At 41.7% G+C, this 144,179-nt stretch overlaps 4 protein-coding genes across 7 annotated transcripts; 1 reads left to right on the top strand and 3 right to left on the bottom strand.

Moving 5' to 3' along the window:
- Positions 1-46,956: 46,956 nt before the first annotated feature.
- PDP1 (pyruvate dehydrogenase phosphatase catalytic subunit 1) lies at positions 46,957-54,837 on the bottom strand. 2 transcript variants are annotated; one of them, XM_035546320.2, is made up of 2 exons: positions 54,305-54,837; positions 46,957-50,980 (listed from the first exon to the last, which is right to left on the bottom strand). In XM_035546320.2, the coding sequence occupies exon 2, from the start codon at positions 50,934-50,936 to the stop codon at positions 49,329-49,331; it is 1,608 nt and encodes a 535-aa protein (XP_035402213.1). In that variant the 5' UTR covers positions 50,937-50,980; positions 54,305-54,837; the 3' UTR covers positions 46,957-49,328. The 2 variants fall into 2 exon arrangements, with proteins under 2 accessions (XP_035402213.1, XP_050564868.1); XM_050708911.1 differs by having other exon boundaries at positions 54,296-54,403.
- Positions 54,838-77,633: 22,796 nt separating this feature from the next.
- Positions 77,634-109,016, bottom strand: TMEM67 (transmembrane protein 67). Of its 2 annotated transcripts, XM_035546450.2 has the most exons (28): positions 108,797-109,016; positions 106,621-106,709; positions 105,083-105,176; positions 103,524-103,623; positions 102,908-102,977; positions 102,743-102,817; positions 101,426-101,488; positions 99,855-100,009; positions 99,626-99,734; positions 97,118-97,204; positions 95,663-95,728; positions 94,706-94,862; positions 94,203-94,326; positions 92,890-92,995; positions 91,952-92,008; positions 91,760-91,858; positions 91,161-91,259; positions 90,710-90,796; positions 90,217-90,316; positions 89,974-90,113; positions 87,448-87,588; positions 86,883-86,963; positions 85,663-85,779; positions 84,308-84,424; positions 84,119-84,223; positions 83,670-83,772; positions 81,299-81,441; positions 77,634-80,869 (listed from the first exon to the last, which is right to left on the bottom strand). In XM_035546450.2, the coding sequence occupies exons 1-28, from the start codon at positions 108,975-108,977 to the stop codon at positions 80,789-80,791; spliced, it is 2,946 nt and encodes a 981-aa protein (XP_035402343.1). In that variant the 5' UTR covers positions 108,978-109,016; the 3' UTR covers positions 77,634-80,788. The 2 variants fall into 2 exon arrangements, with proteins under 2 accessions (XP_035402343.1, XP_035402344.1); XM_035546451.2 differs by lacking the exon at positions 95,663-95,728 and having other exon boundaries at positions 77,689-80,869; positions 108,797-108,978.
- Positions 109,017-111,566: 2,550 nt separating this feature from the next.
- Positions 111,567-119,297, top strand: RBM12B (RNA binding motif protein 12B). 2 transcript variants are annotated; one of them, XM_035546262.2, is made up of 3 exons: positions 111,567-111,686; positions 114,374-114,419; positions 115,140-119,297. In XM_035546262.2, exon 3 carries the CDS (start codon positions 115,168-115,170, stop codon positions 117,268-117,270), a length of 2,103 nt encoding a protein of 700 aa, XP_035402155.1. In that variant the 5' UTR covers positions 111,567-111,686; positions 114,374-114,419; positions 115,140-115,167; the 3' UTR covers positions 117,271-119,297. The 2 variants fall into 2 exon arrangements, with proteins under 2 accessions (XP_035402155.1, XP_050564866.1); XM_050708909.1 differs by lacking the exon at positions 114,374-114,419 and having other exon boundaries at positions 111,581-111,686; positions 115,140-118,834.
- Positions 119,298-121,324: 2,027 nt separating this feature from the next.
- CIBAR1 (CBY1 interacting BAR domain containing 1) lies at positions 121,325-140,369 on the bottom strand. The gene is made up of 9 exons (XM_035546261.2): positions 140,041-140,369; positions 138,882-139,116; positions 137,150-137,218; positions 132,367-132,468; positions 130,728-130,733; positions 128,304-128,408; positions 127,304-127,417; positions 125,927-126,046; positions 121,325-122,443 (listed from the first exon to the last, which is right to left on the bottom strand). The coding sequence occupies exons 1-9, from the start codon at positions 140,367-140,369 to the stop codon at positions 122,354-122,356; spliced, it is 1,170 nt and encodes a 389-aa protein (XP_035402154.2). The 3' UTR covers positions 121,325-122,353.
- Between the last annotated feature and the right edge of the window lie 3,810 nt (positions 140,370-144,179).

The raw sequence follows: 144,179 nt of genomic DNA, 5'->3' as shown, positions 1-144,179 counted from the left end.
CTGATGCAGAGACCTTTCCTCTAACGCAAACCTCTGCAGAGCAGCTCAGCCTGCTGGCCCCACAGCCTCTGTCCACAGCTTAGAGAGGTTTCCTTGCTGAGCCTCAGACAGTGTTGGGGCTCCACGTTTTTCCATTAAAGAGACAAAAATATTTTGGCTGATTATTAACAGAGAAAACAAAACCCCAAGAAAATGCTGTACATAAAGAGTTTTGTAAACAAAATGTGTTTGGGAGTTTAATTGAGGCTTTGCATGCACATGCGAATGTCAAGCTTAATTTATTGTATTTTCCTCTTTGAAAAAACATATGAGAAGCATCTTCCTGCATGTTAGTTACTATTTAAAAAGAGGGACTCTGTTAGTAGGGCACTGAACCTTAGGTCACCACAGGCCAGGGGAAAATAAATCCCTTCACCTGCATGTCTCTACTTTCCTTCTTATGTCCTCAGGTCTACTTAAAGCAGGAGCTCCTGGGTCAGGGAATGTCTTGTGGCATGTTTGTACGGTGCCTGCTGCCTGTGCCTGGAGATGCTGCTGTGCATAAATGTTTTATAACAACATGATTTATAACTCTATACATCTCAGAATGTTGTTGAGATCATCTGCATCATTCAGCCACTGTATGATCATCACTAGCCAAAGGCACACCTTCCCCTGCACCAGACTGTGATGAAATAGGAAAAAGTAAGTTTTCTTTCCAATGAAAGACCAGAAGAGCAGTTAGACCTGTAAAGGACTTTGTCTTCCTCTGCACATACACTCAAGTCTCTAAAATATAAACCACTTTATGCAGTCTCCCAAAGCCAAAAGCTCTCAGAAGCTCTTGGATGTGGCCATGATGGCCTCTGTCCTTGAACCACATCCTTACCTGCTTCTCTTCATCCCAGTCTCTTTATATCCGGCAACTCCTTTCTCAGAGGCTGGTAGGGAAGCCCAGACCCTCCAGGTGCACCTCTGTCCTCCCTTCCCTTTGCCTCAGCACAAGTGGTGTGGCCAAGGTGAAAAGTATGAGCGAACGCTTTGCTAATATTTTGGAAGTACAACACTGTAAGTGTTTGTTCACCAACTTAACTCGGTGTCCTGATTAATACAAGAATTTCTGGGACTATCATTTTGTTTCACAGATAAGATCACTATTTGTTAGTGAGACTTTTTCTGACTTTTTTTTTTGTTACATGTACTTATTCTGGTTCATTTTGTAATGTTGTTTTATTTTTGCTCTTCAAGAGATAATCACAAGCTGCAGGCTCTGATTCTGTGTTGTGCAGCCTGAACTGTTGTAATGTTGTCACAAATGGTACCCCAAAGATGAGGGAGGTCAGAATCCAAAGTTCTGGATTTTGAGATTGCTTAACCACACGGATTTGTCAATGTGGTTTGGGAAGAAACCCCTCCCCTCAAATACCATCACAAAATAGCATCAAACGTGTGTTGAACTGTGGCACTGAAAAAAAACAGAGATGTGTGTCTGTGACCTCTGCTAACAACAGCAATGCTGACCCTACCTCCCATGTAGAGAAGAACTTGAGGGGAACGGCAGCCATCCCCGCGCCTACCCGAATGCCTGCAAAGTACAACAGCAAGACGTTTATTGAAGGAGCAGACACCGGTAAGCACATTCTGCCTGATTTTGTGTGTTTGCCAATCAAAGTAATGAGTTCTTCAGTTATTTCTCATCTCTTCACAATGGACAGCAAGGAGACAATGGCTTCTCAGTCTAATTAGAGAAATTCATCTAATTAAGCATATAGCATGCTCTGAGTTAGCTAATCCCATTTAAAATATTTGGCCACACTAGACAGAACTGGAAGCCAGCAGGAGGTGTATCTCCTCAAACATCACTGCTGTAATAGCTAAGAGGTAGACCCTGAAATGCTGGGGAAAGGGGACAGGAGCAGCCATGAAACACTAAACTCTCCTTACTGTATTAGCTAACATGGAAGTGGAGAAAAACGTGCAGGATTACAAGTCGGATGAGGAATGGTAAGTTTCCCCCTCACCCTCTTCACTATATTTCTCTGTTATACATATCCCAAGCAATTTGTAGCTAAGTTTTAAATTCTGTTTGGGAAGTGATGTTTAGCTCGAGACTGGTGACAGTAACACATCTGACCTCCACACCACTGCTTCCCTTAGTGCTCGGGCTGTTATCGAACAGAGGCTGTTAACCTCTGATCATTGTGCAGAGGAATTAGTGAAGCGAGATGTGTCACCCTGACCATAGCTTTTACAAGACGGATGTTTACAGCTCAAAGTCCCTGCCTCCACCAAAGCCAGATGACTGTAGGAAGAAGTGGAGAAGAATAAATGAGGATGGGGAATGAATTATCCTCTAACCCTTGGAAGTGAACCGTGCTTTAAACTATGTACAGTTCAGGCAAAGTTGGAGGTACCACAGGACACAGATTTGCCTGAAAATAATGACAACTGGATCTCATTGCTATCAGCCTGATCCTTATCTTTTCATCTTCCTGAAATCAGCATCTCATCAGCATCACACTAACTATGGGAAGAAGTAACTTGCTAGTATTTCATTGATCATAATTTTCAATGGCAATTTAACAGCTGGTATGGAGAGGATCATACCATGTGAAGGTGCATTATTTGCTCAGCATTAACACCAGTCACACAAGCAACTTCTTCTCTGTGTGTAAATTTAAGGAAGTTCTCAGCACAGTTCCACATGTACTATGCCATTCTGTTCTCTCCAAAGCCATTGGGGTATTTTTCAGTGCCTCCAGCTGGATCAGAAAAACAGGGAAATAAAGAGTTGCAACAAATTAATCAAGGTAGGAACCAGCAGCCCTTATTGCAGCTGTTGCCAACTTTCAAGTCTTTAGAGACTGGCAATCCAGAGTGTTGCAGTGTGTATTAGACACTTGGCAAGGCAGAAATCTCTTTTCTGAAAAAGAATTTCCCCACTTCTGAATGGTGGGAAAAAGACGGAGCTCCCCAGATGGATATTTTCAGCCTGCTAGTGTTGGGAAACACCTCATTATGCCCTTGATGGTGTTTGAGCAAGTAGCTGCTACTGCCAGGATGAAGCTTGGTGGGATTAGGACAGAGGCTGTACAGTATGGCTGCCTGAAGTACAAGGAAGCTGGATGAGATAGCGGCGGGCAGACAAGGTAGAGCTCAGCTGGACTCATCTCGGTGGAAGAAGAGTCCAGTCAGCCCACAGTCTCATGTCCTGTCATGTACGTATTCACTCCTGTGCTGACATCCCAAAAGTGCTCAGGAGAGTCTGAAGCAGGGAATGGACAGAGACATTGCTCTAGATTGTCTTCAGATTCCTTAAACCCATGCTTAACTGAGACAGGTTCATCTTTTCCTCACAGCTGAGTTAGGCCAGCACAAGTATTCAAATTCCTGCTGAATTACAAAGTGCCTTAAAGTGTTCCTTTGACCATGGACTCTCAAACTAGCATCAAAAGTCTCTTTCTCAATCCCTTCTTCCATCTGACATTACCAAAACAGTGAGTGCACAATCTGTGTCCCTAGACAATGGCATTGCTGCTATGGAAAAACACCGGGAGGAAATACAAATCATCTATCTTGTCATACAGTAAGTCACTTTTCAGATGAGTTATATTTTCACGAGGTCTTATATTTGGAACAATAATTATTTTTGACTACACAAAGCATTAGAATGAGTGGTAATATTCTCAACTCATCAGCTGCATCAAAGCATGAAAGTTTTGCTTTTGGAATTGCATATCATTTATCTTATTTATCCCATTAATCTCACTGAGAATACCTCTGGCAAAACATTTCACTTCTAAACTTGCTCATACATTAGATATTTTAACAAATCAACCTATTTAACATATATCAAGATGTGATATGGTTATTTTAACAACAATTTAATGACATCATTTGTTGTTTCAATAGCAAATTAATAGCAAAACTTACTAAAAGTATACACAAAATCCTCATTACAAAACATCAGAGCTGACAATGAGCATCCAAGCAGTTGGATGAAAAACATATTGTGAAAGAGCAGGGTAACCCAAAATATCTTTTTCTTAAATAAAAAGTGTCGTGTCAAATGTGAGGAGGTTGCTGCGTCTAGTCTTGTTCAGTGCTTTTCTATATTAATGGATTTTTCCAGTGTGCTACACAAAATGTCAAATGTTTGAGGATATTAAATTCTAATTATCACAGGCTATTGTGCACTGCAGATTCCGAGCTGGACTCAAATGCGTCTGGTTACAGCAGTAACTTTTGTAGAGATCTTTTAGATTGATAACATTAACTTTCCAAAATACATAATGCAAACAAAACAGGCAAACACTACAAATGTGGCTTGGCTTTTATGCAGTTCTAATAGGCAGAATTGCCTGTAATTCCATGAAATTTCCACTGCAGAAATGAAGCCAATGAGAATTTTGAGTGAAATGGGACTATGGGATGTTTACCACAGTAATTAGAAAGAGAAATCTATCTTGGGGCTTTTGCCTGTGTCTTTCATCTATGTGTGTTTTCTAAAATGATGAAAAATGCCAAGCAGCATGCAATATTTCATAGGCAGAAAGCCTGTAATGTATAAATATTTTATAGGAATCAGCACTGATTTTTAAATTCTACCTTCGTATGGCAGGACAGCTAAACAACCACAGCTCACAGATATAACATTGAATTTTTTCACTACATTTCAACAATATGGCCTTATACATTTTTTCTAACATTCACGAGTGACATTGTTTCAGCTAAAATCGTGTATTCAAGGAAAACCTTGTGCAGAGTCAGCATATATCCTGTTCTGTATGACTGCTTGTGCATATTGTCACCAAAGCTATGCAGGCAGACATCTTGAACACCCTCTCCTTGATGCCTTTGAGTTTATAGCATTGCACATTACATTAGCATAAGTGCTATCCAAGACCTACATGAATGAAGAAAGAGTCTGTATTGCAAAAATATTGAGAATCCTAATAAAATGCAATACTTTCAAAAACCTTTTTTTTTTTTTTTTGAGAGAAAGAACACCGTGGATATAGCCCGTTTATCAGTTATTTTTAGCACAAGCATTTTCTAACCGCTAGACTTTAAAGGAAATTTCTGTTAGGAAAATAACAAATTTCCAAGGAGCAGGCATTTGACCCATCCTCATGTTTGTAAATACAGAGATTACCATAAAATGTTCTTGTTTATCAAACAATCACATCTTCCCGAGAGCTGTTTGACTTGCTTTTAATTCTGCAATGGCTCAGCGTTCGCTAACCGGGCAAAGTTTACTCCCATCTCCTCTGTTTCACAGCCCCCGAGGAGCCGAGCTGCGTCAGGTGGTGACAGAAACCTTCTCCAGACCTCCTCACGCAAAGGACAACCCTGCAGCTCCCTCACTGCCACCTCTCAATTTTCCACTTTGTGCAGAGATGTAGTGGAATATGGGAAATGGGAAGTGGCACCAAATCCCCAGCCTTGCTGTCTGAAGGGGAATTGTTCCAGCTGCACCTAATGGGGACCCACCTGGGCCTGGTGGGCCTGCACCCCAGTCGCATCCACAGCATCTCTGATTGCAGCCTGCCCGGAGGAAGGGGTGGCGGGGAGGTGCTGGTGTCCCCACCGTGATCCAGCACTCAGAGGCCTCAGCTGCCACCTCCCCGTGCTACCTTTTCACAGCAAGAAGTGGCAATTTGCTGGCAAAGTCTCTGGGCAGCTGCAGATTCCCCTTCCACGAGGCGCATGTGGAGGGCTGGGGCCTACACATGGAGCTCGCCAGTACCTTTGGAAAACACACCACGCTCAGGTGGTCCCGCTGTATAGAAGCCACATTTTCCTTCTGCCTGGTTCTAGCCAGCTGAAGGCCAGCATGTGCTGCCTATATTTAGTGAAAAAGATACAACTGCCCTCATCAGGCTCCATTTAAAATCCATCGCTGCTGTTTTTAATGTGGAAAGGGCGATGCCACTTTTGCCCCTGCACAACTGCGGCTGCTGCCCTTGAAACCTCAGCACTAGGTCAAAGCCTTTAAAGCAGAGGGCTCTGTGCAAACAGACACCAGCGAGCACTAAAGGAAACACTTCCGAGCAGTCACAAGGCTGAGGAAAATAAAGATGACATTGCAAGGGGAAGGGAAGGCATTGTTAGGCTGCCGGGGTGGGTTTCGGTGCCGATTTATATTTAACCCACTTAAATAGACTGTAATGGCTGCTGTGTGAATGCAAAAATGGATTGGAAGTTTCCATTTGATTAAATAAGGAGGAGAAATTGCCCCGTGGCTAGTCTGTACATTCACCGATCAACTGTGAAATCTCAATGGAAACTAGTGACCTGCCACTGTCAACACACCACTGATTAGAGCTGCTCTTGAAGGGTCATGTAAGCACGGCTTTGGATGTTTATTTCACATCGCTTTAAAGCACAGCTCTTGGTCTAGCTCACACTATTTTCTGTGTGGTGAGGGGTCAGACTTGTCAGCTCTGGCCACACAGGTAAATTAAGCTAACTGCTCCATTTAATTAAGAGGAGCCTGGGTTCCCGCTGCTTGTTGGCCCCAGCTCAGCGCCAGCCATGCCAGAATGGGGCTGGATCCCTCCACATCCACCCCATAAAATCCCAAGGGACTCCCATGTTTACCAGCGAGGCTCTCTCCGTATGAAAAGATGAGCTTCAGCCTAAACCCTTCCAAGCTAGAATAATTCCTGATGTGCGTCATCTCGCATTATGTGGAGTTAAAAAGGGAGTTGAAAAAAGTCAGGTGACTGCAAATTTAACATCTTGATAAATTTTGCCACCTTTTGCAACATCTTTCCCCAAACAGAGCATTGCCAGTGCCAACAATACATTCCCAGAAAAGTCTGCATGAGCATGCTCTGCTCTCAGCTTCCCTCCAGGCAGAAACTGGGCCAAGGGAGACGTATTTAACCCATACAAAGAATTTTAACAAAAACAACATAAGCAGCCATCCATCCTCCAACTGGTTACTCTGAAGCTTCATCCGTGAATTATCCTTTATTTCAAGATTCATTATCTAGCATGTGAAAAATGCTCAACACTGCTTGTTTAGTTTAGGAAAAAGTTGCTGTGTAGTTCTTGTTAGTTCTGTGTTCTCTGGAAACATAAGGATACTTTGCTTTCTGTTCCTAATATTTATTGGCTTGCCTAAACTCAAAGGAAGACATAAAAGCAAGGCTGCTCCGAGGTAACATTTTCATGCCTTTCTGTGGAACCTGCGTATTTTCCATGCTCTTAAATCTGGCAGAAACACAAAATCTTTCTCCTTTGGGGGGATTTGGCTGAAGAGGTCTCTCTGAGGCAGTTTCTTGTGTTCCTTCTGATTAGGAATTGTGATTAAAGATATCAAACCTCTTCAATTTCAGGTTTCCAGACAGATCTTATTTTTTAATATTCATTATTTTTGTCATCTTCTTCAGCCTTCATTTTTCATCAGCTCTGTAAACGCTCCACACCATTTGAATCTCCCAGGTTTTGAAACCATCTCCAGCTCAGATCACTCTCTGTATTTTGCTGCATTTCTCAAATGCAGCTGCAGAGCCAGGAGGATGCAGTGACCTCCTGCTTCTGACCCTGCTTTGTGCCAGCAGCTGCCAGCAGTGGTGCCAGCCCAGTTCTCCCCAGTGCAGGAGCTGGGGGCCACAAGATTAGAGCTGCAGCAGCCATGCATGCAACCAACACCCCCCGAAAAAAAAAAAAAAAAAAGAGAAAAAAAAATCAGCCCCTTTCTTCCTTTGCAATAGTGTGTGACAGCAGGAGCTTATTTGCAAAGTTTTTGGTTGTTGTGCCTGTCTGGAGAAGAAATGAGTGAGACTAGTGAGGGTAAAAGGGAGGAAAACCCTCATCTTTTGTCCTTGCCCCTGACATCTGATTACTTCAGTTTGCAAACACAGTTTTAGGGAGAAGCACACTGCACCTTGAGGAGCTCAAATTTGTCTCGATTTGCAAGTGCCCCTGAAGCTGGCATTTTGGGTGCATCATCCCTGGGCACCTTAGTGCATATCAGATTTCTCTGGGGTTGCTTTTAATGCTGGTTATGTGGCAGCAGAAATTTGCAAGGTTTTCTTCTACGTCAACAAGCAAGGACTGACATTTGAGACACGCAGTTGCAAGCAGTGTTACAAAAGGAAAGCATCGAGTAAGAAAATGCATTTGCAGGCTGTGTTCAGCAGCACGGCCCCTCCTCAGTTGCTCTTTATTTAGTTTGCAGGGACAGGGTTCAAATCTCGCCTTTCCCGTACAATTTCCAGGACTTCTTGGAGTCCCTGTTGTTTTTGTTTTCATCTCTTTTATCTTCCTTTGTCAAAGATGGAACAAATCTGCATCATTTCTTTGTTTCACTTTTCAAAGTCCTTTTTTTAGAGATTCTTCCCATGGCTGACAACTGGGGAGGGGGGAGTTTCCCCCCTCAGTTTGAAGGCTTCTCTGAATTTGCAATGCCACCATAATTAGCATGTTTCTGCAGACTGGAGAGGGTCACAAAGCTTTCAAAATCATCACAGTAATTTAGCAATCATTAGACACTGACAATACTTACATTTTTTTAAACTCATTCCTCCCGGTTTGCTGTTAGCTTAACAGTCTCCACGTACAACAAACTAATAATAAAGATTGTAGATAATAACTCAGTTACAACTGAGATGGCTTTGAGAACATTTTTTTTCTAAATTACCCTTCTTCACCGTGGGAAAGGCATTAAGCTCCTCTGGGCGACTGGGTAATAACTCACGGATTGGCCTGCAGGTTGTCTGAAGAAGCTTTCAAGACAAAGTCAAGGCACACGCATCAGGAACAGTCTGTCTGCTCAGAAAAAAAGCAGAGCTCCGCTTGCTAGCAGGTGAAGTGGGAATGGTTTCATGCTGTGGAAAATGAGGCCCCGACACTGTTGCATTACTGGAGTAAACCTCACTGTCGATATATACTAATAAAAAAAGGGAACATTGGCTGTGAGTACAAGGACCAGGCCGACCTCGTGGAGCTCAGCTCAGCTTGGCTGGGAGAGCTTGAAGGAATGATTAACTCAAACAAGAACGTTTTATGAGGCCTTTTATATCATCATCTGAAAAGAGTGAGTGGGGAGGGTGCAGATTTACAGTTCTGGAAGGCACCAACCTTGGCCAGAATGGGCTCAGTCTCAGTCCTCGGTAGATTTTGTGCTTTATACTTTCATGTGCTGCATTATCTATGAAGTTCTGGTTCTGATATCATTTATGGTGCTTAGCACAACTCTTTGTCCTCTGAGGAAAGGGTGAAAAGCAATCTGAAGCCTGCCTTCAGTGCTCTGGGATATAGACAACTAATTCTGTTTCTAAACAGTGTATCTGATTATTGGTATTCAAAACACAGGGAAAAAAATAAAGAGAGACCGGATGGACAAGCTCAGAAGAAAAAAATGAGGATGATGCTGGTACTAAAAGCAAAGTAGTAACTTGGGGATTAAAGCTACTTGTTAGAGGGTTCAGACCCCAAGGTCTTGCTGTTCTACTTGCAGCTACAAACCCACTTGTGAAATGGCCCTAGGACATTTTCACTGAGAAAAAAAAAAATATTGCCCATGAACTGGGTTTTTGGGAAGGGGCTGGAGCCAGAGACCCTCCCAGCTGCAGGGGTTTGAATTTCCCCATTGCTCTCTTCATGGTTTTGATTCATCAGCTTGTGGTAACACAAGTATCATGTTAAGGACAGCCTCAGGCAGCTGAACTTTGCCTTCTGATGGCTGCCACGCAATCCCCGTCCTGCTGGTAACACGTCTTCAGAGCTGTTAGGCTGGCTTCTGCCATGACAATTGCAGATATAATGAGCTACAATGACGTTACGTCCCCGGATGTTATAAGCAATGTCACCAAAGAGAATGTCTTACAAGACTCACACACAAGAAGATCTCTTGATTTCAAAAGCAAGGTCTGCAAGCATTAGCATTTCCATGGGGTTACTCATATTCCTAACTTCAAGCATGCACAGATTAGGGTCGGGCAAGAGTAAGATCTTAGAAACAAACTAACAGAAAGAATACAAAAGAGATATGAGTATGATACTAATTCATGTCAACATTAGAGATTTCTAGGTTGGGACAGTCATTTTTTGAGGACATGGTGTCTTCTCCTGAGTAAGATATAAGAGAGCAAAATCAGAGCCAACAATTCTGAAGTACCCACTGTAAAGGACTCCCACTGAAAATTGTTTCAACTCAGAGCAGGAGAAAGAATGCAGCCATAAACCATGACAAGTGGGAGTTTAACATTTGAGAAATACTGTGTAAAATCCAGCTTCATGTCTCTTCTTTCTGCTGTCTTCAGTCAGAACACATAGGGGATTGTTCTGCATTGAACCTGCGCCTGTGTGTCATGTCCCTAGCCATCCCCTCTTTTTCCTCCATTTGCTTGTATCTTCTAAAAGAAAACAGTCAGACGGAGAATTAGGAAGAAGTTGAAATAAAGAGCGAGATGAGTATCTCAACAAGACAGCTCTATAAAAGGGAATTACTCAGCAGCATTGGGAATACATCAGAAAAAAAAATAAATAAATACAGGATTTACTGCCCTTGTCAGCTATTTTGGATGAATCAGAACCAAAAACAAAATCTGAGCTCTGATTTCCAGAAGAAAAAGCAGTAGTTAGTCATATACTGAGGGACAGCAATGCTTCAGGCTGACTACTTTATGCCTTGATTACTTTATTCTTTTGTGATCAGTGCCTGTGCCGGGTCTGTATATGCTAGAGAAACACATCTCAAACTGCTGTTTTCTCCTGTTTTTCTGGGACCATTCAGCAGGGCTGCTGGCACTGGCTTGCCAGCTGGGCCCCTGCAGCAGTGCAGAGACAGTCGAAGCCTCTCCGAACGCAGGCCCGTATGATTCACAGGCCGTGTATTGTGGCCTCGACGGTCACCAGTGAGCCACATCCCTAGGAATTACTGCTGGGGGTGTCTGTGGTTTAATGCGCAGCAGTGCATCATCCAAGTGGGTGTCTTGAATATAAGCAGTGAGGAAAGGCACATGGTCATGTTCAGTCATCATGCCACGCTGCAGAACTGTGATATTTTCATATAAATGCCAGGCAGCAAAATAGTGTATTGCGCAAAGTACAGGATGCAAGTCAGTCCGGTTCAGCTCAATATTCTTATTTGAAAGAGTTATTGCGGGCTAGGCAGAAAGCACAATAGCCTGCAGCTTTCAGTCCTGTTCTCTTCCTAAATGATCCTGAAAGATTTTATTGATGTCAGCTACTCCCTCCATTTAGGCCGAGCTCTGAACTGCTTACGGGCCCAGATGAAGTGTCACGGTATGCATTCAGCAATATCAGGATATTTTGCAATCATGAATTTGTGATGACCTATTTGAACTAAACAATGTGTGCCTCTGCAGCTGCAAGCTGAGGTCTAGCCAGTGTTTTCTCTTTCCTTGTACACATACCAAAGTCCCACTCCTAATTTAATGTCTAGAACAAAAGAAACAACAAAGCCATTCACCCATTTTAGAGAGTGAGAACATTTGCAGCACAGGTTAGCAAGGTAAGACTGGGAGCTGGTGCCAGCCAGGTCAAGAGAAATCTGCAGCTCTTGGAAATCCATCTGGCCATCGGGGATCCTGCACAAGTAATGCAGATAAACAGGCATCTTCAGAGGGGGATTCAGCACCAGAGCCTGACTTAGGCCTCCCAGATTACCCTCTGCAAGTGTCTTCTTTCTCGACTAAAACACAAAGGGCTTTGGATCCCCTTAATTAAAATAGCTCTTCTCTCTGGGGCCTTACTTGGGAACTGAAAGTCCGGCCATATGATCACCCCTGAAGAGAACAGTGGGATGCTGAAACAAAAAACATACGTCGGCTTCTGTGCCTGCTGCTAGGCCACCACGTAAAAACTGACTTTTCAAGGTCAGGGACAGTTTATTGGTATTTTCTGGCTCTTCTGGTTCAGCAGAGAACTGAAGGGAAAGTAGGATCATGACTGCCCCTGGATAAACAGGCAAAGGAATTGAGCAGGGTACAGGTGAAAAAGTACAGTTACTTCCGAGCCTGGACTGAGTGGCTTGTCGTGTGTTAAAGCACCATTTTTCAAATCTGCTCTGTCATGAATAGGCTGTTACGGGAAGCCTGGAGAGAAAGCCCCGCAGCGAGCAGGCCGCTGCCTGCAGACCAAAGATGGTGAGGCAGCCCCTCAGGTGCACGTCCAGCAGTGGCCTAGCTCGAAACAGAGCCCGAGGGAGACGGGAATTCTGCCGCTGCCCAAGCTCGTCTCCTCGAGCCTCGCTCGTCCCAGCCCCTTGTTAGCCGCTGTTTTGGAACAGTTGCTTAGAGACCGCAAGAGCCTGGCTTCAACTTCAGGCGAGTTAATTTGACATTAAAACTTGACAATACCAAATGTATTCCAGGGTTGAGACACACTCGCAGATGAAAACCACAACATTGGTAGACATCATTATTAAACGTAACTCGAACAAACAAGCCTCTTGTCAGAGATCTGGGTGAGCCCCACTCCTTTTCCTCCTCCCCGGGCTCTCAGAGATATTTGCAAGAAGACATGCTAAATTTCACGTGCCCTCGTCCTGATGGAGCTAAGCTAAGCATCAGCTCCATCCATCCCTGGCCTCAGCTGCCTGGTGGGGGCTCCAGACATGCCTAAAGTTTGTCAGTCCTAATAGCAATGAGGTTTTAAGGCCATGGCCACAGACCTAGCGCTGCCTCACCCCCAGTTCTTGCACATTTTTAGGAAGCCACTTGAGATGCAAGCTCTCTGGCTTATGAAGGCACCACTTCAGACAGATGCAACTTTACAAAATTCTGACTTAGTTATGTAAGAAACAAACCAGAAAACAACAACAACAACAACAAAGGATTTCAAGACAAACCCCTCTCTTCACACTCTGCCACCCACCCCATTTGGAGTCTGCTTGTGTTCAAGCTGGCAGGGTCCCCTGCATCCACTTGTAGTGACCCTCTTGGCCTCAAGCAGGCAAAATGGCCGAAAGACCAAGAATAAAACATTTCTTACACTTCTGTAGCTTTCCTGGATTTTTGGACAAATGATCATTAATCAGAAGCAGTCACAGACCTCTTATCCTGGATAAACGCTGGCTTATTTCTCATGCTTCTTCCTCTCAAATCCAGACACAAGTATTGCCATTTAGACAGTAGTGGGACCCAGTTACCGTGCTGTTGTGAAGTGCTTTTGTGACTGATAGCTCAGAAATGCTTGTGTGATTTTTCCCTTGTCACTAATATATTGATGGTTGTGCAGGACTCTTGCAGCAACACTTCCCGCCGTAGCATGTTGATTTAATAACTGTGCTGTCTCCAACTGTTTGGGGCCAGAAAGCATGGGCTGTTTGGATCCCTATCAGAGCAGCCACATAACGCTGGGCTACCTCGCCACTTCACTGGTTATATCCACGCTTTGATATACTCAGAAACACAGATTTGATTAGATGTCACTGGCTGTGAAAATGTACATTCAAGTTCACTGGAGCAAGTCTTGCAGTCTTTAACCAAATATTATTCCCAAGAAGAACAAAGGAAAGGGGCCTTACTTCAGTGAAAATCAGACCACTCTTTCATTGTTTCCTTATTAATAAATCTCCCTTCGTTTAGAATGTGAGACATTCTCTCTCTCATCCCAACAGCTGAAAAATGAAAAGGCCCTTTCCCTTGGGAATCATTTAAAATCATGTAACATGCCACTGAGAACAAATAACCTAAGAAAAGTGCTGTAGACAACATTTTAATGAGCTTTATCAGATGATGAAAAATATAATGCTTCCTTGTGCAGTCATGGGGGAAGCCATGAATCTTGATCTTGACTGTGGCTCTGGAAGTGAGTGAAGGCAAAATGGAAAAAAGGATAAGGTTTTTAAGTGTCAGCTTTCCACCTTGAGAATCAGAATCTCTGTCCTTACTTGGTCTGTATAAAAAAAGTCTGTCTACAGATATTTACTATGTTTTTCCTTGTAATATCTAATTCTAAGTGAAATTGTAGTTCTGAGTTATATTGACAGACTAGAGCAGGAAATGCATCACAAACAAGAAAAATCCCTTAGCTATTGAAACAAAATGGCTTTTTTTTTTTTCCACTTCGGCATATTCAACTATCTGAATCAAATGTATACAGACCCCAAGGGAGGTCTTGCACTGAAATTGAGTGTTTGTCGCTTGATATATCTAAGCAAATGGCAAATTGTAAAATCAGCTGGAAGAAGGGTGGCTCACCTCTCAGGAGGCTGCCTTACTGCATTTTGTGTTTCTGGAGTCTCACTGGATACAAGGAGGCATCTCCTCCCAGTCATTAAGCCTCCTACTGTATATTTATGCTTGCCCAATTTTACTGACTAGTGATTTTTCAAGGTACCTCCTGTTTCTTTGTGAAACATTTTGCAGTTTATGAACTCTGTAAAAACCCTTTAGGTGAATCATCCAATATCCTGACTTGGAAGGGACCCACAAAGATCATGGAGTCCTACCACTGGAGAAAAATTAAGTGAAGTCAATCAGTGAAGTTGGTCAGGTCAATTATCATCAAACAAAGGAGAAGAAAAGGAAAAATTAAAAAAAAAAAGAGGCTGTTTTTTAAGATGAAAAATGTGATTTAGTGCCATTTTATGTTCACCTCAGACAAGATGCATCTCTTAGCGTGACTCTGTCCTTCCTATCATAAGAAAATACATGAAATATTTACTGTAAAAAAAGAGATAAATTACCTTAAATGGACAGGAGAATGTTTCCTTGTTGGTAATCCCCAAATGGAATAAAGCCAGGCCGTGTTGACAGCTCTGTGGTGTTAGGGAAGAGAAGGGAATGGAAGCTGATAGATGTTAACAGATGCAACAATTTAAAACTGTTTGCCCATACATATAAGCATAGTGATGCTCAAACGGCACAATGTTTTAAGTGGCAACTATATAATTGCAATTTGCAAAAGCAAATTGAATGAGCAATATGTATTTTATATATATATTTTACACTGCTTCAGCCTTTTTTTTTTCTAAAGGCGTATGCTAGGGCAGCAAGGTGTCAAAAATCAATACGCTACAAGGGAAAACATACAGAGATTATAACTCCTTATCTGACATCAGAACAATGAACCTCAGGTAAGGATAAAATAAACAGACCTTTTATAAGTTACTGCAGGAAGATTTGGAAAGACAAACGTTGTTTATTAACTAGCAATAGTAAAGTCTGCATCTGTCAGGACACCTACTGACAGATTTATTTCTGAGTGTAATGGGGAGAATATATTTTTAGAAAAGGGTAGTATATTTTTCTTGTAATTTGAAAGTTCAGCAGGAAGAAATAACTCAATCTTGCAAAAAATTCCTAAGGCAGTGTTGTCATTTTATGAGCACTAGATTTTACGAAGATTAGTGCACAGCAAAAGTTAAAAAAAGAGAGTTTTGCTTTTTAAAGAAAGGAATTGCTTTAAAAAATGTTCTATTAAAGTTCCTGCAATCAAACTAGCAAAAACAAGGGGTCTAGAGGCATGCTGGGAGGAGGTATTTTGTTCCCAGTGGAGAAAAGATTTTAGTATCATTCAGAGTTTGGCATTCTTGTGTGATGTTAAGATCCCTTGTCGAAAAGGGATCAGTTTGTGTGACACTTAGCAAACGCAGGAAAGGCCACGTTCAAACTTTTCATCTAAAAATGCCTTTCTATAGAGAGGACATAAGATGGGGTATGCACTGGTTGGTGTCTCCATGGCAGAACTAGAGGATGACCATGGTCGACTCTGTCCTCCTACAACATCAGCGTGTGGCCTACTCTGTCCCAGCATTTGTGCTGAGTGGCCCTGGCTGGAGAAACCTGGTGGGAATACGACAGTCCTCACGCAACCAGGAAATTAAATTCAAACCTTGAAGGCCAAATGTCCCATCCTTAAATTGAACAAAGAGAAGCAATGCAGTCCATGGTAAACAAATATGACGTGGTTTCGAAATGGTATCCCATCTCCAAAAATTACTGAGAATATTAGGGTTCTGAGTAAACAGATTTCTTCATAAAAAAAAAAACAAATAAGTGGCCACTGTGGGAACTGTTCATGCCATTAAGAAAATGAGTACCAAAAAAAACCATATTTTCTGTTTTGAAATATTGTAACAATAATGCATTAGTGGCAGAAGCTGAAATTCAGCTGTCTTCTGCCCAGGCTCCTCTGTGGTCTGGACTTCTTCATGGCAGGACATCACCCTGAGTGCATTGGAGAGCTGAGCGAGAGGAGCAGCACAGCTTCACGTGAAGTGGGATGTGTCGAGAGGCTGCCCATGGGAGCAAAAGGAAGGGGAAGCATGGATCCTGCTCTGTCTGGTGGGCATAAGCAGGGGAAATTCAGAATTTATGATCTGGCTGAAAAGATTTTGATGGTTTAATAAAGTTCTTGAAACATCCACTGGATATTGCCCCATCCTTTCTCCAAGCACACGCATGAATTTTCTGCCCTTCTGCCCAGCTCACGGTTTATGAGCTGTAGAGTGCACTGCAAGGCATGACGAAGTGTCACAGCATGTGACAAAGCATGTATCACCCGACATCTGACAGAAAAGAAAACAAAATGAGTGTCAGGTGTAACGATGGCAAAAACTGATATTTATTTGACATCTGTGACTTGGATTTTAAGGAGGAACTTGTGATCCAGAACGACTGCCAAGATCTCCATCTATTTGACAAAGCTGGCTGATGCAGCCTCAACGCGGGCTTGCTTTGCTGGAAGAGAAGGCAACTGAGAGATGGCACAGCATTTAGGGCTTGGGGGTGGGCCGGGTGAGCGATCTGGAAAAGCACTACAGATAACCTTCAACTTCTGTAACAGCCGGGCTCCTGAAACAGTTAGGAGTATGGTCCAACAGACAGGCAAGCTGGGAGACTTGGGATAGCATCCTAGTTCATAGAATCATAGAACCACACAATGGTTTGGGTTGGAAGGGACCTTAAAGCCCACCCAGTTCCAGCCCCCTGCCATGGGCAGGGACACCTCCCACCAGACCAGGTTGCCCAAAACCCCATCCAGCCTGGCCTTGAGCACCTCCAGGGATGGGGCATCCACAGCTTCTTTGGGCAGCCTGTGCCAGGGCCTCACCGCCCTCTGAGTGAGGATTTCCTCCTAACCTCTTCCAGTTCTGCCACCTCCTTCTGGTGTGAGCTTTTGCTGCTATTGGTAACAACGGTTACATGTCATGTGATGCTTTGAAAACCAGCAATAATCAGGTATAAGTGTTATTTCCTCACACTGTTGGATGCTTATTTTCTATTTCAGACAGGTAGAGAACAGGTAATGGCAGCTGAGACTAGAAGTGGCATTGCCCTCTTCCTAGTATTTAAGTTATAAAAGATTTTTTCCAACTGAGTTTTAACGAGAGGAATTGTGCTTTAATCCGAGAAACAAAGAACAAATGTATGTTTTGAATGTTTCTGTATTTTTAAGTAGAGTAACAAGCATTTTCACTGAAATGAAAACATTAAACTGGGAAGGAGAAAAGGCCTAAGTTTAGATCTAGATATAGCTAAATATTGCATAAGCCTCCTCTGCGTGACTTCGGCACTCCAATGTATCTCATACCTCTCTGTAACACAAATCCTATGATCCTGGAATAAATTTGCTTCTCAGGATAATGTCAAGTTAATTTTTTATAGGTTATAGCTTGAGTGATTTTAAAATAATTTGCTACCTAATGCAAAACCCTATGGATTTGAAATAACATCTTTGTCTTTGAAAAAAACTCACCCATGCTCAAAAACACCCTCAATCTATCTGCCCAATGACGTGAGACATCCAATTGCACTGTAGTCACTGAAGTTGCAGAAAAGCTGGCATGTTCCTGTTGCCTTTTCCTTTGTCTTCTCATTACCCATCTTCTTCGATGTGAAAATTTGACCTTCAGGTAGTGAAGCCATGTTGCAGTTCTTTTATAGCAAATTTTCTCCTTGGGCCTATGGTTTCCTGTGATTTCTGCTCAGTCTCTGAAATTTAAAAGGCCGTATGTGTTTGAGAAAAGCCACTCCAAACATAATTTTTGGCTCTCATTGATTTAGGGGGTGCAAATTTACTACAAATCATACCAATACTCCTAAAAGCCAACGTGAAAAGTAGTCACCTATAGCCCTGCTTTATACTGCTTGCCTGTGTATGGACAAGCTCCTTACACCCTACTTGTCCCATTTAGGGAAATGGACACATTTAACACAACCAGGCCCCAGCTCTGGCCTCCGAGCAGAAGTAAAGGGTGAGGAAGAAGAAGAATTTGTTTGCTGAAGGGGCTGCTGGTTGCAATTAGTCACTGGAAAGACACAAAGAAAAGAGAAGAAGAATGGAGCAGAACCAGAATAAAGTGAAAGGAAACAAATAATTTAAAAAAATAAAAAAAAAAGAGAAGGAAAAGAACCATCCTCAGTGCTGTAGCTCCATAACCTGTCCTAGGGATCAGCCTTTGGAGTGACATTTGAGGATTGTTCATCCCTACTGTGAGCTGGGAGGATGATAAAACAATAGGAAAATAACAAGCAAGCACTCACCAGAGAAATTTTTTCCATTTGTAGTGAGGTTAGAAACAAATAATCAAAACAAGATCCAGTGCAACTTTTGCTTTTTCCACAGAGTTTTCCCTGCCAGAAGACTGAACGTCACGTGGATCTGGCAGCGCTCCCAGGCAGGAGCAGCCACCGGGCTGCCGTGATGGCTCCCACCAGAGCAGACCCACGCTGTGAGTGCCCATGGGCTGCAGCGTGGTGCCTTCCCCTGGGCCTTCTGCTGCCCCTACTGCCTGATCACCCCTAGCCCTTGGAGCCAGGCTGTGCTCAGTCCCGCGCCCACCCCACCAAGCCAGCCCTGCCCAGGGGAAACAACCCACTCACAGCTACCCCTAAACACCTCCCAAAGGGATGCTGAGGAAAGCAACAATTCTACAAGGGTTGCAAGCCCAACAGCCAGGTACTTAAGCTTGCATGAGGAATGTACAGATCTAGGTGAAAAAGGAAATACCAACACAGTTCCCTGCTCACTGGGGCCCAGCAGCTGCCTTACCTACCTGCCTCCATCTCCTCCTCCTCCTGAAGGGAGAGGGAGGGATTCCAACAGGCAAGAACTGTCCCTAAGGCATAACTGCCAGGCTGAAGAACAAATCTATTCTTCCTCTGAAACCATGGAGAAAGTAACCTTTAAAACCACGGTATTTACACTGTAAAATCACTGTATATGTAACAAAACAAATGCCTCAGAGCAAAGCCATGGTACTGATTGCAGATCAAAAACGAAGCAGACTCAGCTTAGCTCTGGGCATTTTACAAGCTGTGAATTCCATCGTGCTTCACTGTGTAGGAGGCAATATTCGGCAAAAGATGTAGTACTTAGAACTTGTATCCTTTATAGCATAGATAAGTGGTGGACTTGTCAGTACTGGGTTAAAGGTTGGACTAGATGATCTTAGAGGTCTTTTCCAACCTGAGTGGTTCCATGTTTCTATGAAAAGGCTCAACCCAGGGCAGTACGAATGATCATACGGCAGGTGGGGAAATTCAACCAGCAGAGACACGCAGCTTTGGCTTAGGTTGTGGAAAACAACCACACCACGACAGTTGTGCTTAGATACCAGAGCATACAAAACTGCAGCCTGCACCTGCAGTGCTTTAGGTGAAAAGTGGCTGCTCCTGAGCCGTGGATTTCCATAGCTCAGTTGCACTCTTAGCAGTAAAGACAGAGAGAGAGAGAGAAGCCTAGGGCAAAGCCACAGGGTCTCTATTAGAGAATGGAGACATCCTCATCAGCAACAATATGGTGAAAAAGCTAATAACAAAACAGAAAGCTGGGGTTTTGTTTTAACAGGTGAAGTTAACATTAACACTTCCTGGGTATTTGGGCTAGGTAAGCCCAGATGTTTAAAAGCTGTTGTAAATGAAATGAAACAACTGAAAATGCGGTTCAGTTGATGTCCTACTTCAGATCAGATGAACGTGCCTGCAATGCTTTATTGCTCACTTACTAATCTAAAAAAAAAGCAGAGATAATCCCTCATAATACACATTTATATACAATGCATTTATCTTGATATCCTTGCCCATGGAATACCCTGCAGCATGAAATTACTGTGAATAATCTTCATATTTGCACCTCTGAGTCTTACTAATGCCTGTATTGAACACAAATACTAACAATTAGCTTTCTGAAAACGTCCCCACCCAGGAACATGAAAAGAAAAAGTAAAAGGATTGTTTGATTGATTGCTCTTGTCATTGTGCTTGAAGAATTGGAACAAGGCTTACTTAACAACCTTGGTAAGCCAGACTTCACTCTGAAGGTTTTACTCCTTCATAACTAGCATGAACTCAGAGAGACAACAAAGATATTAATAAAATATGCGACATAATCCACACAAACATTCTTTCTTTTCTGTTCTCCTGCGGGAGAGCCTGGTATGTCTCCAGTCTAGGAGTTTCAGTAAATCAGATGATCCTTGTAACTCTGAGCAATCCTTTTGCTTAAATTGTCGTCAATGTGATCTGCAAGGTGTAGGACAGAAAGCAGAAATGTAGCTGTACTGTATTTGCACTGCACTCCAAACCGAGAGAGAATGGAAAAATTAAGAGTCAGACTGGAAAAATAAAATCCCTGTTTCTAAACAGTAAGAGCTGTGAGATATCCACTGTTTTGGTTAATATTTTTTCCATGTTAAAAAAAACAAAACAAAACAAAAAAAAAACCCACAACTTTGTTTTAAGGTGTATTTAGAGAAGTCAATCTGTTATTCTGCATTTTACTGAGCCTCTTAATTTTAATTGATGTTAAATATTCTGTGGAAGAGAGAAGGTGTAACAGAAAAGATATAGTTTTCAATACAGCAAGTTGAAAGTGGCTAATTTAGCTTTTGTTACAGAGCTGAGATGCATATTTTGCTGCATATTGCTGCCCGAAACTATGGCTGGTGTGGTTCCCCAGTGCTGCTCTTTAGTCACCTCAAGCATTCACCACCTTGCTGCAGGAACACGATACACTGAGCACATCACCCAGGACTCAGGACTGACCAGGTAGAGGGATTGCAGCGACAGCATTTCTCATGGTCAGCCGCCAGTAAGACATCCCAGGAAAGCACACTGCCTCAGCAGAGATCATGTTGCATTTGGGGAAAAGGGTTTGGGGAGCCTTTTTCTGCCTACTTTTCTCCCCATCCCTGGCTTGAGCCACCTCAGTCCTCATTCAAAGGCAGGGAGAAGTGGTGATGCAGAGATGGGATGTGTGCTGAAGGGTGGATGTCCAGGCTGAACCCCATGTCGACCACCGAGCCGGGGCAAGGCTGGGGACAGGCTGTACATCAGGGTCTGCAGCTATTTTGCCCTGGAGACTGCTTCTCTCGTCAAAATTATACATTAAATCCTGAGCTTTTCTTGAACAGGAGTAGCCCCTGACTATAGATGGAGAGAGCCTCTTGAATTTGTCAAATGTCACACATTCGTCGCCTCAAAAATTTGCACTGACAGATGGAAAATGTGGGAAATCTCCCTAACGTAACAAGCCTGGTCTTGCTTCTTGTCCAGGAAAGCAGGCTGCTTCCTCGCAGGGAGGACTGAGGGTACAACACTCCCATTATAAAAGACCATCTTTTTCCATCTCCAGAATTATTGAACTCCCATGAGGCCTTGGGATGTTTTCCTAATTATTTCCAGTTTCTAAAATTTCTTGTAAATACAGCCTCCTCAGCTCCACCGACACGAATAAACCAAGCAGGGCTTGAACGCTGGCACGCAGCTGGCGCCCGCCTGTTCCCTCAGCTGCCCGGTGCCATTTTGGCCCAGGCCACCAGGTGCCCTCACGGGTGGCCTGAATCTGAATCTGAATCTGGGGGACAGCCTGGCCAGGAGCTATGCCCAGGACAGCACGCACGGCTAACACTGCTCCACTCAGGAAGGCCATTTGGCTGCAAGGCTTTGGCCATGCCTCAGGCCGCAAGGGCAAGGCCTGAGGATTTTGTTTATGGACACAGACAAGGCTCCTTGGGCCCGCTGGCATGCCTGAGGACTCAATTCTCTTTCGTGGGTTTTGTTATTTCAGTTCTAAATGTCCCAGCAACATGTCAAGTATTTTTAGGGCATGTAATGAAGGGTAGATATTGTGTGTCCTGGGCTGTAGAAGGAGAGCAAGCGAGGCTGCATGAGGGTGCAAAGGCTGCCTGCACAGTGCCAGAGGGCTGTGCAAGGCGAGGGAGCCAAACAGGATGAGCATCATAATTCCTGGAAACTTGGGGGTCTCAGGAGTGAGAAGGTAACTCCAAAACCAGGTGCACACCGTGTTTCAGAGGGAACCAGCTGGTGTCCTCCAAAGAGAGGTCCAGAGACAACTCTAGCTTGTGCCACATGGGCAAGCAGGAGACAAGGAGATAGACGTGTAGATTGAAGTGCAGGTGTCATCCTAAAGTGCACTATCAGATCAGTGATACGGCTGACTGTTACTATAAACATTATTTAATGCATTGAATAGAATAGTCAAGGAAAATGTTAAATTCATACTGAATAACTGAATGCTCTCTATAAAGCTATCTACTTGCACAGCCTGCCACAACCCCTCTTGCACATCTTCATTTAAAAACAAGCATCATTATCCTTGTGTGGCATGGACTGGGGTTTGATAAAAATGTTTGTGTGACACAAATATCTTTTGATTACACTATAAAAACTAGGAAGAAAAAAAAAAGCCAGAGAGAGCTAGATGATTGGGTAAAGGAGTTTCAAAGAAAGGGGAAGTAATCTAAAAACAAAGAAACTAGGAAAATACTGAGTAGCTAAGGCAAATTTATTCTCCATAAAGCTGGACATCTGGAACAAGTTACTGAAGAAGAGATGTGGGATCACATAGATTGTTTCTGGAAAAGGAGGGGCTTGAGGGGCATGGAAAAAAACCAACATGGTCGAATTAAGAGCCAGCCACAAACACTGAGCCAGATGGCTTTTTCTCTTCTTATAATGATATATGTTCTCATCTTTATATCTCTGCTAATCACTGTAACACAGGAGAAGTACATGGAGCAAGATGTTAAGGAGGAAACAGAAGGACCTGGGTAAGATGAAAAGAACTGTATTTCTTGTATGCCTCTCTGTAGTGTAAACTGAAATTCAAAACAGGGTTGTCTTTCTTATGCAATAGTACATCTGTTGCTGTTCTGAAGTCTTTGGGCACAGAAACTCTTTCCAGACAGTGCAGAGCAATCATTTGTGTGTTTTGACAGGTTTCCAGCTGTAAGCCATATATTTGTTTTATAGCAAATTTTAGGTTAGTTCCTAGAATTTAAAACATATTCAATCTGCTTTTGTTTTACAATCTGTAAACACTTTTAGAGCTCTATTCTTTATTTAATGATAGATAGGCACAACACAGCTGTTCTCTTGTGCCCTGTATTTTTTAGTGTAACCTTATTCTTCCCTACATGCCCTGTTCAGAGTTTTGAGTATGCCAGAAGAATATGGGCCAAAACATCAGCAAGACAAAAATGCTCTGAAATAAGCAGAAGGTGAGTGATTTGTAATTCATATCTGCAAGGTGATGATAGGAACTACCTCTCACAGTACCCAGGACCAGAGAGGATGGTTTGTATACAGTTGGTACAGGAATATGTTTATATGGCTCAGCAGAAGACCCTCTAGGTAATGTGAGGGCTATAAACAAACTAGGCATGTCAACGCAGAGCCTGTTGGACAACTGCACGTAGTTTCTCAGAAAGCCCAATTAATGCAAGTCAGGCATTGCATCAACACGATTAGAAGTGCTCCTGGTAGCCAAGGCAGCTCACTCAGAGCTGGTGTCTCAGCGTGGCACTGTCCCACATCACATAACCCTACTGTGAGAAGAAGTGACGGGAGCAAGAGCCCTGTGTAGCGCAGTGATTATACACAAAGCATCAGTGCAACAGCCCTGCTGAAATTAACTTCTGCTGCCTGCACAGCCATTTCAGGAGGTCGGCTGGTGCCTCTACTTAATGATGCCCTCAGCTGTGCCCTGAACTCTCCTTTGGCAGGGTACAGTATGGCCTTCCCGCCAGCAATTAAAAAAAAAAAAAAAAAAAGCTGGTTTCAACTTTGACTTCAGTTTATATTTCAAATGTTGTGATAAAATGATCTCCCAGCACTAAGGAATGCCATATGCCATCATAATGAACAGCACAGGCCTTCAGAATTAGGCTGACACCCAAGCTACATTATTAATGCTTGCACATAATCTTCCTTTTTAGAGATACTGTGCTGACAAACTGTAACTCTCATCTTTGCATTTGACCAGCTCACATTCCCCCCTGTAAACACTGCACATTCACAAATCAACCCCATGCTCCAGCAGGATAAGCAACAGCAACAACTCCAAATTCACCTTCTGACAGATCGGCGCAAACACAGTGAGTTCTTTTCTTGATACCACATAGTTCTTCAAAGAAAATAATTTGTTTCCAGAAAGTCTTTCCCCTTACTTACAAAGCTTTGAGATGGGAAATCCTGTCAGCAATAGCTTTGACAAGCATTTATTTTTTTAATACTCTCATTAGTAACTTCATCCTTCTTGGAAGGACTGTTCAAAACAAGCTGCCCACACGCACAGGGACAGCTCTGCAGATCTTAGCCTCCTTCCCCTCAAGAAACCTGAATACCTGCCCCCAGACCTAAACTGGGTGGCTCAACCTGTTGTAGGCTTCAGCCAGGAAAGAAATGGCCAGTTACACCATTTCAGGCCCTTCCCCTTCTGTTGGCAACTTCCCTTACACTTTTGAAACCTTCAAATTAATAATTTCTTTGGGATATATGGTGCTGGGAACAGCCATCCCATTAGCTCTTTTGCAGCTGGAAAACCACCTGGGACAGTACTGGGTAGAGGAGGAGGTGGGCAGAAGAGCAGAACACTGGGAGCAACATGGTTTATTTTATTATTATTGTTGTTGTTGTTGTCATTATGTTGGGCCAGGAGACAACTGATGCATAAACACAGAGCACAAAATGGTCTCTTCCCCAGAAGCTTAGACTGTAAGTATAAATATTCAGCACAAATAGAGTCTGAATAGAAGGTGTTAAGTAGGGAAATAGTCATGGTAGATGCTGTGAGTGAGGAGCTAATTTATATTGGAAGAGAAAGTAAGCAGACTGTACAAGAGAGTGCTACGTGGTCAACCAATGGCAGTATTGTGGACGGGCATAAGACTGCATTTGTTAAAAGACTGAGAGATGATGTTGCAAAAAGATTTTGGTGCTAGAAGCAAGAGAGTTGTAATAAATACTGGACAAACCATCAGTTTCTTCTCCCAGTCTCCAAGACCCCAACTTTTAGCTCAACAGGGCCACCTTATTCCTCCAAGTAATCCTAGAAAAACTGAAGTACAAAATGGCTTTATATTACAGCATGTCCTGCTAGTTAGAGCTGTAGGCATTAGGCTGCTCGAGGCAAGCTGGGATTTACAAAAGAGCTTCCCACAGGCACTGATCCAAAGCCTGTTAATGGGAGTCTTTCCTCTGACTTCAGTGGGATTAGGAGGAGGCCTCCCACCCAACCCACCAAGGCTCCTATCCGACCATGAACAAGTTTGAAGGATCCACCCTGCACAGATGATCAACTTGCGCCATGGAGGATGCTCCATTGAAATCTCTCTTGAAGGGCTGATTCGATGCCTGAAGAAAAGGGCTGGTGTATTAGACGTGTGGCATATGTAAACACACAGGACACCTACTGCAGTGCAAAACCTCAGTAGAGAAAGGTTTTTTATGCACCTCATAGGATATTTCTAGCACCCCAAGAGTTAACAAGTTTCCATAAATTTCCCTGAAACTCACTTTGGCTGACAAAGGAGCTGCTCTTGCAGAAAAAACAGAAACTAAAGAAGCTGTCACTTACTGCACCGTTTCCTTACGTTGGAGTCAAGACACTAGCACTAATAAAAGGTGACTTCTGTCACGTCTCCTCCTTCTCCTCCCTGCAGAATACCCCTCAGCCGCATGGAAATTTTTTTGCAAACTTTGGCACTGTCTGCATTCTAGCAAGTCACGCTGGCAAAAACAATGAGGCAGAATTAATGAGAGGAGTTAGCTTGTAAAACAGTACAGTGTATCAGCAGCAAACAAGGAAGGAGAGCCATCCGGATGGCCCTGCACACAAGATTAATTGAGAAAAATAAAACTGATCTGCGGGTGAAGCAGTTTACAGTGAATTGTTTAACTTTTACCATGGTAATAGTCCAGCTTGTAAATGAACTCAGAAAAGATACAGTAACCATGCTAGCATGAAATTATTAATTGATTACTAAAGAGCAACATCTTAAAGCAGAAGGACACAGGACTCTGCTCTGTTGTGTGGAAACGCAACACCTTCTGGCACGGGCTTAGAAAAATGTGTAAGTTCTGTGAATTCTGTAAAGTCTGTTACAGAAGACATAGAAAAGCCATACCCGAGTGCTATAGGATAGAAATAAAACATTCCCATAAGTATTGGAGCGAAAGACAATCTGATGGCTGACTTCCCTGCATGGGGCGATGACTATGGTGGGGAACACAGCGGAGCCAGCCGGCCATTCTAAGCAGTTTCAGCTCACTTACTCCTACATGCACACTTCTTTTTTAACGCAAAGCATCATTGTATATCATGACTATGAACACTTTAGGAATGCGGATAGAAGAAATTCTGGTTTAAAACACTAATTGAGTGTTGGGCAATGGCTGATGACATTCCTCTGGGCAGACAGGCATGGGACAGCGTGTACCCACTGTGCGACGGAGACAGCCCTGGTACTAACGCTGGGTCGTGGCTTCTCTTTTAGCAGCCGCAGGTGGGAAATAAGTCTTTCATCAGGCACTTTCACAACTGGGAAGGAGTCCCTCCTGTCTTTTATTTTTTTTTGGTCTAAATCCTTATGTCATACCTAAGTAAGAAATCAAAAAGAGAGATACCAACCATTTCACTTCAGTTGTTCAATTATATACCTATTATCTAGAAAATTGCCATGCCTAAATGAGACCCATTTGTTTGTTTGTTTGTTTTACTAAGTAACAAAGACAACTTTGCTTTCTGAAGAGTATATTTGTACATTGCTAATTATCTTTTCCATGAGTACAACAGCTAAAGTTTGCATGGAAAAACAAACAAAAGGATGTCATTAAGATGGGTCCCAAGAACCTTTCAAATGATTCATAGTAGTCTTGGCCTAATTAAAACTGAATGAGAAAACAAACATGCTTGCAATTTGCTAGGATAATATTGGGTATTCATTAATTTTTTCAACCTGGCCCGTATGTGACAAAATGAAGCACATGCAGTCAAAGTCTAAGATCATAATCATGCATGCAGTGTAAGCTATGTGAATTGAATTTACTTTGTAGAGAATGGTACAAGCCTTAAATCTTACAAATCCTTAAAGTAGTTGCTAATTCACTGAAAAAAATCTATTTGAGAATTTCATGCTGCCTCCCTTACTGGAATAGGTAAGCATCTAATGTATAAAAACTACAGCCTGGAATAAGTCATATCTCTGCTTTGGGTTCCCACTCAGCCTGCTCTCAGTGCTACAATGCACACTTCCAGTTTTAAGCAAGGAAAAGAACTGGAAAGAAGCATTTTTCTTTTATTTGAACATTAGGATAGACTAACTGGAAGGCACTAAAAGGCTAGAGACAGATTAGGGACCATGAGGATGGATGGAGAAACTGAGTCATTGCATCCCTTGGTACAAAACCATTGGCTTCACTTGGCTTAACCCGGTGATATGGTTAGTACAGCCGTACACTGGGTCTGCAACCAAAAAAAACAGTTTAAAAGAGAGATCCTATGAAAAAAAATGCATATAAATACTAACACAAATCCCTAGCAAAACAGTAAGAATCTTAGGCAATAATGAACTTGTTGAGTAGCAAGCAGGATTCCCTGCTATGAGGTGGGCATATATACACCTTGTGGGATAGGGTCAGGTGGCTCCAAAGAAATATCCACAACCCGCCTACTCAGAGCTAATTAATAAAAAATGAGGCAGAGGAAGGAGGCTGAAGTTCTGAGGATCTGAGGGAATCAATTCAGGGCTGTGGGCAGGTGCTTGCCCTGGGAGACCCAGAGCCAGAGGAAGGGTACCTACATCATGACAAAGAACAAAGCACGTTTCACTGTTAGATTTTGACATGGTCCCCACCTTTTGTCTGCTTGACCAGTGATGACAGTGTTCCTCTAGGAAGCAAGAGACCGGGGCTCAAAGCATTTGCCAGCTCCCAGAATAACTGCTAAAGGAGGGGAGGGAAGGAGAGACAGGGACACAGCCCCTCCTTCTGTCAAAACTGGATGCTAGTTCAGGACCAGATGGGAGAGACGTGGGACTTGGGAGAGAAAGGGGGTGAGAAGACTTAAAGAAAACATGATGGTTGTGGTAAAGGCATTTGGCAAGGCTGAGGGAATGCCGTGGCTCTCTCTTATAAGATTATGTCTGTAACATATGAAGTAGTCAGAAATAAGTGGCAGAAGCAGTCCTGCAGCAGTGAGAAGGCAGCAGCAGTCCTGATGGCTCTTCGTGTCCCCCCATGGCACATATTCTGAGCCTTCTGGACTGGGTCCCTCAGTGTCTATGGCACCACTCTGCCTTACTCCCACAGACTGACCTGGCTGTGAGGGGAGCCCTGAACCTGCTGTCCTAGACTGAGAATATCTCAGCATGCAAAGTGAGAGCTCGAAGGAAATGCCTAGGAAGAGTAAGCACTAAATTGCTTCTGGACTACGTACCTCCAACCTGTCTAAATTCATCTCTGTCTAAATTCATCTCTGAATTCACCCTGGATGAAGAAACAGCCGGGCTGTAACAGTGCATCACATTATGGACTTCAATGTGCGAACACAGGGGAGGAGGCACCAGCGTGCACAAGGCATCACTGCTCACAAAGCTGCCAGAGCATGCTGCACAGCCCCTGCTGCATGCACATCAGCACCCAGCCTGCGGGGTCTATCCTGGCTTCCCAGGGAATCGCCTCTCCTGCTTCTGGAGCTCTCTGCAGCATAGACCAGGACCGCAGAAGCCAACAGGAGGACGGGGACCTTTCTGCAGCTGGCAATGGCTTTAATGCTGCAAGCAACAACCTGCCAGGTTTCTCGGCATCCGGCAGCCAGGACAGAGGAAGGTGGCCCTGCCTAACGATGGAGGTTGTCTGATGGCTGCAAGTGATCAAAGGCTGACGCTCTCAAGGACCAGACACCCTAGAAATATCTCACTGCTTGCACCGCTCTCTTGGCAATGAGATGAAAGGGAGAACACACCGCATCTGACAGATGCTGATCACTTTGCACAGGCTCAGCTCCACAGTGGTACTGAGGATTGGTGATACGGACTGTTAGATGCTAATTTTTAGGTACTCCCAGTCTAAAAAGGAGCTGCCACTGTTCCCTTTTGTATAATTTCTGTTATAGAAGGCCTAGGAATTGGCTCAAATCTTTTTGCAACTCAGGCCTTAACCTATTGCTTTCAGTGTCAGCAGCAGCAGAAAATGTCTGTACAGGCGTTCTGTTATTCAGATATTCAGGGCAATCTGCAGCTCTTTGTGTCCTTACAGAAACAGCCCCGTCTATCACCAAGAAACGAGGCCTATACTTTGATCGGCCGCCACCACAGAAGCCACCGCAGCTTATCGAAAAAGCATCACAACTTCTTTCCTGCGCTTGCAAAACAGCTGCACCCAAGCGAGCAGAGCTCATTTTCTTCCCCTGCAGGCTCCCCCCAGCCGCAGCCCAGCTGCTGGCTGAGCAGATGCTGCCCCCTGTCTGGCTGCTCCGTTCCTGGCCCCAGAGGAGCTCTAGCAAAGGGAAATAAAACTTTTTGCCTCTCCTGGCAGGGTAACAGGTGTGTCTCAGGAGGGCTATATTCATTTCTTGCATGCGCTGCTTTGAAGGCCAACCTTTCCAAAGTCTGTAATGTCCTGTGATACTGGGACCTCCAGCTCGTGGAGGAAACTGTACCCAAGGTAGGTGAGCTGCAGTGCGGTTCCTTTGCTGCTTCTCTCCTTCCAGCAACAAAAAATAACACTGGAAATCCCCTTGGTTTCCTTTCAGGGGTAGCTAAATTTCCAGAAGTAACGTGGTCTCTTTTCCAAAAACTCCAATCAAAGTCATTTTAAAATGATGTAGACAAGACCCTGAACAATCAGGAATGCTTACACATACATTTAACTTTTTCTACATAAAATGTATTTTACAAAAGCCCATTCTATATTTCTGAGCTCTGCTAGAAGCGTCAAGGCACTCCAGAAGAGAAGCTTCCCACCATGAGCCCTGCTCCTATCTTTAGCTAAAATATTTCTAGGGAGAGCTGTGATCATCAATATGGCAATAAAAGCTACCCTGAGCATCCCAACTGAGATATATATATATATATACAATGTACTTAGGACATATATATATGTATATATGTATATATATGTATATGTATATATGTATATGTATATATGTATATATATGTCCTAAGTACATTGTATGGTCTTCATCTTTATAAGCCATTTCTTCAAGGCTTCTAGCAGTTCCCTGCTCTGATTTTGGATGTTTTCTTTTTAAAAACAGAGGAAGGATGACTGCCGTGTAGGACGCTGATTGCATTTATTGCTATTAGTAGTGTTGAGCATTTATACTGCAGTTGCTACCAGAGGCTCTTTTAGGGGTCCAAGCCCCATTTTATTAGGCATTACCCAAATTCTGTTCCTGAGGAGTTTCTTTAACAAAACTCTGTGGGTAGTAACAATATTAGCTAACAGTGAATAAATATGGACTATAATTCAAATGCTTCCTGCAATGAACATGAAGAGGCCAGTGACCAGCTCGGCAGCTGCTGATACCTGTAGCCATGATGCTCCCAGCCTTCTTCATCTTTACACATGAATTTTCATGTCTAGGTATCTCTGCCAGAGACTGTGATTTCAGCTTCCACACGAACGAAAGCTGAGGACTGGAGAAAGGAAGTTGAGAGAAGCATTAGTAGTTTGAAGGACTGGGGAGATGTGCCATCCATTTCGGGTCCAGGGAAGGGTAACAGAGGGTTTGATAATAGAAGGGGAAATAGGGTCATCTAATCATGCGACCAAAAGGTAAAAAATGTACCTGGAAAGACACAACTTCTCCAGCAAGTGGCTGCACCAAGTGTCTTCTTGCAGCTCAGAGTGCCGTTGTCACCTTGCTGCTGGAGGACAAGAATATTGTCAAGCTTATTTTCCCCATTGCGCTGACCAAACTAGCAACATCTGGGAGAAACAGAAAGAACCTAACTTCTAAGCATAATTATATGGGCATATAAAGACATCTTAATGGATTAAAAAGAGTAGAACATTTTATTTAGAGGTATGCTAAAATCCTGACACCATCAAAGCATCATCACCTTCACAAATTAATCAAGATTTGATCAACTTTCTTCAGCTGAAAATATATAACTATCCTGTTTTGTATCTTACAAATGGGCATTCTTAGAGATGGGCATTCTGTATGATTTAGCTAAATCCATGAAACAGAGCAATCAGGAAGAATCGAGTTGAAAATTATTTCCTCTTCCATGAAAAAAATATTGAATTTTCTAAACAATAATATCCATCCAAAATTAGAACAAAAAGTACATTAAAAAAAGCATGCTTAAACACTGAAAGCTTGCAAAAAAGTAACTTTAGATTGGATCTTTTTTTATTATTTTTACCATCAAAATGTTTCTTATATTTTGGCTTTAATTTTACTGAAAATGAATTTCAATTTTAAAATGAGGCCTCTTGAAAAATTCACTCAGAAGAGTTGAAATAGGACATCTGAACAACTTTAGGGCATTTTTAAAGACTTTCAAAATTTATTGAAATTGTCCTTTCCCAATACACAGTTTGAGAAATCAGCACTTTTAAGTGCAAAATGATTGTACTCGTGAACTTCTGAGCAGCCCTCGCAGTACTGCAGCCAGCCTTTCACTATGAGAAGCTGCCAGTAGGGCTTGAAATGAATAGTTCTGCTGATGGTTTTAGCCTGTTTACATAACAATCCCAGGTAAAATCTCTGCCAAAATAGTCAGAAGGCAACTGAGCAGTTTGGTTTTGGATAAAGAGCTTTTTGCTAGGTCACTGGGCAGGACTCTTACCCTGCTGTGTCCAATGGGGCAGACGAGCCACCTGCTGCACCGAACTCCTCACGTGCAACCGACCCAGGTGGGCACAGTGACTGCCCTGTGCACACTTGGATATCCCTATTTATGCTGGGAAAAGGATTCAAATCCCAAAACTGCAGGGCAGTCGCCTACGGCCATTAGGTCTGAGTGGGCAGGGAAATGTGATCAGGTCTGACTCTTTACCATTTGTGACAGACTCTGCAGGAGGGATGGATCTGATTCCCTAACATGGGGCTAAGCAAGAGGACAGTTTGGCTTTACAGAAGCCTAGAGGTGAGGCTGCAGGCTTTTTAAAACTGTTTGAATGTGGTGTTTCCAAGCACAATGTAAAGTAAGGAAATTCAATACAATATAAGGCTCCAGAAGGTGCCAAATACTCACAGAAACAGGTCAACATTTCGGGACAGTCCTTGTTTTAGTCTTCTAACATCTGGAATTTGTTTTGAACCCGTTACATGCCTAGAAGGACTGAAGATCTACCTGGAGCTGTCAGACCCATGGGACCTACTGCCTGCCTACGCTGCTGAGGGGCAGAGAGGGAGACTGATGATGAGAGCAAAATGAAGGCCTCACCTGTAAAGACTCAGGCCTTGATCCTAACAGAATGACAATATTTACACTTGATATTGAGCAACGAGGTTTCCAGTAATTCCTGCCACAAATATGTTTTTAAATGTAACAAGGAGTCCATCTTTTGAAGAGCATTTGTCTGCTTGAGTAAACAGAGGAAAGGCCAAGGAATGGAGGGACGGCCTTGAGGTCGGACATGGCTGCCCAACTCGTGCCACGTAAGGAACGTTTCTTTCCTCAGCACAAAACACTGAGTTTGCTGCTCTGGGAAATGGAAACATTAGAGAATTGCACTTTAAACCAAGGAAGCTGCCTGGAGACAAAACCCCCGTCTATTTCGACATTCTTTGATGTCAGCTGAAAAGCAAAGGCAGAGCGCTCGGGCTATAAAGCTGAAGCAAATCTAGAGGGACGTTCCTGACGGATGAGTCACGCCGTTCGTGCCAGCCAGGGCGCGCACACACTCAGGCTTGCCAGCTGGGGAGGCTTTTCCAGATAGCCCCTGCTGGCAGCATTTCAGCCGGGCCAAACTTTCTGACAGACGCAACAAATAGCAAACAGAAATGCCATTCGGTTGCTGCTCTCAAGCAGTCACATGGAGTAAGTTCAAAAAACTGCAAATATCTTCTGAAAATTCAAAGAAGAATTAAATAAAGCTACCCAACGACTCCAACAGCTCAGCCCCCACCCATTCCTTCCAAGAGCCCAGGTCTTGAAGGGCAGCACACCAGTGTCATGCAAACAAACACGGTTCTTGTTTCAGAGAACGATGATGGACATTTCACCTCCAGCCAAGGGGCTGAATTTAGGCTATGTCAAGAAGTACACAGATACAGCAGCAATGCTGCCAGCAAAAGGGAGCAAAGTGCTTCCTACACAGCAGCATCTCCCTAGCACTGCATTTAGCACCTAGTCTATGTATAAGTAAAACCTAAACCTACAGTTATTGTTGACACGTGGCTGGTTTCTTTCAAGAACTGCAAACACCAGAAAAAAAAAAAAAAAAGGCTTCGAAATATTCAGGATGTGCTGGCTTATTTCCAAATTTGTGAACTTGCATATAATTCAGAGTATCTGAGATTTTTTCAGCCTTGAAATAGTTGAATCTCCTAGGCTACAACTGCCTTATCTTTCCGATGCAGGCTCTGTTATTAGATGAAAGGCTGGGAGCTGCCAAATAAAACCTGAGAAGCTGCCCCCTACTAGATGCTCTACCAGTATTCTGCCAGGAAGCAAGTTATACTAGCTTATAAAAGCTTATACTTATAAAAGCTTATACTAGCTAGTAAATTAAAAATACTTTGGCTTCCTTACAGGTGAACCTGATTCTCATAACGTACCCAGAGGAAGACTGACTGCTACTGACCAAATTTAGCAAGATAATTTTTAGAGAGCTCAAGTTAGAAGTCCACTTAGCGCAAAACACTAGGACAACCATCAGTATTTGAAAGACTGGTAGCTGTCTCAATAAATTCCCTTTCAAAAATCAGTCTCTATAGCTGGGGAGCAGTATTTCTTCCTAGGCTGAGATCTTGGGTTACAGACTGTGCAGCTCATCTGAGCATCTCTGACTGAATTTAGCACCTGCAGTTCTGTTATTTTCAGACAACTATACAATTAATGACTCATAAATGTCAGTATTAATACTTAGAAGAGTTTAAGGTCTCATAAAACATGGAATTATTCATGGAGACAAACCTCATACTAAAAGAAATGCCTAAGCATGCCTTGTCACGAAGCACCTATTCATGTTCTGCATGGAGTTGGGCAAGCTGGTCATAATTTCATGCTTATCCATTCATATATCAACATCTCTCTCCTAAATCAGATCTGTCAGTTCACATATTTTCCAACTCTTTATCTTCTTAGTTCTTTTCAACCTGCTCAGACTAGTTTACTCTTCCTTCAAGGAACAGTATGTGCATTGAATTTTAAAAGGCGTCTTTGTGTTAGCGTTTCAGAACAAGAAATTTGCTTTAATTACAATACAGTGACATTAGCTTCTGTAGGAAACGTGTGTTTGGGTTATTGACTGAGCCAGGAATATATTTAACAAATTATTACAATTAATAAATCTTTACATCATATTCACATAATTACTACACCATTTCAGGTTGGAAATGAGGAGACATTTCTTCTCAGAAAGAGCAGTCAGGCATTGGGACGGGTTGCCCAGGGAGGTGGTGGCGTCACCGTCCCTGGGGGTGTTCAAGGAGAGGTTGGACGTGGTGCTTGGGGATATGGTTTAGTGGGTGACATTGGTGGTAGGGGGATGCTTGGACCAGGTGATCTTGAAGGTCTTTTCCAACCTTAATGATTCTGTGATTTTCCATATTCCAAGATTCTGTCTTCTATAACATCTCCACAGCCAACATCATGAGCTTTAGAGAAAGGTACAAGAGGTCCATACCATGTGGTCAGAAAACCACTTGGCAGTAAAACAATGTTCTCCCTAGCACGCTCAAAATAGCTTTTATCTTGAAGGTATGAAAGTCCTTCCAATTTCCAAACGCATTTATAAAAGGCTGCAAGTACTTGAGCTGTTTATGCCCTCATTACCTCTGTGACAGTGACTCACAAACAACAACTGATTCATACCTTCTTAACAATACATTCTTCAGGCTGGTTATAAGAAAAACTTTCTTTCATAATTCTTGCTTTCACTGCTGTTGAATGTCATCTTCTCTAATGAAAAAGAGCAAACAAATTGGGTTATTTTATCTAAAGACTGGTACAGAAAAAGCTTCCCATATGTGCATAGTTGTTTTTTTTTCTGCATCCAGTAGCACGGATAGTGAGTAATGTATCAGTCAGATCACTTAGCCAGATTAGGAAAATGAGTTTTTAATTATTTCCATGTCATCTCTCTATCGTTGTTGCAATCCTAACCTTAATGAAAAATCCATATACCTAGCTATTTGCTGCTAGGAAAATCACAACAGCACTGTGATCACCGTTATGTCCCAAGGACATCCTCAGTTAAATCCACGCTGGAGAATAAGATGTCTGGATGTCTGCTCTGGTTGCTCTGAGGATCAGATGGCACTTCATCCCTCATTAGGTAGGGTAAAGCGAAGGGATGGGGAAAGGGAAAGGAGAAGTCCCTGGACCATGACTGTGCTGCCAAGCATCCACACAAGTCCTCTGGCTGGCAGCGCGCACAGGAACAGGTGCGTCTTTCAGCACAGCCACAATGGGAACGACGCACGCTTCTCAGAAATGTCATTGCTCGTGTTTGTCTAGGGTGAAAATCTGAATGAGAACAAAAGCAAAGACAGGCTGCACGAGCTCTTCCCTGTTCTGGACCATATCCAGTCATCTGCATATTAAAAGGTTTCCTTTCCCAGAAGTTTTGTGACAAATCCGCTGATTACGGGTTTGCTAGAGAATAAAGATGATGGAACAAGACATAGCTTTGTTCCTCCTTCTCCTCATTTTATACATGAAAAGAAAACAGTATTAAAATGAAATGAAGATGGATGACTGCGTTTTAGTCTTTGCCACGTGACTGTGGATGTTGCACTCACTATTTGCAAAGCTGGGAGCCACAGAAACACCACCACCTGGAACAGCACCCTCTGATCCTACTGCTTTTCCTGCCTGGGAATTATATTTGTTAGGTACAAAGAGAAGCAGTACTTCCTAAAAGCACTGTAAAAACAAACAAACAAACAGAGTTAATGTAAAAGACAGGGAGGACAATTAAGACATGAAAAACATGTTTTTTGTAATGTTTCTCAAATGCCATTATACAACAACATCTGTTGCAACCATACTGTCCATTTGTGCATTCTAAACTATGCAATATTTGGTCTATTAAATCACAGAAAATATATTTTTTTCATCATTTCTAGAACGAATGTGTCAGTTTCCTTTTTGAGAGTGTTTGCCTTTCACAAATACTCAAATTTACGTAAAAAATCCCCAGGACTGCACTAAGAAAATCTGTATCTTTATTTCAGGTGGGCCTAATTTTATTTTGACTTTTCATAATTATGTGGAGAACAAACGTTTTACGACTGGGAATAAATAGCAGAACAGAGAATATCAGAGATAAACTTCATATAAGAAGGATCTATAAAATTCCTCTAAGGTCAAATACAGAATTTTTCAGGCTTCAATAGACAGAATTTCAACTTCAAAAAGATCCTTCATCTCAGGGTAACATTCAGATATGATATTTTAAAGGTTGGAAACACAGCAAATTACGTCACCTGCTAACACCATAGCTGTGAATAAAAGGCCTGCTGGTCTCCTCAGGAGAGCATCTCCCTTTGCACCACCTTGGCCTCGATGTTCACAGAACCATCTGCAGATCCCACGGCCATGAACCACTTTGTGGCCTTGCAATAGGGATCCACCACAAAAAGGGAATTTGGTGTTGGCACATGGCTGAAATGCTTTTTGGATATGAATTGTTAATCATTTGCTGTTTCTAAATCCGGGCAACCTGAAAATTTAGGTCCAATGTGTTTTGTTTTTTCTCCAGAGATTGGAGCCCATTTGCCCAGAGGTGTGTTACAAAGATCATCCACAAGGAGGAGCCAAGTTTACAAATAATTCGTTAAAAAAATACACTGCAGCTCTGTCAACCCATACCCAGATTAAACAGATTAGTGAATAATCATTGCTTGATAAAATAAACAGTGTTTGCTTTCAGCTCGAGTCCCATCAGGAAGAAGATTCAGCAGCTAAAGGATGTTTCCTTAATTACATTATCCTGACTTCTCCCAATTACATGGGGAACAGATGTTTTATGGCTGGAGACAAACACAAAGAGAGGGAACATCAAAGACAAACTGCCTATAACAAGAGTCTATAAAATCAAATAAAAGCACCTAACTAATTAAACAGGCCAATCGCTGTACTATTGTAGCTTGCTTTGGCTTTTTGTTAAACTCAATTAGTTACAATGCCAACCACATTTTGCCTGGACAGGAAGGTGTGATTAAGAGAAATTGGATCCCTGGGGACTGCTGGGTGATGCTGAAAGAAAACTGCAAAGGTTGGTATAAAGTTTTACACCACAAATAAAGTTACTATGTGAATGTATAACAGCGGCTTGCATTCTGAATCTACTCTGCTTATTTCACTATAACCTACAAAGCTTAGCTTAACTTTGCACAGCCTTTGTGAATAGACTCATTACTATTTTATGGCTATACAAATCTGTAGCACTGACACATATCAAGACATAAGACCAAGAATGCAAAGTGTCTGCTTGTTGTGACTCCTCCTGCATGGTTTTCAGATGTGGTGAGCCTTCAGAGAGCCAAGCAACGCCAAAAAGACGCATGCGCACTCTGAGCCATCTAGGCATGGGTTTTGAAATCAAAATCCAGAACCTCAGGTTTGTAAATTAAGTAGTCATGTCTGAAAACTTCATGTTTTCATGTCTTTTCATGTCTTTCATGGCTTTCACGTCTACTCTAGCCCCAGAATGATCTAGAAAGCTGAAGTCTGTACATAATGAGGAGCTCCTGACAAAACTCAAACACAACAAAGTGCGCAAGAGGGAGAAGCAAGGACAGGTAACCTGAGAGGAACATAGAGATACTGTCCAAGCATGCAGGGACAGGGCTAAGAAAGCTACAACCACCTGGATTTGAATCTGGCAAGGGACGTGGAAAGCAACAAGAAGGACTTCTACATGTGTATCAGCTGCAAAAGGAAGACCAGGGAAAACGCAGGCCTGCTGCTGAATGGAGTACAAAGGATATGCAGAAGGCTAAGGTACTCTGTGCCTTCTTCACGTTGGTTTTTACTGGTAAAACCAGCTTTCAGTAATCCCAGGCTCCTGGAGCCTGGGAGAAAGACTGAAGCAAAAGAGGTTGAATAGGGTGAAGTTAAAAAACACTTGGAAAAGATGGGACATACACAAGTCCAAGGGACCTGCTAGGATGCATCCATGTGGGCTGAGAGAGCTGGCTGATAGTAGAATTAGATGATCTTTAAAAGTTCCTTCCAAATCAAATCATTCTACAATTCTATGATACTCTCAATTATCTCTGAAAGGTCACGATGACCAAGAAGGATTCCCAAAGAAAGGAAAAGGGAAAATGTTTCTTCTATCTTCAAGAAGGGCGAGGAGGAGAACCCAGGAAAATACAAGCTGGTCAGCCTTGGAAGGTGAGATGGAGAAAATATTCCTGGAAACCATTTCCAAGTGTATGAAGGACAAGGTGACTGGGTGCAATCAGCATGGATTTTGTAACCATGAGCCCAGTAATACCGCATAATTTCTAATAGAAATCGGTAATAAGCTTTGTACTGAGCTCGCAAGGCCTCAGGCTGAGGCTTGCTCTCTCTAAACTATTCCTGACTTGCCTGAAGCTTTGCTTTATTTGGTTTGACTGTGACAGCAATTTGTCTAATTGACATGGGGGGGGGGTTGAACAGATTTGGGCTAGATGATCTCCAGCAGTCCCTACCAACCCCAACTGTTCTGCGATTCTGTGAAAATGAAGCCTGATGAAACGCACCCAGACCTTTCTTCATGTTAAAGAACAGCAAAGACAGTTTTTTTTATTGTTTGAACTTAAGAACATTTCAAACTAGAATTTCCTCCCTCTTCTGGCCTTCTTTCAAGTGACTAATTACAAATCATAAAGGAATTAATAGTAAAGAGCTGCTATAAAGTGTTCGGGAGGAGTTTACAGATTTAGGGTCATTTATTCAAATTCTTTAGTGACAAAATACTATTTTAATTTGACTGAAATTTTTTTAAATGGCAACAAAAGAATTTGAAAGTACTATTGTTCTTCTGCACTGCTTCTCCACACAATGACTCAGAAAATTCATGTACGTGAATGCTTGCACATGGATTTAAGCATATGAAAACGAATACACATTTTGAATCCAAGGTGCCTGTTGCAAGCATCCTCAATTTGGCTGCTTCTTAGTTTCCTCGTATAAAAACAGCTGGAAACATCAATGTCTTGGGTAGATTTGGTATCTTAAAATCAGGAGTAGATCAAAACTAATGTCAATTTGATCAAACATTTTCTGTGTCCTCATTTTCTCTTCTTACTCCTCTTCTGTAAGAAAACTGAGTTTAGAGAGTTTTTTCTCTTTTTCCAGCTGAACTGGGTACTTCTCTTCACATTTTACAAACTTTCATCCAGAAAACAGTGTGGTTTATTGACATATATATATATATATAGCATTGCCCATTAAGTTATTGTGTCTAAGATCTGAGTCAATTTTGTTATTGACTGGGTTTTGCATTCCTGTTCTGCCTTGCTGCCAGGTCTTGGCATATTGTCCCTGTTAATCTGATTTTCTAAAATGTCATTGTTTCCTTACTGCACAGTAAGAAATGTCAGTTTAATAATTCAACAATTCACTACTGCAAAGTCCAAAAGTATGCTGGAGTTATGTTCCTTGCAGGTTTTACCCAAATTATCACATCCTCGATGCAGACTTACACACCGCTCCGCCAAACACTCACTAGTGCAGTATTTTATGAACTAAATATATTTCAGAGGGTGTGTCTGGAAACAACATGTCACGGAAAGCCACCTTATGATATAAATCACAGGTCTTCCTCTATGAAATTGCAGCTGCCAGGAATCATGTGATGATCCCAGTTTTGCAAACAACTCCATCACCTGATGGTTTACTACCCTCTTGGCAGTAGATGCCACAGTTGTTTGATGTTCTCTGTGGGACTGGCAGGGTCTCTCGGTGCCCTAAGAAGATTTTGTTTGAAGTATGCCCACAGACAACATTCTGTGAGCATGAGCTGGCACTTCCATTGTATTAGAGCAATTAAAGACAGCCAAAATTAACTTTCTGTACTTTGTCTTCAGGACCATAGCATCACCCAAGGTATAGAGACCTAGAAAAACTTGGTGAACAAGGGAATGCCACAACAATTAGTATTCATTTGGGCAGCAACTGGTATGAGAAAAACCTCAGTTTTTGCATTTTAATGACTGTAAAAATGTCAGCGGATAGCTGCTTTTAACTACACTGCAAGCCAAGCATAGCTTTTAACAGTCTACAAGCACAGCCTGAAGGCACAAAAATCTGAAATACACTGCAATCATTCAGATTAGAAGACTTTGGAGGCTGATGGAAAAACAAAATGAAGTGACAAGATGATAAACAACAGGGAACAGAGAAAAATAACCTTCACCAGGCAGTGACACGAAGAAAAATATGACGGATTATTGACTGTGCACTATCCTTGACAATGCAATAAAGCAGCTAAATGAACTCTCATGTGCCAGCTCCTTTCTGTATGTGCTTTTCTACTTTTCTTCCATCTTTTCTACAGGTGCTCCTCATCTGTGATTTCTTTTCTCTGTTTAGTCTCTGCTCCTTTTTTTCTTCCTTCCCCAGAGCTTTCTTTCTCCCTTCTGCACCAAAGGGTCATAGCAATATAAAAATCAAAAAGGTACTGTTCCTTAATTTGCACAGGCCTTGGTTTTAAAGTTTCCTGCACTCATAAATTCATCTTGCTGACTTGTCTGTTTTCAGCTCTGGATACAAAAGAGGTGAAGCAAGCCTCCTTAGAAACTAAAACAGCACCTGTGTTTTGTTCAGTTTTCTTTTGGTTGGAAGAAGCAGCTTTTTAGTCTTTGAAGAAGCAGCTTTTTAAGTCTTTGCCTTAGCCATTCAGCCATTTCTGATCGTACATTCATTCTGCTGCTTTTTTTTTTGAGCAGGACCATGTCACCGCTGTAACTGATAAAATCTCATCTGACATTGCTATAGTTTGTGCTACCTTTCTGGATATGTTTTATAACACATTTTCTTTTGTGTGTAGAATTTCAGCTTCGAAGACATATTACAGTGTTATTTTCCTCCTTGGGTTTGCCTGATTTACTTTTTTAAAGGATTCACTCTCACTATGTTTGTGTACTATTGAAAAACCACACATTCTGCTGCTTTTCTGAAGCAATCTAACTACTTACTGCCATTTCATTCATTGCCTTAGAGATTATGATGTGCTTTTTCTGTCTCTTCATTAGCTAGACAGATCTTTTTTAATTTGATTTTTTAAAGGTAACTTAGACACCGAGTCAGAGCTTTCAAGCACCCTTTGTGTTAGTACACTGGGAGGCTTGATCTCATATCAAAGAGTTTCACGATTCCCTGGCTTCGGAACTGAGCTTTTAATCTCGCAGCTGTGACGTGCTTCAAAGGCTCCTGCAAGAAGCTGCATCAGGAAATAGGGCGCACAGCACTCAGATTTCTATTCCACCACAGGTTAGCAAATTCAGAAGACAAAGCTGTCTGAATCATCATTGAATAATTCAGTAATGACATATTCCACCTGTTTGAACCCTTGTCGTAGCTCAGGCAATTTTCCTTCGTAAAATATTGTTTGCTAAGGTGGCTTTAAAAATGCAAGTAATATCAGCTTGAATGCTTGCCAGCTACCTACCTGGAAGGGAGGGAGGGAGGCGTTTGCTATTTTGGGGACCTAGCCCTGTACTGTTTTCTCTCCTCCTTGTACTTTATGGTCTGTTGGATTTTCACAATAGCTTCTTATCTACTCTTGTCAAAGTACCAGGAGCAGTCAGTAGCCTTCCTCAGATGTCAGAAATGAGCACCTACGGCTTCTTTTCACCTGCCTGGAAAAGATTCGGATGAAATGGCACAAAGTTACATAAACGTGGTCCAAACACCATGAAAGAAATACTGCCAGCTAGCTCATCAGAAACATAATGGATTTTATACTTAGCTGCCTTTCTGACACTGAGCTAGACAGCTCCTCAGACACTTCCATGTTAGTGTTTGCTGCCGTTTCACCAGCAAGTCTGCCCTCCCCTGCTACATTACACTTCTGTGTAACTCCCTGCTAGAAGACTCCCTTCTGTACCATTAACTACAAGCGAAGGACAGTTGTTAGGGATTACGACAATGAAACCGTATGTTGCTCACTTAAAACTGTTTACAGGGGAAAATAAAGGGAGTTCGGGGTAATAGCATGGAAGGAAAAACCTACAGCTCAAGACAGCCATGTTCTACACCCTACCCGTGTAGGTCAACGTAAGAGTATTAAGACAGTGGGCATGATAGGCACTTCCATTTACCTAACGGACCAAAGGGCAAAAATAGAATAGGGCTACTTACAGGTACGTTAGGTACAACGCTGAATTCAAAAACCAAGATGTGTTAGTTGTTGTGCAGGATGGGCAGATGCAGGATCCACAGACTGACTGTATCCTTGAAGACTCTGGAAAGGAAGGCTGAGACTCGCCTCCAGCAAGCACCCGACGGAGCTGCCTGCATGTGAACACGATGACCCAGCTGCTGGCGCAGTCGGAGGAGTTGCATGGGGGTGTTTTGGAGTGGGCTGAACAGCTTCCACATTAAACCTCCATGGCCTGTATTCCGTACAGCTCCACCATCTGCAGTAGGAGCTTAAGACACTCAGCATATTTGTACATACACGTGGGTACCCAGATTTAGGGGTCTTAAACTAAAGCTGGTATGGATACGTCCACAAAACTTGCACAATCCATAAGATCCTGGAAAACAGTGGCCCAGGTGTTAGCCACCAGTGTGGCAAGGCAACACCAGGGATGGGCAACAGGGAGCACCCGCAGAATTAAGGGTTATAGGCTTGCAGCAGTTCTGTCAGACAAAAGTCATCAGGAGCTGACTCATTTCACGAACTCAGAGCTTTCGGAGAGAGCCGGGCTTAACATGTGGTCATGTCAGCTCCTGGGGTGTTTTCCTGTTAACGTCACCATTTCCCTGTTTTTCATTGGGTTTTTCCTGTTCTGAAAGCTAGCTGAAAGACACGTGACGCCGCACACGGACAGACCTAACTGGACTAACTTTGCAATTACATGAGGCACTAACAAATGCTACCCTTAAGCACAGATACAGGATATTAAAAACGGACTGTTTGATCACGATGCCACATAAATAGTTTGGCAAGTTGTATTAAACAGAACTTACTGGTTAAGAAATTTATAATAAGAAGTCAAGGACAATTTTCCTGGTCAAAAAGAAAGACCCACCATGACATCAAAGAGCCGTTCACAACACCATCTGCAATCTGTAAAGCCAGTTAGCTCTGATTCAGACAGGAACAGATACACACCCAAATGGTTTTCAATCTTTTTTTCCCCTGCCGAGAGTGAGATGAAAGGATAAAGGCAGAACCATCTCAGAATAATCAGAAGTCTAGAGCCATCCTCCACGTTGTTGCTGAATGGGCCTGATTTAGTTTTTTGGAGTCACTTTTTAGTCTACTCCTTTTATTAATTCCCATCCCCAAACCCCAATTTCCTGTTAATTGCCACAGGGAAGTAGTTTGCCATTATCAGTTCAGTGCCTGAACTTCCTTATGGTGCATTTTATGTAATCCTGGAAAGTTTCACAAGCGATTAGGTGAGTCACTTGCAATAAATGCAGTTTTTCCAGAAGACTTGCACACTGACATTAGCACACGAGACAGGGTTTTAACACCAAGGCCTTGCAGCACAGAGAACAGATGAGCATTTATTCATCTCAGATTGCTTTTGTATTCACAATGCAGTGCTGCTGCCAACTCAAGTTCCATTTGTGATCCAATTATGAAGGTCAGAAAGTTATCCCTGCCCATTACCCTGCCATCTATTGTTAAAATAAAATATACACAGGGGCAGAAGCAAGACAGAAGACATAACCAGCAGAATAAGCCATGAGGACAGGTTTATCTATTGTATCACAAACATGACCCTGGATTTATCGTCACATTAACATGGGGGGCAATTTATTACTACTGAAATCTGCCAAGTGACTGAGTTTCAGTTCTTCTGATTCTTCCTTCGTTCAAGCAGCACACTGAGCACAATCAATGTGGGCTGTTTCAGCATTCACAGGGATGGCAAGGCAAATCAGAGGATCAGAATCCAAATTAGATTGTCTGTTTAGAGGACACTGTACTTACAAAATTGTCTATTTCTTCTCCCCTCCACCAGGAACATACTTTACATGATACAGACGACTTGGGAACTAGCTTGAAACTTGGCTTTCATAAGACAGCAATTAAAATCAGTCATCAGTGTTTAATACCAGCTCACTGGGATAGGAGAACAAAGTGAACTTGTATGTTTCCTTCACTGCACGGGTATTTGATAACATTTTTGTTTTATCTCTGAACAACTAACAGGGTATGTTATGAGATTCATCTAAAAGAAATAACCCCCTAATCAAGATCTGGTAAATTGAGTTAATACAGCTGAGAAATACTCTGATAATGAGTTTGCATTTAGTTAATAACACTCCTTTTTTGTTTGCAGAAAATTAAATGTGCTGTAGCTGTTGAACAAATAATTTAATCCAGAAGGCATCAGCAAGCCTTTTTCCTACACAAAGAACACCTAAGGGTAAAGACATATCATTGGAAGATGTGAACGACTTTCTGCATTCACTGCTGAGTGAAAGGCAAAATGCTGAAAGTGAAAACACTTGGCAAAGGCAGGCTTTCAAATTAAAGTAGAGAAGAAAGGACAAAACAGCTGAACCACCATTTTAAGGCATGAATGCATTCATTCTGAAGCCTGCTTCGTTTAAAGCTTCTTTGTATTAACACAGGAACTGATACACAGCAATGAAGTATCTCAGCTTCTATACTTAAGCCTCTGAACATAACAGAAAAAGGCATCTACCAAAGCACTACTGTCACACTTGAAGCACCTCTTAGGAAGATGCAGATCTCTGGAAACAGTCACTTTGGACTCATTTCAATAAGTTAAACTTAACTTCTTTGTTCCATATAGCAAGATAACTACATCAACCTGCAACGTGCCAGCTGGCAGGCTGCAAGAAAGCTCCTTCTCATCCTACCCACAGGATCCACTTCATTCTCAGCTTTCCCCAAATTAAAGACAGGACATTTTGACATTTGACATTCCATCTCTGCAGATTGTTTCTATTTACATGTTACTGAACAGCAGCGAGGAGCTTCCTACATAGGAAGAAAAACATTAACAAGAGCTATCCCCCTGGCACGCCCAAATGCCTTGTGCAGGTACTGTTCTTGGACGGCCGTGCAGCAGCACTGCTGACTGTTCAGCAGTCACGCTGATAAAGATCACTGGTACAAATCAGGTGGCACGGAGTTACTGGAAGTCATGAAACCAGACACTGTCTGCATCAGAGAGCCTGGGACATTGCAGATGGACAGAACTGAAAACCTGTATTATCAATCTATGCCAGGTAATCTCATTACAGATATGCCTTCCCCCCAGAGCAGCCTAACCCTTTAGTAGCACACTCACTGGAAGCAGTTACCAGGCCTCCTTTTGCTCCAGAACTGTTCAAAGTACAGGAACCAAAGTCTAAGAGTCCAGCTATAAACAGCACATCATGATGAGACTATGCTCTTACAGCATGCGTCACATTTTAGGAGAACTACATGCAGAACTCTGCCCTACAGTCAGGAAATGAAAATAAGTTCTGAACTCATCAAGTTTTGCATACAGAAGGCAAATTGAGAATGGGGAAGCTCTCACAGTAACAGCTGAAACATATTTGCTTCTGGCAGAATTTTATAACACATACCATTTTTTAGACATGAGGGAACAGAGTTAGATCCTTAAAATGAAAGCAGACCATGGGAAGATTTCCCACTCCCCCCTTACCTTGGATTTTTACTGTAAAATGGTTCTGGTCACATATTCATCTAGAACCATTTAAAGATATTGGCTTAAAGGTGAACTTGAAGGCTTGTGTTGACTGTCAAAATTCAGCCATCCTTCTGGGTTAAGCCATATACTTGCAGCTGTGAAACTTGTATTTGTATAAAAAGCATTTGCGGCATCCTCCTTCCATGTAACATACCAATACTCCCTGCAGTGCAACAGGCTTGGTGAACAACCAAACGGAGCATGTCCTCCGCCTGTGGTGTAAGAGCTGCTCCTTTTTAGCTCACCATCACGTCATTGCCATTTTGACCTGCACGTATTACAGATCATTTGCTGATGAAACGCTGCTCTGTATAGGGTACAGTCCACAACTTTTGTTGCCTCGAGTTTCTGTGCACTGCTGAAGCCTGCTTTGTCCGCAGCAACCCCACGTCCCTTCCCGAGGGAATAGTGAGGGAAAGAGAATGCCCAGGAGGTACCAACAGAGGATTTAAGCTCTAACTTAAGCTCGACTGCCAGCAGGCGGCAGCACCAGCACACCTGATGTAGGGTGCAAGCCTCTGTGGCATTTGGAAGCTTTGAAGTCCAGTTCCCAGCCTGCTTCCATTTATGCTTTGCATTGTTGAGCCATCTGGTCTATTCCAGAACTGTGACTGCACAACAGAACACACTCTTGAAACGAAGAGAGCTCCGTGAGCTCCACCCCGGCAGAGCCACTACTGCATTCTATATCAAGCCAATACACAGGGATTTCTGCATAATTGATCATTTTATTGTAATCTATTAAAAGACATTTGTTCAGATCACCTGTTCAGCAGGCAGCTACGCTGTTTCTGTTCACTGCATACATACTGAGCAAGTCTCCAAGCAATACATAAATACTATTTTGTCTGACCCCATACATATGCATCTTTACTACAAAAAGCAGCTTTTCCTCAAAAGTTGTGTACATGGGACCAATATTCATTTCTTCTAGCCATGACTTGTACCAAATCCATATCAAGAATCATAGGTTAAATACATCAACACAAGTAATAGAGCTTTAACAGTAAAAAAAAGTAAGAAAGTTAAATACTGTAACAGCTTAGATACATACTGCATTTGAATGATAGAAGAACATGAAGTCTACTGACCTAGCTAAAGACAGGCACCAAAACACAACATATAGAAGCAATGTCAACAGCCAGTACTTGTCTAGGCATTTTAGAGTTCCCCTTTTCCCTTCAAATAAAGAAGGGCTGTTCACATCTTGGATGCAGACTGAAGATATCATTAACCTTACAGCAAAGTTGATCCTGGTATTTTCAGGCTGGGTAAAGAAAGGCATATTAAAGCTGCAGGCCACTAAGTACACACAGCACTCACGAGTTTGAGGAGTCAGTGTTTACTATAGCACAGGTTCGTTGTTCAAGCTAAGTGTACCCTATGTAACTGTAGGCTTAGCTGGAAATGTTTGCATTCAGTGGAAAGTGCCACATTACTCAACTAACCAAACTAAGCTGGGCTTTTTTTTTTTTTTTTTTTTTAAGTGTTTGTGTTTTCTTTTTCAATTGGCAATGAAGGCTTAAGGAAGTTATTTTAACTGGAACACCTTGTGAAATCAAATATGCTGACCTATGACTGATCTAGAGTTTCTCCAGAACACATGAATCAAGTTACAAGTGTTCTCTCCATCACCAAGGAGTGGTGTTTTAGCCAGCATCTCAATTTTTAAATTAAGGGCAGCTTAAGAGGAATCTGTACCATGTAACATAGCTAAAACAGACACAATGACGACCTTTAAGTTAGTTGTCAGTCCCTACTTTGTACAGTTACGAGCCCAACAACTTGAGGCACACGAGTTTAGTCCAGGACAATACTTTTTAGGTTCAAATTCAACCACTACAAGCCAAACAGACCCGTTTAAGAGACTGCCATGTGGTAACATTCTGGACTGTAAGAACATGCATACACCAGCTGTCCAGAGAACCAGAGCTGCTAATAAAGCTGTGAGAAAAAAGCCACTAAACATACACATGCATGCCAGTTAGTTTCCCAACTAAAACCCTATGTACAAGCCACACTTCACTTTTTGTAATTTGTAGTTTTTAAATCTGACATTCTTACAAATATGTGTTCAAGTGCAAGACATCGATTATGTGACCACTTGAAACAGCCAAAGTAAAAATGAGTGCAAATTACAAAGCCACAATGAGGTTAGTAATGATTGCCTGATCTTTTCAGGTGAAGGTTTATCTTACTAGATAAGTAACACCAGACAGGGTGGAGTACATGAAGGACATGACCTTTAGGAAAGCCAACACAGTCTTGACTAGCAACAGACTCTTTTTGAGGAGTCTGAAAGTTTCTTCATCCTGAGGTCCTCCACAAAGTTACTTGATATCTTAACTGCATGTTGTAATGTATTATTGCCCTACAAGTTGTGCAGAAACCCACAAGCCAAGAAGCTATTGATGCACAGACATTTAGAAGTCACTGCGTATAAAGATATGATTAAACTAGAACAGAATCTCAAGTATTGATTATGGCTTAGACCTGCATTGAAAGTCAACACAGACAAAATATCCTTAAGCAAATGACATTGTCTATATGAGAGTGAGATAACTTTGTTACATTGAAGACCTACTCGGTTAAAGTCATCCTCCTACTTAGAGGAAAAGGTTGTCAATATATTCACAAATAACCACACCTACTAAGCAAGAATTAGCCCTGTAAGAATTCAACAACGTTCCTTGTTACTCATCTTTTAAGACAGTGATATTTACAGATGTTAACAGGCTTTGCTTCTTGAACAGCCAGATGTTTGGTAGTTAATTCTTAATCCTCCCTTCCCTCCCTCATGCAACTCTGCCAAATTCAAGACATTGTTCTAGCAGCATTCGTGAAATCAATAGTGCAAAGTTATTACAAAAACCTCTTTTCCCAAACTGTGACTTCCTGTTAAGTTATGTTAGGTCAATAGCACTCCCCCTCTATCTAGAGCTCCATGGGAAGGCAGGAACAATAGATTATGTTGAATCTAGCAAGCAACGAGTTTGCTCACTTATTGAGTTTGTCTGTTTTTCCATCTGCTGCTCGTACTGGCCATTGTTACAGCTTTGGTAACCAGTTCACTAGATGAAAATTCACAGTTCCTCATTTTGACATGCACCTATAACATGCGAGTTGAACTGCACCACGATAATCGTAATGTCATCCCTATACATTCGAGCCAGCTCTTCTGGAAGACTAAGCATCTTGGACAGCCGCTCGTGATCCACAGTGCCAAACTCGTTATTGCCCACTGCGTGACGGATCAGGTGAGTCGCTGCGTTCTGATCTTCAAATACTGAAGAGATCCTCGCTCTTCTTTCTGTTAAGAGACCATGCATCTGTCCCAGAGTTACCTTATAACCACCGACAGCTATCGGCTGCTGATGGTGAACCCCAGTGAGGTACTCCCCTACGATTCTAGCCACATCTTGCCTGTGCATAGTCTCCCACAGCCCATCTGTAGCCAAAACCAGGAACTTATCCTGCGGCCTTAATTTGTGATGGATGACTTCTGGCTCAGCTGTGAGGTAAGGGGGAGTGTGATAATTTGGAGGAATAAACTTGGTGTATTCATTGTCATTCAGCTGATCCGGGCCCGACTCAACCACTCTCTTCTGTAGTTCAATACTCCACTTAAACTTCACATCGCCAAAAGCTCTGAAAGGCATCAGCAAGCCCAGGAGACGGTCTTGTTTCACCAGACTCTTCTCTTCAGACTTCGGATGCTCTGTTTTCACCCGTTCCACTTCGCGTTCGTTTTGTGCGTTGTGGTCGTAGGAGAGATTAACTGCAGACCAAGAGCCATCTTCTTCCTGAACCCCGAGCATTGCCCTGCTGTCACCTGTGTTTGCCACATGCAAGTCAACACCATCCACGTGGGCCACACAGGCAGTTGCACCAGAAAACGCTACTCGCAGGACTAGGTAGTTGAGAAAAGAATTTGGATCTCCTACTTGAGCTTCCAGAGAAATATCGTTATCGAGCCTCTTAAAAGCATTAATTAAAGCTTCTTTCACATCAGTAGTCTCTCCGCTATTGAGATCAATCAGCTCCTGCCAGTAAGTCCTCAGACTATTGAAGTAAAGCTTGGAAGCTTCTTTGCTGAAGTAATCGTTGGGATGCTTGTGCCACTGCAAAATAGGCAACAGAGCTCTACCGCTTTCCACAGCGTTTTCTATTTCAAGTAAAGTCTCATGAGGTAACAAAGAGACAGCAATGTAGTAGAACAGTCTCTCACTGACAGCTTGAGCACAAGCACAGCCTGCGTGGCCATCAAACACACCCAGAAGCATCCCTCGTGTCTGTAAGCAAGTGGCAGCACTTCTCCGGTCTTCGATTGGAGCATTAGCAGGCAACTGGTTGCTATCAAAGCCAAGGACAGAACTCACGTTCTTGCCATCAAACTCTGGGACTTTAAAACTGTATTCGTTTGCCTTCAGGATGCTGTTGACCTGTGGAGGAGTGAGGTAAAATCTCTGTGGTGTAGAAGCATAATCCCTCGCATGAATAAAATGATTAAAGTTCTCCTTTGGCCTATAAAGTGCTGCAAATCTCTTCTGAGGCGCATATCTGAAGTGACCGTGAGCGAAATGAGAGGAAAAGCAACACAGATGTTTATGGTGGCAGTAACAAACAGTACTGCATATTCTGCTAATCTCACAGTTACGAATCAATGGGAACAGATGAGTTGGCGCTGGCATGGCATCAGACAGCAATGGCAGCCTGGAGCTTCGGACTGGGATTGCTGAAATACAAGAAAACAACTGTGCTTAGGGGGACAGCTAACAGATTTTTCCCCAGAAGTCTGTGTTAAGACTTTCACAGCCCCTAAACAAAGTTGCTTATAATATGAAATAAACAGAAGAGGAAGAAGTGCTTGTTCACACAGCGCTGGGCTATAACAAAATAAGCTGCATCATACCTAGAAGCTCAGCATAGATGCGGTAGGTCTTACAGCCACTCAAATAGCAGTAAGAAAGTGACAGCGACCCAGACAGACAACGCAGCTCCATATAAAACTTCAGGCAACAATTAGCACACAGCAACACAACAGAGCAGCGCCATGCTCCACGAGGCTTCTATGGAGGTTTGGTTTCCTGCTGATCCTGAGATCCCAGCTTGACAGAGCCGGATGTGGCACAGGAAGATGCAGTCTTTGTGAGACTGAAGAGATAACACGTAACACTAAGTTTCAAGAAACAGCATCCAGATGACAACCAGCACTAAGATGAAGATGCTTTGGATGATAAAAAGCAAGCAGCAGACAGCAGACCTATTTTAGGCAAAGAGAAGCCAATAGCAAGTTTTGTTCCTTCTCCCCCCTTTCACATGCAAAACTGTCACACTTGCATAACATCATGGTGTGTGTATATATACAAAGCAGCCACAGGAGTATAGGCGATAAATTTCTAGTTTGTCAGATAAAAATATAAGTGGTAGAAAACGTACATCTGCTACTAACTGCTGATCTACCTCAGTTTTAGGATTATAAATTGCTTAAAAAAAAAAACAAAGCTAGTCAGTTGAAAGACTACAAACAACCTGCGTTTTCTTCCATCACTAGAACAGAGCCACGCACACTAACCCAAAGCTAGATCAGTGCTACAGTAAAGTAACTAAATTTAGTGCCCAAGAAAAATACTAATACTTTGCCATACGTAAGATTCCCTAATAATTTTTCATTCCTCTGGAAAAAACTTATTGTAACATCACATTCCTTGTCCCCATTTCCATACCCAATCACAACATTAGCACAAGCACTTTTTAAACCTCTTATTCATTATGCTTCATTCTCAGGTAGTGTTTTACAGTGTGAAACTTGAAAAAAATCCAGTGGGAAAAGAGCAGAATTGCATTCTTTTATGCAAAGTGTACACAGTTAATGGCAATTCACTTTTCTCCTTCCATCTTTTATGATCCAGTTTCTTTATGATTAAGTTTCAGCATAACTGCTTCTTCTAAAAAGAAGAATTAGAGTTCTTATACAAGGCTTCTGCAGCCCTAAGTATTGTTGTTAGGCACTAGTCTCTCACCTATTCTCTGCTTCCCATTGATCAGAATTCTGTGGTAGTCTATCAGCTGAGAAGTATCTAGAATAAACACATGAACACACCCCATTCTCTGTGTTGGAAGAGAGGGAAGCAAGCAGTGCTCTTCTCTGCAAGCCTGCCTCTTCTCCTTAGGAGCAGACCCTGTTGCTTTCAGCATTTTACATATTTTGTGACTGAGAAAAGTAAAATTCGTGTTTTACCATTCCACTGGCTTTCTCACATTGTATCTTCATTCCCTGAGGAAGCACTTGTCAATCTGAACTTGCATTAACAAAAATTTTTTGTCCACTGACCTCTCCCAGGTCTCCTACCGACAGCTACGATGCCTGAACAGGCCAATTTTCTGTGGTTCAGCTACCAGGGAGAGCTTCGGTCATAGTCCTGTGGACCCCAGCCAGCTGCCCATATACTCAGCAGCAGTGCACTGGCTGGAACTTCCAGGCTTAAGCTAAATTTATGCTAGCCTTTGGCTTCCCAGAAAATGTCTTTCTCCAGCCCAGACTTCATATGCACACGGTATGACAGAAGTGAACTGCAACTCCAAATATAGATTTTAAAGTCTATTACTGCCTTCTAATTATACAGGAGCTATTTTGGGTAACAGTTATGTATATTTCTTCACATGACATTTAAAAGCAACAACTTTGATTACAGAATGGGATCCTCAGCATTCTACAGACGTGTCAGGTCTACAGCAGCACCTTGGATCTCACGCTGGTCTCCTGCTAGACTCCTACTGAGGCGAGCTCCCCTGGCTGCTACGTACTTGAGCTCAGTGCTGACCCATACACGGTCTACAGCTGTTCCGACAGCTCTGCTGTTGACCCATGATGAAGCAAAATTATAAATGTACTGCTGGCCCTGCAGTGCCACTAGAAGTTATTTTGCTTCTTTTCTATCCTTGGTTTTTTATCAAATATTTAGTGAAACCTATGAGGATGCATGAAGAAAATAGCCTCTAATTTTCCACTGCTTGTATCTCTCACAATGAATCCATGCCAGTTTTTACAAATCTGCTCTGTGTGCCTGATTTCAGACCCAGCTGATCAAGTCAGAGAAATTCCAAGTCTACCAACATCAACTGAAACTATTCCAAGTCTCTCCCATTTAACCCTGCAACATGGATGCCTAAAACAAAAGCACACTGCAGCTGGCCCTGAAGTACTTAAAGACCTCAAGTTGATGAAGATGATTGGACAAAAGGAAAAGATATGAAGTAGAAATTTTACTATCCAACCAAGATTTGTCAAGTGATTGGTATCAAGACAGTGTTTAAAGCCTCTTCAGGCCCAGAACCAGGTACAAATACTACTTCCCAGGCCACAGACACAGTAAATAATGAGCCAGATGGCCAGTTTATGGGTTTTGTAATACTATACTGATAGAACAGAAGCATATTACTCCCTTCCTTTAACAAGGGCTTACTACAACTGTCCTACAAAGGCCACTTCATGCCGCTCTGCCAGGCTCCTCCAAAACACCTCCTTAACCACGCTGTCAGAGACTTGACCTGAAGGCTGCTGGAGAGGAGGGGAGAAGGAACGAGGCAGGCTCGGCGCGGCTAGGAGCCTGCTGCCGGCCGGGCTGAGCCCTGGGGACCCCCAACCCCCCCCCCACCGGTGCGAGATACATACCGATCCGCCTGGGCCCGGGGCACACACACATTCTCCTGTCACAACAAGAAGCCGCCAACATCCACAAAGCAGAAGCCCGGGGCGGGGGCGGGGGTGGGGGGGGGGGGAGAGGGAGGGAAGGAAGGTGGAGAAAAGAGGGCGAAGAAGCAAAGGCGGAGAGGTTGTTAGAGAAGACGGAGCGCCCCGGGGGGACGCCGGGAGGGAGGCACAGCACACACGCAGCCGCTCCGCGGACACACCGAGCCGCCGCCGCCCGCTCCCCCGGGGCGGGGCAGGGCAGGGCCCGCCGGCCACCGCTACCCCCCCAGGTTAACACGGCCGCCCCCCTCGCCTCCCCCCAGCCCTTCCTTCCCCCCGCTCCGCGCCGCCGCAGACCTGGCTCACCTGGCTCCTTCCCGGACGGCTGCAGCCGGGAAGCCGCCGCAGGCACCGCCCCGCGCACACCCACACACACCCCGCCGCCGCCGCCGCCTCACTGCCGGGGCCGCCGCGCCTTGCGCCGCTTTATATAGGCTGCGCGGCCCGCGGCGCGCCCGCCCATTGGCTGCCGCGGAGGGCAAGGGGGAGCACGTGACGCGGAGGCTCGGCGGCCGCTGGGGCGCGCGGGTGGAGGGAGGGGGGGAGGGGACGTTGCGCGCGCGCGCCGCGCGCAAGGGCGCGAAGGCGGTGGCGGCGAAGCCACGCCCACTGCCCCCCCCATGAGGGAGGGGGAGGCTGCGGGGGTGGGGGACGATGGCTGAGGCGATTGCTGAGGCGGTGCCCGTGGGGGCTGCCCCTGCTCCTGACCTCGGTTCTTTCCGGAGCTTTTTCTTCTCACCGTCTGTGGTGGAGGCTCTGTGCCCGGCCTCCTGCTGGCCTGTGGTGCCCAGCCGAGGAGCTGCAGGGAAAGGCGTGGAGGCTTCCTCCTGGGTCAGGAGGCAGAGCTCTATCATTGCTAACCGTTAATAAAGCTGAAAGCTGGGGCGTTGTTAAAAGCTTCCGCGTGGCGTGCTGATTTTTGAGTCTAAAGTGACTTTAAAAGAGGGAAATGTGCTCTTTTGTCCCTACCTTGAAATGCTCCTGAGGTGCCTTCGCAGACACAAAGCCTGTTAATGCTGCAGGAGGCTGCCAAAGCCCATGGTGCAACATTGGGGGTTTCTGCTTCACATTTGTGCCCCGGTGTTTCAGTGACACCAGCCCCATCTCTGGGAATATCAGTTTTTTGGCAGCTGCTGCCAGCAAGGAACGGCCTGAAGGCAGCAGCTGTGGGGCAGGAGCAGCCCTTGCCCAAAGGAGCAGCGCCCATCGTGCTGACCAAGGAAACAGGCAGCAAGAGTGGCGGCCTTCCCATCCTTCCTCCCCCCCCTCTGTTAGATACAATCCTGTCCCCGTTCCACATCTCCAGAGCAACAGTCAGGTTTTTTTGAGATGCTTTGAGCCAGCCTGGATTCTCTGCATACATTTTTCAAAAGCAAGAACAGCATAAATTCAGCAATGTTTAGATTTCCCTGAGCATCTCTGTTTATAGGTGCGTGTGCCCTCATGCCTCTAATTCTAGGGTGGCCAGGATGCCTGCTCTGCTGTGCTGTGCGGTGTTGGCAGCAGATGTGCAGCTACCTGTGAAGTGTTGCAATAAGCATTCCTTTAACAGCTGTAATGAAACCTTAATTTTGACTATATTTTCATTTTTATCCAACTTTGGTAGGTCGTTTACAGATGTATACAGAAATGAGGAGAGGAAACAGGAAAATCTCTGTGTGTATTGCCCAAAAGACTCAAGATATCTAATTAGGATATAAAAAAGTTCTGCCTGGTGACCCTGTATATGAAAACCAGCTGGGAAGGTATGATGCCATCCTTGAATATACAGGTCTTCCACAGCAGTAGCTGAAAGCACAAAATATTAAAATGACTGTTTAATGGTGTTCTGGGTAACTTTTGTGACATTTATTTATCTAAAAAAGTACACCATCATCCTCTCTTTGAAGCCCATTTTAGAGTAAAAAGCAAGTTAATGGTATCTGACAGACACCATTGCACATAAAATACTTCATTAAATGGCATGGGAGATGAATAATTTACATTCTTTTTTAACGGTAGCACATGGATAGAAATAGATTGTCAGGGTGTGCTGTAACAACAACCATTTACATAATTTTCTACTTGCAGCAAGAGTGACTGTAAAGCGCCCGAGATTAGAAAGTTCCTAAAGACTACGTAAGAAGGCACAATTGGCACTCTTTCTCCATCAGAAGATAAAAGCCTGTGGGAAGACAGACCTGTGCCCGGGTCTATTTAAGTGATCATTGTATGAGTAGATGCACAGAAATGGGTTGGGATGAAGTCACCACTGATCACCTCCTATTCCCAACTGGAAGTACGGGTTTTGTAGAGTGAATTTGTGTTTGACTTCTGAAGAAAATGTCACTGCCTATAGTTATCTACGGAGAAAAAAAATCCACAAAAGAATTAGCATTTAGCAATTTTGGTCTTCAGAACATCTTGTGACCATTAATTCCATTCCCCATAATATGCTGTGAAACTGCAAGGTTAAGAGTTATGTCACCCTGTTTATCTTATTCATCCCCTTTTCTTCCTGATTTAAGGCCAGAAGAGCTACCTTTAGAGCTGGTTTTGGAGGCCGTGGCTCCTCGTCTGATTGTATCCTGTTGATCCCACATATCTCCTTGACCAAAAGATAGAATTTGTATTTTAACATAGTGAGAAGAGGAGAAAATTCGGCCTTCGCATGTAAATCCTGCAAATGAAAGCTGAAATGCTAAAACTTGGCTGACATTTTGGTCCTCAACTGATATGAGCGAGCTGGCGTGCCAGAAGCTGCGTGTTGCAGTCTGACTGGAAAGTTAGGTTTGCTTTTTCCTCACCTTGGTGCTGCCAAGACCTTTCTGTGCACTTTGAGTCGACCGATCGCTTTGCTGATTTTAAAGAAAACGTGTGAATAAAAAACACGCGGCTGCGCGTTTTGACATTCACATTGGGTACTCGTGGAAAAGCAACTGCTCGCAGCTACTTCAGAATACGTGAAGTCTCCCTGTTTCTCTGGATGCAGGGTTTATCGGCGGAGTGCGACGGCACACATCCGTTCCTGTCTGCTGTATCTGCTGCCAGCAGTGGTAATTCTGCGCTGCAGCCGATAGGCAGCCATGCATTATCACTGCAGCTGAAGTGCTGCAGTAGTTACCCTCAGGCTTTCTCCGTAAGCTTTCCAGAGAGACTGCGTTACAGATCATTGCAATAGGGTTTTGTTTTAAATCGAGTGTTTGTAATAGCCTTCTAGTTTAAACAAGTTTTTGTGCCTCATGTATAAATATTGTATCGGTTCAGTTGTACTGAAAGCCGGTTCAGGACTACAGGGTAATACCTCGATTGATTTTATAGCCCTTGACTGCTTAACGTTTTAACAATGTCTTTGCACACAGTGTTTCAGAAATGCCATTGTGCTGCTGTGCCTAGTGAAAAGAGCAGTCGCCTGTAAAACCTGTCTCAAAATTGTATGCACAGATCAAACACTTCCACCTGGCATGCTGGCCAGGAGCATTAAAAAAATACAAGTTTTGGAAAGCCAAAAGAAAAGGGGAAAACAAGGCAGAGAAACATGGCATGTACTGAATAAATAAGAAGGATAGGACAAGACTAAACTAATCTTGTCACCTTTCCTGAAAGCACCACAGAAGCAATGACAGCAATGTAAGTCTGTTCCAATCATTTATTTTTAGCAGAAATCAGAAGCATTACGTGGCAAAAATAAATGTGTCATTAGAGCTCGAAGCAGACAGCATACCTGCAGACAGTGATGGCCTGTGATCTTCATTCAGACTGCTTCAAAGAAAGGTTTTGGCTGCGCGTTTATGTATTCTGCTGCCCTCTCAGGGAGCGTTTGCTGCGTACGGTGCATTTGTCCTCCTTCCACGCAGCTGGATGCGGCAAATGTTTCTGAAGTTTTACGGTACGCCCTACAAAAGGTGACTTTTTAAAAACGTCTCTTAAGTGAACCAGCAGCACTGAGCCACCTAGTACAGGAGGTTCGTCTCGGATGATTCCTTTCTGCCTGCTGCCTGTTCCGAAATAGGCAAGGGGAGGCCAGTGGGGAATCCCAGAGGCAACTGCTGTCAGGGCGAATTTTGCCATCGCTGTGGGACCCAAGGATGGTTCCACTTATTTTGTCTCCCTGGAGGCTCTTTGTATCTTAACGCCCCGTTCCTTTCCAAAATGAAGCAGTTGAGATCCGGCATCCCAGAACCAGGATAATCTAGGACAGGACCTCTGGAGGTCCCACAGCCCAGCTCCCTGCTCAGAGCACGGCCACCTTCACAGCTCAATGAGGCTGTCCAGGGCCTCGGCCAGGCCTGTTCTGAACACCTCTGAGGACTGAGACTCTCCAGCCTGCCTGAGCCCCAGTTCCCATGCTTCACTACTTGCTTTGTGAAGAATTTTTTCCTTAAACAGGCTTTTTCTTGCTCAACTTGTGTCTGTGCCTGTTGCCCTTCAGGACTTCCTTGCACCATCCTATCATATTCCACAGATCTCATTAGCAGATAATTAAATACATTTTCTTGCACTTTATAGGAGCTGTGCTCTAGCTTACGCACTTCATCTGGGTAGATCTTTCAGGATTTGGTATCCAGTTTGAGGAATTGTGGTGGTTTTACCTTGCTAGGCAGCCGAACTCCACCACAACCACTCTCTGCTGCAGGGAAAGTTAACTCCATCCCAGCCAGACCCAGTACAGGAATAAAGCATTCTGCTAACTTGCTGAAGTAAAGGAGATACTGTACCGAAATGTCAGTGGAAAAGACTTTTTGGCAAGCTTCAGGAATGACATTTATGACATTATCAGTGCCTGTTCTATGTGGAAACAATTTCGGGCTATCAGGAGGTTGGCTTCAACAATCTTGGCTCTGAAGGGGCTGATCCCTTCTCCAGCTGTTGCTCTTGGTGTGCATTTCTTAAATTTGTTACAGGCATTTAAAAAGGTAACCGCATTTGCAGTTGTGGTGGCTGATGTGTAAAAGATTCAGAAGGCTCCAGGGGAAGTAGTGGAGATGCAAGTTGGGAGGGGAGAGGAATCTGCCTGAATTTTTCCAGACGGAAACAGTTGAAATATCTTTTACCTAATACTGCTGGGACAATGATCTCCCGGTTTCATTTTACCATACATGATACTCCTGAAATTAAAGATTTTTCAGAGATTGGTAACTGAACGTGGTCTTGCTTCTGTATTTGAGATCGCCGTAGTAAGGAGACGGAAAGCCGGCAGACAGTCTGTGCAAACAGCTGTCTGACTGAGATCTCACCAGGCAAATATGAATGCTAAAGAGCAGCAATTTCCCCAGCAATGAGGAAAAGCAATCAGTTCCAGTGGGTGCTATCTTCTTGGCACGAGGGCCTACTTTGGAGAGGAAAGTAGTGATGGAAATGAAAGAAAACTGGAAATTTAGGTTTAGAACCAGGAATGGACTCTGACCTAACCTCTTAGATGTCTTAGGGCCCAGAGGGAGATCCGTCCAAGGAGGACTAACAGCCAAAAGTGACTTCTTGTTCACTCCTATTTACTTTCCTGCAGTTTATTCTTGCCTAAACACTGGAAAAATAAGACCCAGCTCTATCCTTTGGGGTTCAAAATTTGTATGTGATGCAAAAATATAAGTGTTTGTTATTTTTTCGTTAGAAGAAAGATGAGTTAGGGTACTGTTTTCCTTGGTTAATAAACAGAATTAATATCTCAAGTGAACCCACCTACATAAATATTTACTCTTTGCTTTATACTGTATGTTTAGGTTATATTTTTAAACAACAAACCAAAAATGTATTTGTTTTGTCCTCCTACCTTCAGCCTGGCTTGTCTGCCTGTCCTCAGACAGTGGGCTTCGCAAAACAAGGAAAATACTTTCCTGTTGGCTGTTGAAAGGATTAGCTTCGGTCTAGACACAGACAAATAACCAAGAATGTGGTCTAACTAATATAAACATTTTATAATATCTGAAATCTTAAGGCCAGATCCAGTGAATTATTTCGTTCTTCCAGGTTGAGTGCCCTAAGCAGAAGGTCACGGGGCCTCGGCCGCTGTCTCTGAGCCAAGACGTGGTGGATTCCTGTGTGTCGGGCACCAGTCGTCAGTGCAGGGGTAGGGATTACCCTCACCTCAGCTGACCGGACACTTAGGGTGCTCTCCTGGAAAAGCAGGTGCTGTGGACACAAGGTGAAAATTAGACCAGTGTTTTCCAGTTACAGGGAATAAGCTTTTGCCACTGGGCTCCTCGCACAGTGAGATAGGAACCAGAGGAAGGAACAACAGCATGTCTTAGGAGATAAGTCAAGCTCTGTTACGGTGTTGAGGAACTGGAGGAACTGACACTGAGGAACTGACACCTCCCTCTGAGAGATCCTGTGGATCTCAACAGTACAAAGCTACGCTCCTGAGCCAGGCTTTTCGCTGCAAGATAAATCTTGACTGTGACCATTTCCACCAGGCCTGCCTGCTTTAGGAGTGCCTTGCTTGTCCTCGGGAGTTTTTACGTCATTTAGGAATCCCAGCTCTGGTTTTGCCATAGGTTGGCACCTGGGTGCCTTCCTCGGCTCTGGATTCCAGCCCGGTGCTGGATTTAGCTTGCAAGTCCAAATAATCTGCATATTCAGCTGCACGGATCAATGATGCCCCGATGGCGGGGGTCAGGGAGGTGGTGCAAAATCACAGATTTCCCCACAGGTGGACTCTGCCTGCGAGGACCCTTCAGAAAGATCCAGGAGCGACAGAAGGACATTCAGTAAGCGTAAGGTGACTGCTACCCGGCATGTTTTCAAGAACTCACAGCATGTGTTTCTTGCAGATGATTTTGGGCCTGCAAGTTAGCAATCCAGGCACCTTACTTTTTCCCCGGGGTCATTTTACTCAATGTGTTTCAGATGTCCTGGAGCACGTCCAGATTGCAAGCTATGTGTTTTAAAGCAGGATTTTGAGAGGAGGGATTATTTCTCTCTCCTACTAGCTCCGATACGAAACGCTGGGGCTAAACACCAGCGACATCAGGGGATTTCTTTAAAACTTCTTTGAGCTGTGGCTGCATCTCTGAAGCCCACAGCTTTGTATGACTGCAGAGGTTTGTTCGATTTGGCTGGATGTTATATAATCAGCCTTTTATTTTCCTTTTGCTTGTGCTCATGCTATGTAGGCTGCCTTCTTAAATTTCAGCACCCCTAAGGCGGCCTGAGTCATGTGTACGAGGCTCTTTTTTGCACAGTTGTGTAAGTTAGTGAGTTGCAAAGGTCATGGGAATGAGTTATTTAAAAACTGAAACATGCTGGGCTCTATCCAGCTTAGAATAGATGAGCTCAGAAAGGCATTTACGTTTTAAATTACAGCATTGGTTATCAGGCACTGATTGCCTTCAAGTCAGTATTTCTATTTCTTTATCAAGCTGCAGTATCACAGTGCTCCCGTTTCTTTTAAATGCATTGCTGATGTGATTATGCATCCACACGTGAGACAACGAATTAAGTATTTACTCTCAATCTTCAGAAAACAAACTCATTCACAGACATTGCCATCATAGGCACCGCCTCAATGCTCATTCATTTTCAGCGCTCACAAGAATTAATCTCCCTTACTGTTGGAAAACAGTCGAAGTGCCCACTTGAGTGCTTTGTTCTGCCCAGTGGACGCCCCGCTGACGGCGACAAATGGTCGCTGTGCTCCTGTGTGATCTGCTTTAGTCACAGCGCTGCTGGCCAGGTAGAAGGAGGAGAACATTAGCAGTGGAGGTCCTTAGGGCAGGTCCTTGTGTTTCTGTTCCCGCTGTGGTCTGGCAGCCTGAAGCCATCCGGCTGCGCCCACATGCAAAGGAAGGCTCTTTCTTGCTTCCTCCTTCACGTCCCCTCCCCTGGCTCTCCAAATCGCCACCCCTGCAAGAGTGCAAATCCCGTGGCTGGCCATGCTTTAAAGTGGAAGTGCTCTGAAGCGCCCAAAGAGCATTTTCCAACTCCGATCACTTCACACAGAGCAGGCCAGGGGGCAGCTCCACAGCCTGCTTGGCGGGCAGAATGGGGCGGGTGGCAGCCTCCAGCAGAAGGGAAGGGCGTGCAGCAGGGCCAGGGAGCAGCAGCTAACACAGAGTCATGCCCTGGGAGTGCTGGTTGGTTTGGGTTTTTCTTTTTTCTTTCCATTAGGCTATGCAACTATCCCAACATCATTTTGGCCATTTGCAAAATCCCACATCTGCAGCTGTAATTCCATTTTCATGTAGCAAAATGCAATCAACATGTGATCACATCAACCCTTACTGAAAATAGCAAGAGAAATTTATGGGGTGAGGTAAGATACATTGTGTTGGTTCAGCTTGAGGAAGCAGCTAAATGGCTCCTTGATTATTAAAAAAAAAAAAAAAAAAAAACACAAAACAAAGAACAGTACAACCCAGCACCCAAAATATTGCACCTGTATCACAATGTAAGGCAACAGCACACCCCATGAATCTGTAGAGTCACAAACGTGCATGTAAGGAAAAAAAATAGTAAAAATAAATAAATAATAAATAAATAATACATAATAAATGAAGGGTAGAAATGCAAAGGGCGCAGTAAAGTGAGTTCAGGGGCATGACACTGAAAATGACAGAAAAAGAGAATACTAGGGCAAAGGGCTTCCTGGAAAAGGCTTCACAGGTAGGCTCTTGCTGTTTGCCCGCGTGTTTTTTGCTGTGTTCAGAAAAAACAGGAACTTTGTACGTGTCTTGTTAAATCAAGGAATTGTATAAAGAGTAGTGCTCGAGTCTGCTGTGGCGTAACCAGTACCAGGGTCGTGACTCGGTGTGACTGCTGGGATCAAACAGGAAAAAAAAAATCCCAGGTTTTCCTAGATTCAAGCGTTACTATTCTGTATTTGCGTGTATCAGCGGGTAGAATATATGACTGAAAGGTTTCTATCTTTCTTATATATTAATAATGGAGGCATGTCTTTCCCAGAGCCATAAAGAAAAGCCTTGGGTTAGCCTGGCAAGCACTGCGTGAAGCTGCCATCACCTGGAAATTGGCAGCCAACTCGCCTTCCTCCAGAGCAGAGCTATAAAACCAAGCAAGAGCTCTGCAAAAAGAACGCCTGTTCGCTTCCCTAACGTCGCTGTTACCCTCTTGAACTAGCTCGGGTCGAGCGGCCCGAAGACGGCATGTTCCGCGGGCAGCTGGCTCCTGGCAGGCACTCGGCGCAGCTGCGAGCGGGACACGCGGTGCCAAACATGAGTCTGTAATTTCTGCTGCTCTCCGGTTGTCAGCTTTCTGAGGACGCCGTTCAGTCATTTCCCCGGGGAGGACAAAGGGTGCCCGGCAGACCTAACGATGCTTGCCGTGTGGGAGGTTGGTGCAGGGCACCCTTAGGAAAAGGAGCGCAGCTCGGTCAACGTGACAGCAATGACATGGATGCAACGATACTGATGCCAGACAGCGCTCGGAGACCCCGCAGCCTTTGTCAAAGGAGGAGGTGTTTTCTCCCGACTTACTTTGCTCAGCCGTGAAATGAGAGAGCAAACGCCCCTCGGGAGAAATGAGGAGTGTGTTGGTTTTCGTTAACTTTTAATTTGAAGCCCACGTAGCAGAATGAAGGCGCTGCAGCAGCCTGGAAGGGGGATCTGAATGCCCTGTTGAATCAGAGAGAATTCCTTCCCTCTCCCTGGAAAGTACACATGAAAAAGGTGCTTTGTTCAGAGACACAGCGCTGGCAAAGAGGCTTCTCCGCCTCGAGCAGCGGCAGCAGCTCTAGAGAGTCATTTGGGGCCGCAGCCACATTCCCAGGGCTGTAGGAAAGGTCAGCGCCTTGTGTCCTTCACCTCTGCGGGGCTTTGAGTAGCGAATCCGCACCGCCGGCAGCTCTGAAGCGCTTCCAGCTTGTGATATATTCGGGCCCCATGCGCACGCACGGTGCGCTCCCCGTGCCCAGCCTGTGCTCAGAGGCACGGGACCTGCTGCCCAGCGCTGGGCTCCAGCACTCGCTGCGGCAGGGCTCACGCCCAGACATTCCGGCCGTGGCAGGAAAGAGAAGTTTACAAACGCTGCCGGGTCTTCCTCCAAAAAAAAAAAATAATAAAAATAAGGCTGGGTTTAAGTACTTAAGGATGAGCTACGGGCACAGACCTACCTCCTGGTCTCAAATCCCTGCGTGCTGGTAGCCAGCAGTGCCAGCCCGTTTTGAGCAGGGATTTTGCACATAAAACAAGGAAAACTCAATTAAGGGAAAAAGGACTACAGCACGACTGAATCCACGCTGCAGGGTCGTTCCTTAAAGCCACGTTTACAGCACTCACAGTGCCAGACCCTCAGGTTTTCAGGGTCTTGGCGTGCCTGCAACAATCACAGCGGTGCCAGGCGCCTTGCTACCTCATCTTTTGCGTCCCTGCTGTTGCTCTGCTCTCACGCTGTGGAGGAGGAGGTTCAGTGATAAGAGTCCTGCCAGAAATCTGCCCGTCCCTGTGACCTAGAAATTCCTTCTTTCTCACTTCCAAGCACCACTAGCCAGTTTTGTGGGGCTACCTCTGGTTAAGAGACTGTCACTGTGCATTGCTGTAGTGGATGTCAAAGCATCTGGGGCATTCTTCCTCTTCTTTTGACCACCATTAAGTGGCAAGTGAAAGCACATTCACTAGCTGCCTCAAACCAGACAGCTACATCAAATATATAAAGAGGAAGGGTTTGGTTTTGGTTTTGGAAACTTGCTGGTTTTCTTTCTTTTGCTTTATCCTGTCAGCTACAGCCACTTTCTGCACCAGCTGCCTGCAGCTGTACAAAACCTCTCTCCTCGGAGAGCCCACCCTAATGCAAAGACTTCCTGAACAGAGGTTCGCATAAATAGTTTCTGATCCCAGTTTTCCCCCTCCTCTCTCCTCGGAGAGGGGGCTCCCATCACCTGCTGGATTCGGGATCCTTTCCAAAACGGTTCTTGCTGGGAGCTGCCCCCGCAGCCGAGGAGCAGGGCAGGCTGGGCTGCAGCTGGGTCCCTCACTTTTGCCGTGGGCGCTCCGCTTTAAAAACACAATTTTGGCACAAATGGGAAAGAAAAAAGCCACGGTATGAAGCAGAACAAAGCGATCGGGCTGCATGAAGTGCCAGGGAGCAGCCGGCGAGAGAAGTGCCCTCCTGGCAGCCCAGAGCATCAGAGAGGCTGGATGCGGGGAGGAAACGTCAGGGTATCGATCCATGACTTCTCTCTTGTTTTGTTTTCTGTTAATAGCACACTGCTCCCGTACCCGAGCTCACGCACGGGGAGCCGCCGGAGACCGTGACACCGCAGCGGCTGAGGCTGCTGACGCCAGCGAAGGTGGGAGGGAAAAACGTGAGCGAGAGGGGAACTTGGCTCAGGGCCACCCCTCCACTTTGTACGATCGAGGAAATCTAAAATCCTCACTGCTGGTGACGGTGCCAGCTTTTAACGCTAGCTGCACCAGCACGGCGCATTCAACTAGGGTCTATGTTAATATTTAATTTTGGAATTCATCTATTTTTTTTTTCCCTTTGTGCATCATCCTGAAATGTATCTCCCCTAACGTTTGCCTGTTCGGTGAGGACATTTACCTGCAGCCAACATGAGCAGGGGAATGCAGAGGTAATGTCAAGTGATTTATGCAGACGTAAACTTCTTGCAAAGTTTAATTTTTGTAAAAGTTCACGTCTTTGCAACATTTGCAAGCCAATGTTGTAGATGATTTATTCCGGCTTGCCAAGTGCACCATCTTTCTACACTCCCAGTTAAACACTGTGAATGAAGGTTGCCGTGGTTACAGCTGGGTTCAGAAATTGGCTTTATTATATTGTAATTCTTGTTTCTTATCTCGCTCCTCTCGCTCAGATACAATGAAAGACACATTGCCATTTCTGTAATTAACCACGATATGAAAGCTTTTGCTCATTTAGCAATGCTTGAGCAAACGTGTGAGGGGGGATGTTTTTCATTCTCATTTTCACCAGGACCAGTGAACTGCGTGATATTTGCTGCACCCAGCCTGCATAAATTCGGTGCATAAATTCTTCTTATTTCCCGAAAGTTAGTTTGGTATTTTCATTTGTTGCAAAAATATAAACCATAAAGCAAACAAGAACACCCACGACTTCCTTTTATAAAGGATATACTGCGCGTAAAGACCCGCATTGTATTAGCATTTATTTTGACTGGAAAAAAAAAAAAAAAAGAGCTTAGGGTGACTGAAGATGGCGGCTGCTAAGAAGGAATTGTCAAGGACTTCACGTCGTACCTACTGAGAAGGAAACGGCTCCTCTAGACGAGACATGGTACGGGATCTTCTGACTGTCAGAACCGTTCGCCTCCAGGAGCTGTTTGCTGTTTGCATCAGAAGTGACACACGAATAATCGGTACCGATTCGGGAGCTTTTTCAGGCTCCTGGGTCATTGCAAAGCAGATTTTGCGAGCCGGGTCACGCCGCCCCGCGGGCGAGGGCTTGGCGCGCCTGGGTCTGTGCCCTGGTAATCAAGGTAATCAAGGAATGCTAGGGAAAATAGGATGGCACATCAGGACAAGATATATGTGACATCAGAAGGCATCTCGTAACCCCTGCTGTGGGCACCAAGCCTCAGTGGTGGAGAGCTGGAAACCATTTTTTCTCGTTGCGTTGGATGTCGCTTGCTTGGCGACTTGCTTCTGCCTGGAGAGGAGTGTGAGGGCTGCTGGGCTGGGGCCATGGGTCTGCCTCTCCTCCTGGCTCTGCTCTGTCCCCCAGCCGTGCCTTTTGAGCTTAAAGATGTGTGCTGCCTCGGGATTTGTTAAAGAATCAGCATCTCTTACTTAAAACAGTAGCGAGAATAAATATGCCTTGTTTTCCATTCACTGCAGCCAGGGACCACCATGTGAGGGGGAAGCAGGACCTTCCTGTGAAGATTTTTATTGATTTTTTTTTTTCCCCAGATGGCAATAAGGCATGAGCTTACCTTACAAAAGGGATCCACTGGCCATTTGGGACAAACCACCATACCCCAACGGGAACAGGATTTTGTCTCGAAGCGGCTGAACAAGATATGCACTACAAAACTGGCACAACGCTAAGACCAGCATTTACCGTGCTTTAATTTTACATGAGGGCTCCCAGAGCTTAAACGCATGTCACAGAGTGGACGTCAGGAATACGTATTTTGTACCCACCGTGCCATAAATCTTTCGTTTGCTCGCAGCCCATGAGCTGTGGAGGAGGCACATGCTTGGCTGAGCACTGCTGCTGACGGGGGTCTGTGCAAGGATGCTCTGGGCTGCGCCGTGCGGTGAGTCACTGGAGTAGGACGGCACAAAAGCTCATTTCCCTGCTTACTCAGAGGTAAAATATTTCTGGAATCGAGCCTGGTTTGTGTTAGGAATATTAAGGATGGTTTTTTTTTTTTTTTTTTTTCTGATAAAGTTCCTTTTTTTAAAAAAAGAGTGAGAGAGATCATTGGTTCAGTTAGCACTGAATTCTTTCAGAAAGCCTGCAGCCGAGTTTTCCTTTGCAAATCAGTTTTCATGGCTCCGTCTGAAACACGCCTCGGAACAGCACTGGCAGATTCTGTGCCGAGCACAGAGCGCTGCATTTCCTCTTTGATCTCTGCTTTGTATTTAATACCACATGGCGAACTGGACTGAGCCCTCATCTGAAACACGGACCGTAGGAAATCTGTGATTTTTCAAGCCTTGATGGAGTAATTAGAAGATGAAAAGCCGTACAATAAAAAAAATAAAATAAAAGAATAAATGCATGTTTAGCTCATTTAAAGCTCTTCAAGTTCCACTAAATAATGAGTGGAATTTAAACCATTTTTTAATTAAAACCCAAGTAGTGGAAATAATTTTCCTGTAGTGAAAATCTAATGAGGCTAAGAGTGAGGTAACACTGGAAGTAGAGGTCCAATACCTAAAGGGGGCTACAGGAAAGCTGGGGCGGGACTCTGTCAGGGGGTGTAGGGATAGGACAAGGGGAATGGTTTTAAACTAAAAGAGGGGAGATTTAGATTAGGTAGGAAGAAATTATTTGCTCAGAGGGTAGTGAGGCCCTGGCACAGGCTGCCCAGAGAAGCTGTGGATGCCCCATCCCTGGAGGTGCTCAAGGCCAGGCTGGATGGGGCTTTGGGCAACCTGGTCTGGTGGGAGGTGTCCCTGCCCATGGCAGGGGGCTGGAACTGGGTGGGCTTTAAGGTCCCTTCCAACCCAAACCACTCTGTGATTCTATGAAATATGGCAAAAGCAAAAAGAGGTCAAAGAGAAAGAGGTAAAAGACTGCTCAGTTGTGTCTCTAAGTTCAGTAAACCCATGTCCATCAGGGTGGGAAAAAGATGAGACATTCCACAGACCATAACCCCTTGGTAGGCACCAAGCCTCATTGGTGGCAATAGGAAAACATTTTTCCCTCCAAATCCCTCACGTTTCCTCATGTTCCCTTGTCATTGCCTGTGTTGCTCCCTCCTTTAACTTTCTGCAGGCAAAAGAAATGAGATGTATTTAATATATTTAATGCCTTTCTTCAAACGCAGCCAGAGCTATGGGGCACCTCCTCTGCTCTCAGCGCGGGGTCTGCCACCCTTTGCTTGTCTGATGCTAAACCAGTGCTCTGGAGGAATGTGTGGGCATCTGATGTGGATGTTAATGAGGAATTCAGCTCCGTGCTCATAACTAAGTGCACTCTTAACGGCAGGTAATCAACCAGAAACAGCAGCGGAAGCTCTTCACAGGGAGGTTATAAGCGTGCGTCTTGCCCCTTGGGCGCTGGGAAGTGTTTCTGTCGGAGCTAGGTAACTGCAATCCTGCAAAATGCCTCTGAATGAAAAGGAGAGCTACCAAGCCCCAGTGCTTTCCTTGCCCAGCGGTGGAAGGGTGGGTGGGTTTGGTCCAACTTCAAAATGGGAGTTTGGATAAACACCTAGACGTGTATGAGACCTGAATGGAAAACCTGGGCTTGAGGTCAGTTATTTCAGGTTTGGTGTTCCTGTAAACCTCTTTTTTTCCCCATTAACTTCCTTTTTTGTTATCCATGCCCTCTTCAATATGCCCAGGCTCCTTTTTCCCTGGGGGTGGGCATGGAAACCCACATGTCCTCGGAGTGAGATGGTGTCCTGTGGGATGCCCGACTCCATCCGGCACTGCAGGGAGCCAAGCCCTATTTCCTGGTAGGCATTTCCAGCATCCCCAGCTCTGGAAAATGGAGTCTGGAATATTAGGAATCCCCCAGACACATAGATGTGGCTCCCCTGCAGTTCAACGAGATGGTTTCTGAAAAAAAATCTGTTTTTTGCTTTTCTCAGAAGTCCATTAGGAACCGCTCAGCTGGTTCGAAGCACTCTGCTTTTGATGAAGTGGCATTTCCTGATGAAAACCTGTTGTTTTGATGGAAAATTTCCCTCCAGCTGCAGGACACACCTCACAGGGCTGCAATCACCGGTGTCAGGAGGACAGGTGAGCAAGGAGCCCCGCTCAGCCCTCACCGGCCGTCAGGTCCAAAAATTCCCCTTGAAACAGGTCAGGACCAGTGAGAAGCAGGATGAGGTGCCGGCAGATCATCCTCCTCCCTCCTTCCCACCTCCCTCAGCTGGCTGCTCTTCTCTGCCTGTTGACACAACGGGGCTAGGCAGGGCTCCTATCTCCCTGAGCAGCTTCCAACTTGTTTATTGACAATGACAAAAGCGCATTTTTACTTCTGTCAGCAGGGACAATGCGGCTGTAAATGAGCAGGCTGCTTCGCCTCATGCGTTATCAGCAGAACTGCCAGCTAAGCACTAATTCCTGAGCCCTTTTGTGGCTGATTCTCAGCAATGATGTATGGAGCAGAGCAGCAAAACAAGTTGCCTATTTCCATTTTGCTGTGCTGGTGGTTAGAAAAAAAATTGACTTTAACCACTGAAGTGATTATACTGCAGAAAGAGGGGATGCAGGTGCGTGCAGGTGAGCGTGCGGCCCCAACATACCACTTCATGGATGTATATTTCTGATCAGGATTGATATAAAATAACTGGGGGGTTGGTAATATCTAACTGTTTTGACATAATTCAGACTTTCTGACTAAATCTGGTAAGATGTAGATATCAGTAATAAGGAGCTGAGGGCAGGGGGGTTATTTGTGTGTTTCTCCATCTAACAGTAAACGTATATAAAACGTATGTATAAGAATACAATATAGCACATTTAACGCAGATTATTGTAAGCCTAGCATTGTAAGAATAACATTAGCTTGAGATTGTTCCAGAAAGATTGTTTTTGATTAGCTTCATCACCATGCTTTCTGCACTGGAAACATCAGCTCTGCTGCTTTGTTCCTTTAGCCTCCTCCCTTGGCACCGAGGGAGGGAAGGAAAGCAGTGGGGTGACATTGCCGGCTTCACAAAAGGACATGAGAGTGACACAAGAATAAGACACGCCAAAGACACAGCATGGAGCGGGCTGAACCAAATAAACATAAGCAAATTTGTAACAAGTAAAACAGAGAATATTTAAGGTCACTTACTGGCAGGGGGAGGTTTAAGCAACACATTTTTTTTAACCCGATCTTTTGCAGCTTTTAATATACTTTTTCATTGTCTGTTTTCTGGCCACACAGACGTCTGTGTTATTGTTCACTTTTACCTTTCTCTCTAGTATCAGGTCCTGTTACAGGCTTCTTGTTTTGAAACCCTTTTAAGGAATTAATGCAGAGATTGTCACAGGCAGAAATGGGAGGCACGCTCTTTGGCTTCTGCCTCACAATCATCCTTCAGCAGCCAGCAGTGACAGCATCTGGTGTGCAGGGGTTGGATGGGACGGTCAGAGGATGCCACAGCTCTGTTCTTTTTGAAGAAGCTCGTGTTTTTGTTAGCTCACATTGACCAAGATGTTGCAGCTTGTGCTCAGCCTCTGAGAAAATGCTGGATGCGGCTCATGAAAAAAGGCAGCCTGCAGCTGACGTGGCCGTGCAGAGCACAAAGCACTGATCTCTTGCGATAAAGCTCCTGACACGAGATAGCACAGCCCTCCACACCATCAACTTCAAACGGCAGCAGGGGACTTGTGCTCAGCCTCAGCGCTGAGCCCAGCTGGCAGCGCTGGAGTCGCCTCTGGGGAGGCAGAATTTGAGCCAGGGCTGGTCCTGGTGCTGCTGCTCTTTGAGCAAGAGCACGCTGCACAGACTGGCTCGGACCAGCGGTCTGCAAGCACTTGGCAGAGGCTTTCTGCCAAAAAGGAGTATAACATAGCCACCTTTCTCACCAGTCACCCCCAACTCCCCGTGCTGCGGTCACACCACGTGAGTTAAGCTGCCACACGGATGCCTTCGGCCCTCAGGCCAGGTATTTTCAGAAAACAGCAGCAAACTTCATCCAGGGGCACTCCTCCTGTGTTCCTGGGCGTTTTCGCCCTCCTCCGCCCAGCAGCAGCAGCAGCAGCAGCAGCTGTACAGGGGGAGTTTTCTGCTGGATCGGCAGAGCCGCTGCACAACATCTTTGATCCAAATGCGCCGTGTCAGTGCCAAAAATGCCTTTTCGGAGGCGGGTCAGGGGGTGCGGCGGTGCTGCTGGGATTGTGCTTGGAGCAGCAGCTGGAGGGGGGGGAGGGCTGCCAGAAACACCCTTCCTCAGCCAGCGCCCATGGTTTGTAGAAATGGGTCCTTTGTGCCGCTTTTTTACACGCTTCTAAAGATGCTGGCTGCCACAAAACCACCCCTGCCAGCTCCCTGCCACATTTTGGAAGCACAGCCCCTCATCCAGGAGCCGGGCCAGCCCCAGCTGGGCTCCAGCACTGGCTCAGCCAGGGGGAAGCGACTTCCAAAATCACTCTGTGAAGCTGCGTCTCATTTAAAGTTGCGTGCCCAGGAGCAGACAGAAGAGGAATTGTCAGCTGCGTTTCGCCCTGCTGCTCCAGAGCCCTCCGGTTTCACCTCCGACGGGACAGCTCAGGTCTGAGTGTTGGCACAAGATGGGCTCCATCCTGCCTTTGTGCTGTGCCACAGGCCGGGTGCTGCCTGGTTTTCCTGGTGCCCGGGGCAGGAAGGGATGGAAAGGGCTAAGTGAGAGGCCCTGTTTTCTCTCCGAGTTATGAAAGAAGTTTAAACTTTTCTTACAGGTCAGTGGCCAGACAATATTCTGAAGTCAGTTCCACTCCAGGACTGAAGAAACTGAAGAGAAGTGGTTTGAAACATTCCTGTTCAAGGCTTGCTTTGAGTGCAGCTTTCATCATGCCTGTGTAAACCCAAAGGAAAATTACGTTTTATTCACTGCAGAGTTTGTCGGGACCATGCGTGATGTCCTCACTCACAAGTTAATCATAAAGTAAATATTTTGGGAGCAAACCATGTAGGAGCCTGTGCTACCAGGCAGCGATGGGAATTGGCCACCAGTGGGGTTTCAGCATGGGCTTGGTGTTGTGGTGTTTTTTGACAGAAGTGCTGACAGGCACCAGCAGCCCTGGCCAAAGCAAACAAGAGGATTTTTCTTTCTCCCCTCTCCCTGAGCTAAAAGCAGTCCTTGGAGACAGAAAGCTGCAGCATCGCAAGACTTTGGACCGAGATGTGAGCTTTGGGACATTTTTATGGTTGCTTACAACCTGCCTGCAGACTCTTAAGCAATGCCTTGGGGCCACGGGGATTATGGGGCCCTGCTGGCTCTTGGGCCAATGGTCAGAAACAGGCCAGGGTAGGCCAGTAGGGTCTGCGTGTGTTCTTCGATGGGGCAAAGATTAATAAATCTCCCAATAAATACCTGTTTCCTTAAGCCCTGCTGCTGTGTGCTTGTCACGAAGATCTGGCGTCCTCGTGTCCCTCCGGCTGGTTTCGTGGCTCACCAGGAGGGCCCATGGCCGCGCGTCCTCTCGCTCTTTCCCCCATGACAGGAAGGCTCGGGAATGGCAACACCCAGGCCTGCGTGCACCTTTCTGAGGAAACGCGGTAGTGCTGGATTGGGGAATCCATCTGGTGGCTCTTGGGGCCTGCAAAGCCGCTTCCCTGCCCAGCTCCACCTCAGCGGCCTCTTGCAGGCGAGGTGGGCCAGCAGGGAAAGCAGAAGCTGAGAGAGCTAAAAGCCTCGGGAAATAAAAGCCATTCCCCAGAAGGGATCAACTCCTCTCCGTTCCTATGTCGAGCTACATCTAAACTCATCTGCTTCTTAATTGCATCTTTAAGAGTCCCAGCCCTCCCTCAGTAATGATTTCTGAGGCCGCAGCATGGCCCTTAATGACAAACCAGGGCAGCAGGAGCGGGGCGTCAGGAGAGCTGAGAGCACCGCGTGGCACACGGCAAGAGAGCCTCAACTGTCTAATGGCCTCTTCTGGCTCAGCGTCTGCCAAGTATGGGCAGTGAATATTACTGTTTCCAAGAAATGTCATCGAAGCACCGCTCTGCATTTCCTCATGGTGTCAGAAACAAGCCACTGGGGAGCAGAGCACACTCGAAACAGCAAAAGCGGCTCAGGAAATCGCGGTTTCCTCACGGTACCGGGGGTGAGGAAGCAAAACTGCCTTGATGGCAGCCGTCAACTCGCTACACCGACGTGGGTAACGGGGATGCAGCAGCAGCACATCTCCAGCTTCTTCAGCCTTCAAATGAATTCAGGGCTTTGCCTTCCAAAGAGTGTATCGCTAGGTGCTCTCATATCCACGTGCAAGACGCCACGAAGGAGAAGTAACATGCAGTAGGACCAGCGTTAGTCAGGAATGAGTTTCAGCTGTGTCCAGGAAGTTGAACCATAATCTCTGTAATCATGTCTACATGGAGGAATGTGGAGAGGGAAGGAGAGGGAAGCTTCCCTGGCCCTACGTGTTTGGGATGCAGCTGGGGGAAGCTGGAGCTTCAGCAGGTTCTGCACTGGGCGTGGGTATTTCATGCCACACCTCACCTGTGCAGAGCAATCTCTTCACAGAAATACTTTCTGCGCATCGTATCGTGTGTCTGACCATGCCGTAGCATTTTCCAGTGTTTGTTAAAATTACTGCATATGAGGCACGGGTGAGCAGCTTTGGGCCTTCCAATGGTGAAGCCCAGATCTTTATATCCACACACCGAAAAAAATTTAAATAAAAATGAAAATGCACGCAGACTTTGCCTTTCCAAAGAAAATACAGTCTTTTCCTCACACTGTGAAACAAACTGATTTCTGACTGTATGCTCTTAGGATTAACGAACACCTGAAAACTCCCTCTCCCTGCATCACCTGTCGGAAGCTTACAGTATAATGCAATAAACCCCAAACTTTCAGCAAAGATGTTCTTACGTAGAGCCTACAAATGAAGAGGGGAGGGGACGGGGCTGGTGCAGGCAGGGGCCAGCCTGGGCCCTGCGCCCCAAAGCCAGATCCTGGCCCCGTCCCCCATTTTGCCCCAGGCTGTGCAGGGCATTACACAGTGTAATGCCTGGTGTAACACAGCACCACTGCTCTGTTGTTTGTTCTGCAGTAAATGGAGATTGGGATGTGACTGTGATCAGCTAAGAAAACCTCACAATTAATGCAAGGCATCAGATTTAAAGGCACAAAACCACCTGCAGGGGAAACCCTGGTGAGGGGCCTGTAGCACAAGTCCTGTGAGGAGCGGCTGAGGGAACTGGGGTTGTTCAGTCTGGAGAAGAGGAGGCTCAGGGGAGACCTTATTGCTCTCTACAGGTACCTGAAAGGAGGTGTGGGGAGATGGGGTCGGCCTCTTCTCACAGATAACTGGTGATAGGACTAGAGGGAATGGCCTCACGTTGTGCCAGGGGAGGCTCAGGCTGGAAATGAGGAGACATTTCTTCTCAGAGAGAGCAGTCAGGCACTGGGACGGGTTGCCCAGGGAGGTGGTGGAGTCACCGTCCCTGGGGGTGTTCAAGGAAAGGTTGGACGTGGTGCCTGGGGACGTGGTTCAGTGGGTGACATTGGCGGTAGGGGGATGGTTGGACCAGATGATCTTGGAGGTCTTTTCCAACCTGAATGATTCTGTGATTCTATGAAAAGAGCAAAACCCATCCCAATGGTCTCCAGCTGTCCCCAGGACACAGTGACCACAGGGACCACTGAGGGGAGCAGGGGCTGGGGTAAAGCCAGGCTGGGGAACGGGGCGTCCAGCGAGGGGTACTGACAGGAGCGGGGCTGGGCCAGGCCCGGGGCCACAGGGAGCTGTTTGCTGGGGACAGAGCTGGCGCAGTGCTGCTCAGCCCAGGGATCGGGCTAAGCCCAAAGCAAATATCTTAGTTCAGCACTTGCATTCCTGCAACCGGTGACTGATTTTGTGAATGATTAGAAGGGAACTATTTCCCCATGGTTGTAAAGCAGGGTGAAAAGGTCACAAAGAAGATGGTTTTACAGGTTGTTTGTTTTTCATTTCAGTTCCTTCCATACCACATGAGCTGGCCACTTTTTCCTTCACTATTTTCTGTGATTAAAAACCAACCAACCAACCCAACCAACCAACCTTGTTCTATGGCTTTCTGCCACCCTGATGAAGAGAGATGTAAAGAGGAATTTCAATATCCATTACAATAGCAGGAACCTATAAAAAGGGTGAGAAAACACCTAGATCTGTCTCCTAATTACTGCACAGTATCGAGGCGTAACCACTTTTGGGCTATGACAAGTATGTTTTTCTCTCTCTGCTTAGCATAAACACAACAGGTTGTGATGAGATTGGCTGGTACGGTCTCTCCTGTCATGGACAACAACAACAAAAAGAAATTCTGATCCTCTAAAGGGAAATTCTCAGTTCTCAAGGGAAGTTCTCAGTTCAGCAGTGCTGCCTCCTGATGTCTGCAGAGTCACCCGTGTTGGAGCGATCCTGCAGGCGCCTACAGGTGAATACGCTGCACATTTCCTAATTAATCCCACGGGCTCCCTCACTTCTCCCCAGCTGTCAGGCCTGCGGCTGTCCTTGCAGTGATGGAGGTCCCTGGGGAAAACTGAGGGGGCAACAAGTCTCGAGTAGCGGCAGTATGTTGGTAAAACTGCCTGGATCAGAGAGGAACACAGGTTAGCAGGGCTCTGTACTACCTGGGCTTTACAAAGCTCTGCTGGGGTAACACAGAAGCGTTCTTCTCACAGAGGGAAATGCATCTTCTGTGAGGTTTCTGGGGAACATCACTTCATCTGTGACTTGCTGCCTCAAGCAGGTGTCCCCACAGGCACCGGAGTGCAGATGCCAGCCTGCAGGGCCACAGCCACAGCCCCACTCTCCTTGCTGAAAGCATCATTTTCCATGTGGTTCCCTGCAGAAACAGGGCTTATCAGTTGATTCCCCAAGGAAGCTGCCAACTTTGAGCAAGGTGCCAAGTCCCCAAGCTATGAAGTTCCTGCACAAGCAGCAGCAGCTGGTACAGGAGAGAGCCTGTATTCATTTAAATTATTAATGCCTTTGCTGAGAAAAAGGCAAGCAGAGCTCCTGCCCTACATTCCTTCAGCAACCAGCAGCTGGCCAGTGAGTCCGGTGGTTTTCCCGAGCCAGCTACGACGCGCATCATCTCTTGTCTGCTGTGGTGGTGCAAGGGTCACATGAGGAAGCTGGGGATGCTGGGTTGGAGGTGGCATGTAGGCAAAGCCGCAGGAAGCCAGGCTGCTTCTTTCTAGTGCTCAAACAACTAGCTTGGAGGTGTCTGGGTTTCATTCTTTCTTCCCTTTAGACATGTGGAAGTCAGGACTTCTTGCTTTTAAACTGATTTCTGATGGCATGTTTGGATTTTCATTCTTCTCACCGTAGAACCTGTGCTGCTGCCCTATGACATACCTGGGCACGTAATTCACGGCCACACAACCTGATAAAATTCCCTGACAAAGGCCGTCTGTCCACAGCTTTCTGGCCAGCCAGACTGCATTTTCCTCCTTTGTTCGGAGAGGCACGGATATGCGGTAGCTGCCCCAGGCACAGCGTGGTGCTGCCTGACTTGGCGTGCAGGAAGGCAGGGCAGGAGCCACATGTCCACCAGCGATGTGCGGTGAAGTACGAGGCTGTGGCAGGCACTGCCTGAGGAGGATGAGGTGCAGGAAAGAGGGAAAGGGGATCAGTGCTTTCAAATGGTGAGAAGGTACATTGGAAAAGGCCATGAAACTGGCTAGAGAAAAGCAGAGATGTAGGGGAAAGCAGGTGTTGTTGAGGGAGACTGGTTTTGAGGAGTTTGCTGGTTACCTTCTTCTGCCATCCCAGCTTAGTCATGATTTTCTCAGGAGTATATTGCAACGTCACCCTCCCCGAGTCATCCACTAGTCACACTTCACAAACAAACAAACAGAAATGCTTTGGTGGCACTGCCACCTCACCCATGCTGCAGCAACCTGACGGACAGGGTGGAATTTTGAGCCTCATGCCAGCTGCACTTCTCCCCTCTTGTACGATTACCTCAGTGGATGTAAAAGCCAAAGACACACCCAGCGCTACCACTGAAATGGATGCTGTAGTAAAATGCAAATCAGTCAAGGCCTCACTAGTAAATGGAACTGTGAATTTCAAACAAATTCTTGAAATTTCTGGATCTGGTCATTATGACATATATGTCTGTATATATGAAGTGTAATTAATTATGGAATTGACTATTTTGGCATCTAGCCCATTAGACACTGCAATAAGCAACAAGCTCATTCCATTAGTTGTGGTTATCCCAAACCATAACCCCCTGCTGCCACACGGCCTGCAACGTCCCTTTCTTACACTTGTCCCAAGAGAGCTTCGTGGACTGCAGAACGAGTAAACACCTCCTGCCCTGTTCTGAAACCTCTCATGGTTATGGAAAGAAAAGAGTGTTGTAGACTTGGGTCTGCTGAGTTAATGAGTGCAAAAAAAACCCTTCTCCAATCCTTGAAAATTTTATTGCTCAGAGGGACAGATATAAAAGTTTGATATGCTGTGTGATTAAAACATTTATAAAGTTAAAAGACATTCAGCACATGAATGACACATTGCAGCTGCTGACTAATTTAAAAAAATGAAAAAAAGAACACATTAAATTGGAAATACAATCACAAGAGCTATTTCTTGAACAAATACCAACCAATAGGAGAACATAGCACAGTCAACCCACTTCAAGCATTCACTAGAGAGCAAGAATGAAGAAAAGTTTCTATGAATTCCTGGAGCTTTTGACTCCTGTAATTATTTTCTAAATCATGTATAGCAACAACGTTAGCTATATTAACATTTTAGATAAATGGCCTGGAAAACTAAAACACAACAGAGTAGTGTGTGCACTGAAGAGAAATAGGGGAGCAAGTGACTCAACTGTTTTGACACGACAATTTTAGGTTAATTTATCATTTATCTGCAACAGGAGTTCCCTTTACCAGTAGTTCTTTCAAACCACAAGGCCATTAAAAGCTTTCACATGCCCTTCTGAACAGCAGTTAATCAAAGGCATATGTAAAGCAAACTCAAAGCATAATTTTTGCATGGAAAGATGTACCTGCTTAGCAAAAGCATTGAGAATAAGGTAGAGAGTGAGAGCCCACATGCTGCCAGGTCTCCATTTCTGCTGTTACCAGACTGACTAAATTAATACTACATGGCTGTGTCTACAGATGGCTCAATCACATCTACATTATGCTTGCAGACATTTCCTGGTTTAGCAGGGTCTGATTACTACCTTTTACTTATTCTGACTGAAGTCAGTCACAAACCAGGACACTCTAGAGGAGTTATGTTTGAAGCATGGCTCTACTCCCTGACATAACTAACTTCTGGACTATCAACCCATAATCAGAATCTACACAGAGAAAAAGCTTCCATTATCATTAACGATGATGCTCAGTTCTACTGCTGGAAAGTGAAAGGAAGAAAAGCCCTGTATTAGGGTCATTCGTCATGTACTTTCTCAGCTATGGACCAAAGCAACTCTCTATACTCTCAGTCACATCAGTCCTCTTGTACGTCAACACTTCAGTAGAGCTGCAAGACCTGGAAAGTGTAGTTACATGTAGTTAAGCTATGCAAAGATATTGCCCAGAGAAATGCAGGGGAACATAGGAGCCTAACTTTGCCTTGCAAATGTCCTATTGCCTATTTTTCAGATGGCTCCTTAGCTTAGTTTAAAGGTTTGGCACTCAGTAGATCACTGACAGGCAATATGATAGAAACCTCACAACTAGTGAACTCATACGTCATGGTCCTCAGCGGAAATAGGGTTTTTGGCTGTTTTAACAGATCCAGAACCTAAAGGACACTTCTACTTACTACACTGCCTATAAAGGCATTAACCTTGATTTTATTCAGTGGACATTTCGCTGCTGCAAATTACATATTCACACCTTTTTTTGTGGCATAGAGTGCACCAACAAACTAAGAATTGTGCACAGTAGTAGACAAAAATAAAGAAAGCGTGGTATGGAAATACTTATGCTAAGCTGTATATTAATAAATGGATGTCTTGCTGAAAAATCAACCTTTCAGTTATCTACCTTACAGCCTTATTGGCAAATACACATTCTATCAGTTAATAGCAACTACATTGGACAAGAAAGCTACACTATTTTTGCATCACCGAAAGCAAATGCATTAGAACAAGTGACCCTGAGATTTATGTCCATATTCCTGGACGTAAGTTTAAAATTACAATATGATATGGTATCAACATTAACAACACCTTGCTCTTCGTGAAACCAAGAAACACCTGAAAAACAATGCTGCTTCAACTCTGATAAGGATGTCTACATTTAAAATCTGGTAGGTGCAACTAACCATGTCCTGAATCTGTTTTGAATAAGGATGCTAGCCTCAACTTACTCCTTTATGGTGTTTTTGCTTGTGAGAGTCCCTTGTTGAATGATCTAAAGACAAGCGACAGTTACAAAAACAGCAAACAATATTCATGTTTAATCATTTAATGAAAAATATTATTTAAAAAAAGCAGGGAGACTTTTCAAAGATACAAATGGGAGGTAGACACCTCACTTTAAGGTGTTTCAAAGGCCATTCGTAATCTCCCTTAACACTTAATAAATGGCACTTGAATAAGTATTAACTTGTCTGAATTTCAAAAATATGATGAAGCTAAAATGATAATGGTTGTTGTGTTAAGTCCAAAGATAACAAAGCCAGAAAATTAGAGAGCCTGAAGTATATGAGCATATATAGGCACCTGTGAAGAACACTTTAAGAAGATATGAATAGTTGCTTGTGTTTCACTTGTGTGGAAACAGCACAGAATTAGTACTATTATTATTTCCTTGAGCAGCTCACATCAGATGAGAGATCAGGATCAAACCCAAAATACCTATAAACATCTCCTCCATGCAATTATGATTAGCCTGTTTTTCTGCATCGCTGTAGTGATGCCTGTATTTCAGACATAAGGAAACTTTGTCATGTATAGTCTACACCCAAGAAAAGAATGATAAACTCAAAGAAAAGAGACAAAAGTATACACTACTATGACACAATGAAGAAAAGTTAAAATTTCAAGTTGGAATCACTACAAAGAAGTGATTTTTAGATAGTCCTCTTGAAATATTAATTCAACTCAGAACAAATTCTGTGCTGAATAAAACCAAAGTATGTTTACTAAATATTATACCTCAAAATAAATTAACAACAATAAAAAATGTAAAAAAGAAGAAAAAAAGATTTAAGGTATTTTCAGAAAACTTAAGAGTTGACAGCCAATCCTGCCACACAGAATGCTCAAATTATTGCCTCAAAATTAGTGGTCCATATCTTATCAAAAGCCATTAAATAATCTTTACCTTCTTCTAATAAAAACAACATTAGGTTTACTTCTTTTTTTCATTTATCTTTCCTTTTAAAAGCCTATGGCTTAGTGTTCACAACGTAAAAACATTTGTAAATATACAAAAATAAAACTTAATACCAGACAATATAAAAAATGATAAATTGCAAAACTGTTACATTATGATTTAAAAGTACACCATAATTAATCTGTAGGTCAGAAGAGATGCTTTGATCCTGGACACAACTTCCATGATTAACTCCTCACCAAAGTCTGTAGTCTTCTTAACTAAATGAGAAATCGTTCATCCACCAAGGTTTTGGATGTCAAATTCTTCTGCCCAACTGTATTACGAATAAACCTGAATATCTAACAACATTTTAGAGAAACTGTATTAATGAAGAAGTACTTAAAACAGTATGTTTCAATACCCAACATAAAATAACCACATATTATATTTAAATAATAGATGAGTGAATTAGGTGCTTAACTGCCTTTAGCAATTTCAAAGCATCTTCCAATATCTTTTCACCTTGAAATATGATAAAATTGTGATTAATTTTAACAGAAATTTGTGTTTTCTACTGAAAGCTACTTATAGCCTCTTTACTCGTGACATGCATGTGAATAAAATTAAGCCTATTTTCCAAAAAGAAAAAATAATGAGTAACTTTATAAACTCTCAGTATAATCTTCTGTCACCATATACTGCTTACAGGGTTTAATTATCTAAGCATATAAGTTTTCATGCCAACCTACATTTTTAAAATACAATTGTATTCTTAAATTGAAATTTACCTCCTGTTGTAAGTATGTTAGAATAGCTGCTAAAACAAAACTTTGGGAAGCCAGATCCACAATGGAGAAAAACAGGATATCAAAGATGAGGAGTGTTGTCTCATTGCCGTAATAGAGAACATCGTCGAAAGAGTGTCCTTCGTCTACAGAAAAAAAGAAATTTTTGAAAAATGATTATTTCTGTGAAGTTCATCAGTCCACACAGATAAAGCTGGTAAGAAAAATGACACTTACAGCAAAAGGGTATTTTGAAAGCTAGTTATGGCTTTCCATTTAAGAAAAATACTACAAGCCTTTTCGCTTATAAAATGGTTTAATACTGACAAGAACAATAGGAAAAGCTCACATGTGCCGCACACAACTTTGTTCACTCCAGAAGTCTCAATCAAATTGTTAAAAAAAGGCTGCCTTGAACAAGAGGCAGACAAAACTTCCTCATCACTGAGATTTTTAACAAGTGCTAACTCTGTGCCCAGCTCAACAAAACAATGACACACATGCTTAAAACCTTACTTAAGAGGAGCTTCAGAGCATAGCATTATCTTTGCCCATTTGCTAAACAGTCTTCCAGAAAATGGGTCTTCTAAGCTTAAATTACCTTTTTCCATTGTCAAAACAGTTTAAACCACTTATTAACTTCTTTGCTTTGTTACCAAGCACCACTCTCAAAAGAGAAAACACTTAACTACTGAAAATAGGTTCTTTTCCTTCTTTCTGCTTTTTCAGAAGAATGTTTAATGCAAGCTTTATTGGCAACTGCATATTTCATTACACCCTGTATACATCTGACTTCCATGAAATCCTGACTTGTATCTAAGCTTCTGGGAGCTACGGCAGTCTAAACCATCAAACAATATATTCATATCAACACTTGTGATGATGATGTTTGAAACGATGGCAGTCAAAAGACTAAAGCTGAATATTATATGATTGTCCCAGATACTGGTTACCTGGTAATATTCACTACTAAAGACAGCGCTTCGCCTTAATAGGGAAGGAGAGCCTGATCCTTTGATGAGTTCTACGTAGCTCAGACATCTGGGATGAGAAAAGACATCACACTACAGCCACGGCTTCTATTCAGTCTGAAAGCATGTGCTGCATTCCAGACTATATAGCAAGGTTTGTGATTCAAACGAGGGGTTCAGCTTTTGCAGCCCTGGTGTCCGAGAGAGCCGCAGAAGTTCTGCACAGCTCAATAATCTAATCTGGGTATTACTATTATATAAGGACAACAACATATTTAGGATGTGTGATGGTGATCTGGTAATATCAATGGATTGGATTATAGTTCTGATAAAGTTTAAAGTTTCTGAACAGTGAGGCTAGAGAGCCAAGTACCTGAGGGACTCAAAATGAGGGCTTGCATTGTCACAGATCACTAGTTAATATTTAGGTTTCATGAAGGTAATGGCCATATTTATGATTAGGGATAGAATAAGGGTCTGAACTAAGTTTTTCAGAGATGAAGCCTGGAAAGACTATGTTTTGATGGATTCTGAACAGCTCAGGGACTGAGGAAACAGACTGGCATCAGGCTCATACTCTTACTGGTTCACAGCTCATATCGCATTGCAATGTGGATACTGATGCCTAGGCTGTATGTTAGAGGAGGAGACCACAACTCAGGGTTTCAGAACCTTGAAACCTTGAAGGTTGATACACGGTTAAGAGCTTTCACTAAATCTATTTTTACCACATGTACTTGGAAATACTTATGGCTAGGTTTAGCATGGGCTTGGGATTCAGGATGGTGCATTGGAGAACCCAAGTCTCTGATTCCACATAGCCCCAGGGACCAGAATCAGAACTTGTGTCATCCCTGTTCCTGCTGAAATACTCATTTTGGTGTAGGTATTGGCAACACTTAAAAAGCTTCAAAATAAGATATTCAAGAACCCCAATTACTCAGTGCAGTCTGCAAAGATGTGTGGTATATTAACATCAACTATTCCACTAAAGCGTCCTCACTGTGATCAATATCCTCTTTAGAGAAATTGTCTTTCTGTATGTTTAGTTGTTTCATAAGCAATTTATTTCTATACAAAAACATAGCACTGAGCTATTTAAATATTGTGGTTCTTCTTTACATTTACAAAGTGTATATTGGATCTAGTCAAGGTAGCACTTCCTAAATATGTGTACAACTCTACACAGTATTTTCAGCTGTCTAAAAGAATAAAAAATTGCAATTAAGTGACATAATATAAACAGGATAAGAAGATGAGAACACCTGTTAAATAATTCCCTTATAAACTATCATTTAATGACACCTCTTGTTGTAAAATCCACTTTAGATTGTAAATCCTGTGAAATAAATCTACATTGAAACCTACATATTATAAGTGCAAATGCCAAGTCACAATTTTACCGTTGTAAAAAATACTTTTCTCTATTGGCTCCATGAACTCCATGCCTAGAATCCGTTCAAGCAGCAACTTATCTTTAACAATATAATCCATTTCCTTATGAACCTATAAGAAAAGGAAAGACAAAAATTGTTTTATGATTACAAAGAAAATGTACTTGTTACAAAGTGGAGTACAGCTACTTAGACATGTACGAATGAAAAAAGCACTAGTTTATTTCGAGATAAAAACAAACACATAACAAAAAAGGATTTGTTTTTTTTTAAGAGCAGGCTGTACTGCTGGACAGTACTCAAATTTTTTACTCGAGTGAACCACTGTTTCGGTTGCCATAAAGCAAGTCGTTAAGCACAAATGCTTGAAGAAAAATTACAGTCTTTCCAATTTACAATTTTTAGTCTCTACTTACTATAAATGTAATTTTCCTTAATATATTAATGCCAATACATACGTGATCAATAAAAGAACTGAGAAATTTGTTCATGGCATTGTAGGCCCTTGTGCTTTGTTCGAAAGTATTTGCAGATGAGTCCAAAAACCTAGCAGGACCACGTCTCTGAAAAATAATATGACCACGATTTCAGTGGAAAAAAAATACATATTTTAAATAACATTTAGAGAATAAAAATGTCTCACTTACTCTTGTTAGGGTTTCATGAATCCTGTCATACTGCAGTCTCATTTTTCTTGAGATGGAAATCTGAAATGTCTGGCCATCTGTGTTTGGTAACAAACCTCTCTGACTACACAGGTTTTCCTACACAATTAAAACAATAATTAATGTCATACATAGACCAAAAAAAGTCAAAGGCTTTTCTTTTCCTCTCTTTCATGTATATAAAGTACTTGATATCTCTAAATATTTGAATCCATTGCATCTTGGCTCTATTATAGCAAGATTTTCTTAGGACATGAAATCCTGACCCCTGCTGTCACGAAGTCATTCCTCTTTTTACTGATGTTCTTTTCATTACCTTCTAAAACACCTTTTAATGTTCATTCTGAAGCCTTTTGTTTCATGTTTATCATTTATTCTGTATTTTTCTGCTTTTTCTTGTGCTTTGGATTCCTGACTTTTCCATATCTTTACCAGGTAATTCTTAATAGATCTCAGAAATACGAAGAACATAGAAAATTCAACATCTCCATAGGGGAAAAAAACCCCACCTTTTTCCAAAATTATAATAAACTAAACAATTTAAAAAAATAGGAACACATTCAAGTCAAAAATTATATTTAAAAGATTCCTCGACATTTGAATGTTAATTTTCACACGGTTAGCTTTTTTTTTTCAGTTATCAGTAATAATCACATCCTTTGCCTAAAGTAATTTCTTCCTACTTGTCCATACAAAAATGCAAGATGTCACGAAATTTAGTGCAAAGTGCTCCCATTATGCACCAATCATATTAGACATTTGCCTGATCTTGCTAAAAAGATGCAACATACAAAACGAAAGAGAAAAAATATTCAAATTAATTTCTGTAAAGGTCAGGTTATGTCATCAGAAGAGGACAGATAGAACAAAATAATTCACTGGAAGAACAGATGATTCTTTACTAGGAGTTTTTCAGATTTGTCTCTTTATGAAATCTTCTTAGTACACATCTTTTTGCATGCGGCCATGAGCTTATGAAAGGCTTCAAGACTAAAAAGCTCATGTATAAATATATGAAAAAAAAAGTTAGAAAAACAGGAATTTTATGTCTAAGAATTGTGAAGGAGAGAGAGAGAGTAGTGAAGAAAGGTGAAGAGCTAGTTATAAAAGAACTATTGAGTCACTTATTTGCCGGCCAACAGCTGATATCTTTTAAGTATAACTTGGTATAATGTAATGCAAGAAGAGCTGATCCATAATGGAAACCTTTTTTAAAATTATTTTTTAATTATAGTTAAAATTAATTTAATTATAGTTAAAATTAATTAAAATTAAAATTAATTATAGTTAAAATTAAATTAGAAAAACAAGTGTAAAATTTTACTGCTTTTACTTACTGCTTCTCTCTTTAGGTTCATATTCATTTCCTCCATATTGGTATCTGCATGTCCATGCACAGAGCGACCATGGATGTAATAACCAAAGCAGCTGTGTGACAAGAGAAACACTGAAATCTAAAAGAGGTGGTGGAAGAGAAGAATACTGTCATTAAATATTATTTTTTCACAGAGATTGGTAATATCAGCCCTTCTAGAATACAAAATAACTAGGTACCAAAATACACATCGCAGAAAAATATTTAGCAACTTGTTTATCTATGTTTAACCAGAGACAGACAACAGCTCCAAACTTAGTTTATCAACAGCAAGGATCAGCATCTAATTCCACAGAACCAAAAAACAAACAAACAAATATATTACCTTTTATTTCGATTCTGTGATACATAATACATATGCATGATTTCAGTTAAGCTCCTAGGAGGTTGTATATAATAGAATTTCATTCAGTGTGATATATTGCTTATATATCACGTAAGATACAAAATTAGCTATTTATACAACCCATGCACTACATGGACTTTCCATGGGAAAAACTGGCTGAAAATTTTTTTCATGGCTGAAAAGGCTGATAAAAGGGGTTAAATCCTGTATTTTTAATAAGTTCTGGCCAAATGAACTAATTCAACCTGTTCTAACTGTACTCTTCCTGCAGTACAAAGCTCCAAGACTCATATTGAAACTAATGGAAGTAGTTCAGCTGTAAATGAAAGTGTTTGAGAAAGGTGGTAACTATTCAGGAGGCATAACCATGAAGTTCAGCATTTGAGGGACAACCAGAAGCTAAGAGCAGAAACCGAACATACACATATTAAACAAAGCCAATGCAGTCGTGCCTAGAAGACAAATACTAAAATGCATACCAGTAGAAAGAATGACACTAAATGGTTCCATGCCAAATTTCTGTCGCAATTTGTTACTTTTTAATTCTGTATGAGCATATATAACCAATATAATTTGAAATAGCAACCTAAAAATCATGTCTAGAAGTACATATTGATACTTAAGATTCCAGAATCTTTTTTCAACTAAGATTTAAATGAAATTTTCTTGTAGATTGCACCAATATAAAGTGAGCTGAAAGAAATACCACCTTCGGCTGTTAGCTAGTGATCTCTGAATAAATTACACGAATAGATATTATTTAATATTCTTTAAACTATCTTACGCTTTATTGTATTCAAAACATCACTGTACAAATAAAACAAAGAAATACTTACATTGCTCACACAACACAAATCCACAAATTGATTTAACTTGTCTTCAACAAATCTTTCATAAAACACAGCAAAAAATATAATCTGAAATAAACCAATCAGATTTTATTTTATTAGTTCATTGGATTTGACTTTATTTTATGAATTGTAAAGCAATTAACTTCAAAGTTTAATACCCATAATTTAAAGACTTCTGTTGTGGCCATCATTGCATGGGGGTCTACGAAATGGGATTGACATCCTTCCCCTGTGAAATCAAATCGTAGCAATAATCTGATTTTTATTTCAAACGTGGTAGATGTTCTAAAGTTGCGTAAAACCATACAAAGTAGTTGCATAAATTCTCCCCTTTGGGGGATGAAAATTGTGACTAACAAAGCAACCTCTCATAGCTCAGAAGATTCATTTTTGGTTCTAATGTTGTACTACACTAGAGAAGCTCAAAGTCTACATAAAGAAAAAAAGTTAAGAATATACTCAACACTACAGTGAGTAGCATGGATGGCCTAGTGATACATTCTAGTTTCCGAGAAGCAGTCTGAAAAACTGTTACTTCTGTATGTCATACCTGGAGGAAGGCAATGGCTAACCATAGTGCAGCAGACACACCAAATCTTAAAATGCGGCTCCAAGGTGCTATGTAACTATCACTGCTTCTTGTAAGACTGGAGGAAGAATCCATTAAAGCCAGGTTTGAAAATCCCACCACCTGAAGAGATAAGAAGGTCAATACAAGAGCGCGAGGCAATGAATAGCATTAGTTACAACTTAGTTGTTTCTATCATAGCAGGAAATAAAAAGATAAAAAATCAAGAAAAACAGAGCTGGGAATAGCAGCATGTTCATTCTGATACAGCCCAGTTGTGGGATCCAGTATTATTACTGAGAAACATAATTAAAAACAAATTACACATACATAAGTTGATGTATAACTATACAAACATACACAGCTAAATCTCATGACAAGTCACCACTGACTTTTGCTGAAACAGTCCAGAAGATTCTACTGACAAGACTGCAAAGGGATCTTATTTCAGCCAAACTTCAGCCTTCTGGTCCTAGATATTCCAGAGTTAATATATTTTTTGTTTTCAGATGGAAGAAATTGAGGTGTTTTTTTTTGTTTGTTTGTTTTTGTTTTTCATTGAACAGAAATACATTTCCCTCTACTGTCCTTATAGCTGAATCTATTTTAAATAAACTATCTAGAAGAAGTTCCCCAATCAAAATGATGAGAGAAAAATTAGGCATTGAAACACTTAAGAGGTGAAAATTTGTGAAAATCATTCAGAACTGAAGCTGCAATAGATATTTGTGGTGGGGTGACCCCACTACATCAGGATGAGGCAGATAATAGGATGAACAAAAGCAAGACAACTTGTGGGTCAAAATAAAGATTTAATAAGGAAAGAAATTGGAAGGAGAAAGGAAAAAAAACCACACACATACAAAAGAAAAAAAAAAAGTGATGCAAAGCCAGTCACTAAGTACCTCCCACAAGTAGACAAATGCCCAGCCAGTCCCCAAGCAACGGCTACGTACCCAAAACACCTACCCTAATCATTTTTATTTTTATTTTTTTTGCTGAGCATGATGTTATATGGTCCCTTTGGTCAGACTGGGTCTGCTATTCTGGTTGTCCCCTCTTCCCTACTTGCTGCGGGGGGCACAGTGAGAGACAGAGGAGTCCTTGATGAGACCTTGATACTGTGCAAGTGGTCTTCAGGAACAGCTAAAACATTCCTGTGCTATCGCTGTTGCAAAAAATCCAAAACACAGCTCCACATGGGTTGCTATGAGGAAATTTAACTCCATTCCAGCCACACACGGTGCAATGTTCAAAACCTTAGTTTTGCTGCTAGTGCTATCTCCTCTATCTATGCAGTCAACACTGCAATGATGACCAGTGCCAGCCAGAGGCTGCTTTGGTGCCAGACATACAGCCTAAGGCAAGGGAGACTCCCTCTACACTTTCCTACTTCCTCCAACTGATAATTTTCCAGGCTTCTTTTCTACTACTGTACAGCCTGTCACCATGATGAATGAGAGCTGAACTGTTACTTTATCAAAACTGGTAACTGGAGTATTTTTAGCCTACTGTTTAGGTTAAAATCTTTCATGACTTCCTCCACTATCAGTGACAAGAAAGGGACTTTTCCAGAGGTAAATTCATAGCCGGAATTCCCAAGCAAGATGTAAAAACGAGTCTCTCCCTGCTTGTAATAACAGGAGCCTAAGAAGATTAATGAGGATGCCAGTTAAGTTTTGGGAATACTTGCTCTTTTCTCACATTCTTTCCTTGTATCATGGCACTGAAGTTGGTTCTGGCCTGTATTTACCAAAAATACTGAAGTATTTAAAGAGAAATTTATATTTTTAACTCTTTAATTTAAATGAAAATAGGAAATTCAAAACCAGAAATATTAAAATGAATTAAGGTATTTAAGAATATGTCAGAGAACTTCACATGAACAACTATATGCTTTAAGAGTGCTTGCCAAATTAATAGTGCTTACCAAACAGTCCAGAAGAAATAAACCAAAATGATTTTGAAAAGCTAAAGCACAATTTCTCACGTATCCTTGAGTTGTAACTAAGGCACACTGCCTTATGTTATGCCATCAGAAACAGAACTGGTACATTTCATTTCCTGCTTTATAAAAGGTCACTACAGCAAATTAGCAGGAAGGAAGCTCCTGTCCAGATAAATAGGGAAGCAGAAATAAAGCTGCAGACTGTGGCAGGAGGGAGCAAGTAGGCAAATAAAGAAGTGAGTGTGTACACAAATTTATCAGCCTCTTAAGCCATTTAGGGTAACTCATTAGCTTAAAAAAAAATAAAACCAACAAAGGTCTATAAGGTAATTAAAGTTGTGGGTTTTTTTAATCTTCCTTAATGAAATAGTGCAATGACACATATATACATACACATAAAAAAGGTATCAAAATAGTTATATATCTTTTCAAACGAACTTGAAGGTCACCCACTATTACCACAAAAACTGCAAGAATTAAAATACAGACCATTATGTTAAACTTTGGATGTGAATCATAAAAAATAATAAAAATAACAATTATAAGTGTACTAGTAATACCTCCAGAAAAAAAAGAACTGCAAGCACTTGAAAGAGGGGATTTATCTTCCTCACTGTCTGAATTTCGTTCCATTCATTGGCTATAAAGTATGTTCTCCATATGCTCACAGGTGCAGCAGCACTTTTTACTACACCTTCACCTAATAATAATAAACACATAATAAAGCTCTGAAATTTAACACTTGAGAGCAATATGAGAATTTAACCAAAGTTGTTTATACAAACAAGCGTAGCTGGAGTTACCTTCAACTGCTTTAAAAACTTTGCCCTTAGGTCTTTCCCAGTCAATAAAGAAAATATCTATAGTAAGTTGTGAAACCAGTAATTGTAAAAATTGCAGAGCCTATGGAAAAAACAGGGATAGAACTCAAAATAGGAACAGCAAAAGCATAAAGGCAAAAATGAAGTAATTGTCATTGCGCGTTATTCATTAAATATAACAAGTAATACACTTGACTACATTTGAAATTGAAACTTCATTACTAAGATTTGATAGATAAATATATATACATTTTAATTAAAGGCCTGGAATAATGGTAAATCATGTGACAGTGTCTAGAATTATTAACAAAATATATATAAATTCCTATGGAGAAAATGACTTCATTCTTAATTGTCTAACTGTTCCCATTTATGCGCTAATGAAATGTACTGTTCAAGATGCTTAAGAAGCCTACTGAAAATATACAGAAGCATATGCTAACATTTCTTTAATGCCTGAGGAAAAAATACTTACCTTCAGACTGAAAGCACATGCTATGTATGTAACAAAAGCTTTTTCTTGAGAAGGAAGTGGTAAGAGGACAGAGACAAACTGCTGAGCCTGTAATTGAGAAGCTACATTGAAACACTATGGAAAGCATATGTAACAACACAGTAGGTGCTGAAAAGTGAATACCTTTTTCAGAAAAAGATCAGTATTTAATGTGCCACTGTTTCAAATTATAAAATATTTTAACTAACTATTAATGTGACTGCAAGTACAATGAAACCTAAGGGAAAGAAACAGGTGATCACATAAATTTAAGCACACAAAACAGAATATTGTATATAACTTGCCTCAATAGTCTGACCAGAAAGGCAAAGAAAAAAAAAAAGAGAAAGAAAAAACAGAAATGAATTTTTGTGCAAAAATGAATGCAGTATTAATAGGTATTTGTAACAGCAAAATCTGGTAAAACACTTACTTTGAAGAACACAAGCCAATAAATTCCTGTGCCCACTGTGATGATAAAGAAAACGTTGGCAAGGTCTCCAGCATAAAATAGTAAGAACTTCAAAACCGTCTGCAATTATAAAAGCACACTGTACAAATCAGTTAAGTAACATATATACACACCTCTATAAAATATGATGCAGCTCATACTACAGGAGCCTCTAGTACTGAAAAGTAGTCCCTGACAGCATTTCTCTACTGTGGCCATATATTTATGGTACATTCAGTATCTGAAACTTTTATGTGCTAGTCTTTGTTCAGAGAAGAATGAGTAAGAATGAATATGAAAACTACAACTCTATTTATAAATACCCTTCCTTGTGAGCTTTTTTTTTTCCTTTTCTTTTAAAGCAAAACTATTTCCTGAATGACAACATCAGAATCCAAAAAAATGCAAAAAGCCTACTTCCTCAAGTGACCCCAACTCCAAGTCACAGTTCCATGCAGCTAAGCTAGAAACTACTTCAATTACCATAAGAAACAGAACAGTTATATCACAGGGAATGACAGCAAAGGTTTCCTTTTAAGAGAGGAAAACATGACTCTCTTTGGTTTACCAGCTATTTATACCTGCAAGTCAATTACAGAGCTTCCTGTACGCCTCTTCCAGCCCGCAGTCTTGAGAAGGGACCATAACACTGCGAGCCCACCTAACACACCCAATGTGATCTGAAGAGAATGAAAAATTATTTGTAGATATTTTTATAAAGACAAGATACAAGCAAATCTTTGTATCAACAATTAAGGAGCAACGCAACTTACATCAGTCTGAATCTGAGCCTCCGACTGATTCATCTCATAACTGACCGAGAAGGAAACCTGAGTATTAAAATACAAAAAGTAAATATTTACAAAAATTCTTAAATGCTACAACCATTATAATTAGTAGTGGTTTTCACAGTTTTCAGTTGGTGGGGATTCCCATTTCGGGCTACTATACAGGTGCAACATACGTTTTTTACTGTATACCTCCTCACCTGGTGTGCTACAGTAAGTGCAGTACTAGCACGTGTTCTGCTACATTTAGTGCTGATTTTACCAATGGCAACCCAGGGGATGGACCCAATCCACCTCCAAATTAAGAGCTGCATCTGATTATAATCTTTTCAACCGTGCATACATTTTTTTCCTTCTGAAAGGAGACACCACAGGTTTGATACTTTCCTTTTGTCAGTGTTGATTAAAAGTAAGTTTAATGCAATTGCACCAATATACAAAATCATAAAGTGAGTTCTTACATAGCTCAGACACCATTTTTTTCCAACTTGAATGAAATAAAAATCGTCATATGGGATCTAAATTGTTCTCTCTAGCTATTTACCCTAAGACCTAATTGGCTTTGGCCTAAAGGTTTTGTACAAGGAAGAGAAAATCTTTGTCTTGGTTTTACAGCACTCTGGCTTGAGTCTTTGTTGCTGCAAGGCTAAAGTTAACACCTGTATGATAATGAATAGTATTTTTATTTATTCTATGTATTTTGATTTAAAGATGACTCAGGACAAATTAAAAATAAAATACTCTGAACTGCTTTGTCCTAAAGGCTTTAAGTTTTAGTGAAAAAATACAACTTCAAAACTGAGCTGAACTATAAACTGCTTAGTTTTTTTACAGCCTCCAATGTGTTCACTCAAGTGGAATTCCAACAAAACGAAAAGTATGATTAACAAATCAGATCAATTAAGATCGCACAAAGATCTCACCATCACACTCTGGGTGTCAGGGTTTTGGACAAGCACATCTGTGTAAGCAATAGTAATTAGAGGTGGGTAGATAGTTCCTCTCTGAGTATGGGATACCAAACGAATGCTGCAGAAATACAAACAATATTATTTAAAAACAGAAAATGGATGAGCTGCTTGGAAGGTATTGACTGAAACTTGTACTAATAGGAAAATACTAAACAAAGAGAACAATCTGATCAATAAAATGTGCGTTTCAAACTCGGAGACATGGTAATTCACATTTTAAAAGCAACTCAAAAGGCACGTACACAAACGGACAAAACGAAAAGCTCGGGAGAATTGTTCATTTGTAAGAAAATGCCTGAATCAATCTTCACCTACTATTCACATTAAAACAGTTGCAACCAAAGTCAATTCCAAAAGGTGACTTTTTCCAAAACATTACAGAATGACCTTTTCTATATTTATTTTGAATTTCTGTTATTGTTTTTTTCAGGGGGGATGACAGATGATGACACAGACGATGACACAGCTCTCCTAAGGTATATAAACTAATACTTATTTTTTGAAATAGTGTAATATGTAACTCATGGCAAACGGGAGTTAGTACATTAAATTAACCTTCAAGATGTTTACCTGTATGGATAAGCACGCATTGCTAGACAGCAATCTTTTAAAACTATAACTTCACAATAAATTGTGAAGAAGTGCTGATGGACAAGAGAAATCTCAATTTTGTTTAGACAGTGATCTCAGAGGAAGACGTTATATAGAGAAGGAAAAAAGATGTTCTAAAATATATTCCACTTCAGATTAACAAGCAGTAATGACCCTAAAAGGTAGTCTCACACTTTCAGCTGAATGACTACAAAACCCTTCTGGATTGTATGACAGCACCTATAGGCAACAGCTATAAAAAATACTGCAAAAAAAGAATATGGAATATGAAGAGCGTCCTTGAACAATCAGCAATATACACATTGAAAAACAATTAGCAGAGGAGTTGTTAGGTCTTCCCAGATGACAACTGCCAATAAGAGTTTACTGAACGCTTGCAAACTTGCATTATGCATGCATCGTCTGATCCATCTGAACTGAGAAGTAACCACAGCAACCTTAACCCTCACAAGTCAGTGTTAGGTGTTCTTACTTACCAGAACAACCTATGGAAACTCTTGCTATTTCCAATGAAACAATGGAAAAAGCAGCATGGGACATACTAGAAACAACATAAAAAAAAGCCAACTTTCATTTAAGAGACCATAAAATGCCAATTGCACAAGATTGGCTTTATTTTCTACGTGCAATATATTTTATATGGATTTACTTACCTTATTGCTATTTTGCTAGCAATTCGAACTACTCTTGGTAGTTTTCCCAAGTCATTCTCTTTTCCACTTAGTGCATCCACCAAAAAAAATCGACGAGTCAAAAGCCAGTTGTTCATATTGCTGCCTTTGAAAAAACATGACAGAGCCACGTTAATATTTTAAAAATTAATTCAATACATAAAAGGAATGAAATCTACTAAAAGCAATATGTATTCATGTATTCAGGATGTAAAATTATTTATTTTCAACTTAAAGAAATATATAATAAAATTAGATAACCTTTTTGTGCATAGTATTGATTGGGCCAGTGTATTCAACCAAAGCTTGCACATAACACTGTCAGAACCTGCCCACAAAATGATAAATTCTTAAAGCAGAAACAAGCTACGGTGAACTGAGTTATCTCAAAAAACAACTAAGTGTCTGTAATTAATACAAATTCTTTGTACTTGAAGTTATTCAGATTATTTAAATTCAAAGAAATGTTACTGTGATATTCTTACCTTGATTCACATACATTTCCCTGTACTGAAGATTCAAGTTTAAAACTGGCACAGCCCAAAGATATTGTTGTCCATTGTCACCATTATATTCAAGGAATAGGTCATAAAAGATGGGATTAGCAAAATCCAGTAAAATCTTGGAAACAGAAATCTTGCACTATGTGAAAAAAAAAAAAAGTTAGAATAAGACCACTTTCTGCGATTTAATCATTTTATCAACTTGTGGGTTTTATCAACTTGTGGGTTCTTCCCCTACAAAATTACTGTGAAACTTGTCCTATGCCCTTTGCAAAAGACAAGGCATTCCAGCTATTTGCAAGTGATTGTGAAGTACTAATGATTTTATACAAACCTCTTAAAAATGACTGCAATTGACCAGAATGACTAATGAGGAGAATGAAGCTCTGCTAACATTCCTTCTCTTATTTTTCAACACATTCGGAAAAAATATCCTAGCAGCTTTCACAGCCATAAAATTTGAAACAGCATGAACACTTAATTCATGGAGCATTGTGTCTGGTGCTGAGCTCATCAGTGCAAGAGAGATATGGAGCTACTTGATATAGTCCAGTGCAGGGCCACAAAGATGATGAAGGGACACTTACACCTCACCTATGAGGAAAGGCTGAAAGAGCTGGGACTGTGCAGCTTGGAGAAAAGAAGGCTGAGGGGGGATCTTATCAATGTCTACAAATACCTGATGGGAGGGAGCAAAAAGGACTCTCTTCAGTGGCGCCTGGTGAGGCAACGAGAGGAGGTTCTGTCTGAACACCAGGAAGCAATTCTTTACTGTGCTGGTGACTGAGCACTGGCACAAGTTTCCCAGAGAGGCTGTGCAGGCTCTGTGCTTCAGCTTATGGCTAAACTCCAGAGGTCCTTCAATATGCACTGACTTACTGGTGACACATAAAACAACTTAATTCAAATACTCAGAAAAGCATTTGATCTCTTACTTACACTTTGTTCGTAAGTTGTTCCAAATGTATAAGCTGCATTCAGTTTAGTCTGGGTATCAGGACAAAGCTGAACAAAATGTAATAATGATTAGGGTAATTCAAAGCTATCATTTTCTCACATGAAATATTCACGGGTACCCCAAGCAGTTGATGTATTCACAGTTCTCATAAAAGATACACTGAGCTTTATTCTATACTATTTTTTAAGAAGAGAGGGATTAATTCTGAAGAGTAAACTGCATTATTTATAGTAGCAATATAGGTGTTCTTAAAATGCTGCTTTAACTTATTCATGCTTGCATAGTATTTTCCAGTTTCATCACTAGCTTAAGTAACCTGTTTTCTCAGACACTAGTTTCCTCAGAATTTAGGAGGTGAAGCAAAAGAGTTCATTCTGAGACAAAAGAAATAACAAAAGAAATAGCAGTCACTATCTAAACCCTGAACGCCAACTGTTCTTCTGTAAATACTGGAGCATTTGAAGTGACATACTCCAAGGGTGACATGAACAGCCTAGAAAAGTGGATGGACTATTCCCAATTGTATTTGCCAGTGTTCATACTGTTGCCTGCCTAGGGAATTGCTGAGAGTGCCTAGATTATCACTGGTCTGCTAAACAAATTCTGCCCTGTAGCAGTTCACAGCAACCAGTTTCTGCTAACTGTTAGGCTAATTACTATTGCACTTTCCACTTGCTTCTTCCTTGCATTTTTCACACCCTCTACAGCATGGTACTGCTGAAGTGGAATGTGTGTGTGTGCTACTGAAATCTGAGGGTAGAGTGGCCAAGGGTACTCTGAATCTTCTAACCAGTGCTCCCTATTTCCTTGTGAAGTCTCCCAGAGACTTGTTACAACTTCATGTTATAAAAAAGGCAGGTAGACAGTGGCCAATGTGTATGCTCTATATTTCAAACAAACAAACAAAAGTCAGCCAAAAGAATACCGGGTGCTAGATTTGTTTTCCCACATCTCTTGGCAACAATGTAACCACTGATTTGCTTTGCATTCCCATAATGTGTGAAAACAGTAGCAGCATCCAACAGGGACATGCACAGAGAATACGCCATAAATATATGTGGACTTACAGCTAATGAATACACATCTCTCATCAAGAAAAAGAAGGCTAATAATAAATATGCACACAGATAACAGTATGATGCTGAACGCAAGAAAGAGATGGTTCTAAATGACTACTGCCGTTTCTCCGAACTTCCTGATATTCCAAATTGATATTGGTCCAATGGATGAGGACAACGTTGCTGAGCTTATACTCTTCAATTTAGAGAGATCATCTTGAGCATGAATCAAGGGCTATGTTCCCTGATCTAACTCTATGATTATCTTATGAACTGTCACTACTGTAGGAATGAAACACTTGGCTTTTGTTTCAAGGCTTTGGCTAAAGGCATTCAGAATATTACACTATCAAAAAAGGCAATTAAAATCAAACCTACCTGTAGGATGCCTCCTTCCAAACTTTGCCACTGAAGAAAGTTTCCTGCTGCATCATATGAGGCTGCAATAAATTGCAGTTTTACATCCTAATGACGAAAACAAAAAGACAAAGAAACAACAAAACCAACACATAGTGGGCATACACATTTTAGGTACTGCATCTTCATTGCCTGATGCTTCCCTGACACTTTCACTATAATGCTTCATTTTCTCCCCTTTGATTTTTTATTTTTAATATTGCTTTTCGTATTTTACTTTTACTTTTTAACCTAATTTTCCATTCTTCTACAGTCTCACTTTTTACTTGGATTTTTTTTTTGTCCCCAGAATGACAGATTCTAAGAGGATGACTTAGTTTCACTTGAGTCCATATGCACAATTGCAGACAATCAGACATTTGCTCTACTCTAATTCAAAGTCAAAACAAATTATCTACAACCTAAAAGCCACATAACTGTAGTACTGCTGTACTACCACCTGACCTATATTAATTCAACTACTTCAGCATTTGGTGTTGATTACACTGAGCTTTTTTAATTTTACAGAAAATTTTATATTTGAACATACTGCTTGACACAAATGAACAGTGGCATATACACTAATTATTAAAAGCCACCCTAACACCCAGAAAATTGGTTCTGCTACTGATTAAGAGGAAACAAAAAGAGGAAATAAAGGTCAGCATGGCTTGCCCACTTTTTTTTTTTTTGAGTACGGAAATGTTGCTACAAAATGGAATAAGAAATCTGGAACAATATCATAATAAAGGATGACAATTTTGACAAATGGGATGCCTATTGTCAGTATGAGATATATCAGTATGAACTATACATTAAAGTGTCTGCATGTTTAAGAGATGCTTAAAAACTAGACACATAAAGTAAGGTGTTAAAAGAGATAAAGATTCAGAGTTCCAGGTGTGTCATTTTTGGCTCACAAGGGATCCTGCTTTTGTAGCCAAGTGAGTGTAAAAAACACTGTTTTAAACTTAGTGAAAAAGAACAAGAATCCTACTTCTTGATTTCTGCTAAGAGAGGCCTGTGACGACCTATATTTATCTCAGTGTTGGTACTCAAGGGCAAACCTACCAAAACTAACAAATACCTAGACATTTTGTTTGACAGTGACAAGACAGCTCAGTCCTAACAGTAACAGGTCTTTTTCTGGGTCTTTTTCTGGGTGGATTTAGTCCATCACACCAACCTCATATTTTCATTTCCTGTAGGTATGTAAAAAGTGTTCTATTTTACAGGCCTTTGTTATTAGAATTACTAGGACCGGAAGAATCTATTCAAATTAAGTATATCTACACTGATAGACATGCCCTACATTAATCAGGAATCTATGCAGATTTCTGATTAATGTGTGCCTTGGACCTTCAGCATTAGGGAGAATAATATATTTTTAATTGTTAAAGCAGAAGCTGCACTGCAACACTGCAACTTATTTTAATTTAAAACACAAACTTTTATAGCTTGTCTGAAAAAAATGCTTATTTTTTGAGCCAATAGGAAGAAAAGCTATGTTTTGCAATATAACTGACAAACAGGTTATCATTAGTACTACCCACTTTGTGTGATTAACTTAATTTGAATGAACTATTCCAGTTCTACTAATTTTAAAATGAATCTGTAAAATAAAATGAAAATTTTGGACAGGAGCTATAGACTGAATCCATCTCTGATATAACTCAGCTTGCTGAGATTTGTAACAGCAATATTAAAGTTGTACAAACAGAAATGTGTGTGTAAGCACCAGAAACAAGAGAAGGAAAGTGTTAAATAGTGTGTAGCAAGAATGAAGCATACTGTTCCCAGCAGTGAAACTGAGGAATGAGTTGTGATAAAAACACAGATCAGACAACTTGTCAGCAATAACTCTGCATCCTGGCACCAGGAAAATGGCAGAAAAGTTATGGCACATCCTGTTTACCCTTCTTTTTCCAATTAGCTCACCAGGAAAACTGAGAAAAGCTGTAAGGATGTATATATTTTGAACAAGGGAAAGATACACAAAACCTCTTTGCCTCAGATTTATGGAAACCGAAGTAAACAATACCCTGAAGCAAAGGATAATGCCAAAACAACTATTAACTTCTAAGGAGCATAAAAGATGAATATTAGTTCATCACTGACAATCCAGAAGAATCCTATGGACATAACAAAGACTTAATAGCTGGCATCCCTTGTTCCCTGTGTCACACACAATTGGTCCTGGTCAGATCACACAGGCACACACATCCTTGCCGTATAAGAAGTGGGTATAAAAGTGTGAACAAAGGAAATGTGTGCGCGAGTGAGTGTGAATCAGTAAAATCACCCTACTTAAGAGATTTTTTTTTTTACATAAATACACCTTCCTCTTCCATTAGATCTCTGAGTTTTGTTACACTAGCTGCCTAAAAATGATCTTTGGTGGACCTACATCTGCAACAAATCTGAACCTTTTTATGTGATTATGTCCTCTTCCTGATGTCTGCTTCCCCATGTCTAATACCCAACACTTACCCTACTTTTTCCTTTAAAACTGAAGACTGCAGGGAAATGATTTGTCTCAAGCACTTGGGATGCTAAACCTGGTTGATCACCGTAATATAGCCATGGAAGATTGTGTCTCCTGAAAAAAATGACAATGCTGTCTCTAAAGAAACATAATGTTTTAAATCAAAGAACACTTAGAATAATAAATTCCATAAACACTATTACAGAGTGTACATAATGGAAAAGGTTAACTTACCAGTAGGCTATTGAATGAACGATGCCTAGCCTTGCTGTATTGGCATAAATATACTGAAATAAACCGCAGGCATCCGTACTTGAAGAACTCAGTGAGTTCATATTCATCACACACATATTTCCAAGAGCTTGGCATGCGGTTAGATTAGAGTACAACTGTAGTGGAGAAACACAGGAACACAGAAAAGTATTTATGAGCCTCAGTTCATAAAATAAAAAAATAAAAGTCATAAAATTGATGTTATCTTTAACAAGCAATTCCTGAACCCTCATTTTTACTTGAAAGAGATTTTGTTTTGCCAACATCTAATATTTTCTTCCAGTTGTTCAGGTTCTACATTTTTAAAGGTCTGCAGATGGCAGCATGGAAAGAGAAACTTTTTCAGAGTTTATTTTCACTACATCAGCTAGACGATATGATGTGACAAAAATGTCAAAATCTGCATTTGAAAAATACAGTTAGAATCAAAATGTTTAAAACCTCTTAGGCTGTATGACAAAGATGACTCCATCAAAGACCTAAGACTGGCAACATATTATAGTCACATGTATCATAAATATTCTCTTTTCAGTTTTAGTACTTACTCTAGCCTCCTCTTCCTAAACTAGGTTGTATTTATACCATTGTTCGGGTTTGGCAAACAAGCTGCTGCCATGTGAAACACATCTGTATGCAGATGGATTGTGGCACTAGTATTAACTAGTATTAACCAGTATTATCACCTACTGCCTTTGTGTGGGTCAGATGAGCAGCTGCACAGACATTCACAGAGCACCTCACAGGAGCTCAGCAGGCTGAAGCAGACAAGCAGGATAAACTTAGGTAAGCAATGAGGATATTCTCAGTTCTTGAGAATGAAGGGAATGAAGAGTAGAATACATCTCGGAGATGTGGGTATGAGATTGGAAGAAAAGGTGGGTCATGAGAAGTCAAAGAGTGATTTTCAGGAGAGGAATAAGGAAGAGGAAAGAGGATGTGTTATAGGAGAGTTGGTAAAAATGAGGCAGAGGCTTATCTGCTTCAAAATCGTGCGTGATTCTGTTGCTGAAACCACACTTCCATGACAGCTACAGATACCCAGAGCAACATAATGTTAAATAACATTTGCATACATGAAACAAAGCAAACCTAAAAAGGACAGTTCTGTGGTTATTCTTCTCCATCACATAACAGAATTATCAACTGAAAGCCGATTAAGAGATAAGACAAGCTGCCAATCAGTACTAGATATGTAAGAGTAATTTTTGAGTGTCCCTTATGCAATATACTCAATAGTTCATGTAACTATGACTACTGCGGGATATTTTTTAAACACAAGGTATATACAAGGTAAATATCGTTGTGTAGATTCCAGCCACAGAGACTTGCATTACCATTGACTACTGCTCAGTACTCTTTCTAAGCATTCTGTATATATATCTTACTTTCTTATCTACTGTCATCTCAAAATAAGGTTCTTTAAAAATAAGCACAACTAACTTCCACAAATTAAAGTCTCATGTTTAAGGGACTTTTATACAAAGTACTGCTTCTGAATAAAAAAGCAAACTGGAAACATTAATGAAACTCACCCAACAGGCAGAGGCTGAGGCCTGCAGGTTTTTCAGAAACCAGGCTGATGTCAAGGTTACACCCTGTAAATAAGGAACTGTTTCACTGTCTTTGTTCAGAACAATTAACCCAACACAAAACAATCTGAAAAACTGTCAACTAAGAGATGCTACTTATTTTTTCTAAGAGATTTCAGTCCTTTGTAAGTGTCTAAAACAAACCATCTAATTTCAAAACCCAACCATTATGAAATGATTTGTTTCACTTCATCAAGTTAGACAGCATACACAGAACAAGAATGGAAATACCTAAATTTTTAAAATAGAATCTGTGACAAAGGAGTCTTCTTTACTGCACAAGGGAAGTACTAATGATTTCAAGAGTAAAAAGCTGACTCGGTGGTAAATTTAACTCAGAACCAAAATTGCCAAATTCATTACTTCAAAACTTGCCTTCTATAATTCCTCATTTTTGTTGAAAACATAGTTTTCATACGTACTGTAAGCAACTGAAAAGACATGCTTTCAATAAGATATTACTTAGAATACTGCGTTTTCAGAAAGCACAACTAGTATGTGCTGTCAGGAAAACTGAAGATTGTTTTTTCTTGTTTTCTTTCAGGCAGTAGACTTTAATTTTATTCATCTAAGAACAAATTACACTTGTTAGCTACTTAGCATTTCAAAATTCCAAGTGCAACTACATTGAAATGGTCCTAACTGAGCAGATTTTCACAACTAATACAAGTTCACTAGCTAAAAAAAATGAAAACACCTTACAATTTTCTCAATATAAATTGTAAGAATATATTTTTATTCAACAGCTAATTTGAGGAGTTCAACAACTTCATGCACAATCTCAGTGTGTCCATTTTCTTCCATCGGCACTAATTTTCTGACAGTAGATATAATGAAAAATGTCCCCTCGATCTTTTAGAACCCCTTTAAAATATTTTATATGAACATTCATTTGATATTAAAAAAATCCCAGAGGCCCTCATGAACTATTAAGCTTTTTTGTTTGTGATATAAGGATGTGTTTTATATGCATACAATAAATACAACAGGCCACATACTATTTGTTTTGATACTAAATCCATGTGAATTACCTCTGTTTTTCGGTTTCCAAGAGGGCACGAATTTTCTTAAGCCTATTCCATTACAGCAATGCCTGCCTGGTCTCCCATGTCTACACTCTCTGTGTTGATGCTAATTACCTTGCAATCACAATGATTAGATAGCAAACCACCACCTTCGGTTTTCAGCAACAGAATTAAAAGACTTACTGAAAATAAGTAATGAAATATCTTGAAAATGTTTCAGAATAAGCATACATACTATTTGTCCAAACCGAACGGTTGCTATTGCCTTTGGAGGTAAGCTTTCAGTAGCACTGAAACATAATCCCCCAGTCTGAAAAAGACAGAATTATTTTTTTTATTTTTCAACATAACTTTTCTTTTTTATTCTGAACTTCATTGAAATAAGCATTCTTCTACTTACTAAAATGTTTGGGCTGCTACAGTCACAAGACTTGCTTACATTGATGAAAGTTTGTTCACATCTTACACACCTATGAATCACAAACATGAAGAAAACACTTAAAGTGTACCTAAGTATGAGATTAAGTATTTAGTGGAAAGTGATTATATAGTATGTCCTTTAAAGAGGTAAGGCCTGATAACACTGTGAGCATCTTCAAGAGTTCAAACTGAAATCCAAAACCCATTACCAATCTTTCTTCTGTCAGTGAAGTTGTAAAGAAATTCAATAGATGACTGTCAAAATAAGAATTATGTTTCTGCTTCCAGTCCAAATCCTGCTTGTAGTCACACTGAAGCAAAACAAACAATTAAAAAACAAAAGAGCAATGCTAATCATATGACTTCAATGAATACAGTACACATTGAATTTGATATGGACTTGAGGATTTCCAACTCACTGCTTTTAAAACTGTCACTAAGCTTTCAAGATGTATACAAATGAAGCAAAAGAGAAAGCTTCTATTATCCAAAAATATTTATAGCCCACAGATGTGGACTTTACCTCAAGAATATTCCATTTAAGCAGAATATGACCCTCTCAAAATTATCAACACATAAGGAACAAAAATACTTACCTATTTCCTAACACATCTGAAGCGGAGAATGACGGCTCACTTCCATTACAACGTATGCACAAAGCTTCATTTAGCAAAACACCATCAACACTTCTTTCCACTAAGTGGAAAAGAAAAGCAACTGTAGCATAATAGCATGATGCACAGTATGCCATGGAGGTTAAAATAGTGTTAAAAATGAAACCATCTACGCAGATCTCCGAAATAAATGCAAAGATTTTATTTCCCAAAGATCAAGAGCACAACTTGCAAAAACCATCCCTATAATGCACATATATATATGCATGTGCTGTTTATAGCTGTGCGCATGCAATATTTCATGTCCAGTATTGCTGTTCCTTTGCTATTTATTCAGAACCAAATTTCAAACCAAGGCTTCATTGCAAATATAAAACTCAAAACATGAAGTTTACAAATTACTGGAAAAAATAATAATTATTAATTTTCATCTGAAATGAGTTACGCAAAAGTCACAAATGTGAAGTTTCAAAACTGCCTCTTCCAGCATGCAAATCATTTGGCAAGAGGTTTTAAGTCTAACTATGGAAAAAAAAAAAAAAGGCATTAAAAAATTTCAGCACTGATGCTTTGCAGGTTAAATTACAGAAGGAGCTTTACTCTCAATATTTCACCAAAATGGTTCAGAATATATATTTTTTCAATTCTCACAAAGCTTGTGGGAGATGATGTGGTATTAACTTTTTTACAGATTCCTAGAAAATTTTTAAATTAGTCACCTGGAAAAGAGTGACTCTCCAGCACACTCAGTTAGATAGATACCTAAACAGGACATTAGCAAATACTTAATCAAAGAATTACAGGCACATGGAAAACCTTTTCCATCCTGTGTCTTTGCAAATGAAGAAAATCAGAGCTCCAAGGAGATAATTTTACATCCTTGATGAAAATTATTCTTTGCTCTTAGTTTTTTACTGTGCAAGATAAGCAAAAATATACTTAATATATACACTAAAATTAACAGCAAAATTCCTTTCTTGTGTTTACTGAAATGAGTCTGCAGCTTTCACAGGGCATCAAGTAAGCACTGCAGATACAGGGAAGCGTGTCTCAGGGAATCAGAGATACAGTCGTGTTTAAGGGAAGCATGAAATCCACAGACCTTAATGCACAGTAGCTTGCTTGGCTTGCTCAGGCTATTCTGTTCCACCTGCTTGTGAATGTATAATTCCTGTACTGAGAAGTACTTACACTTTATAACCTTCAAAACTTTCAAATGTGTTTTTCTTAGTCTATATTGATACTGTTTTATGCCCATTTCAACACTCACTCACCAATGCCAACCAGCTTAAAGGAAATGATGTAGCAGTATTCATTTCTAGAATGTTTGTGTAATATTTATCATTGCAATGAGCAGTGGCACAGATTTACCTGCTCTCTTTGAGGAATGAGGTTTAAAATCAACAGCAATGTTGAAATGTTATGTTACAAACGTAACCATGCTTTAAATTTCCTGTCTCATTTAACAGAAGTGCCTGGCTTAATAATCTCTAATACCTAAAATAAGCACCACTATCTCACAACTTGCACATGTTTCTTACCTAGTATTTCATTAATGAGGCATTTACATTTTCCTTCCGAAGTTAGGCCCATAGGGCAAGTAATACAATTCCATCCATCTTGAGTAACTCCACTCTAAAATAAGATGTAAAGCTATTATAATTTTTTAAAATATCAAAATCACCAAACATCTGTGAAGAATTCCTGAGCCAGATGTTATTTATTAGAAAATGTGTTCATGTATAACAACATTGACAGAATTCATGAAGCTGTTAAAGAAAAAAAAAAAGCTAAACGATCTAAACAATCTGGCAAAAATGATTCCTATGCAGAGATAGACTAAAAAAGGGTTCTTCAGTTTTTCTGAAACATTAATACCTGCAGTGAAGATAAGAGTTTGCTGGAAGTGCTAGGTTTAAAAAAGATAAGAGGCTTTATGCTTAAAACAAACAAAAACAAACAAAAACCCAATAATCATAGCAATGCATAAATCATCATATTTACATATAGATATACAGAAACAATGGAAATGGAAGAGTCTGACATCAAGCAGTTTGCATAACTGCGTGCAATTTTGCATGTATCCAAACCAGTCACATGCATGCTTCTGTTATATCACGAAGTAGTTGTTCTACAGATCAAAACCAATGAGGAAAATGAAGATAAATGTTCATCCTCAGGTTATACGGATGTTATTCCCTTCTCTGCTTCCATGGGATCGAACACAAATGCCACCATTACAAGAAAAAGAAACAGTGGAATGACCAAAATACCGATGGATATTTGTCAAAAGCTTTGTCTAGTGTAACAAGAAGATGAAAAGAAGAGGGAAATTACTTGCATTACCCAGTTAGCCACTAAATATGTAACTGGTGCAACTAAGCTGGCCTCATGAGAGTTTTTCTACAATTATTGGAGAGAAGGAAATATTCCAGAAGGCTCTTTCACAAGTTGTTTTTGCTGGAGAAATGTTATTTTTCTATTTACTGTAGAGGGAGAAAGCTAGTCGGTTAAGTCTGGTGTCTCTGGTTCAGTGCTGCAAATATGGCTCAAAAACATAGCTTAATTTGCCAAGACAGAAATAATTGACCAGACTGCAAAGGTACATCGACATAATTAAAGTAACATAAAAGCAGCAGTTAATTTAAAAGTAAAAAGATGAAGCATCAGGGAGTAGGACGATACAGGTTAAGTATTACAATAATAGAAATTATATAACTAATCAAACAAGATACTTATGAGCTGCATTTCTACTTCGGCATTCCATAAAAGAGTGGGCAAGAGTAACATAACATGAGGCAGAATAGCAGTAGAAGGAAATTGAATATTTAAAATACTCTTACTTTGTCTGTGAGGTCAAATTTATTATGAAAAAATGTCTGCAAAATAATAGTAATAAACAGCTCTAAAGAAAAAAAAACTACGGATAAACATGATCTTAAATTAAAAAAATCCCAAGCAAAGACTATTTTGGAAAAATTAGTTAAAAAAAATAAAAGAAAATCAGTTTGCATTTAGATGGAAATTTAAATTTGAAAAAAGCATTATTATTGCAAAGTATTAAAAGTTCAATACTTACCATATTTTCTGGGCATTTCTCACAAACAACAGAGGACCCACCATTATTAGAAACCATCCTGTATCCTGGCTGACATTCACATGAACTACCTGAAAACAAGAACAAAAACAGTTTTAATCTATGTAAAAACTGATTTTTTTCACAGTACGAACAACTGCTATTGTTCTCAAGAGATCCATATAGTTTTTTAAATATACAACTAAAAGACCTGAGTAAGATTGGCATGAAAATCAGCTAGCTTTTTAAAAAATGTTCATGTTACCGTTTGTAGGAAGGTTTTCACAAAATGTCACTGGGTTGACTGATACACCAAGGGCATCAAGGGTGAACCCACAGACCTTGTGTTTTTGTATTTTTTCTTAAGCTCTACCAGTTGGTCTAATAACAGATAGAATCTATGCGTATAAATCTTGCCACAATGCCATTCTCAGGCCATTCTCTTTACACCAGCAGCATTAAAATCTGTATTCATTTTTTATCCCTTGAATAAGAAGTCAGTTTTAAAAATATGTTTATATGTAATAAATTTTTTCAAAATAAAAATGTAGTTTTAATGATATTTTAAACTCAACACCTTTAAATTTTGCATGAGGATCAAGCTTTCTGTTGAATGTTTTTCAATGGATAACAGAACATACCTAATATTTGCTATTAAATTAAACTCAACACTACTTTCACAGCACCTATAGCTTTTTCTTTTTCCTAAGAGTTTTCAGTCTCGCTATCATGGACTGTATGTTTAAAAATATACTACAAAATAAAATTGATGCTAAGTACTAATGAACTATATTTGTTATTACTTAAGCTCATAGAACTGTGCATGTAAAAATCATGTAGAACTTTTCAAAGTTCTATAACCTTAACACACCTTAAAGCTTCCTCACCAGACCAGTTTTACAGAAATGGCATTTCTGAAAACGATCAGGGATTGAGTCAGAGGACACCAAACTTGTTCTTAATGATATCAAAAGAAAAGCCCAGTAGGATCAGATCAAGGAAGAGATGTGAGGAGCTGTGATGTTCACTGTGTGAACAATAACTAATTTTTTAGGCATGTTGCTTGAAGGCAGACCCACAGCCATGCGCTTGTCATGAAGTGCATGGCCAGAGAGGCTGAGGGAGCTGGGGTTGTTCAGTCTGGAGAAGAGGCGGCTCAGGGGAGTCCTTATTGCTCTCTACAACTGCCTGAAAGGAGGTGTGGGGAGCTGGGGTTGGCCTCTTCTCACAGATAATGCCATAGGACTAGAGGGAATGGCCTCAAGTTGTGCCAGGGGAGGTTTAGGTTGGAAATTAGGAGACATTTCTTCTCAGAGAAAGCAGTCAGGCTCTCTTTGTCAGGCTCTGGGACGGGTTGCCCAGGGAGGTGGTGGAGTCACCGTCCCTGGGGGTGTTCAGGGAAAGGTTGGATGTGGTGCTTAGGGACATGGTTTAGTGGGTGACATTGGTGGTAGGGGATGGTTGGATCAGATGATCTTGGAGGTCTTTGCCAACCGTAATGATTCTGTGACTTGTACAGTCCCAAACAGATTTCAGACAAGATTCAAGGAGCAGGCCGAGTGGCATCTACCTGCACTGCTCCAGTCATGTGCTGTGGAAAAGCTCAAATCCTTGATTTCCTTTCCTTTGAGCATTGGGGTTAAACGAAGAGTCAAGGCTAAAAGAGCATTATGGATTTAGCTACCTACATTACCAGGGCTTTGAAAACTATTAGAGCGCATTTTTTCAGCAAGTAAAGTATGGAGTTACTTTTGTAAGATACCATGCCGGTGATGGGCAGCAGTTACATACGAAGCTATCTGCATCTGACCACTGCCAGTTCTAAAGAGAGATGCTGTCAGGTATTAGTGTTGGATCTATCAGCCTTCCAGTACCTAAAGGGGGCTACAGGAAAGCTGGGGAGGGACTCTTGTGTTAGGGGGCGTAGGGACAGGAAAAGGGGCAATGGCTTTAAACTAAAAGGGGAGATCTAGGTTGGATATAAGGGGGAAAGTCTTTACTATGCGGGAGGTGAGGCACTGGCACAGGCTGCCCAGAGAAGCTGCGGCTGCCCCACCCCTGGAGGTGCTCAGGGCCAGGCAGGATGGGGCTCTGGGCCGCCTGTGCCGGGGGGCGATGTCCCTGCCCGGACTCCCCACGTCCCGCTGCCGGGGCCGCCGCCGCCCCCCGCCTCGCTCACCGCCGGCGCTCGGTGTCTGGTTGGCCCCGCAGGGCCCGCAGGCCAGGCGAGAGACGTCGAAGTACCGGGCACGGCCGCACTCGGCGGGACGCTGCAGGGGCAGCGAGAAGCCGCGGCCGGGCGGCGGCCCCGCCACCACCAGCAGCAGCAGCACCAGCGGCGGCGGCGGCAGCAGCGCCATGGGCACCAGCGGCCGCGCAGCCTCACGGCGGGGCCGCCCCCGTACGGCGGGCGGGAGGGACCGAGAGCGGGGCTGGGAAATAACAGCGGGGTTTAGCGGTCCTCAGGCACTGCCAGGGCTGCTCACGGCACGCTGCGGAGTCTGGTTGTGCCTCGTGGGCGACCTGCTGGTGGCTGTGTGTTAGTGTTGCTTGGAAGCCTGTTACTGTACTCTGCGGGCCTGCGCTGCTGGGGTGTGCCTTGTGAGCAGGCTGTCCCCCTGCAGCCCACGGGTCCCACACGGAGCAGATCTCCACGCTGCAGCCCGTGGAGGAGCCCCCGGTGGAGCAGGTGGATGTGGCCTGGAGGAGGCTGCGGCCCATGGAGAGCCCCCGCAGGAGCAGGCCCCGGGCCGGAGCTGCAGCCCGTGGAGAGGAGCCCACGCAGGAGCAGGGGGTCTGGGGGGAGCTGCCGCCCGTGGGGGACCCGTGCTGGAGCAGTTTGCTCCTGGGGGATGGACCCCGTGGTAGGGACCCGTGTGGGAGCAGTTCTTGAAGAGCTGCTGCCTGTGGGCAGCCCCCGCAGGCTCAGTTGGGGAAGGACGGCATCCCGTGGGAGGGACCCCATATTGGAGCAGGGGCAGACATCAACCATAAAGAAGCTGTGGAGATGAAGCGTCAGGGACTGACTGCAGCCCTCGTTCCCCCTTCCCCTGCACTGCTCGGGGGGAGGAGATGGAAGAGGGTAGATGGGGCAAACGTGGTTTTAGTTCGCTTTTAGTTCTCACTGCCCTAGTCTTGTTAATTGGCAACAAATTACATTGATCTTCCCCATCTTAAATCATGTTGCCCCTGGTGGTAAATGGTGAGCAACCTCCCTGTCCTTACCTCAACCCATGAGGTTTTTCAAAGGGAGTGAGAGAGCACCTGTGTGGTGCTTGGCTACCTGCTGGGGTTAAACCACAACAGAAACATGTTATGTTTTGGTCTCTGTTTCTAACACCCCTCCCAGGGATAGCAAACACTTGTCATAGGTATCTCCCGTTGCAATGTTGCATGTTTTTTTTTTTTAAACATCTCCAGTGTTTTTAATCAGGACAGACAACTTCCTCTATCAAGACATGCCTGGGCAATGGCACCATGAAAGTTAGTTTTAGAAAAAAAAAAAAATCGAGAAAAAGCAGTTTCTTCCTGTGCAAAAATTATTACTCAGGTATCTCAATCCTTTTTTTAATTATTATTTTTGATGTACAACTACTGCATCTAAGCCCTTTAATCCAAAGGGTTAATGATTTGACAAAAGTCCAACTACCAGCAAGCTGCTGGGTCCTAAGGAGAAGGCAGCTTCACAACTTGTGGCCAACCACCTGTTGTTTTCTAGGGATTTTCTAACACGGAATGGGTACCTGCTTCCCAAAACTCAAACCCAAAGGACAGGAGGACCTCATTACACTAGTTGCTCAACTACATCTCACTGATGTCTCAGTTACACTGTGTATTTTTACTATCAGGAAATTTATTTCTGGAAGAGAACAGGCAATCTGCTTTCAACACTGCTCTGGGGATGGCTCTGTCAAAAACACTGGCACAAATTCAACTTCTTAAGCTCAAGTTAATCTTAGAAAAGATAGATAAGGACTGCTCGGATGATCGGGAGGGTGAATCTGCCATATATGATGATTTCTGTCCATCCAAAGCGTTGTTTTTTATCCTGTGTAAAGAGCTGATTAATAGTCTTTTTTTTTTTTTTTTGTATCTGTGCAGAGGTGGGTGATAGGTGGTAGCTCCACAATGCTAGCACACCTCTTGATGCTGAAAATTCATTTTTATATTTATCAGTTATACAGAAAATTACTACAATTGGGTTAAGTGAGCAGAACAATTTGTTGTCAGCTAATTCCCTTTCTTGCTTCTCTTTAAAGGCACTGTGACCCTTTAACTCCTTGTGCATGCTCCAAGAGCATTGGGCTTGAAGCAAGGAGGGGGCTATTGCTGACCACGAGGTGTGATTTTCAGATCTAAACGAGGATTGTTCACCTGAAGTTCAGCCAACAGGCTGTTATATTTCCTCAGCTATTCCTTATCTTTTGTTTTTGACAATTATTGATGCATTTGTTTTGCTAGAGCTCCTTTAATTCATAGGATCGTTAAGGTTGGAAGAGACCTGCAAGATCATCTGGTCCAACCATCCCCCTACCACCAGTATCACCCACTAAACCATGTCCCTAAGCACCACGTCCAACCTTTCCTTGAACACCCCAGGGACGGTGACTCCACCACCTCCCTGGGCAACCCGTCCCAGAGCCTGACTGCTCTCTCTGAGAAGAAATGTCTCCTCATTTCCAGCCTGAGCCTCCCCTGGCACAACCTGAGGCCATTTCCTCAAGTCCTATGGCATTATCTGTGAGAAGAGGCCGACCCCCAGCGCCCCACACCTTCCTTTCAGGTATTGTAGGGAGCAAGGAAGACTCCCCTGAGCCCCCCCGTTCCCCAGAAGACAAGAGGGACGCGCATGCGCAGCCCGCAGCGCGGCTCCCCTCAGCACCGCCCGCTCCCGGCCGCGCGCGCCAAAGCGGCGGAAGGACCCGCGGGGGTCGCGCACGCGCACTCGGCCTCCCCCGCCGCGGGCTGCCGAGGGGGGGGAAGCGGCGGCGGGCGCCATCTTGGCGGAGCCGTGCCGGGAGCTGCGGGCGGCGGGGCTGGGCGCGGAGCCTGTCCTAGCGGCGCGGCCGGTGGGTGATGGCTGGCGTGAGGGGTGGCGAGCGGCTTCCCGGGCAGCCTCCGCTCCCCGAGGGTCGCCGGGCTTCCCTACCGCCGCCTCTCGGGAGCCCGGCCCTCGTGGAGCGGTGCGCGGCGGCTGCCCGGGCCCGCGGCCCTGTCACGGCGCCCGGCGCCTCCCTTCCTCCTTCCCTCCCTCCTCTCCTTCCCTCCCCGCTGCTGCCGGCAGCCCCGCTCTGCCCCGCAGACGGAAGGACAAATCGTGCTGGGAACCACCGGTTCTTTAACCCTCGTGCTTGTTCGCTTTTACGGTCGGGGTGTTTCCGTGGCTGCTCCTCCTGGCTCGCACGTTTGCTGCATGCGAACTGTTGTAATCTCTTTGCGTTGTGCTAAAAATGCTAGTTTAGTGCAGGCTTAGCTTCCATAAAGTGTTTTATTTATTTATTTATTTATTTATTTTTGAGGGAGGTGTTTCTTGAGTGAAGCTCTAATGGCATTCAGAGTTCACAGTGCTGTGGAGGCATAGGTGTAGTACTGCTTTCCGGTTAACTGAGGCAAATGCAGAATTTCTTAAAGCATTGACGTGCATACCTCTGCTTTTAAACTTGCCATGAGGTTGCCAGTCTGTTCATTACGTAAACCTTTGTTCTCTGAAGTCCTTGCTCAGTTTGTGAACGTGCATCGTAAAAGTCACTCATTCTGGTCATTCATTTAACAGTTGGATGGCTTAAATACAGTTCCTACCACTTCTTGCTTGTTTAATATATGGCTACTGAAAGCTTGCTATCTGATCTTACGCTTCTGTTTGTGGATTTCTTGAGTATCACGTTAAGATCTGGAATCAGTGTGTCTGATTTTAAACACTGGAGGTTGTATGTTGGTCCATCAAGGAGAACTTGCCGTTTGTCACCGAAGAAATACTGAGGAGATCTGTTCTGAATGCTGTTTAAAAATGAGGATGAGAATGCAGAATTGCGAAATTCAGAACAACTACAGATAAAGTGCATCATCAAGTAGCAGGGCAGCGGATTTCACTTTGCAAGACACGAAGGCCCTGTAAGAAAATCCTGCCCTTGAATTCTCTCCTTGCTTTTTTGGCATGGCCATCACATCTGTTGAGAAGATAGATTAAAAAGTGCAGAGGGTCTGGCTGGGATGGAGCTAACTTTCTTCGTAGCAGCCGCTGTGGTGCTGTGTTTTGGATTGGTGGCTGGACAGTGTTGACAACACACCAGTGTTTTGGCTATTGCTGCGCAGCCCTTGCCCAGCGTCAAGGCTCTCTCTTTTCCCCACTCAGCCACTGCAGCCAGCAGGCAGGGAGTAGGCAAGAGGTTGTGAGGGGACGCAGCCGGGGCAGCTGACCCAGACTGACCAAAGAAATGTTCCGTGCCATGTAACGTCATGCTCAGCAACACGAACTGAGGTAGAGGAAGAAGAAGGTTTTTGTTTGGTTTCTGTGGAGGGGAAGAGTCTTTTTGGCTTCTAAGGTGGCCATTGTTTGGAGGCAGGCTGGGAATCAGTCCACCTGTGAGAGGTGGTGAGTGATTTCCTTTGTTTTGCTTTTTTTTTCTTCAGTTATTAAAGTTTCTTTACCTTGACCCACAAGTCTTCTTGCCTTTCCTCTGATTTTCTTCCCCATCCTGCTGGTGAGGATGGGGTAAACAATCAACTGTGTGGGTGCTGGCTGGGGTCAACACTCCCCAAAAACACACGGAGAGCTGATGGTCTTCAGTGCAGGTATTAAACAGGCAGTTGGTTTGGGTTTGTTGTGTTTACAAAGCGCTGACGGAGAAGTGACCTAGAACGTGGTAGTTACAGAATTTGGTCTTTGCTCTCGTTTTGCTAGGCTTAAGTGGAGTGACTAGTTATTGTGGTCAGTAGATAACTTGGCATCAGGATCTAGTGCTTTACGGTTATTGAGCAAGGGTTTTGTACAGGGCATATTCACAAATGCTTGTCATCGGGGCCTTGGACTCTTGTGTTGTTTTAGAGGGATGTAGTTAGTTGTTCTGGGAGCTTGTCTTTGTTCTGAGAGAGTACCGTGCTCTGTGTTGTGTGACGTTAGACGATAATGTTGAAAATCTGGATGTGGTCAAGTCAGTGGATTAAGTGGTACTTGTTCTTACTTGTGAAAGGCAGTTAACGGTTAGGGAAAATACTGAATTCTGCTTTGTGAATTGAAGCACTTGCTGAAGTTTCTCCTTGCTGCCTAATTTTGTTCTTTTGATAGTCTTCACTGTGGACATTAAGTACAGTGCTGGACTGGTGAGTAGCGTACTCTCGTGAGCTTTGAAAGCAGGTGGATTTTGGAAGAACGGACACTTCGTAATCTTGAGATCGACTTGCGCATCTTTCAAGGACTCAGAGAATTGAGGGTTTTCCCCTCAATTCGCTGTCAGTTTGATTTCAACAGTTCGGTATGGCACAATCGATGACCAAATAACCTCATCGTGTTTTCATCATTTGCAGAAGTCAACTTAACTTTTGAATTTCCTTTGCTTCTAAAATGGCAACACAAAGATGCAGTGCATAACGTGTTGGAACGTGGAAGGAGTTCTTCATTTTATCCCAGATTGTGGTTTCGTTACATGCCTGGCTTTAATATTAGCCACTGCTATGGATGAGCTGCAGCAATGTAGCACAGTTTGTAAACCAAAGTACAGATATCAGCCATTAATTGTGTTTCATTTTCTTTCCACAGTTAAGTTGATTTTACAGAATTTATCAGGTCTTCCAAGCAGAAACAGGTAAGCTGCCCGAAGCTTAACACTTCTCACTGAGTATTGTGACGAGATCGTACACAGCCTTTTTTTCTCACAGTCTTGTGGCTGGGAACTAGGATATGCTCTCCTGAGTGCATGTGGCTGCTGCAATTAATACTCTGACTACATGAAAGAGACAACAGTTTTGAACGCTGAGAAAACGTACGGTATTGAACAGAACCGATCACTGGTTAGAGCAACTTGTCAAAGCAGTAAAGTCATCAGTGTTGGTGAATTACTTCATTTCCCAGTGTCGCAATTATTCTTTTTCCTTTCTCCTTTTATCATCTAGCATTTTCGGTGTTTATGTTCCCAGATGTCCTGTTCAAAAGCAAACAGGATTATTTTTTTTTTGTTCCTTGGGACTGGGCAGAGATCTCTGGCATCCAGCAACAATGCCACGAAAGACTGTAGGTGTTCTTCAGGTATCGTGGATGGTGAGGAGTGACTGAGGTGGATTTTGTTGCCCTTAGGATAGGGAATACTGATAGACTTGTGCCCGTGTGCAGGTGGAGTAGCTTAATTGTTCTGACTAATCAACTTTCAGCGAATCTTGTTTTAATCCCATTCTTTTGAACGTGTGAGTTTTTTCGTGCCTTCTCTCTTGATTGAGACAAGGGCATTCATTAAAAAGGCTTAAGTGTTAAGATACTGTAATAGCTGAGTACTAAAGACGTGCTATCATGTGTACCTTTTTGTCTGCAGGTGATTTTTGCTGTGGGTTGAGCTCAGCATGGCTGTAGTCATCCGTTTACAGGGGCTTCCTGTTGTTGCGGGTCCTGCAGATATTCGTCGTTTCTTCTTGGGATTGAATATTCCCGATGGAGGTGTGCATATTATTGGAGGAGAAATTGGGGAGGCTTTTATTATTTTTGCAACAGACGAAGATGCACGGCGTGCCATGAGCTGTTCAGGAGGGTTTATCAAGGACTCCCGCATAGAGCTCTTTCTCAGCAGCAAGGCGGAGATGCAGAACACCATAGAAATGAGCCGGAAACGATTTGACCGTGGGGGCCGAGAAACTCTGTCTGGGTCTAGACGAACAGGTGCTAATGGTTCTGGTGCAGCGGGTGTCGGAGACATTTCGCATTTAGTCGCGGCTATTACGAAAGGAATAAATAAGTCTGGTTACGGTCCGCCAAATCACCCGGAGGCTGGTTTCCATGCCAATGGCACGAGACACGGTGATGTAGGCATGCCTAAATCAAGCTATCAGTCAAGAAAGGATTCTCATGCGTTTAACCCAGATGATCTGTACTTATTCCTGCGTGGCATACCGTACTCTGCGACAGAAGATGCAGTGCGCGCGTTCCTTTCCGGAATACGCGTGGACGGGGTGATTCTGATAAAGCATCGTAACGGTTTAAACAATGGTGATTGCTTGGTAAAATTCGCTACGCCTGGTGATGCCTTAGAAGGACTTAAACGCCACAGACAGTACATGGGGCAGAGGTTCATAGAAATCAGTCCGACTACGGAGGAACGGTGGATTGAGTATGGCGGGAGGGTAGACGTGCCAAATGAGATGGATCACTTCTTCAAAGAACGGTCTCCAAGAAGTTCGGGCTACATGCACGCAAGGAAACATTCTCATTCGAGATCGCCAAGGAGACAAAGAACGCGTTCTCGTTCACCTCCCAGCCAGGAATATTACATACACTTAAGGAATCTTTCAACTAATGTGGAGAAGAGAGATTTGAGAGCTTTTTTCCCTGATCTGGATATATGCAGCAAACAAATCAAGCTTCTAACGGACAAGCATCAGAGGAGGACTAGAGACGCCTTTGTGATGTTAAGGAGTGAGAGAGATTATCAGGCTGCTTTGGAGTGCCATAGAAAGGTTCTTCTCAATCGTCCCGTTTACATTTTTCCAATTTCAAGGAAGTCTATGTTGAAAATAATTGATTCTTACGAGAGGAGAAGATCTCAGGAAAGAGATCTTCCTGGACAGGCCATGACAGAAAAAAGTTACCGGGAAGGTCATTCTGGCCCTAAGGTGTGTGCTTATGTGAGGAATTTTCCATTCGATGTGACAAAAGTCGAAGTGCAAAAGTTCTTTGAGAGATTTGATATCGATGAAGATGACATTTACTTGCTCTATGACGACAAAGGAGCTGGGCTGGGAGAAGCCTTGGTGAAGTTTAAATCTGAAGAACAAGCCATGAAAGCAGAAAACTTAAATCGTCGAAGGTTCTTGGGAACGGAGGTGTTACTGAGACTGATATCTGAAGAGCAGATGCAGAAGTTTGGTGTAACTGTTCCGTTCTCTGCCCCAAATGAGATGCAGGGGCATTCGCACGCGTATGACAGAGGTGAGCTTTCCCGTCCGGTTGGTTCACCGCCTGGTTCGCCACAAGGGCCACCCATGCACTCGTTCGGTCCCCCTGGGAACTTCAGGCATCCTTCTGAATTTAGGCACCCCCCTGAGAACTTCATGTGCCCTCCTAAGGATTTTAGAGGCCCGCCACCCCTCATGGATTTTGGTGGTGACAGCGAACACTTTGGCAGAATGGAGTTTGGGAATAATAAAATGGGGAATTTCCCAGAAGGAAGATTTATGCCGGACCCAAATTTCAGTGGTGGTGGTGGTTCTGACCGTGTTGTTCCTATTCGATTGAAAAATTTACCTTTTAAAGCGACTCCTAATGAGATTCTGGATTTTTTCTATGGCTACAGAGTCATACCGGAGTCGGTTTCCGTACAGTATAACGAACAAGGGTTGCCTTCGGGTGATGCCATTGTTGCTATGACAAACTATGAGGAAGCGATGGCTGCTATTAACGAATTGAATGATAGGCCAATTGGTCCCAGGAAAGTTAAGCTGAGCTTGCTGTAAAGGAGGAAAAGATGCTCTAGAATAAAACATTCTAGATTTGACAGTATTGACAGTTGTTTTTACGTTTTTAATTACTAGAAGTTGAAGAAGAAACGGTTTCCATCAACGGTTGTAAATAATACCTAGTTGGGGTGTTTAGCTCTGGGTTGAAATATCTGTATGGTTAAGATACGAGAAATGTATTGTGCCTACTTCTTGTGGCAGAGAAGAGCCCTGAAATTGTGGAGGACATTGAATATTTTACAGCAAGGTATAAAAGCATGGATTTCTAATGCTTTGTTTTTTCTTTTTTTTTTTTTTTTGTTTGCTTTAATTCGTGTCCCCTGACTTTGCATCAAATACAACTGTAAGTGCTGGTCGACTGACCACGCAAACGGTTCAAACAGAAAAACTTCAGTGCTATCTGCATTAGTCAGTAACAGTTTTTATTGAGGTTAGCTTAATAAAATTAAAAAAGACTGATTTTTTTTTTTTTGTGTAAGCTGTTCAGGTTTTGTTCGGTTTCATGTGTTTGGAGGCATCCCTATTAGAAGAAAAAAGACCTGTTCACATTAGCTGGCTTTGCTGGCTTTGCAACTTTTTTAAATAAAAAAGAAATTGTTATTAAGTGTGTGTCTTATAATTAAAACTTGTCTAGTTACTCACCTCAACTATTATTTTCAGCATACCTGGGTCTTAGTGAGAATGATGCTGGCTGCTTTCAGTGGAAAGATTGAACTGTTCAGAGTTTGGCAACGTAGCAATGAACACACAGCTCACAAAGGCTCCAAGATCTCCATGAATCGGGTGGATAGGCTTTCTTGCTCTCTTCACTCAATGTAGTACCTTTGAGGCAGAAAATGAATGCTAAAATTACAGCAAGGATTTTGGCTTCAGCCTGAACATTCGGTGGTCTTTTAGTTCATCTCCACGTGCTTGTTATATGGATATCAACTTGCTAATGATGGCTGGATGCATTCCGGGTCAATACGTAATCAGTTTTAACTAATGTGTCACTGGCAACCATGCTCACGAGCTGTTTTATTCTTTCTTGTATAACAAAATAAACTGTCAGTGTTCGGAATGCTTTGACAAGTTTGGTACCAGCGTACACAAACTTTAGTAAGAAATAAAAACTATCCCGATTGAGGAAAAACCTCTGCATCTTCAAAATTTGGGCTTAGTAACTGGTGCGAATACACCGTGGCAATCACAACTGTAATGAGATAGTACTTGGATTACTAAAGAATTTTAGGAAGTTTTTGTAGTTGCCTCTGAAACAAAGACAGCACACTTGCTACTTGATGATGAAAACTAGTTTTAACCTTTGCTCAGGCAATACCAAAAAAAGCATAGATTCATAGAGCAGTTGAGGTTGAGAAGGGACATGGAAGTCTCCCATTCAACCCCAGTGCTCAAAGCAGGGTCAACTAGAGCATGTTAGTCAAAGCCTCGTGCCTTGGATTTCCAGTATCTCCAAGGACAGAGACCACCACTGCCTCTTGGAGGAGCCTGTTCCAGTGCCTGATCACCCTTGCTGGAGGTCAAACCTTAATTAAAAGTCGTCGTCATTACTAAATTTCATGTAAGCTCTTTAGAAATTAACGAGACAACCCCCTTTTTCATCTATAATTTTTAAAAGGCTAATGTAGCTTCATTTATTGTGCATATTACTTGTCTTCTCTTTTAAGTGCTCAGAAAAAAGCATTTTAAATGAGAATGGTAATGCCAAGTTTGTAGGTGTGGATTCCTCAGCAGAACTTTGATACGGCCAAATTTTAAAGCCCGGATACTTTTTTGCTGACTGGTAGGAACTTTAGAAGTGTGCTGTCCTGAATGCTCCTCTGAATTTAAATGGAATAAAAAAAAACCCTGCTGCTTTTACTTCAGAGTTTCTGTAAAAGTGATCGAAAAGCCAACAGACTGCAGGGAAAATAATAGCATGCCAAAGGGATCCTCAAAATAAAGTTGCATGTTCTAATCACGCCATTGAAAACTTTGTTATTTCTGTAAGGTAACATTTTCACTACTAATTCTTGCCTCTATTACCTGCTGTTGTTTTGTAAAGAATGAAAGTGACTATTTTCTCCTCCAGGTAATGTGTAGCAGCTGGAAGAATTTAAAAACACCAAAATAGGGGTTGTCAAATACTGAATATAATTTGGTAAATTTTTTACCGTGCCTCTAGAGTAGCGTTGCTCCATGCACAGGTGCACATAACACGCATTTTTGTGAGAAACAGGATTTGGGGACTGGAAGGATAAGGTAATTTAGTGGGTCATTCGTTGGTCATGTGTGAGATTGTTTTGGAAAAAGCCTACTCCAATGGCATTGTCTGCTCAAGAAATTTTGAGTAACTGCTGACAAAGAACTATTAATTTGGGGAACGGTAAATTTGTCTTTTACCCTAGTGAATACATGAAAAGGGTCCCAAAGCTTATAATGGCAGAGATCATAATTAAGGCATTTTAAAGCGTTGCTTGTTTGCCCTGTAGCTACTTAATCTTAAATTATAGATGAGAGTTTATGACTACTCTAAGTTAATCTATGAAATGTCTAATTGATAGACCAGATTATTTTTTTTGTGAGTTACATAAAGCTCTGCTTCAAAGGATGTACAGATCTGAAGCACAGGGAAATTAGGGAGGGATGCCAATACATCAGTTAATAAGGCTAATAGGATAGTTGATTCTTTTTACCTGTTTTCCAGTTAATATTTTTAATTGGGACGTGTGTATATAGTTTGCATTCAATTCTGATTGTGCTTGAATAGGCTGGTACAAGTGCATGGTGCGGTGATAGCGTTCCCTGCTACAAATAGTTCAGATGTTTAAGCTTTGGAGGCGCTCAGTTTTCAGAGTAAAGGACACATCAATGACAGCAGCCTGTAATTACATGGCGTGAATTGTTGCTCTTCCTTTTTAAGCACCACGCATACAGTAAAAGAGCAACAAAGGAAACGCTGCAATTTGTGCTGTTGATCTGGAATCCATCTGGTTGCCTTAGTTACGCTTAATTGGCAGTTGCTTTTGCTACCATTGTCCAAAAGTTATATGATTTGAAGGAGAACAGTCTCTGGATTCAAAAACTAGTAATAGTGATCACGCAGGAAGCAGCTTGAGGCATTCAGGAAAGCCGTAACGTATGACAGTCTGGAAAAAAAAACTCTTCACGAAAAGAGCTGATACAAGCCTGCATCATCTAGGTGTTGGGACAAAAATGTGCATGAACAAAGGGAGTACTGTCAGTCTTGAAGTAAGCACTTAATCCATCAGAATAATCTTTGCTAAAGTATCTTTAGGTAATGTTTCATTCTGTAACTACATCCTGAATTCTTCTGGTTTTAACATGCATTAACTCGTGTATTGGCTTTTTTGTCCCTAGTTTCTAGCTCACAAAATTTCTGTCCAACATTCAAACTTAAGACACATATGCAGGACAAAAAGGTTGCCCAACGCTGTTATTTCTCCCTTTCTGTAAGTCTTAAACTTTTTATGAGGTAGAGAAGCTGCTCAGGAAAAAAAATCCTTTCTGTACCCTAATAACTGATCTTTTAGTTGGGAGTTGACGTGAACACTATTTCATTCCTTATTAAGAATCCCTTTTTCACGACATGGTACAGAAATAATTCCTATTTGCACATATAGAGCATACTGATATAGGCATCGAATTAACCAGCTGTTTAGGAAATGGACTACATGACTTGGCAATATGAAAGGGAAAAGTGGTGATGATCAGCGATGATACCAATATTTATCTAAGTGCCCTACTTGCTGAAATAGAGGGGAATTAGTTACCTAGATACATTCTAGCATTCTGCTAAATTCTGGTCATTACCAGTTCTGGTCGTTTGCTATTTCTGGTCATTAGAATTCTGCTCCTTGTCAACAGTAGGTAAATGATGACAGTATGTAATTCAGCTGTAAAGCTATTTTCTGGGTTTAAACCAGAACCCTCTATACTGACATTCTCACTTCTATTTTCCTCACGTTAATTTTTGGCTATACCTGCTTTCTCACCTGTCAAAACAATTGTGTTGCATGCTTTGCATCAGTGAACACACACAGCATCAATATTAAAAAAAGTTATTTCATGGTTTATTTCCTTAACTGAGAGTACTTGGTTATAACTTGAAACTGTGTTCCCAGTTACAGGTTTAAATTCTGGCTTTATACATGTGCTTAACATCTTAAAAACCTTTAAAAATGTTCATTTTTTGTAGTAATGAAAATCTTACACATTTAGCAGATACTAAACCTGGAAATTACACTCAAAATGTGTAATTTCTTGTGTGTTGGATGGAAATGGTAACTGAATCAACTGAAACACAGGAAACAAACTATATATACAGAATATCAATTCATAATAAATGTCAACTATATAAAATATCACCTAATTTTAGTATGAAGGCACTTTTATTAAAAAGCAATACAGTATTAAAACAAGATCCTGGGCTAGGCCCTTAATGCTTCATTGTGTATGTGTAAAGGAATCAAAAGTCATCTTAGACAAGTCTCAGGAAAATAATGAGAGAACAATATGCCACACTCTGCTTTCTGTAATCCAGGGTGTGTAAGGAAATGAAATGTAACAGGATTGTTAACTTTAGGATGGATAAAACCAGTTAGGACAGGTACCACTAGGGGATTTACTAAACCCAAGAGGTGTGTAGCTAGAGAATGTGGTAATATATTGGCAAAGTAACAAGCAAAACCCTTATGTTCATAACTGCTTGTCAGCTTCGTGCAGTTTTTCAATGTCGCTTGTCATGTAAGTTTAAGCAAATGTGACTGCAGTATAGCACCTATGCGTATCTAATACAGGATACTATTTACATTTTTCATTTTCTAGCTACTGAAATTGTTCACTTGCAGCAAATTTAATTCCATGTCTTTGAAACTGGTCAGTTGTTGTCTGTAGAATACACTCCTATTAGTAGCAATTCTTGCTCCTGTTGGAATTTTAAAAAAATACAACCTCAGGGAAGTTTTTAATATTATAATTAATACATAAAAGCCTTTAGGTAAAGGGAAGTCTTTTCTGTTTTCCAGTCAGTTGAGAAAAAAGACATTCAGAACAGTTTTGTTACGTCTCTTAGTAGCATCTAAAATTCTTCCTCCTCCTCCTCCTCATCTTCGTCGTCATCTTCCTCCTCTTCCTCCTCCTCCTCTTTCCTTGGTGTGCTGTTGGAAATCTAAAATTAAAATTCAACAAAAGTAAATCAAGTATGTATTTCATCCTGGAGGGAAAACTTCTCTGTTGGCATTTCAAGTCTTGTACGTTGTGTGTTTGGTGGTGGTGGTCTTTATCCCTTAATCCTGCAATTTACGGTAAAGTGCACCATGCCAACAGAAAGGTAACAGAGCACAAACTAGAAAAACAGTAAATGAATCTGGAAAGCAAAAAATCCCTGTAGTTCTAAAAGCTATTATATGACAGGGAAAGCTATGTAGTAATTGAATTAATGTTGAAAAGCAACAGGGTGTTAGGTTTTTGCTGGGTTGGCTCCCTAGACAGCAGGTTGAAGGTGAGTGTTAATGCATAATCGTATCTCGAAGACATCAAACCTCTTCAGTTAAATGAAAAGCTCAACACTATGCTGCTCTAAACTGTTCCTGAGAATAAATTAGAGAGACTTTACCAGAAGCCGTGGTTCATATATGAACTTGTTTCCCTGACCATCAGTGCTTGCCCTTCAGAGTGGTAACTTAAGTCCTTTTTTGGTTCATCAAATATTAAAAAATATATTAAAAAAGCCAGCTTGCAAGCTTTCATCTCATCTGAAAGGCTCTGCCATCAATACTTTCTTCTAATGAGAGCTCTAATTCCTATTGAAGAGAGATTATTCATAGAAGATAGAACATTTACAATTTAAAGTAGAATACCTTTTTTCCCCTCTGAAAAAAAGGAACATTAAAATCAAGAAAGATAACTATCTAAATCATCTGGAACGCTTTTCAAAAATGATTTTAGGTTCAGCAATTCTTTGAGGGCATCTGCAGCTCTGATGTTTCCTGAGTTTTCTCACATGCAGCTACATATACAAGCTTCAGTACTGAAGACAAAACTTGCCCTTTTATTTTCCACCCACGATTTTAAGGGTTCTTAAAAGCTGGTTATTAAATTCTGACTTGTGAGATCTCTTAATTTATACAGCTATGTATATAACAAAAAAATTTGGTGTGTGCATAAAGCAAACAGTAATTAGTGAACTAATGAAAGCAGAAGAATCCTTAGTGGTGATGATGCTCACAAAATACATGATTTAGCTTTAAGCAAATACTTGGTTGTAAATTTTTGAACTTAACAGAAAATGGAGTTAATCATTAGATGGAACTGGGTTAACTTGAGTGTAAATGCCTAATGCAGCAATTTGTTCTGTGAAAGAAGATAGAGACAATGACACTGATTTGGAATACGAGAGAGAGGAGTGCAGCAAATTGAGCCTGGTAAGGTAGCTTCATTTCAACAGACTCATCTTCCAAGTTCCCCTTTTTTTTTTTTTTTCCTTCCCCCTCTTTTTTTTTCCTCCTCTATTTAAGAACATCTGAAGTTCTTAAGAGCTTAAATCATATTTCTGAATAAAAGGTGCTACTCTTCTGGAATAAGAGGTGCTAATTTGGGGTTTAAGGCTCTTTCTACTCGCTAGTCAAGTATCTCTGACCACTCTGTAATTAAATAAATAGTAAACTAAATACTTTCACTGATGGAGGTAAGCTGGTGGCTAACCTAAGAAACAAAATGGATCAGAGTAAGGAAAATAAAAAAACAGGCAGTTTAAATGCATGTTATTTTTGCCATAAAGCTTGAACATACCAGTACCTGAAAATTTAATTTGGATGGCATGTGCTAAATCCTCTGAAAGACAAATACTGTATTATGTAATTCATCCTATCTAATTTGCAGTGTTTTTTCCCCTCTACAGGTTGCCTTTTCTCCCCTTCCTGCAGCCTTACTCTGTGGTTTTGCAGACTGCTTACCAGTACTACTTATACTGCTTTAAATTGAAAATTCCAAACTACTGCTTTATGTAGTCAGTAAAACATTGTTAGGATGCATGAAATCAAATAAATATGAAAACTTTGGGAATGAAAGATCCCCAGAAAGATAAAGCCAGTCACCCGAAGGCTCTGCTGAAAGCAGCATTTTTTGCTAGTGAATGTTTGGTGAGTTTCAGAGATTGCAGCCCCTAGTGTAATTCAAGGTGCTGGTTCTGGTGCAAACAGACTATTTGCAGTTAATCAGAAAGGGCAACGTGTGTGTGTGGGTGCTGAACAAGATGTCTGCATCTTTTTACTGCCCTCTAGTGACTGCATTAAGTAAGGCATTCCACCCTTCTGCTCTCTGTGGATACGTTGCATATAGCACAGTGAGATGACAATATTTTGAAATGTACAGCAGTTTCCCTCTAGGTCTACAAGACCATTTCTCTCAGCTATTTCAGTAAAAGGTTAAGAGAACATGAACACCTAAAATATATAGCTAAAAGAGAGGTCTAGGAGAAAAAGGAAACTTGCAAGTTAGTCAAAATGGAGTCCACACCATCTCTGAGTGCACATACATTCACTGAAGACAGTCACAAAATACAGCTATCTGTGGCACCTCAAAGTAATTACAAATACGTCTATAACACTGATACAATTTTATGGTACTACAGGGAATTCTCAAGGAACGTGGCAATGGATTTCTGCCAGCTTTCTCTGGTCTTCAGAAAATGAATGGTTAAATATTTTCTGAAAAAAAAAAATATATAAACTTGAAATTTGATTGTTTGGTAAAGAGGCAGGGCGTCTTAATCAAAGCCAAAATTGGTCTCCATGCCCTGAAATACAGGATTCTTTTATCTTTTCAGATGGCATGACACACTTTCATCAACAGAGTAACTCAACTGTAATGATCCTTTAAGTGTCGAGAGCAGAGAAGGGGTAATGCAGTGTACAGTGAAGAAACTTTCTACTGTTACAATACCAATGCATCCAAAGAAGGAAGATGGGATGCGTACATTTTACATATGGCCATCTCTGTAACTGAAACACTACCAAGAATCACCTTAGTTACATGACTAAAGCTGCAATAAAAAAAATTGATGTCTGTAAGCTTACTGCTGCAAACAACAGTCAAAGATTTTTGCAAGGTAGCTAGGTCAAAAGCAGTGACTCTTCCTCCAGCTGTTTCACTATTTTTCATCATCTTCCTTTTCCTCACCTGCTCTGAATTTTCAGAGCATGGAAGGAAAGGTGTGTAGGTCATTGTTTTGCTTTGCTCTAGGAGGTATCGCTAATCTGAGTCACCATGGGGTAGAGAATCCACAGGTCGGGATCTAGATACTGTGACTAAGAATGTGCAAATGTTACTTAGAACAGCACTTCTGTTCCCAAGAAGCTCCTACATCTTTGCTGTACAAGATGCCACAGTCTAATGAAAGAAATGGTATCACTGGAAATGGCAGTTTCAAAAGTGAAAAACATTGCTTAAAAAGGTGTTTTTTTTTTTCCCCTCAAAAATAATTAGAAGCTGCATTATTTAAAGTTTAATATTATCATATTATCTTTATGCCTTTGGAATTCTAACTTTGTCCTGAATTCACTGAAGAGAGCAGACTCATTTACATTAGCTAAGGTTCCCCTTAAGACATTCTTTTAATATAGCGACCTGGCATTTAGTTTTTCTTTCTTACCTGTACTGTCTTCAATGAAGATTTTAAGGAGCCAGTTCTTTGCAAGGGGGACTTTGAATTTGCACGAACTATGTCTAAGCGAGACTGATAGTCTGGTGGATAAAGTGAACTCCGAAAAACCTGTTCAAATGAAGAAAGCTGTTACTTTGGTGCCATGATATAGCTTGCAAGTTAACCGTCACCAAGACTGAAGCTAACAAAAATGCAGCATTGGACAATTAGCCCTGCTCTAGATAGATGCATCAGTTGTAGTTTGGAGCGACTGCTTTTAGCTGAAATAACATCCTTGCTCAACCTAAGACATTATCAAAACATTTATGTGCTCCAAGTAAACATTCCTCAGATATGTGAGGGGATTTCCAAGTGAAAACTGCAATGGTTTCCCATCAAAATACGGAGCTGAGTTTCAGGCTAACCTAGAGCTATAAACCCCAGCAGCTCCCCTCAGGCTCTCCAGTTCTTGGGAAGATGAACTCTTGGCCCCTTCACAAGCAAATCCTCGCTGCCAGTCACAGCTATATCAGGAATTTTGTCCGAAACGTTCAAGTGATCTGCAGCTCAAGAACTATTTTGGAAACCCTTAGAACACAGGGGAGAATGTGGTATCCATTATACTGACAAGTTCTTTCCATCAACCAAAAAGAGTAAATCATAGGACTAACAGCCTGATACTAAAAATAATAGGACTATTCATGCAAGACCTCATTAATAACATGAAGGAGGAGAGCAGAATTATATTAAGTCAGTATTTTTATGGAAAGTGTATCTTGTCAAATCAACAAGAACTCTAAAATGAAATCAGTAACCTGGCTGTGAAAGGTAAAATACTGACTTAAAGGATATTTTTGAAGTGGTGTCACATGCCCTTTTAATTGTGAAACTACAGCAGTACAAGATTGCCGTGGCATACAGCGTTAATAAAAAACAGTGACTGAAAGATTAAAAAAAGAAAACAATTCAGAACAGAAAGATAGAGATTTTTAATGGAGTAATTAGTCTTTAGACGATCTTATCAGAGTAGTGTAACATTCTGTCTTACTGTGCATCGTTACAGCAAGATTCACTGCAGAGGTGTTCTTTAAGTACTGCGATTAGCTGACCTTGGAATGGCAATTAATTTAGGAGAATTCTGTTATCTATTGTTGTGAGAAAGATTAGATGAGCACTGTGGTTCCTGTCTGCTTCTAAAATCTCGGAGTTTATAAATCTGTAGACCTTTATTTTATTGGATAAATGCAAAAAAGGCCGTAGTATAAATGAGAAGTTTGTTCTGGGAACCTGAAGAATAATGTTGCATGGGACATGTATACCACCGAAGTATGAAAAGTGTCTTTATGTAGTAAGTAAACTGAAAAGCAAATCTTAAATTGCTCTTACCTCTAAATCTTCGTTTTCATCAATATTTTGGATATTTTGGTAGGCAGCAGTATAAATCTCTAAAGCTTTCCCATGGAATAACATTTCAATGGTTATAAACTCAGAAAATATGTTCTAAAAACAAATAAGAACAAAGTTTTCTTAATGCTATAGAGTATATTCTACTTGAAATGCCAGGGACTTTTTCTTTATTGATAAGTATCTTTTTAACTCATGGGGGAGAGATTAACTGTAAACTTTTTATGTATTTATAATTTACAGATAATTATGTGTTTTTTGTAATAAAATATATATATGTAAAAGCTCTTATTGATATGTTCAGAACTCACACAATCTTTTTTGTATTAATCTAACATCAGATACTGGCTGATTTGGTGTTTTTTTTTTTTTCCAACCATCTCTCCTATTCCCATTCACCATTCCTTCCAATTTATTTATTTATTTTTTAATAAAAAACGATCTCATTTTTATAATTAAATTTGAGGTCACATAATTTAAATGTTTTTCAATTACTGCAGTTTTTGGGACTTGAGCCACTTCACGTTTGAGATAAAGAAAGAAATGAAAGCTTTGATTATTTGTTGTCACTAAGCATTTGGTGGTTTCTGCACTGCAGCAACCTACACAAATTCTAGCATGTAAAATATATTATTTACTTATCACTGTTTCTGTTAATTTTGCTGATATTAATCCACACATCATTCTACTACTAAATGCAGCTACCAGTGAAGTAGAATACAGCAACTGTCAGAAACTGCAGATACTACACCATCTAATATAAGAAAATTTGGAATTCAAGAACCTGTAAAAAATAATGAACTGATTTTCAAATTGCAAAGCTCAGGATGTTTGGATTATGAAATAGTCAATATCACAAGCTTTGTATTTATGTAGGCATAAATTAATACTAACTGTTGCTTAATCTTGCCAAAGAGTAACTATAATAAATGTTATGCAAGATGAAGTGTGATGTTATATACTGGAGTGTGAGCAGACCTACTTTTATGTCCTTTATTTTCTGTTTCTCAAAATTATCAATTGTTTCCTCTAACTGCCGGGTTGTTCGAGTTGCGTCCAGTGAAGCTCTCTGTAGTTCACTTTCAGCCTGGTAAAGGAACACAAAGGTGAAATTAGTTCCGTATTTGATACAAAGTCATTTGCTATATAATTGCTCTGAAACCTTTGAATCCGGATTTTCAAAATACTACATTTCTGGATTACTGTGTCTGTAAATGTGTTTGTAGCTTAATAAAGATGTCTCCTATGGTGTTGCAGTTTTGATCTGAAACATGAGAAATGACTAGCTCCAGGCAATCAGGAAAGTCTCATTGCCCTACCCATTTTCTAAATGCTTATCTGCTAATTCTGCAGATCCAGCCCAGACACGATCTGACCACACAGTGACTGGGCTCAGGGAATTAGCCCGGATGGGTAAACCCACAAGGGATTACACTTCACAAAAAGATAATTTTTTAGAGCTAATAATAAAGGAGAAGGCAGGAATGCACAGGGCAGAGTGCTGGAAAAGCAGACAGTGTTACCCTTTATTTTTCAGTGCAGACCAACCTGTTGTGTCTAGAACAGATCTTTTCCAGTGCCACACACTGAACCTTGTCTAAGGTTTTATACAGTCTTTAGACAGTAAAGCAGCAGCTGGAACAAATGCACTTCTACCATAAGTATCTCAATCCGTAGACTAGAGCCAATGTAATTTTTAGATCAAAAAGCGTTTCGTGTAATTTATATTTTTAATATTTTATATAAAATGTAACTTATATAATTATTTTATAAAAATATACTCAACAGGGCATTTGAAAAAGATCACACAAGCCAAGTACTAATGCATAAATACAGCTTCTCTTACTGTGCTACTACAAAAAGCATTTAGGATGTGTATTTTAATTAGATATAAGTGAACTTCATAAAATGCACAGTACCATTTAAATAATGATATTTTAAACTATTCTGGATAAGTAATCTCAAGTCTCAGAACTGTGTAATATTACAAAAAAAATGATGTAAAGATCTAAAAGCTTGCACTTAAACTGCAACATTTGGGTCTAAAATTACTTTATTTTCCATAAATTACTGGTCAAACATCATGGACTAGTCAAGACAGTCTTTACTTACAGTCTTTACTTTCCTGAGAGTATCATCAGGAATCTATTCTGCCCAGGGATTTGGAAATGGTATATGGATTAACCACTTGTGTCCTATCATCAAGATGGAGGACTCTTCCCATTTCTCCAACACCGTATCTTGAGAGGAACTTTTTTTTTTTTTAATTGAGTGCTACAGCATGGAAATAGACATCACAGGCCCAGTTCCCACAATCTAGTTTTACTGTTACGTATGTATCAAAAACACATGCATGTTCTGTCACTTTTTTCTTTAAAATCTGCAAATCTTTTATTACAGGTTTATCTACCTGAAACAAGTGCATACGCACAATTCTACCATTACTTGGCAAATAAAATTGGTAGTGATCATAAAATGGATTGGGTTGGGACCTTAAAAACCTCCTAGTTCCAGCCCCACCCCCCTGCCATGGGCAGGGATGCCACCTGTGAGACCCAAAGCCCCATCCAGCCTGGCCCTGAACACTTCCAGGGAGTGTTCAACAACCACAACTTCTCCGGGCAACCTGTTCCAGTGCCTTACCACCCTCAGAGTAAAGAATTTTTTCCTAATATCTAATAGAAATCTCCCCTTTTTTAGTTTAAAACCATTTCCCCCTTGTCCTATCATTACACCTCCTGATAAAATGTCCCTCCCCAGCTTTCCTGTAGGCCCCCTTGAGGTACTGGAAGGCTGCATGAGGTCTGCTTGGAGCCTGCCAGGCTGAACAACCCCAGTTCCCTCAGCCTGTCTTCACAGGAGAGGTGCTCCAGCCCTCTCAGCATCTTCGTGGCCCTCCTCTGGACCTGCTTTAACAGGTCCCCATCTTTCTTATGCTGGGGGCCTCAGGGCTGAACGCAGCGCTCCAGGTGGGGTCACATCACAGCAGAGAATCACCTCCCGTGACGTGCTGGCCATGCTTCTTTTGATGTAGCCCAGGACAGTATCGCATTGTATGTATTCCATCAGGTCACGTGCTCATCTCCTTTCCTTGATTTTGTCCAAAGCACAGGAGGGAAACAGAGTAAGAGACGACATTTTGTGTTTTCTCAATTACTACAATCACTCGCTCTCAGTAAAGGAAGGCAGCTGCTATGCATAAGCAGCCATTACATATGCAAACACAGTATGTTATTTCTATGATAATCAAATGTATCTTCTTGATCCATCTTAAATAGAGTGGCCAGATGCGCGCAGATGATTTGGGAAAGGAATTTTGTTTGTTGTAGAGTGAAATGTTTGAACTTGCAGAACCTGCATAGTTTGCACAGCAGCAGTTTAGTATTTTCTCTTCTGAAGCACTCACCTGTGACTGGAAATATTAGTAAAGGAAACAAATGGCAAAATTATCAATATTCATAAAAGTTGCTGTTTCTACTTGCAATTGTTATATATTCTGAAGTATTTACCTGAGGTATTTGAAACTTCTGTATACGTGGAGGATGTTACTATTATGTTGTCTGAAGCCTCCTGTTACAAGTCATACAATTTGTTATGGCTTTTGTATAAACAGGGCAGCTGTTTGTCTTGGACTGACATTTTGGTTATTTACTTTTTTTTTTTTAATTCAAACAACCTAGGTAGACCATTTCAGAAAAAAAAATCTGATTTTAAAAAATCATTTTTATATTAAAATAGGTTTACTTTGCAAAGCTGTACTACCCCTATGATTTTTAAGACGGACTTGAAATCTGGAAGTGAGAACAGATCCTTTGCTATCTGTGGCCGAAGCTGTTAGCTACTGGAATATCATCATTGCGCATGAAGAACAGAACCACTGCTGGAGCCTAACACCTGTGCTATCATCAGTGAACGTGGTGAAGCCTCACAGATCTAAAAGGTGGCCTGCAAACATCCCCAAAAGCACACAAACCTATTCCAGTCACACTCAAATGAATTGTATGTTCCCTCTTTGGGAACAGGGGCAGGGACTGGATCTAAGCTGGTGCAATATTAGATATTGCGTTAGATGGGAGCTGGGCAGTGTGGCAGAGAAATGATTGAGAAGTGATTGTGGCAGAGAAATCACTTGATTTAACTAATTTGATTAGTAATAAATAGAAATTCTTTGGCAGAGGGAAAAACAGAATGCAATTCTCCTGGGTGGCGTTTGACCATCACGATCATTTCTCTTTTTCTGCTGTCCCATGCCCCACTCGCTAGAAAGATCATCATTTCTGAAATAAAGGTGATGAAATCCTGCAAAGAATAGCACTGCTTCACTATGCAATCCTGAGTCCAACCCTCGGGGTGTAAGAAAAAATAAACAGCACATGGTCATGAACTTAAACGCTGTATCATAATATAGAGGCACCAAGGGACTGAACCAGGATTGCCCCAAAGACCTTTATTCTGTCATTCCCTAGAATCTGACTGACTCAGAATTTAAAGCTTCAATGACATTTTAATGGAAATTTTGTAGAGGCTTAATTTTTCCCTCTGTGATACGGAATAATATACTGGGGAGGGTCACTGGTCTCTTCAGAGGAAGAGTAGTCTGGTTGAGTATTCTACTAGCAGAATTACAGCTTTTCCCATCACACAAATTCACACCCTGTCTAGGTACAAGGAAGCACAACCACCAAAAGGGCAAATGTAAATATAAAAATAAAAATCCACAGAAGTAAAAAAGGGTGTCTGATTCCACTTACTTTCAAAACCTGCCAATATCTTAGATGTAATCTATGCCTACCTCTCCGGAATAAACGTATCAAATACTTCACAGTTTCTTTTCAGTCAAAACGGGATTGGGTAACAAAGCAGCTATTAAAAGCTATACCTCATTATCACAAAGTTTAAGAAAAGTTACTTGGATTCAAAATCAACATAGTCCTGTAAAATTATTTAAATAGTCCCTCTGAAAAAGCAATTTTCTACTGCTTTCTAAATACAATTGCTGTAACATTTTAGAAATATTTCTTATAGTCACTAGAAGTGCAGGATACAATAATGTGTCGATCTGACGGGTTCCGCTGACGTGTCTTTTCCAGTTGAGATAACTGCTTGGCTTCTCGATTCTTTGCTGTTAAAGTTGCTTTAAGATCATCCTGGAAATAAAATGGTTTAGATATTTTCTTACATTTTCTATTTCAAACATATGAAATGCATTTTTCGTCATACAGGGATTGCCTAGAAAACATGAACAAAACATCTGCTTTAAACAAAACCAGATTTTACTGATCTTACCCTTAAATGATCCCCTAAAAGATAAGGCAGCGGAGACCAAGAGAGTTTAGCGCCTTGCATAACTCTCTGTAGAACACACTACAATTTAAGAAGTGAAGAAAGAATTTTGCAGCTTTTCAGGAAAAGTACAGTAGACAGTCACAAGCTGAGGCCCCCAAAGGTGTAAGAAGACAGGGCTATTCTAGTTCAGCAATGGAATAAAGTTGGCATCTAGAACTAAAAAGCAACATCTAACAAATCGGTAAGGAAAAAAAAAAACAGCAGTCAATACAAAGAAGAAATTATGAAGAACAGAAAACTTCCACAAAGAGCTTAAGATACCATAGAAAATCCATGGCTGAAGCAGTTACATATGCAGCGAGCAAGGTGTTTAAATACATGTGGAACAAAATACATCCAAGTAATGATGTGGCTGGAGAAGAAACTTATTGATATAGAAACACACTGCTGATAAATGTTTCTGCTATATGATGATTTCAGAATGCTTATATACAGCTTTCAAGTTCTTGTTCATGCTATAAAACTCTGTTTTGCAGTGCGGCACACATGGAAACTACAATTTTCAGTCAGATATGCATCATTCCATTGCCCCGGTAGGAGAGATGTCACTAATTTTGATGACCCTAATTTAAAGGAGCAGTACCTTACGACAAGCAGACAACCCAAAGGAATCAGTTTAACCAAATCTACCCGAGGCAGCCAGTGGATGGACATTTCGGGCCATCAGTCCCTCTAAAAAGAACTCTTCCCATTCATCTATAACTCTGGAATGGAGTAGATTGAAGTGTCCTAATGCTCTTAAAACTATCATCTCAGGAAGTTGTCTGTGCTCCTTCCTGGGATTCCAGAATTTTATCATGGTTGCGGATCTCCTTCTCCTGGCCTGGAAAGACCTGCAACCAGGAACGTCTCTCTTCCAAAGTTCTGGGATCCTGTGACCAGATCACAGATGTCAATGACAAACACAAGCCTGCCAAGTTTCGAAGTGCTGTGTGTTTCTTCAACAACGAGTCTGCACTGAGGTCAGCATCACAATAAGGAGTTTCTTCTTAGTTTCTGTCCTTCCTGCCTGTTCATACGTCCTCATGTATAGGACTGTTATTTTGCTTTGACTTTAGGGACACAGAGCTGGTCTGTGGTAATAAAACACAACCACAACTTTAGACTATCAAAACTAATTTTGCTTCTCTTCTTGCAAAAAGGAAGTTACAGCACCTTTTGGGTCATCTGAAAGACTGCTGGAGAGGGCTTTCTCCTTTATGAAAGCCATGCAGCTGCAAGAACAGCAATAATAAATATATTTTTAAGGGTCTACATTTCAAATTAAAGGTACAGAAAGAGAACAGGCGAAAAAAAAAAGTATATTTTTGCCACAGAACACAGCCGTTTTGTATCTAATAGTCACAGCTGAATGCTTGGTGTTACGAAACGAGTGGACCCCATTACCAGCACCAACTGCCTCAGCCCATTTACAACAGCCACTCCGAATTAACACTTGGCTCAAAGGGCTCTGACCTCGCACCAAAGCGGACTTGAGAATGGTGAGGAAACCATTAGTTACCATTATAAAATTCAGTATTTTTTTCTAGCACATAGTAGCTTTGGAAATGCCTACAGGACTGCACTGTTCCCTTCTCTACTTCTGTTCTTTGCAGCAACAACAGCTACCAAATATGCTTCTCTGTGCTTGCCAGAGACTGACAAAGATGTGGTGCTACTGTGGTGCAGCTTTACAGATATTTTGGATGTACAAAGGTAGGGCACAGTTACATACATATTTTATCCTGGATGTAAGAAAATTGAAAAGGGTGCAGAAAGAGCCATAGAAATATTCAAAAGCTGGGGAAGATGTCATCATGGTGAAAGAATTAGGAGTTGAGATATTTAGCTAACTGAAAAGAATGAAAAAATGGTTTTACTAGCACCTAAATACCTTCACCCCGAAGAAAATAAGGTATCATAGAGCTCTTTAATCTTAGTGGAACATAAACACCAAAGATTATGAGAAATCCTTCATTTAAAACAAAACACCACAAACATCAGGGAACCACTAGCTAAATCCCACAAAGAGTCCTATGTTCTCCTCCAGTGTCTTCAGACCAAGACTGGATGTGCTTTTGGAAAACATGTTTTAATTACATCCCAGGAGAAATGGGATGGAATGTAATTGCCAGGGAAATAAAGGTTAGATACAGAGAATATTAAATTGCTCATAGTTCCACTGGCTTTAAACTATGCATTTAAGTCACATCGAAGAACTCTGTTCAGCCATCTCATTTCAAACCATACAGAAGTACAGCTACAGCCACCAGACGATGAGCTGGCAGATCCTCGCCACTGTACTGTTACCTGCTCTAGTCGCTGAGGTTATTAAAGCAAACCAGTCCTTCCTTCTGCAGGTGGATCACCTTGATTTTATGATGTCCTGTTTTACACAGAGAAAAGGAACCAGGAACAGAATTGCCAAAAAGCAGAAAACGAAGATTGATGTGTAGAACAACGAAAGAGAAACAAATCCTAAAACGCTATACTGAAGCTGTATTACAGGCCAAGAATACTACACTTGCTTCCACTGAGGCTGCCAAAACCTTCCCCAAAGAGATATTCAACGTAATAAACGCATAAACATGTGATTCAAACAATTTTACTGCTTTAGCAGATAAAGGATAAATGCATTCTGATTGACCTGGACCTCTTTAAAGCAAATAGCACCTCAGGAAACAGCAACACTTCTTTTTAGATACAGCATGAAAGCAGTTTGTGTATACCATGGAACAGATCCAGCAAGAACATCCCCTTTGTAAAAAGTGCCATAATGATTTGTTGTACCTGGTTTACTTGAGCAGTGAATGTAAAGCAGTCCTGCAGCTAGCACCCTGTGCTAGTTTTATGTACCAAAACTTCCTTTTGTCACTAAAAATGTCCAACTGTTGGATGATAAAAGACCAGCCAGCTGAGGTTTTAACCAAAGTTTATAGTAATGGGCAGGAAAAAAAAAAAAAAAAAAAAAAGCATGGCCTACATCTTTAGGAAAGTCTCTCTTAGTTCAAAGGTGTGTTGTTGTAATTGTTAACCCCACTTACAGCTCAGGAATGCTCTTGGACTCCTCACCGTAGCTAAGACAAACATCACGTAATACTTTCTAGCGTTCCAAATGGCAGAGACAACAGGAAATGCCACTCATTGTTCCAAGGCATGACCTGGCTTCAGTTGGTGCTGTCCTCAGCATTTACAGGCTACCAGTGGCAATGCAGGACACCTGAGGGCAGGATTTCACTGCTTCCAATGCAACAAGCACCCCTGTGGCGTTCTGCAGGTCTCGTTAGCCCTCATCACATGGAACTTGTCTCCCACTGGCAGTATTTACAATGTACAGAATACTCGGGCCCAAGTTGTAGGTCTCTCCAACTGGCTCTCAGAGTGACTATTAAGATATTAAGTTCTACAATCCAGACCCTATAGTCTACAGCTTTCCTACAGACCACAAGCGGTACCGCACAAGTGCGGGAAGTATCCTTCACAACTGCTTCTCTACCAACCAAGCTGGATAGCTAGGCAGTGAAGCAAACACTGTGCTCACTTCTTCACCATACAAAAAAGAACAAAAACAGGAAAAATACTACAGTTTGAGATGCAATGCCACAGTGTGCTCAGATTAAATATGACGAGCACACTAGGATTTCTGTATGTAAAATGCCATCAAAAGTCGATCCTTTTACTTTTCTATTTATAGAGACTATGATAAAGACATACATGTCAATTAGAGATTGTTTGCAGGATGAAGGCAACCTCTATGTAATATACCTAGTATACAAATATTACAGGGAACTTACTTTCATCCCATAAGCTAGTATCTGCTTATGAAAATTTGCTTGTTCAAGGAAAACTAGCTGTCCTTCCCAGAGGAAAGAACTTTGCAGCCATTTTGTGGCTACATACACTACTTCCAGAATATAATAAAGAGAATTCACTTATTTTTGTATCTTCAGGTCATCCCAATGACTCCGCAGGATGGCGACAAGATTCACGCCACTACTTATTTTCTATTTTTATTATTTTTTCAGTTTCAAAAAGAGTTTTCTATGTAACAGACTTCAGTGTAGAATGCAATTCTAAGTTAGAAAAGCTGTTAAGGGCAGCATACAGATGACTAAGGGCCAAAAGCATTACATGTAATCCATCTTTTGGAACTACGAATAAAAATAGTAAGATTTTAAAAAAAGAATGACAATATTTATAAAGAAAACATCTTCCACCTGAATTTCCACTATCCAGGAAGCTTCATTCACACTATCCATATTTTTTTTTCCCAAAGCTTTTGCTTAGGCTCCAATAATCTGAATATCCTTGACCTCACATCAAAGCTTTTTCCTCCAGCACATATATAGCTTCAATCCAGATGTATCCTCATATAATTTTTTATTCACACTGGTTAATGCAATATGAAAAATCACAACCACTCCCCCACTGCCAAGTAGAAATTTGAACTGAGTGGCCAGAGCACAACAGTGTACTTTGAGAGAAAACACACGTTCAACCTACCCTTTTAAGTTTCACTATGGTCCCATAACTTTTCAGAGGTTCAACAACTTTGGCTTCAAGCCTGTCAACCTACAAAAGAAAACACAAGGTCACTAAAATCATCTGCATTGTTTGATGTGCAGAAACAGGAGATGGTTCATTTACTAGTCACTAGACTTATTAGGAATGTTGTCAGCCAAAATCTACGTTGGCTGTGCAAACATTCCTCCTTTACTCCACTCTACCTATGCACTGTCAAACAATGTAATTTAAACTACCAATGGGATAGAGTGGAATAGCAGAAGAGTCTTTAAATGAAGCACACGATGTAGACATACCAAACAATCTGCCCGTCTCACTTATGCTTCCACCTGTTGTTTAAGAATCTCACGCCTCAGCATTTACGTACCTAGCACTGCAGCTGAAAACCAGAAATGGATAATCCTTCGAAGCTGATTTTCTCTTTCTTACATTGTTAATACATATGAAAAGCGTTACTGTGACGCACAAAAGAAACAGGACAAAGATTACTGAGTTGGTTTCCATGAGCAAATGAGAACTCGATTTAATGGCTAGAAGCTCTCATTTCCCGTGCTTCCTCTGCCTTTTTTCATTTGAAGTGCGGTGGTGGTTTGAGGACAGGCACAGTAGGAGGATTTAGGCCAACTACCAGTTTGTAAAAACACACTTAGAAATGTAAAGATGCAAACTCAAGTTGTTGCATGGGTACCTAACATTGACTGAAATTACAGAGTCATCATTTAAAGGTGAAAACAGATTATGAGATCATGCTTTATAACTTTGTATATATCCTCAGCCATAATATAAATTTACCCTATTAATAGATGGATAAATTACTGTCATATCAATTAAAGCATAATGGCTTCCTTGTGGCTCAGTTGGAGCCAGAAGCATAAAAGCTTATGAAAAAAACAACAAAAAACTCACACTATCCACATCCTTGGATTTCATATTACTTCCTAAGAATCCATCCCTAAGTACATTGCAAAAGACATATGGTTATTTTCTAAAAATGTTCTCTTTAGTAGACTAGATAGTTCATAGATTAACTTAATTTACAAGTCTTAATTAATCTTTGTTAATATAGAAAGAGTTGGACTGTTTCCTTTTTTGAAAAAAAACTGAAAACATCAAGAATGTCAAACACTTCAGTCTCTTTTCCTTTTGTATACATAATTATAACGCTTCTTAGCTTCTCAAAGCTATGAATGGTCATGTTGACACACATCCACATCAAGTTTGTGCTTCAAGTGTTGAGATGCAACCTTACAGAAATTGACCATGGTCCCTGACAGCACCTGAAACTGGCTCTCAGAGTGCCCTGTGAAGGATTCTCTTCCACACAGCTTCTGATAACAGATTCAGCAAAAGGAAAATGTTGCTACACAACTCAAGTCAAGAAAACTAAAACCAAAACACTTTATTAACCGTAAAGTGTAATCCAGAATGTGAGACTGATAAAAGGCTTGCCCTGTCTCAAACTCTGAGCATTCATGTGCATACTTTCACTGACTTCAACAGGATTAATTGCAGGCAGTTTTCACTAAAGTTATTAGCAGAGTAAACTATGAATTATTTGGCAACCTATCCTGCTCTACCACTGATATATTTGAAAGTGGTTTCTTCCATGCTTCTCTTAAGATTACAGAGTGTATTTTACCCCTTTTAATCACAGATAAGTAACTGAAAAGTTCAGATGGCAAACACAACATGTACAGCTTTAATTTTGTACCTCTGCCTGGCGATAATCCTGAAGTCTGGAAAATTCATCTGCAAAGTTTTTCAGTCCAACTTTTAAGTTTGGTGTCTCTGTGGCTGCATATGCATATATTTCATTTACGAGAAGATCTGCTTTGTCTCGTAGTCTGGCAGTTTTACGTACATATCCAGCAAATATTTGGCACAATTCACCAAAATGTTTTTCCACATTTGAAACGGCATCTTGTATTTGTCTAGTCTGATTGTCCCTAGATACCAAAGAAAATGAAAAATTAGAAGGGGAAAAATGTTTACAACACATACATCATAAAAACTGTATAATTACATTGTGAATAATTTGTAAGTGATTTGAACATCTCATTTTAGTGTAAAACAAACCTACTTTTAAAAAGATAACGTCCTAACAGTCTAATGTAGCATGCGCTTATGTAAGTAACAGCAACAACAAAGTAGGATTTATACTTAAAGATCCAATAGGGGAAAACACAAATCACAAAAATCACCTCAGAAGTCTTCATATTGTGGTTTAGCAAAAGCTCGTTATTACCGTTAGAGTTAATTACTAACATAACAGTGCCAACATCTGCAGGTCTCAAAGAAGACAGGATTAGATAGCTTCCTGCAAGTGTCTGTAATCTACAGAAACAAGTCAGTGGTTGGAGAAATCAGGCAACAGAAGGGAAATCAGTAAAGGTATTACAGAATCTTTGTATCGCAACGCATGAAAATCAGAAGACTGGGAAGAAATGTAGTACTTTAAGACTTAACAACAATGCAGTCAAACGAACACCATTCCTCAGGAATTCTTCAGGAAAAAAAAAAATCAGAAAAAAGTTCTGCTACAGGCAAAGACCCAGTTATGCAAGCAGTCTAACAGACCGCTCAGAAGAGGGCTTGTTCTTTCACTCTAAGACAAAAATCTCCAAATTATTCAGTCCTCCGACCTGAACCCCAGCGACCAGGGCTCCGGGAGGCGACCGAGGGCAGCAGGGCAGAAGCCGACCCCCTCTTGCCGTTTGGGGGATCGGGCCGGCCCCACGGACCCCCAGTCCCGCACCCTGGCACCGGGATCCGCCCGCTTAGGCCCAGCCAGGCCTTCTCCTCCTTCTCCTCCTCCTCCTCGCCACAGGAACCCCAGAGCCGCCCCCTGCCTCCCCTCACACCGCCGTTACCTGGCGTCCAGGCCGCGGCCCAGCATCATCATGGCGGCGGCGGCCCGGCGGGAAGGAGGGCGGGCAGCGGGCGGGCTCGGCGTGCGCTCGGTCTCCTTGGACACCAACCTCCGCCCGCCCCGGCCCCGCCTCGGCGCCCGCAGCGGGGCCTTGAGGCTTTGGGGCCGTTCGGGGTGTGCTCGGGAACCTTGGGGTGCCTCTGGGATCAGGCTCCAGCCGGCGAAACGACCCCCGCAGTGCCCCGGGGGTCCTGAGGCCCGAGCCCGCCGGCCCGGCTGGCCCTCAGGAAGGTGCAGGGCTGCGGCTCGGCCTGTGCATGGGCAGAGCATGAAGGGTCGGGGCTTTTTCTTAAAAATAAAATTTAATGAAATAAACTCATTTGTGTGCAGACCATTGTCTCTTTCTCTCCTTCTCTCTCTCTCTCTCTCTCTCTTCTCTTCTCTCTCCCCTTCTCTCTCTCTCTCTCTCCTTTCTTTCCTTCTTTCCTTTCTCTCTCTCCTTCTCTCATTATTTCTCTCCCTCCTCCTTTCCTTCTCTCTCTCCTTTCTCTTTTTTTGAACATCTAGGCTTGGCAATCACCAGCAGTAGCAGGGAAAGAGCCCACCTGCCTGCAGCTTTGCAGGGAGTGCTGCCTACGGCAGGCAGGCATGGGGAGAAATGGTGTGGGTCACCAAGAATGGTCTAAAAAACCCCACAAAACAGCAACAAAAATCCTCTCTGTAAAGCTGCTGTATTGGGAGTGTGACTCAGAGGGACTGTGTGGGCATTGCTGGAGAAACGAGACAGACAGCAAAGGCCCAACAGGTATTACACTAGACAAGTGCAGAAGAGGCTTTAAAAGAAGAAAGTCAGGAATCATGCTGTATCAAGTGTAAATCCACTCCAAAACAAAGCAATGCGTGAGTGTTAAGTATTTACACGTTCTCATATATGAGAAAATTCTACAGGTTTACCTGAGTCCATGCATGAATTGAAAGTGATCTCGTTAAAGATTTGGCTACTTCATCAATTTAAAGCTGTTAAAAGTATTTTATTTTATTTTATTTTATTTTATTTTATTTTATTTTATTTTATTTATTATTTTCTAATTTTTATTTTAAGATCAAGCCAGTTAAACTGAAGCTTCAATTCAGCTAAAGCAAGCCACTCATTAAACAATGAGGATGCAAGTAGTGGTTCGAACAACTAAGCTAGAACAAAATGGTGCAGTTTTATCCTGAGGAAAATTTGTGAAATCAGTAATAAAACTCACTGCCAAAGTTTGTAGCCCTTATGGACTAAAACATGTAATCTTAAAATGTCCTTCAGAGCACTCAGGGGTGAGAGATCATCTGTTACCTAAAGGCCTGACTGTTCTCCTTTTGACTGCAGATGTGACATGAGAGGCTATAAAATTTATTAGTTAATCATCGCACTATTAATAATCTAATAAATCCATTAAGTGACTAATAATTACATTACTATTATTAATGTGTACAATTCCATGATTTGTCACCCTATGGCAATTTCTGAGTTTATCACTCTTAAGTCTTATTAATTGCACACAATTACAATGCTATCACCCCGCTTATTATTGGGGTGCAATTCTATCTGTCATTGTTCTGCTCTCTCATACCAAGTCTTCTAGAAATCACGTGTGCTTCCCTTTCTCTGCCCAATCCCCTCCAAAATAAATGATCAACCCTTAATTATTTTTTCTTTATTGGTCCTGATTTTGCTACATCTGCACACAAATTTGGTGGTTTTGATACTATTACTAGGGCAATCTGAGTTTTTATATGGGAATACTGATATGATTACCTAGGTACTAGTGGCCTTGTAAAGTTTCTTCCCCAAATTCTCCTTCATTTATCTGGTTCATACTGTCTATGTCTTGTTTACCTTGCACACCTTCTACAACTTTTCCTGCCACTTCAGTCCTCATTCCTCTATGTAGCTCCAGTTATACATGACCACTATCCTATATGCATACAATATACCATAGCAAGGCTTATCCTGTTTTGTTTTGTTTTTCCCCCCACAGTTTTTGTACTCACACAGCTTCCTGTTTTTAAGTGCATTATTGCAAATCATTGTCCTTGACATCTTTGGACAATCTCCTGGTTTCCTGCAGACGTCCTGTCTTTTCATGAGCACTTACACTCCAGCTGGATCTCTAGCTCACAAATTCTCACCTACTTCTGTTGCATTAAGAGCTCTGAAAGTTGTAAACATCTATTCTGCTACCTGAAGCCTATTTAAACATGGTTACCCAGGAAGACTAAAGCAAAGCAAGTACCAGAATACCCCCAAATTCTTATTAAAGACAGAATGGTGTTGTATAAAGTGATATTGACTTTTGCATGATAAACAGAAGTACAAAGTTACTTGCTTCAAATTACTAGCCAATGAGAGGCAGAGACTGGCACTTACTCAGCGGGTAAAATACTTTGAAAATAAGGAAAACTTACTTGTGATTAAAACCAAAGAAGTGGTTGTTACTGGAACAAGACACAAAAGAGGAATGACAGCTAATCTTCAACTATTGCAAATTAAATCTACTTCAATCCTAAAGTATAGGACTTGGCATAGACATATAAAAACTTAATTTGTATATGCTGATTTTGCACGTGATTTGACTTAATGGTTATTAATATGATGCTACAGATATTCCTGGTATGTATGGCCCAGCAGCTTCAGCTGCACATAAAACATTGAAAAAAAATAATGTCATGAGGGTCTGTTGAAATTTTGAGTCATCAGAGTATGCACAAGAGCACAAGCTGCACAAATCATGGAGTGGAAAAATATTTTTGTACTATGACTTAGAAATAATTACGGAGGATGATGTTGAAAATAATGCCAAATTTCCTGCTTATTACCTCTAAGTAAGTTTCCAGAATAACATACTAAAGATGATGATATCTTATTAATGGCAAATTCTGAAGATAAGAAAGCTCTGGAATATCCAGTTGACAGTGTTTTATAATATTTCTCCTGGGTATAATCAAATAGCGGGGTTTATGATGATGTCTGTTTATCTCATGATATCTTGTGTCTGTCTTAACTTGTTTAGAAATGTTCTCACCCAGAAATCTCCCTGGAACTTTCTCCTCTCAAAAGGAGTCCTCATGACTTAAAAGAACTTGACTAATAAAACTCCAGCTGTTTGCAGCAATGGTGAAAAATTCTCTATCATTGCTGGGTAGAAAAAACACACTATACGGTAGTCTGTGGAAACTGCAAGCACACAGATTGGGATAGAATTTATTCTGTAATATTTAAGGAACACCACAGCCATTGATAAAGTAAAGCCATTTTTCGGGGTTGGATTTTCATCAATGAGTTTATCCTAGGTATGTGTGTCAAATACCAGCAGAATATTCAGCCACTTTTATCTGAATTAACTGATGTCTCCTATATTGTTTAGTATTTACAAGCTGATCCACACGAGTTCAGAGGTTCATCTGTGCTGAGTATGTTTGTGTGATTAGTTCTTTTCTTCTAGCACATTTTGTTACTTTATAGTCCTTTTTTGCAATCTTTTTTTTTTTTAATGACTTTCCGTTTTCACTTCCACCTATGCCATCCAGCCCTATTATTAGAAGGGCAGTCACTGTAGTCCTTGGATGTCAAACATTAATTTTAGCATATGAGTTTAGCTCATAGTGGATTGGGGATTGTTCTTTGAGATTTAATAATTTCAAGAGCTTTCTTCTGCTGGAACATTTCCTCTTTTCCTGTAATTTCACTGCTTTGGGTCTGCAGTTCCCTTACTTAATCCAGGAACTAGGCCACCTCTTATTCTCTGTTTTTTCTCAAGAACAAGAGGCAGTTTCTGGGAACCATTGTTCCCTAATGCACAACTCTCCAATACCAAGTTCCGGATATCTTAATTAAAAATCAGTTAGTTAGAGAAAAAAATGACAACATAATTAAAAAAACAGTAAAACATCATTTCCTCAGGCTAATACCCGTAGGCAGGTATAAAATTCTGTCATCCATTTCGTCAGTACTGGTTAGAGTGTATAAGCCTCTTGACGATTTATGCATTTGCCTTGCCTTCGTTCTTTAAAAGAGCTTTGGCCACTGTCAGAGGTAGCAGGCTAGCAGGATCTTTGATCTCATTCATTACAGAGACTCGCGCTTTTATGAAGTTA

This window comes from Cygnus atratus, chromosome 2 (genome assembly GCF_013377495.2).
Source record: "Cygnus atratus isolate AKBS03 ecotype Queensland, Australia chromosome 2, CAtr_DNAZoo_HiC_assembly, whole genome shotgun sequence".
NCBI lineage: Eukaryota > Metazoa > Chordata > Aves > Anseriformes > Anatidae > Cygnus > Cygnus atratus.
The sequence above is the reverse complement of the archived record's forward strand: the minus strand, read 5'-3'. Positions and strand labels throughout refer to the sequence as shown.

Excerpts from the sequence above, each read along its gene's own strand:
- CIBAR1 (XM_035546261.2), bottom strand. The coding sequence starts at position 140,369 with ATGCTCTGCCCATGCACAGGCCGAGCCGCAGCCCTGCACCTTCCTGAG. Across the intron at positions 139,117-140,040 it reads GGCCGCGGCCTGGACGCCAG|GGACAATCAGACTAGACAAA; the intron begins GTAACGGCGGTG and ends TTTGGTATCTAG. Across the intron at positions 137,219-138,881 it reads AGGATTATCGCCAGGCAGAG|GTTGACAGGCTTGAAGCCAA; the intron begins GTACAAAATTAA and ends TTTCTTTTGTAG.
- PDP1 (XM_035546320.2), bottom strand. The coding sequence starts at position 50,936 with ATGCCAGCGCCAACTCATCTGTTCCCATTGATTCGTAACTGTGAGATT.
- TMEM67 (XM_035546450.2), bottom strand. The coding sequence starts at position 108,977 with ATGGCGCTGCTGCCGCCGCCGCCGCTGGTGCTGCTGCTGCTGGTGGTG. Across the intron at positions 103,624-105,082 it reads CCTCATTAATGAAATACTAG|TGGAAAGAAGTGTTGATGGT; the intron begins GTAAGAAACATG and ends TTTTCCACTTAG. Across the intron at positions 90,797-91,160 it reads ATTGGCTTGTGTTCTTCAAA|GCTCAGCAGTTTGTCTCTGT; the intron begins GTAAGTGTTTTA and ends TCTCAATTACAG.
- RBM12B (XM_035546262.2), top strand. The coding sequence starts at position 115,168 with ATGGCTGTAGTCATCCGTTTACAGGGGCTTCCTGTTGTTGCGGGTCCT.